A 143422-nucleotide genomic window follows, 5' to 3' on the forward strand; every position below is an offset into this window, starting at 1 on the left:
CAGTACATATGAGGGAAAAAAAAAGAAAAAAAAGAAAAAAAAGAAAAAAAGAAAAACAGAAAAAAGAAAAAAGAAAAAAGAAAAAAGAAAAAAGAAAAAAGAAAAAAAAAAGAAAAAAGAAAGAAAAAAGAAGAAAAAAGAAAAAAGAAAAGAAAAAAGAAAAAAAGAAAAAAGAAAAAAAAAGAAAAAAGGAAAAAGAAAAAAGAGAGAAAAAGAAAAAAAGAAGAAAGAAGAAGAAGAAAAGAAAAGAAAAGAAAAGAAAAGAAAAGAAAAGAAAAGAAAAGAAAAGAAAAGAAAAGAAAAGAAAAGAAAAGAAAAGAAAAGAAAAGAAAAGAAAAGAAAAGAAAAGAAAAGAAAAGAAAAGAAAAGAAAAGAAAAGAAAAGAAAAGGAGAAAGAGAAAGAGACCCTCCTATATTTAATCAATCTCAGGTTCCAGGCTCTGTAAAGTCTGGGATGGACATTCTGAATCCAGCTATGCCAATGGATTATGCAGTTTCTCAGAACTGTTTTCACTACCTTGCAGTAGGTTACCTCCTTTGCTAGCAGTATACAGCATATGTGGGCTTTCCTGACAGAGTTGGGTTAGGGAGTGCTCCCATAAACTCCTCAGTCTCCAGGTCTGATGAGAGAAGCAACTTCTAGCAAGCACTGGTAGATAAAATCTCCTAATGGCAAAGCAGGGCTCCTGAAAAAACAGCTATCCTGTACCTTAAATTGGAGAAAGAATTGTGTTTCTTGGCACTTTCAAATTCAACTTTAGAAGGCAAAACTGAGAAATTTGGCTAGGTAAAAACCTGTTGTGCTATCTCCTTTTCCTTTCTATATCCCAAAACTCATTAGAAGAGATCTTTCTTTCCCCATATTTATTTCCATAAAGTTTCCATAAAGGTATAATAGAATAGTGGCTAAGTGTCTACTGTATAATCAGAGAGCTAAGTTTTACCACCTGGGCTTCTTAGTAGCATAAGCAAATAACAGATGTGAAAATACTCTGCAGGAGGAAAGCATGACATGAAACAAACATTTATTAAAAAGGACTGTACAGACAAATTAAACAGATCTCACACTGTTACTCCTATGAGGCACAGGAATAAAATACTTAAAACACAGAAGCCAGTGAAAACACCAGATATTGCTAGAATACCTAAATACTAAAATGAAAAACCTACGCTGGAGGAATTAGAAAACTTTAAAATAAATGAATAAAGCACTTTTTATTTATTTAAAGTGCTAGTGAAGTCTTAATTTCTTGAATAGTATGCTATTTAAAGTAACACCTCAATGTCTGTTCTTTCAAATTTAGATTATGTAAACTGAAGCCACTTCAGGTTCAGTCAGGTTCCTGTTCAGAAAGCTGAGGCTGAATTCAGGAAGTGCAAGTATTTAAATTTGCCTTATATTTTCTCTGTAGTTAATGGGGTCCGTGGCACTAAAGTTTGGATAACTGATCCACCCCAGCTTGGGTATGAAAATTTCTATAGCAAAGCATTTAGATACAGAGCAGTGTTTGCATCCTTTTACTTATGAGCTTAGAGTTCATGGGAGGGCAAAAGGCTTGGAATTTTATTTGTGATTTTTTCTGTTTGATTGCAGATTATCCTTTGAGGATAACAGGATTATCCTTTGAGGCAAGTGATGAACCAGGAAAAGACCCTGGAAACCATCTATACCAAGAGAATCCAGTTATTTTGTTGTCACTTGGACACCCTTTTAAAAATGGAACAACAGAGGCAGGGTTATTACCAGACTTGAGTAATATAAAAGCCTCCTAAGCTTTGAGGAGGGTGTCAATGTGCCTGTTCAGAGAATTTGACCCAAATAAGAATAAATTTAAGTGAAGTGAAGAAGTATCCACAAAGACTTCAGATACAAAGGAAGAAGCCATTGTTGCTCCATGAAGCAAAAATGCAGCAGACTTGTGTTAAGAACTGTACTTCAGACAGCTTCCTCTTCTGTCTGAACACTAAGAAATCAGTATTTCATAATTATTCCTCCCGTCTCTTGAGAGAGTTGCCTGGGAGAAAAGAGCCTGGGGCTGTCATGAGAAGAGTTCTTCAGTTAAAATTCTGTGATTATTCCGTGAGAGAAAATAATACTCTTTTCCTGTGAATGACACTGCTTCCCTCCCTGCCCCAAACCCATGGTACCCTAATACATATTTTATCTCCTTGAAATGGCTAGAATCATAGAATATCTCAAGTATGAAGGGACCCATAAGGATCATCAAGTCTAACTCCCTGCTCCTCACAGGATTACCTAGCATTAAACTGTATGGCCTCGAGTGTCACCCAGGTGCCCCTCAAACCCTGACAGGCTTGGTGCCTTGGCCACTTCCCTGGTTTACTGGATCAGTGATGGACCACTCTCCCAGAGAAGAACCTTTTCCTGGTGTCCAATCTGAACTTTCTCCAATGTGACTTCATTCTATTTCCTCATATCCTGTTGCTGGTCATCAGAGGGTGATCAGCACCTCCTCCTCTGCTTCCCCCTCGAGGAAGTTGTAGGCTGTGCTGAGGACACCCCTCAGCCCTCTTTTCTCCAAACTGAACAAGCCAAGTGTCCTCAGCTGCTCCTTGGTCTTGTCCATGGGACCTTTTGCAATCTTGGTCACACACCTTCTCTAGAACACTGTAATAGTCTGATGTCCTTCTTGCATTGAGGCATCCCAAACTGCCCCCAGTGCTCAAGGCCTCACCAGCGCAGCGCGACAATCGGCTGGCAATGATGTGCTTGATGTACCCCCGGTTGTGGTTGGCTCTTTTGGCAGCCAGGGTGCCCTGCTGACTTATCTCCAGATACACTCACTCTCAGCAATGCATGCTATTCACATGGCAGAACTTTGTAAAGAAAGTGAAAATTTGTAAATACTAGTACAATCGATGCAAACACAGTATGTCAAATTCACTTAAAAAAAAAAACCAAAACCAAAAACAACTCCCAAAAAAAACCCCAAAAAACCAAACCCTAACCTTGTAAAACACAAGAGCACATGAGACTAGTTTAAAAAAGTAAAAATACAAAACTATTGTGCTAAATTAGTAAATGGTGCATCCTTAAGGATACTTCAGTTCAGAATCTCCCAAGAAAGAAAGAACCTGGCAAAGTAACAGTCAAGTGAAAACAACTATGACTAACCCTACCTATTTCAGAACTGTAAGTCAAAGTCCCTACAAACCAATCCTTCTATTCACACTACTTCATTGCAGACCATTCGCCCACTCCATTGTCACTACTTTTTAATTTATGTACAACTACCATCAAAGTATGCTGCTCTCATGTATGCACTTTGGAGAAGTCCACATACTGTCTTTTAACTCTGTGCATTTTCCCTTTCAACTCCATAGGAATTGCTCTGAACAGGGCACACAGCATGTGACCACTGTGACATTTAAAACAGTAGAATCCAGTATTCGTACTACAAAATATGCAAAACACAATATTGCCATTTGGAACATGGAGTCAAACTTCCTTCCATTATTGCTATCTCAGAGAACAAATCCCTGTAATTCAGCTAGCAGAATCTGCTCTTCACATAATTTCAGGGGCAGGTGGTCCACATTTAGTCTGCTGTTGACAGATGATGATTTGACTATGTAACATTAAATTGGGGGAATATCACCTGAACCTGGTTTAAGTTTTAGGACTATATTCAGTAAATCACTCGTGCACTTTGTGGCCGACTCAGGAAGTAATGGTGACATATGTGATTTGGCCAGCAAAATTTCATCATGTAGATTTATTACAGTTCTCAGCATTTGGCAAAGTTCTTGGAGCAGAGACCTGGGGCTTCCCTGTACTTCCTATCTAACAAGCCAAATTCTCAATATAACCACTCTAACATAATAGTAGAGAGAAACCTGGGCTAGAGAGATAAGAATGTGAACAAGCAGTTCCTGTCTCCCAGAGTTAGTGAAATGAATATTTAACATTTGAGATCAATTTAGGCAACAAAGGCAGTGACAAAAGTGGGATTAGAGATGAGTAAATTTCAAGTGCCAATTCTGTAAGTGGATCACTACCATCTTCCCGATTGCAAGAACTGTTGTTACATTACATGAAACAAAGGGAAGACATACAGGGAGTGATCTGCTCCAGATGCTTTAGTCAGGGTTCTTTGGGCACACAGGGAACAAGAAAACAAACCAGCTTGAAGTAAACCTTATTTGAAAATAACCTATAAAAAGATAAAAACATTAGAAAGTTTTGGTTGAGGGAGGACAATGACACCAAAACTCATTGGTTCTGGTGAAATACATAATTTTCGTTGACACTGTTCCTCATGCATGTTCCTGAACTTTCCTATGCTCCAGTGGAGGATGTGTCTGCCAGATTTTGGCTGCAGAAACCAGGAACAGAAGACATGCAGAATGGCTGATGTGCAGTCTGTGCACATAGAGATCTGGGATTTATCATGCATGTTTCCAGAGGACCACAGTGTGCTGGTCATCCATAGAGCCTAGGAGGACCACTAATACAGTTAATTTCATCCTTGTTCTGAAGTCAATTAGTCTTTTGACTGCTGAAAATAACAACATGTTAAGATGCTAAAGCATGGCAATTTACATAATTTTCAGAAATTCATACACAGCCGACACCTTTTCAAGTTTTAAGTCATTTGAGGGAATGGTACAATCAACTTCAATAAATCAAAACCCATGTGTGTCCTTAATGCATTGATTTTCTGTATAATAAATCTCATTTTCCCTGAACATTTCCTGTTTAAAAAGAGTTCCACTGGATACCCAAACCTACCCAGTCTTATGAGATTGGAAAACAAGTTGTTCTTCAGTGAAACAAACAGACAGTCTTCTATTTCAGCACTTCAAATAGTCTCCTGTTATCAGGAGAAAACAGAATAATCTTTTAGTAACATCTGTTTTTAAAAAAGAGAACATAAAAGCATTTGTGGTTATCACATATGGTCCATAGAAATAAGAAATAGCCTGACATTTAGGATACTTGCACAAAGAATTCCAGTTTGTTTAGGAGTATAAAAGATGGAACAATTGAAATGTTAAACTGTAGCACCAGTAATATTTACTTTCCTAAAACCAAATCCTAAAGACTGGAAGGAACTTAGAGCAGGAACATTGTGCTTACATTGCCTTTAAATAGAAAACAATGAGACGGTCATACTTGAGTCTGCAATTCAGTAAAGTCTGGGCAAATTTGCCATTCTACTGGAAGAGTACTGGGACAGATCACACAGCTTGTCAGTCTTCTGGATTTCATTCATCCTGTTTCCTTTTGGGCTTTTTGGGATTCCGAGATCGGCTCTTTGCTTTGCAGAGTGGACATATGGGCGCATTCCGGTGGATTTGTTGGTGACACGACAAACATGCCTGAAATGCAATTGCAACCTCTTGTTACAAACATCAAAGTGGCGTTGGTACATGGGTTATTGAGTATCAGACTCTAAGTTACAGTACAGACGAAAACAAGGCTCCTTGCCTTCAAAGGCAAACTGGTGCTACATTCTATACAATCTAGGTACATGGGTTGTAATTTCAGGCCAACTGAAAAACAGGAACATCTCATTGAATTTAAACTACATTTCTGCAGACATGTGGTTCATACTTGTATCAGTAACTTCGAAGTTTATATTGTGCTAAATGTTACAGTGATGTTTTAAAGGTGTTTACCTGCCCAATAGCTCATTAAGTCAGAGAAGTTACAGTGATGGCCAACTGCAATGTCACAGAATTGAAGGCAGGAGCACGTGATTGGATGAATTCCACATATTTAACACAAGGTAAAGAACTCTGCCCTTTTGCTCCAGTCTAAGCCCTTTAATTTATGTTTGACTGAAGCCTCTTACTTGCAGAAAGGCTTTTCAATTGCCTAACTACAGATAGTAAGTATGTTACTTTGGGGTGTACCTTCATCAGTTTGCCTTCTTAGTGACTCTTTGGAACCTGGGTGGGATGAATACCCCTATAGAACTACTTAACTCTTCTCACTACATAAGGAGTTGAGTAAAACTGTCACTTAAGTGCCCGTGGTTATGTTACATTAATCCACATGTTACTCTTGAAGATCCCAATTGCAGAAGTGATCACATTTCCTGGTAATTTATACCATTGTTAATTTCCCTCGTAAATTATGTGCATTGATTTTAATATGACTCCATATGGCATTAATTAACAGCCACCACTTTTTCTTTTGCCAAGATGTTTTTCTCTTTCTTACATGCCTTGCTCCCATGCGAAACACAAGAGGAGGGGGAATTGCATACATCTCTGCTGAGAGTGACTTAAGTTCTAAAAGATTCTTATCCTTAACCCTTGATGACTGATGCAACTACTTCAGTCTACTGCTTGCTCTTGTTTTGAACCACTGCAAGGAAAATTGGTATCAACACACATAATTTTTCCTTTTCACAAATACTGATTACTTTCTAAACATAATGCATTCCAATGGCAAAAGAGAAAACCCAGCACATTCCATCTCCTGACCTTCATTGGAGGTGGCTGCTGTCTGAAGGTTGCTGTCTGTCTGGTGTCTTGCTTCCTGGCCACTTGCAGCTGTTGGGCAGCTGCTGCAGCTGCAGCCAGAGACTCTGGGATGGGAGGCTCCTGTGGTTCTGTCTGCCATTCTGCTTTCTGCTTTTCAAAGTAGCTAGATGAAAGAATGACAAACAAAAAAACCCTGTAACCACCTTTTGAAGTATTTCATTAGTCTGTAAAGGACAATTGGTGTTAAAATACAGTGGATCACATTTCCCTATCATGTTCCTCCACTAGAGTCAAACTGCCAAACTGCCTACACATTGACCAGTTCATAAATAGAATATGTGGTGTTTTCTTCTGCATTTCTACACTTCAGCCATATTACAGACTGGATATTAATCTAGTAAGGTGAAAAATAGACAATATGTATAGAAGAAAAGTAGACAACAGCTTCAGATGCACCTCTCTCAAACAGCTTTTCTATTTTATTCTGTTAAAATTAATAACTTTTGTACACAACAGATTAATAAACAGATTAATATATTCTTTGTAGTGTCAAGGTGTTTGGAATGTAAAACAATGTTTCTGTAGAAATACAAAGGAAACCTTGAAAACTGTGTGCCTGTGAAAACCATGTTAATTGGGCTGGGCAATAGGAGAAATATATGCTTATTAAAATATCTCTTGATTTTAAAACTGATCTGTTAAAGAAAGGACACTGTTCTTTGAATAGCAGCTAATTCTGTCACTCTCCCCTGCCTAGGTTATACGTAGAAATGAGACTGATTTTTTACCCAAATCTGTTGCACATGTCAGGGAAATGTGTTGACAGTCAGGTATTTGGCTAAAAGCCACTGCAATGTGCAGGCAGCAAAAAGTAAAACTGACTAGCAGCAGCAAAACCTAACTGCAGAATACTTAGTTTGTATCCCTTTCATGTATTGCCTCCTCCTACTGCTTGCTAAACAAGTAATTTTCAGGGAAAAAGAAATAGATTGAAAAAGCAACATATAGTATAAAACCTAAAAGGCCAACCACCCTTGAATGTTTGCATATGGTATGTAGAGTTTGCAGCTTGGAATAACCTAAATTTAACTTGTAACAAATGTTCTCCACAAAAAATCCCTTTTTTGTTAACTTTTGTTTTTCATGCTTACCTCTTGGGTTAGGTTTTTTTTCCAACTACTAACAAAATTAAAATGAGAAAATGACCAGTGGAATTGAAAGAAAGCATAAAGCCAGATAACGTTTGCTTTGGAAACTTACTCAAGGGACAGTTTCTCTTCCTCTTCACATAGGTCTGGCAGCCTCTGCAACCCCAGAGTCATTCTCAGGGCATCTACATGCTCCTTTAGGGGCTTGTACTCCTCGTGGAGCCGGCGAGTAGATTCCAAGAGCTTGTTAAGATCATTCTCAGACTGCTTGATAGTGTTCTCCATCTGAAACAGGAGATTGGGAATGTTTTTCAAGAACTGTTCCTCTCCGACTGGGCAACAGATTATCAGAAAGAGGATTTTTCTCACACAGGTTGGAAGAGATTTGAGACAATGCAATGGTAAAGCAAATACTTAAGGTATTGGGAGGATGAAAAATGGGCAAAGAAGAAATAACAGAAAGTGACATATATGAGATGCATTTTCATTTTAAAAAGGTGCACTTCTGAACAACACAAAAAACAGAGGCTACAAATAAAGTTGGCATGTGAGGACCTATGGAAAACTATCAAGAGATATTAAAAAAGAGCTTAAAGTAGCATAAACCAATTTTCTGTGTTTCTAAGACACCTGAATGGCAGAAGTTAACAAACAAGCTAAGGAAAGGTTTTTGCTTCTCTTACTGCAGCAAGTGGGAAAAGCAGCAGAGCAAAAGACTATTTGACTGGAAAAAGAGAGTAGGATGAGACAGATGCTAAGGTTATGCAGCTGGACAGGGGAGCAGACATTTGAAGTCATAAATAAATGCAGTCTGCACATTCAGTACATAGCTTGTGCTTTTTTACTTGTTGGAGCTTTTTTCTTCTGGTGCAACACAGAGATGCCATCAGAGCTAAAATCCCCACGTAAGGTTTTATGCCCTAACCTGACATAAAAAATGTATCTAAATGTCCTGGGTTGAAGTATATCCTATCACCATCTTCACGAACTGTTGAAACCAAGTAAAGCAGTGCTCCCTGCCTCCCCCACTCTGGATTATCTTCTGTTAATGGGCCCATCAGCACCTTGCCACACGACTCACAGATAACCCCCTCCTGGACTTTCTCCTGTTAATGGGCCCATCAGGCCTTACCACATGACTCACCATCCCATTGTGAGATGCTCTGCCCAGAGGGAGGAACCAAGCATTCCAGCCTGGATATGAGCTGAGACCCTGAACACCAGAGCAGCGCTTACTTACTGGACTCCCAGAGGACAAGAGCTACTGCTGGATCTTCAGACCCATTATTTCTACAGGATCACCGCTTCAACAGAACGACTCTGCTTGAACTGCTACCACCATAGGGTGTCAGGTTGTATTCTGTCTTTGTCAGTGTTCTTGTACTACTGCATTTATTTATTTCTTTTAATTTTTTCCCTATAAAATTATAATTCTGACTTATGATCTCCCACTGGTTTGATTTCAAACTAGTACACTAAAATATATTGCCCATTTAGCCCCTCGAACTAGCTAACCTTCCCTCTTTATAAATTGGGGTTTTTTCTCTTATTTGTATTAATTCCCTTCAGGCTGGTGCTTCTTGATGTTTGGTGATTCCACTCAGAATTCCACTGATCTGATGAAGGTCAGCTCTTCCTATGAACTTAATAAACATGTATTTTTGCAAAATCTCTTAGTCCCACCTAGCTGCCAAAGTTTCTGGGTGCCAAATGAGAAAAGACTAACAGGAAGAACTCTTTTCTATGGGACAGCAGGAGTGCTATCACTGTGGCTACAGGTGAAGTCATAGCCAGAATTGGCTTGGTTATCCATTCTCTCAGTGTAACAGCTTATTATGACAACATATCCTGCCCTACTAAGGGGAAAAAAACCCAAAACAATTATCCTGAGGTAAATTTACTCTGCATCCTCTGTAGGATCCTAGGATGGTGGTGTAAAGTCCACATTATTGAACCAGTGACGGTTCACTTGTGCACAATTCCACAACCTGTGGGATGATTCATATCCAGCTGTGTCTTAGTCAGACTGTCTGAGCTGGGCTGACACATACCACATTAATGTCAGCATGGATCAGTCGCAGCTCCTCCACATGGGCCATCTTCTCTTGCAGCAGCAGGTCCATTTCCTGTTTATATTCTTTCAGGTGCCTCTCCTCAGACTCCAGGGCTTCAAATTCTGCTTTCAGTCTTGCCTTTATTTTTTCCATCTGCAAAGTCTTATTCCTGAATCCCAGTGATAATTAAAAAGATAGAAAGACAACAATAGGTCACTGTTACATATTTTTGTGAGGTGTCACTTTATATGGGATTAGATAGATGAAAGAAGGCAATAGCAGCAATATACAAGAATGAGATTAAATGTGTCTGAAAGAAGGTGAGGTACAAGGAGAATACTGAATTCTAATGCCAGCTCTTTTGCTGAGCTTTTCAGTGGTAGGAGAATTCTTGTACTGAATTATGAAATCAATAGAATGTTGCCAGGTTTTAACAGAGCATGGGAGAAAGCAAGGTCAGTCACTTGGACAATTAATTATGGTTACATATTCCAAGTGTTGTAGCTAGCAATATGACCTGGGTTCTTCCCTCTCTCACTTCAGGAGTTTATAAAGCTCCAAGAGATAAAAAGAGTATCATAAATAACTTCTACAATATGTATTCAGAAGCAGGTGGTCTGGGCAAGGATAATATGAATGAAGGAGATTTTAAAAAGAACAATTAAAAAGATTCCTGTTCTCTCTCTTGTATTTATGAGACGTGTCTACATCTCTCATCAGTAAATTCATGCTTGTTCTCTTTTATCTCCTCCCAGTCAGAACACTGAGTCTTTAGGTATTTACTTAATTTTATGACACGATTATTTCTGTGGAAGTATTTAATACATATAAATCAGCATGTGCATGTTTGGATTGTGAGTATACAATGGATTTACTCAAAGCAGTAGTCCCTTGACTATAAATTATATGTATTTATCTATAGATACAGATATGGATATAGATGTCAGATTCAAAATCAGATTCCCACAACACTTCAAAACCCAGCTAAGGTGCCTTTAGTACATGATAGAAATCAACTACACAAATAGGCAAGCTCTTTGATTTTGTTCATGAAGACTTTCCCATCTGTCTGTAGAATACATGGAATCCAGGTGAAAATAAAGTCTGCTAAATCTATCAAAGGTGAATCTGTAAACATAGGGAAATCTCATGTTTATTTTGAAGGAAAATCTTCATAGAATGCAAGCTTCTTTTAAAAGATTTGGGAATGAATAAATAGGTTTATTTGGTTGGATTTTGTTAAAGGTGACTCAAAATGGACATCAATGTTGCGAGTAGGACTGGCTTTCTGACACTGATTTTTTTTTAAATTTAAAATACATTCAAGCAACTTTTTTTGATACTTCATTGTACACTAAAGCTAAACATCACCTTAGCTCTACCTTATGGCACAAAATAATGGCAAAAATCCATCAAGTGCAGTTTATATGTCACCTTTGAATATGTGATCAGAAAAATGAACGCACTGTAAATTTCCAAATACAGGATAGCACTCACACTGAAAAAAAATAATTAAACTGTTACAGTAATTGGACCACACACTGTAGTAGGCCATACTTAGATCTGTTTTCCAGAACAGAGTCTGTGTACCAGTTGAGTAGAAAATCATTGCTCTTACACTGTCACACATCTCTTTCTACAAAGAGTTTGGGGATAGTAGACAGACAATGTCTACTATTTTTGCTTGATCTTTGTTCATATTTGTGGTATTGTGTGAAGAAGGCTGAGGCCCATACTCTGCTGCCTAATTCACTTGCTCCATGGTTAAAATGTGCCTCTTAGAGGTGGCTGTAACCAGTCAGAAGTCCGTGATCACCTGGGAACTGTGATTCCTCTCCAGCCCTCTCTCCTCTCTCTCTCTCCTAGCCCCACTCTGGCTGTGTCATGTCCCAAAACACTTTTCACTGCTCTGGCGTTTCCCAGTCAGCATGCCTTCCACCTCCCAGCTGTATTCAAAATCACTGTCCTCTACACCGTGTTTTGGCTTTCGGCTGCACCAATTCCAACTTAACAGACAGCTCAGGCCTAATCCTGAAAATCGGTGCCCCAAACCAAGGAGTGGAAATGGTCTACATGAAGTTATGAAAAATGTTCCCGATGTGGGTACGTGCTGTACCCTGCCTGGCTTTTTATGAACCCCCTCTTCCAAAGCATTTTGCAACTCACCCTCTAAAGGACGCTACATTCAAATGCCCGGTGTTCTGCACTGCGTGAACCGCAGCCCGAGGCAGCTCCGGCCTTGTGGCAGGAGGGGACAGCAGAAACATCCCCACTCCGGGGTGTCCCCATGCCCAGGCGCCCCGGGCGGCTCCAGAAGTAGCGCGGTGGGAGATCTCTGCGGGGTTCCCTCAGTCGCTCCCCGTTTTCGGCCGAAGGGAAGGGCAGGGCAGAGAAGCCGCTAAGGCTGAGCCGCTCCCCTCTCATCACCCGCACGGATCCACCACTCCCCGGCGGGCCCTAACGCCGCCCTCCGCGGGGGATGCATGGATGGATGGATGGATGGATGGATGGATGGATGGATGGATGGATGGATGGCTGTCCTGCACCCCGCTGGGGCTCTGCCGGTGCCTGCAGCGCAGCTCAGCCCTGTCCTGCGGGAGGGCACGTCCGCCCTCGGATTTAGGTGTCAGACTCTGCTTTCCTTGCCATCCCCCCTTCCTTCTCAGCCCGACAAGGCTCCTGCCCGGGAGTGAGTGGGGCAAAATAACAGATCCAGAGCCTCATGAATATGAAATATTAATTCAAAGGACTTTTAAACAAACAAACAAACAAGCCAAAACCCTACGACACCCGCGGCCCGACACCACTCCCCCCAGCTGCACTGGGGCTGCTCAGTCCTTCCCACCCGAGCACTCCGCCTTCTCGTGTTATCACTCAGGGCTGGTGCTGTGGAAATGCACGACCATTACCGCCCTCCACTACGCATTCCAGCGGCGATTCGCAGCAGCAGATGCTTCCTCCCTGCTTAGAAAAATGTCTTTTGAGCTCTTATCGTAAACCCAGCGGTGGGTCTCTTTCCCTCGGTAGCACAATTGCTACTTTCAGATCGATGCAACTCCTCCGCTCCCCCGAGGAAAAAGCTGCTTCATGTAACCGATTTTTCACAAAGCAAACATACCTGATCTCCTTGATGCTCTCGAGTTTGCACATTATTTCTTGCTCATCTGCCATGCTTTTTACTCCCGATTTACACCTCCCGTGAAACGTGCAAAATGCCAAGGGAAAAAAAAACCCAAACCAAACCGAAACCAAACCAAAACAAAAAAACATACAATAGACACAATGTAGTCACCCCCTCCTCGCATATGGGCTCTGAGCCTGTGCGGCAGACTCTAGTGGGAGCTGTGGGACTTGGAGTCCAGGTTCCTATTGCTGCCCAGGCAGAGATGCTGCAAAATGACTACAACACCCACAAGGCAGAGCAAAGCTCGCCTGCCCTTCTTCCTGCAACTACATTTTAAATCAATCTGTCACACCTCATTATGCCAAAGGTTGTTAGGAGTGCAAAAAGAGCAGAAAGCTTCCTTCTGAGATCCGTGCAAGGTTCAGCATTTCGTTAAAATATGCACTAAAGGGCTGTTGATGGGTTCATGATTTTGATTAAAAGCTTTGACAAAAAGGCATGCTGTAGTCATTACGACGACAGTGCTGTTTTCTCTTGGATGCTCTGAGTTTTCTAGTGAATGTTCTAATTGCTCACCAAATCCAATTTTTGCAAATTTCTGGAACAGATAACGAATAAGCAGCAGCAGTGAATAGAAGATGTTCTGTGAACAGAAGATGTTTCAGTTACTTTCTTCATTATTTAAGGACTTTCCCCTATATTGTTGTGTTCTCCAAATAAAGAAAAAAGTAGATGAAGGAAAACAGTGACAGCACCAGCACCCTCTTCATCATAGTACACGTTGTGTAAAGAAATTAGAGCACAAACGGTCCTATCCTCATGTAATTTGAGTCAATTGCAAACTCTCACTGCCTTAAAAATTGAAGACTGTAGGACTGAGCCCTAAGTGAGCTGTGTGCTCAAAGGGGGCAGGCTTCTTCCACACATTATATAAACAGATGAACTAATTGGTTTGAGGGGGTAGAAGACAAGTTAGCTACAGTAAGCCAGTGAATCTTGTTGCTAAGACAGTGAGGGAGTGCGAGCAGGCAGGGTGAGGACAAAAGGGAGAGAAGGAAAATGCCCTTGAACAGGAGTGATGAGAATCCCAGCCTACTTTTGCACTATCCTATTTTTTGATTCCTGGTTTTACAGGCTAAGCTAAAAGCTTGAGGGCAGAAAATAAAAATGCAAGTTCAATTTGTTCCATTATTCTGCTTTGAATGACACTAAGAAAACCACTTCACAAACTCTTCTAAATCAGTTGGAAGTTCTTAGGAAGTAAGCCCACCCACAAGCCTTAGCAGTGATTTTTCTCTCCACGTTTTAAAAAAGGAGAGAAAATATTACATCTCCAAGTTTCAAAGCTCTTCAAAATGGTCAAAAAGTTTGACACTTGCAGTCCCAGCACATACAAATTGGTAGCATTCAACTTGTGCTTCATGGCTTTGGTCAAGTGTTTTAATGCCTGCATTTCATTTTTTCTCCTAGACAAAGTGGGTCTGACAGCTCTTTATATGATCCGAAATCACCACACTGATATGTATTATTTTTTCTGGTGCTATTATAAACTTTGATATGTGGGATCCAAATAACTATCTGTTTTTCCCAGCATGTGGACTGGATTTTTTCAAAAAGCTAAGGGATTTAGGATTAAACTAACACTGAAAAAATATTTCACCTGGTCCTGAAAAATTCAACCTTGTTGTTGTTCAATCCTTTTTAAACCAAAAGCTAACAGGCAAACAGATTTCAAAAGTTGCAGTATTATGGAGAATGAAAACAAGGCTAAGATATTCCCCTACGTCACTGAGCACAGGACTGAATTTTTGTGCAAAAATCCCCAGCTGCTTCCATTTAACAGTTTAACATCAGTCCACACACTTTAGCATTACGACAACAAATCAATTTCAGAACAATTCCAAGTGGAAGAATTTTTTTTTCCTCCCTAGATAATCATCCCAGCTACAGCAATTAATTCTACAAGTCTGGATGTAGTGATGCAATGTAGAGCCTGTATAACTGAACTATTAAATATTAATATTCTAACTGCATTTTTTAAAAAGTGCAACACTTTATGAAATAAATAGCATTTAAAGAAATATTAGAGACAAAAGACTAGTGGAGAAGAGTCCCCAGTAAAACACACAACAGAACTGAACTTGGGTTAATATACTGCTGGATTAGGTACAAGTCACTACCATAAGCAGAACATGCAGCAATATTGTAAAACCTAAATATCAGAAAATGGATGAGTCAAAGTGGTGCACCCCAAGTCATGAAATTTTGTTTTAATTACTGAGTTTCTTAAATGGAAATAGATTCTTCCTGTACCCCACTGGAGTTTTGAGTTTTCAAATTATATTCTTCACATTTGCCAGATTTTTTCCTATGAGTGGGTGTCCTGGGTTGAAGTATATTCTAACACCATCTTCAAGAACTGTTGAAACCAGGTGAGGCAGTGCTCCCTGCCTCCTCCACTCTGGCTTATCTTCTGTTAATGGGCCCATCAGCACCTTTGCTACCCAGCTCACAGATAACCCCCTCCTGGACTATCTCCTGTTAATGGGCCCATCAGGCCTTATCACATGACTCACCATCCCATTGTGGGATGCTCCGCCCAGAGGGAGAAACCAAGCATTCCAGCCTGGATATAAGCTGAGACTCTGAACACCAGAGGCGCGCTTACCCACTGGATTCCCAGAGGACCCGAGCTACCAGACCTTTCTACAGGATCACTGTTTCAGGAAGACCACCTCATCTGGACTGCTTCCATCACTCCGCTCAAGTTGTATTCTGACTCTGTCAGTGGTCTTTTGTATTATTGCATCTATTTTATTTTACTTTCTTTCCTTTTTTCCTATTAAATTGTATCTCTGACTTGGAGCCTCTCATTTGTTTTGCTTTCAAACCACTACATTTTTGGCGCCCAACCTGGGGCACAAGGCACTGAGAAAAGTCAGAATTACAATTTTGTATTGAAGAAGACACCTGCTCGCTATGATGCTCAACATGCTTACATGTGTCTTATATCTACCTCTCTATATTTTTCCACAACTGGGACACTATCTGCCAGTCTTAATGCTCCTGCGTAGACCAGGGTATGGTACTAAAATTGCTTTATTGGTCTATTATGTCCATTGCTTGATAAACTCTGAGGCAATGAACATCATTCAGAATATACACCCAGTTTTGTTTTCTTGTTCTGGTCTAGGATGCTACATCTGGGGCCTCAACAATCTCACCCAGCCCCTGTGGGGAGGGGTGAAGAATGATTTTTTCCAGCTTTTCAGGCATGACACAGCAGTTTTTGAAAATATGGAGTACCCTCTGGATGCCAAGGACAGCATGATGTTGTTGTTAGTCCTGCTTTGTCTTCTCTGCACGGCCCGCACCATGCTTAGAATCAAAACACTACATGGTGTGATACAGCGTGTTCTGAAGGAAGAGGAAGAGGGAAAAAGAAGCAGAGCAACAGCATCAGTGTCTACACAGAGTGTCACAGAGGCAAAAGGAACCAAAGGCAAGGCAACAGTGTCCTCATCTTCACAGACTGCCACAGAGGAGAAAGAAGCCAAAAGTGAGGCAACAGTGTCCACATCTATGCAGACTGTCACAGAAGAGAAAGGGACCAAAGGTGCCATCAGCATCTCCACACAAACCATCACCGAACCGGAACAGCCTAAACCAGTAGCAGTTGCCCCCGTTCAGAAGAAGAAATCAAGGACCAAATCAGTCCGCATAGTGACTGATGAGGGTGCAGCAGAACCTTCACACCCAGCAGAAGAGACAGAGCCAGAAATCATCACTCGCTCTCTATCTCTGGGTGAGCTGCGTGACCTGCGAAGGGAATTCACCCGCCAGACCAACGAGTCCATCCTGACCTGGCTGCTCCGCATCTGGGACGCTGCAGCCTATGACACCATTCTGGATGGAAGTGAGGCCAGGCAACTGGGATCGCTGTCCCGGGATGTGGTCATTGACCAGGGGATTGGGAAAAGCCAAGAACCTCTCAGCCTCTGGCAGCAACTGCTAACAAGTGTGAAGGATAGATATCTTTGTAAAGAAGACCTCCAAGTGCACCAAAGAAAATGGAACACAATAGAACAAGGTATCTGATGCCTGAGGGAATTGGCTGTGTTGGAGATCATTTTTTCAGAAAATGAGAGATTTCCTAAAAACCCAGATGGTGTCCAGTGCACATCACGGTGTCTTGGCTAATAAACTAAGAATTTACGAGGACACTGTCACTGCCCCAGTTCGTACCCATGTCTCGTCTGTAGAAACAAGACTGGCTGAGCAAGTCCGGAGCTTGATTGAAGAAGGCCATCAGAAACTGAAAAAAGAACTTAAGGAAGAAATTTACCATATCCAGCCAGAGCCATTGAGAGTCTCTGCCATTAGGAGCAGGCGCTCCCCAGCCAGGGAAAGAGGATACACACCACGAGGTAAACTCTAGTCTTTTCTTTGGGAGCATGGAGAAGACATGAGGAAGTGGGATGGAAAACCCACCTCCTCCTTAGCAGCCCAGGTATGTGAACTGAAAAGAGAAACACCTACCACAAAGAGCCCATCTAGAATCAATGTTGCTCCGGTCTCTCGTGCACAGAACTCCAGACGGTACAGGAATGATGATATGACTGATCCTCTTGAAGGAACCTCAGAAATATATTTACAGGAAGAGAGCAATGTATGCCATGACCAGGAATAGGGGGGCCCTGCCTCTAGCCAGGCTGAGGAAAGAGACAATCGGATCTACTGGACTGTGTGGATCCGATGGCCTGGAACATCTGACCCACAAAGATATACGGCTCTGGTTGATACCAGTGCTCAGTGTACTCTGATGCTGTCAAGGTATGTGGGAGTGGAACCCATTTCCATTTCTGAGGTGACAGGAGGATCCCAGGAGTATCACTACAGTACGACTGTACTGGAAGCTGAACTAAGTCTAACTGGGAACGAATGGCAGAAACACCCCACTGTGACTGGTCCAGAGGCCCCATGCATTTTGGGCATAGACTATCTCAGAAATGGGTATTTCAAAGACCCAAAAAGATACTGCTGGGTTTTTGGCATAGCTGCTCTAGAGACAGAAGGCATCAGACAACTGAGTACCTTGCCTGGACTCTCAGACGACCCCTCTGCTGTGGGACTACTGAAAGTTGAAGAACAACAGGTGCCGATCGCCAGAGCAACAGTGCACCGTCGGCAATATCGCACCAACAGAGACTCTGTGGTCCCCATCCATAAGATGATTCGTGAGCTGGAGAGCCAAGGGGTGGTCAGCAAGGCTCATTCACCCTTTAATAGCCCTATATGGCCCGTGTGTAAGTCCAGTGGAGAATGGAGACTGACAGTGGATTACCGTGGCCTGAATGAAGTCACACCACCACTGAGCGCTGCCGTACCAGACATGTTGGAGCTTCAGTATGAGCTGGAATCCAAGGCAGCAAAATGGTATGCGACCATTGATATTGCAAATGCCTTTTTCTCCATTCCTCTGGCAGCAGAATGCAGGCCTCAGTTTGCCTTCACCTGGAGGGGCGTGCAGTACACCTGGAACCGACTGCCCCAGGGGTGGAAGCACAGTCCCACCATTTGCCATAGACTGATCCAGGCTGCACTGGAAAAGGGTGAGGCTCCAGAACACCTGCAATACATTGACGACATTATTGTGTGAGGAAACACAGCAACAGAAGTCTTTGAGAAGGAAGAGAAGATCGTTAAGGTTCTCCTGAAGGCCGGCTTTGCCATCAAGAGGAGCAAAGTCAAGGGACCTGCTCGAGAGACCCAGTTTCTGGGAGTGAAGTTGCAAGATGGACGGCATCAGATTCCCACCGAAGTCATCAATAAGATCACTGCAATGTCTCCACCGACCAACAAGAAGGAAACACAAGCTTTCCTAAGTACCATAGGCTTCTAGAGGATGCACATTCCCGAGTATAGCCAAATCGTGAGCCCTCTCTACCTGGTTACCCGCAAGAAGAACGATTTCCACTGGGGCCCAGAACAGCAGCAAGCTTTCACCCAGATCAAGCAGGAAATCGCTCATGCAGTAGCCCTTGGCCCAGTCAGGATGGGATCAGAGGTGAAAAATGTGCTTTACTCTGCAGCCGGGAGCCATGGTCTGTCATGGAGTCTTTGGCAGAAGGTGCCGGGTGAGACTCGGGGACGACCACTGAGATTCTGGAGCCGAAGCTACAGAGGATCCGAAGCCAACTACACTCCTACAGAGAAGGAAATCTTAGCTGCCTATGAAGGAGTCCAAGCTGCCTCAGAGGTGATTGGTACTGAAGCACAGCTGCTTCTGGCACCTCGACTACTGGTGCTGGGGTGGATGTTCAAGAGAAAAGTTCCTACCACACATCACGCCACCGACACCACGTAGAGCAAATGGATTGCCCTGATCACGCAGCGCGCCCGTATTGGAAACCTGAATCGCCCTGGGATTCTGGAAATTATAACAAACTGGCCTGAAGGTGAGACCTTTGGATTATCCTCTGAAGAAGAGGAGCAAGTGACACGGGCTGAGGAAGCCCCACCATACAACGAGCTACCGGAGAGTGAGAGACGATATGCCCTTTTCACCGACGGTTCCTGCCGAATTGTAGGTGCTAACCGGAAATGGAAAGCTGCTGTATGGAGCCCCACACGACGAGTGGCACAAGCTACCAAGAGAGAATGTGGATCAAGTCAGGTCGCAGAGCTTAAAGCTGTCCAGCTGGCTTTGGATATTGCTGAACGAGAGAAGTGGCCAAGGCTCTATCTCTACACTGACTCGTGGACGGTGGCTAATGCTCTGTGGGGATGGCTGGACCGCTGGAGAAAGGCCACCTGGCAGCACAGAGGGAAACCCATCTGGGCTGCTGAGATTTGGCAGGACATCGCCACCCGAGTAGAAAGGCTGACCGTGAAGGTTCGACACGTGGATGCGCACGTACCCAAGAGTCGGGCCAATGAAGAACATCACAACAACGAGCAGGTGGATCGAGCTGCCAAGGTGAAAGTATCTCAGGTTGATCTAGACTGGCAGCACAAAGAAGAATTATTCCTAGCTCGTTGGGCTTATGATGCCTCTGGCCATCAAGGGAGAGATGCAACATATCGATGGGCTCGTGACCGAGGGGTGGACATTACTATAGACAGCATCTCCCAGGCTATCCATGACTGCGAGACCTGTGCTGCGATCAAACAGGCCAAGCGAGTGAAGCCTCTGTGGTATGGTGGACGATGGTCAAAGTATAGGTATGGGGAAGCCTGGCAAATTGACTACATCACCCTTCCCCAAACCCGCCAAGGCAAGCGCTACGTGCTCACCATGGTGGAAGCAACCACTGGATGGCTGGAGACCTACCCTGTGCCTCATGTTACTGCCCAAAACACCATCTTGGGCCTGGAAAAGCAGGTCCTGTAGAGACATGGCACCCCTGAGAGAATTGAGTCAGACAACGGGACTCATTTCAAGAATGGCCGCATAAGCACTTGGGCCAGAGAACACGGAATCGAATGGATATACCATATCCCATATCATGCACCAGCTGCCGGGAAGGTGGAACGCTGCAATGGACTGCTTAAAACTACCCTTAAGGCACTTGGCAGAGGGACCTTCAAGAATTGGGAACTGAAATTAGCAAAGGGCACCTGGATGGTCAATACCCGAGGGTCCATCAATCGAGCTGGTCCTGCCCAGTCTGAAATCCTTGCACATAGCAGATGAAGATAGAGTCTCTGTAGTACACATGAGAAGTATGTTAGAAAAAACTGTTTGGATTAATCCCACCTCAAGCAAGAGCAAACCCATCTGTGAGGTTGTCTTTGCTCAAGGACCTGATCACACTTAATGAGTAATGCAAAAAGATGAAGAAACCCACTGTGTACCACAAAAAGACCTTATTTTAAGTAAAAACTGTGTGTAAGTTTTCATTATGTATATATGTGTGTGTGTGTAGTTAAAAGAAGGTATTGACTCAGGATGATGTAAATAGTAATAGAATAAGAAGTAGATAATGTCCTGAGTTGAAGTATATTCTATCACCATCTTCATGAACTGTTGAAACCAGGTGAGGCAGTGCTCCCTGCCTCCCCCACTCTAGCTTATCTCCTGTTAATGGGCCCATCAGGCCTTATCACATGACCCAGCATCCCATTGTGAAAGGCTCCGCCCAGAGGGAGAAACCAAGCATTCCAGCCTAGATATAAGCTAAGACTCTGAACACCAGAGAGGCGCTTACCCACTGGATTCCCAGAGGACCCGAGCTACCAAACCTTTCTACAAGAAGACCACCTCATCTGGACTGCTTCCATCACTCTGCTCAAGTTGTATTCTGACTCTGCCAGTGGTCTTTTGTATTATTGCATCTATTTTATTTTACTTTCTTTCCTTTTTTCCCATTAAATTGTATCTCTGACTTGGAGCCTCTCATTTGTTTCGCTTTCAAACCACTACAGTGGGTCACTCCAATTTCACTGGTCCTTAACATGTGTTAAGAGAAAGCTGGTATTGGTTTCAGAATGCTTTGGGAAGCTGAAGGTACAGCAACACTGAAACTGATAGGAACCAACTACATGCTAGCCCTGAGATCTTCAAAGCATCTAGTCCTTAAATATCAGTGTTTTAAGCAAAGCTGAAAGTATTTGCAGATTTTATTATTCCTGTGCCGGAGCATACTAAAAGTTTAAGTGCCTGCATATGTTAATCTTGGCCCATCCCAAAGGTATACCTAAATATACCTGCATTTGGTCCTTTATTTCATCCTCCAACCCCGTGACCTGCAAAACTGGGAAAACATAGTCTTTTTATAAACCGCCTGGCACATATCTGCCCTCCCCAAGCCTCTTCCTCCTGTTTCAGCAAGGGGATTGGATGTCTGCAGGAGACAACGCCAAGGAAAACTGTCTCCCTTTTCCCATTCTCTTCCAGAGCCCGACCAGTCAGCCACGTCGTGGATCGCTCTCGCGGTTCGGTACGCCCAGGCGGTCAGGCGACGGTGCGTGACCCCGTCCCCCGTTCCCGGTCCCCATCTCCGTCCCCGTCGCCCGTTCCCCGTCCCTGCCTGCAGCGCCCCCTGGCGTCGGGAGGGGGAGGGAAGACCGGCGCGCGCCGCCGCGTGCAGGCTGCGCGTGCGCTGGCGCCGGGAGCGCGCGGGACGCCGCGCGGAGCCGCGCGCCTGCGGCAGCGGGGGCGCGCGCGTTGCCGGGCGACGGCGGCCGGGCGGCGGCGCGGGCCCGGTGCGGCGCGGGCGGCGATGAGGCGGCGGCAGCGGCCCCCGCGCTCCCGTCGGCGCTGAACTCCGCGCCCGCACTTCCCCCATCCCTCCCCATACTGTCCCGTCCTGGCTCTGCTCCTCCGCGCCTCCTCATCTCCCCTTGCTCCGGCCAGCCCTTCCCCCTCCATGCGGCGGGAGCGGCCGGAGTGGGGCCCGTGCCGCGGCCGCGCCGAGCCGCGCCGTCCCTCACCTATTCGCCGCCAGATCCCGCAGGGAGCCGCGGAGGGCGTCCGTAGCGACAGCAGCGGGTGAGGCCCCGGCCGGGGGCGGGGGTGCGGAGGGCGACTCGGAGCGGGGGAGCGGCGGAGCCCGGCGGAGCGCTCCCCTCCCCCGGGGTCCGCGCGGCGGGGGGAGCGGGGCTGCGGGGCGCCCCCTGCCGCCCGCCGGGCACGGTCCGGGCCTGGCCGCGGCCGCGGCCTTGGGTCGCCGTCCGGCCGCGCTCAGCTACTGGGGACAGCGCGGGGAGCGCCGCTGCCCGGGGCTGCTGCCGCCGCTGCCCGGGGGTGCTCCCGGGGGTGCCCTTGCCGCCCTTCGCGCACCGGGAGCGGCGGCCGCCTGGTCCGGCGCGTCCCTCCCCGCTGCGGGGCCGCTGCCCTTGGCTGCTGCCGCCTGCCCCGCAGTAGCCGCATGCTGGGCCGGGGGCTTGGCGGGGACCCCGCGGGAGCGTGCCCAGAGCCTGCGGGCTGTTGTGGCAGGGCAGGTGGAACGGCCTGAGCAGCGGGGTACGGAGCCGGGAAATTCTTCTGCCGTCGCTGAGTGATTTAAAGCTCCAAGGAGAGGCTGCAAAGGCTGCGTTAGCGCGCTGTTTAAGAAGGTGTTCAGTGTCTGAACGAAAGAACAATGCAAAAAACTTGTATTAACGAAGAAAGGTGGTGAAATAAGGAAATTACTTTTGTAGAGGATACCTGATGATTGCAACTTGCATCCTTCCATTTTGCTTTATAATGCAACTGTGAATGAGGCGCCGCTCACTCATGCAGTATGCTTGAGGTTTGACATACTTTTTTAATCAGTTCTTTTGTAAATGTTATTTTTCATAGCTGTCTGCTTTTCTAATTGTCATTAATCATTCGGAAATTATATTTCACAGGAGGCGTTTACTTCACAAGCTAGCAAAACAGTAAAATTTAAGCAAAAGCTATATTGTGTCTAATGATAAATATGAATCTAAATTATTTGGGTTTACTGAGATACATCTGATATTTTCCTTTTTTTTTTTTTTTTTTTGTTTTAGTCTTGCAATGTGTTGCAATGATTAGCATGTGTTGCCATAAATGGGAAGTAAGAATAGGAGGCATATTAAAATGCTGGTCATTTATGAACTTCCATTATGCATGTCAGTAGTTCTGAGTGCTTGGAAATATGCAGCATTCCAGGTCCATCTGATTTCTTATGCTTGGTGTGTTTGTTTATCGAAATGGAAGAGCCTGTCAAGTATAGGAGGGGTCCTTTGTTGGTAAGATATATCTTTTGCTTGCCAAATGTTATAACTGAACTATGGTGTGTAGGACTGGGAGATGTATTTCACAAATCTGGCGGGTAAAATTATTTTTGCTTCTTAATGGGAAAATGGGTTAGTGGGAATTTCAAGGTCATCTTCAAATATACAGAAATTTAGCTGCCTTTGGAATATGTCTTTTCTTCTTCAATGTCGCATGTTTTCCGTATATCAATCCTGTCACTGTTGACATTTTCTGGATCTGTTTGCCTTCTAAAATAGTCTGATGTTTAGTAAGTTTTAATAGAAGCAGTCCATAGGGCTTCCTAAGTCAATTTCGTTTGAATTATCTCAATAAAAAAGTATTTTTTAAAAAAGAAAATGTAAGTACTAAATCTAAACCTAAACCAAACTCACTATTTGGAAAGAATGTCAAGAAGATGGATTAAGATGGATGAATGGATGCCAATGACACTTTATGTTCTGATGAACTAGTAAGAAAGTAAATTCTTACTGTCAACAGCTGTAAATTAGGTAAGTTCTCACTTTCTGTTCTTTGATCTTTCTGGAAGCCTTTTCTAATGCAAATTATTCCATTGTAGACTTCTGCTGGTTTTGACTTTCCTAGCCACTTAACGGTTTGCAACTGAAGTGTTATTTTGTTGAACACTCATAATTCTACTATAAATCTGTGAATAATAGAAGTAAAACAAATTACTTCTATCATTTGCACTTTTTAACTGTTTTAATAAAGAGCAGAAACACTGGGGCTTTTGGGAATAAGGAAGGCAGCACATAAGTTCAGTTATAAAAGTAGGGCTTGGAAAGATAAAGAAAAGCAATTTGTAAATTTGGAAGATGTTCCCAAGTGTTGCCACATTGGAAATTTGTTTGATATATTGATTTGTCCATCTCACAATGAAAAAAAATACCCAAATGGCTGTAATGCTACACATCCCTGAGAATGCTGTCCTCGTTTGCATCATGGAATCTGCTAGACAATAAAGGGCTTTGAAGAGCCATATTTTCATGGCTGGACAACTATATACTTTTAAATATATCAACTTTTTTTTTGTAATTTTATGGTAAAAGGCTATTTTTTAATACATTGTAAATTAAAAGCTTGCTTGAACAAAAATATTAGTATTTTTTAAATGCTTTACCATCTGTTAATGTGGGGTAGTTTTAGTTTCCTGTGAACTGTCCCTTTTTGTTGAAAAGCTATATTTTATATGATTTATTCATGGTATCACAGATAATTAATCTGGAAATAAGAATACCATGACCACCTCTACAAATCCAGGCTGTCTAGTGCCATGATATTCAGTATTGCATTAGATGTATTTCAGAGTTAGGAAACGTATTTGGAAGTGCAGAGCTAAGCAATGTAACATCCTCTGAGAAGTAGTTTCACTCTTCTGAGGTGGCCAATTTATTCTTGAGACTGGCCATAGTAAGATAAACTCTTCATTAGCTGGCAATTTTAATTCAAGTATATATGTTCTATATTTAAATAAGTACTTCAGCTAAGTATCTTTGACTTGTAAAGATAGCTATTGTATTTAATTTTCTTTGGTGGATTATTTTTGACATGGCTTACTAGAAGGCAGATTGATTCACCATGTCAAAATAAAACCTAGGCTTTACGTCATTTGTTGTAGGCCTCTTCTAGAATTTCATTAGGAAATCATTGTACAGTAGAACTAAAGCGTTTTACAAATCCCAGCATAGGCCAAGGTGCTTGTTTGTTACACAGTCAGAATTTAAGAACCTCTTTCTGCATTCATTCCATCTGGAAAGAGACCCTCATCAAGATTAATACCTATTCTTGTTAGCTGACTCGATTTCTCTTGTGATTGAGTGCTGTAACAGGGGCTGAGTATCAACCTTAGGTTATAGCCAAAGATTTAGACTCTTATGTTTGGTGAGGACATCCACAAGAAGTATGCACTCCTTTAATGAGCCCACAGACACCTCAGCCAAATCACATAAAGTCAAAACTAGGTCTGACAATTACAAGCTAAAACCACATGCTATTGCCCCCTCTGACGTGATGCTTTTTCTTTTTTGGTAAGATCAAATACTAGTTTGCATCTCTTTGCCAAGTCTCACCGTTTTCTGATTTCTAGGTTTTCCTGATTTAAAATACAAACAAAAATCCCACCCCTTGAAAAAAAATAATCCATCACACCAAAAAACCTTACCTCCCTCAGGTCTTGTCCATAGGTAGATCTCCCTTTAGAAAGGGAGTGATGAAGTTGCTGGTGCATAGGGATTTGCTGTTTTCATTTTCAAAAGCAGAGTGGTAGGCTTTTTCTCTTGTCGTCTTGATGATGACTTTCCAGCTTCTTCACCTTGGAAATGAGCAGGGTTGCCATTATATGAATAAAGGAATCTTAGCATAAGAGAGTTTGTGTTCTGCTTCCTTCAGGAGGAGATCACTTAGTCCAACACCATGCTTAAGGCAGACTTAATTAGCTGTGTACTGACTTTGTTTTTGCAAAAGCAAGGTAACTGGAGTGAAAATATAGAGTCACAAGATGCCTTCAAGCTCCTCTTGCTGCTTTCCATAAAGGTACTGTTTGATGCATACTGAGTGAGGTGACTTTCTCTGCTTCAGACGTTTTTTTAGTAGTTTCTAAAGTGATTGTTTCAGTTTATCAGAAAGCTTCTATCCTAGTAGGTGAGTCCATCCTGCCTTTTGTTGGATGGCATAGCAAGTGAGGGTCCATCCAGTGTATTGAGGTCTTTAGAAACAGAATACCTTTTTTTCCCAGATTTCTCAAAGGTTGCTTCTGGATGAGAATCTTGGTTAAAGGAACATTTGGTTTAGTCTGTCAAAGTAGTGTTCTAAATTTTCAATTACAAATTGAATTAGTGTAAGTTACGATGATGAGATGCATCACATCCTTGATGTGTCTGACTTAGCTGCAATCACAACTTTTTTTTCCCCTTCACAGAGCATTAATGAGTCATTTATATCTGCAGAGTAGGTAGTACCAAATGGCCTCCTATCAGAATGTGGATTAGGAGAACTAGTGTATTCCTTTGGTCATAGATCCAAATAAATCATCTTGGTTTATAAGGAACTGCCCACAAATAAGCTTTAAGGAGTTACATGTCTGCTTTTATTTTTTTGTAGTGTTGTCAACTGAAGTGTTGCCTTGGTAGGGACAACAGGCCTTTTGAGTAGCAATAATCCTAGCTGTAGCTCCTTAGGATTATTAAAAAGGGAAGATTGGTGGAAAAAGGGTAGAATATATTATTTTTAGAACACCTGTTTTTAAATATGTGTTTACTGGATAATTATTTCCTTTTTTTTTCTGTCTTAGGAAATAATGATTAAATACCTAATGCAACAGAAATACTCCATTTGCTTCCCTTTAGAAGGTCTGTACTTCATACTTGCCTTGTGCTCAGCACTCCCTGTTCTTTCTAGGTTTGGTTAACTCCAAACAGGAATCGTGTAACTTAAGAAAGAGCTAAAATGCTGCTTCTTTTTTAAATAATTCCAACTATTCTGCACCTTTGAATTCATACTTATGAGTATGACAAAATTAATGAAGTTTGAGGCAAGGTGCTTAAATTTTATACTACTTTTGCATTTCTCTTCAGTTCACATGTGATTTGTAGTTCACAAAATTATAGAATATAGTGAGTTGGAGGGGATCTACAAGGATTATCAAAGTCCAACTCCTGGCCCTTCACCGCAAGAATCCCACCGTGTCCATGAGAGTGTTGTCCAAAGGCTCCTTGAGCTCTGAGGCTTGGTATCATGACCACTGTGCTGGAAGCCTGTTCCAGTGCCTGGCCACCCTCAGGGGGAAGAATCTCTTTCTAATATCCAACCTAAACTTCCTCTGTTGACTCCTTCTCAAGCAATTTCCAGTTCTCTATGTGATATGCTTGACACAACTTGCTTTTATGTATAGTCCAATACATATATCAATGATTCCTGTAAGTATTTACTGAAGTAAATTTGAAATACCTCAAACATTGAGCTGTTGCTGTAGTTTTTTAGAACAATTTTTTCAGTTTAACAAAACTCCACAGCATGCTAAGAGTGCAGTAAAAATGAAGACTCTTTCCTACAAAGTTTTCTATTCTGTGGTGTTGTTTCTGTCATGCAGTTTGAGTTAAATTTTGTAGTCATGATCAAAACAAAATGACTTCTTGGCAAGTTTAGATTTGGTAAAAGCTGTGGGTAAAAATGTTTGGTGTAAATATTTGGGCCAAGGGATTGATCACATATTTGCATAGCAAAGAAAACATTGTTTTGTTTAATGTTCCAAATCTACTGTGACCCTAGTATTTCATATATTTTGTTTTGGGTTTTCAGAAGTAGCCATGATTTCTCCAACTTATAGCTAATCAAAATGCTTGTTCTCATTTCCCTGGTGTCTGTTGGTAGGTTCATGTTTTTCTGTTCCAGGCATTTTCTAAAAGGTCTCTAGGTTAATTTCTGAACCCTTTATGAAAGGTGCCACAAATGTTTAGTCATACTCTTGTCAATCTTGCAGGGCGAACACCTAGTGTTTGTGATGTACAAATCCACAGTTTGGGCGGAGTTAAAAAATAAAATGAAGTTCTGAGCACCTTCTTTGAGGTCTTATTTCTGATGCAGCAAAGTACTCTGCTTTTCTGTTTAGTTTCTTGGTTGTTATCGAGAGGTTGAGCATAGTAACATAGTAACTCAGTGCAGTTTCTGCTAAGCTGAATGAGGAAGTTTTCATCAAGGTCAGCCAAAAAAAAGAAAAAATCTAAATTTGAAGCATGTAGCAACTCAGTTGCAAATATGGGATGTTCTTCTTAAGGTTGTTGGCTTGGATTTTTTTAAAGTCGTGATCACTAGAAATGCAGTATTTAATCTAATTTTCCTGAAATAAAAAGACCATTAAAAGGCAGAGTTGTAACTGCTTCCCAGTTACAGTCTGGGAAGTAAGGACTGGCTCTTGAATCTAATTCAGCTGAATGTCTTGTCATTGCTGAAGGATACTCTCACTGTTTCCTGTTCAATAATCCAGCCAAACACCAGTAACTTGCATTCAGCAAAGTTGAAAATGAAAACGAGAAACTTAGGTCCTTAGGGTGGTACTTGCACAATCACTTTCTTGCATGACAATGCTTATATATTTTTGTTTGTCATGATGGTTCTTTCTTGCCTTTGTTCTCCTCTGCACAGGTGCTTTTTTTTTTTTTTTTTTTGAGGGGCACTGTAAACTTGATCTGTGTTTAAGAAACATACTAATTCCTCTCTCAAAAAATTCCCACCCAATCACTTTTCCAGCTGACGTGATGAACCTGTCAACTTCTTCATACCTCTAGGAAGAGCCATGAACAAGTAGGTTCTAGTTAATTAGGTGTTTTGGAGAAGAGTCCATTGCATGATTTCTAGTGTTTCATAGCCACTCGATATTCTCATGATGTTTGGTAATTGCTTGATCTTCTAACTCAGGGGCTTACTTTGTGTCATTGGCAGTGCCCTGCATTTCCATAGTTGTCCAACAGCATTCATAACTTTCTTAAACTGAGCCAACTGTTGTAAAAGATTTTAGGAACAGTGGGCTAGAGCTTGGTGAGGAAGGAAAGCAACCAAACTTTTAAGTGTTTGCAGCATTTGGGAAGGAAGAGCTCTATTTCACTTTTCTGAACTAATCTGTGAAATGTATTGAGTGATGCACTGTCAGAATTAGAATTTACACGAGTATGTATATATGGGCATATCTGTCTATCTGTATTTATTTGTGTGTGCATATGGTGGGTTTTTTTCCATCACTGTTCAGTGTAGACAAGAACTACAATATAGATTGTAGATCAGAAAGGTAAAACCTAGTTGTATTTCTAAAGTAATTTCCAGTTCTATATATTCTGGTGTATGAGTTCCTGAAATTCAGCCCTCTCTGCACAACTGAACTTTTCCTACTATTACAAGTGTTCCACCAGCATTAGTCAAAGAAGAACATCCCCTTCAGGGTTGGGTGGTGGTAACAATTACATTTATCTTAACTGGTGAGTCAACACTGAAAATCTTCCTTTGTCCTTTGCCTCTGTAATAGAAGAGTGCGAAGTCACATTCCTTATTGTTCTTCTCCAAAGATGATTGAAGGAGGGAGAGAGACAGATGGAGAAACAGAAATGGCAAATTTGTTTTCGTTTTAAAATACTTTATCTGAATTGATTCAGAAAGAGGAAGCTTCTAAATAAAGTTTATTACTAACCATAGCTAGCAGGCTGTTTTTCAGTTGCTGTTTCAATATTAATTTTAAGGACAATGTGTTCACTGCTGGTGTAAACAGCTAGTACTTTAGATTTAATGTGTATTAGTGGTTTATTTCAGAGAAGCCATAATAAGTAGAAAAAGTAAAATATTTTTCTTGACACTGTACTGAGTTTCACTCGATAAAAGACTATATACAATATCAGGCCTTTGATTTGTGTAAATTTAAGGTTTCTCTGTTCGTCAAAATGACAGTGTTGAGACTTCCCAGGAATGTGTTGAGACTGACATTGCATAGTGCGATAAGAAAAAAAAAATCATTAAACTGAATCAAAATGCTGTCATTTATATGGCTCTAATTATCAAGGGACTGAAAAGCTTGATCTGCCATTTTAACACTTCTGTTAAAAATGCTGCTTGACTTAGCACATATTTTATGAATACTACTATACATGTCTCTAAACGTATAAATGAACTGCAGATATGTGCTCAGTTCTTAATTTAGACCATATCTAATTTATTAGATTAGAAAGTACGAGAACTATTTGAACATGTATTCTTTTTAAGCATCTTAAAATTAAAGTATTCCTTTTAAATAAGATTCCTCACTCCTCAGCAAGCACAATATTGTAAACACTGTTAATGCCAAATATTTGCATCAAAAAGCAGCTGCTTTTAAAGCTTGTATACCGCTTTTCCTACACTTATATGCATTTTGGACTTTTTATGGAAGCTATATCAGAATGTATATGCTGTACATCTTTGCTGATTTGATGCTTATATGGGTGTTGTTTGCCAAGTATGGAAGCTCTTAGGGCAGTCTTTATAAAACTATATAAAATAGTTGTAAACTGTGACTAAAAATTACGAATATTGTAGTTTTCTAAAAAGCACCAAATTTTGGAGTCACTTTAATATTCAAATGGCCAACTTAAATAGGAAAATTCCCTAAAAAGCCTATTTTGTCCTATTTTCCTACAGTCATGCAACATTTGAAACAGCAAATGAAAATTAAATATTCTAAGATACCACATTTGTTATGTAGTGAAAATAATTCATTCTCATGTTCAAAAATTAAACTAATTCTTGTTGAACTGCAACATATTTGTTATTATGATATGCATTATTATGATATGCATATGTAAAATGTAAGGTATTCTTGTTAATTCTATTGTAAGGTATTCCTATTATTTAAAATAAACAGAAGTATGGAAATCTAGTGGTTCAAGGAGTGCCTACACATGCAAAATGCTACTAATCTTCAGCTCTTTGCCTTTTTATTAAGGACAAGAGATAATTGCCTATGATGTCGCCTTTTCCCCAACCTGGAAATGAAACTCAAGATAATTTTAGTAAGGAGATAATAATATAAAAGGGGATCTTTATTTGGAGGCCTTCAGAGGCTGTTATGGAAAGATGTCCACACAAGCCCAGCCCACACAGGGGTGAGTACATTTTTCTAGGTTTTAGGAAATTAGCATAGTTGATAAAAAGCACCAATTAGGAGGACAGGTGGTGATGCAATGCCCCCCAGGTCAAGCCCCTTCTCTGGAGCCCCCCCTTCAGCACTAGCTGTACTTCGTCCATGAGGATGTATCTGGAAGAGTTGTTCTTGGCCTTGGGTCCCAGGAAGAGTTAAGATCATATGGAGCCTAGTACCATGTGGGGCTCGGAGCTCTGAAATTTGTTTTGTCTTTCTGCTTAAGGAAAGGCCATGGAAAAGTACTGAGAAAACTAGTCATTAATACAATAGGCTACAAATATATGTGTGAAGAATACAGAGAACATATAAAAGAAAAAAAGGCAAAACCTATTCGCCCCCTTTTTTTAGAGACTAACAAGACTCGAGTCTCTACTCCCTATTTAACCACACTACTGGTTTATGCAACCAGGTATCTTACTTGTTGTAATACAGATGCCAACTGTAACTACAGCTACTATGAATACATTTTCATCCAGGCTTCGTTTGGTATGAATGTATTGAAGATACTCAAGGTTCAATGAGTTTCTTTGAGAGCTACCTGGTGTAGAATGAGTTCACTTTGAAATTTCAGCCAAATCCTTAGCAATTCTTTCCCTCTGATCTGCATAAGAACAACTGGTGTTAATTATTTTTTGGTTAGTAGGAAATTAAGAGCCATCCTGTTTTGTCAATAGCCTTAATATGATCAAATATTATATTTGGAATCACAGCCCCATAGACACAGGCCTGATCTTTATCTAGGGGCAAAACTTAGCAGGCCAAATTTTTATATCCAACACCCCTCTGACAGGTTGTTCTTATGAAGAGTTTTTGGATACATTTTGGACTAGAGCTACATGCAAATCTTTAGGGCCAAATCTGAATCATCGTTACCAACTGTGCAGATAAGAGGCACAAAAGAACAATTTAAATCACATAATCTTGATTTGTATCAGTCTTTGTTTTCCACTTGTTTCAGGAACAGATGTCTTCTTAAGTCTGTAGCAGTGAATTCAGGGTTCTTTTTCAGCACCTCTGGTTTTGGTGAGGGTAGTCAGGGCTTGAAGTGGCCCCTTCCACTTAGCTTGTAAAATTACCGTCTTTCCATTTAACATAGACTGAGTCTCCAGGCTTTGAACAGATGGGCAGGTGTGTCCGGATAACATGACGAATCTCTGGAGCTTCTGCAAAGTGTAACTTAAAAGCTGTTAAATACCTCAGCAAGTCAATTTTCCCCTCATATGGATTTCTCCCATAATATGCACAATTTGATATGGCCTGCCATACAATATTTTATGAGGATTGATGTTGTCTCTGCCTTGATTGCATTCACATTCTCAGCAAGGCTATAGGCAAGACTTGAACCCATGTCATGGATGTTTCTGACAAATTTTCCCAATCTGTATTCTGAGGGTTCCATTCACACATTCAGCTTTACTACTCATCTGGGATGTATAGGGAATTTACAGATTCCAAACAATTCCCAACATTTGACTAATTTCCCTGTTCACTGAGGGGCCAACCCCAAAGGAACCCCAGACCTCTGGAATTATATGACTGAGAAAAACTTTCACCACCTCCCTTGCTGTGTTAGTGCAACAGGGTTAAGCTTTAGACCATCCACTAAAGGTGTCAACTAACACAAGTACATACATGTTTCTTTCTTTGCTGGGTAACTCAGCAGAATCTATTTGCCAATAGTCCCCAGGAAAATCTCCTGCCTCTGTTATTTTTAACACAACTCTTTTGCCTGTGTTTGGGTTGTTTTTGGTGTAATAGTCTGTTCACTTTCCTTGATTTCAGCCTTTGTGCCAGAAAACTGATGGTCCTTTAAATCACACTTTGAAGCAAACCTTGACAAATCAATTTCCTTCTGTGGCACCACTGTTAAGATGCCTTTTTCTGCAGCCCCTTTTAATATTTCATCAGCAAAATTATTCTTTAATTCAGGAGTTGTTTTCCTGTTTTGCTGAGCTTTGCAATGCATAACAGCTATTTCTCTGTATTCCCAGATATTCTGTAGCAGTGCATAGGTCTGTTCAGAGTGTTCAATTCTATTACCTTGAATAGTTGCCAGTCTTTTGCAAGCAGTCAGATACATTATCGGTTAGTGTTGGGAACAGAGACATATCAGGAATTAACAGCAAACACTTTCAGAATAGCATTGACCGGTTTTAGTAACACGGCATAGGGTACATGTCGCTGATGTTCACAGAACAAACTTACAGTGGGTTGCATGCAGCTGTTGGATGTAGCAATTCTTGGCTGCTGGTTGGATGCAGCAATTCTCAGTTGCTGACTTCTCCAGTTCTGCAGTTCCTTTGCAAGCTGATTTCTGAATATAGTTGGGCTGTGCCTTAAACCCTCAGGCAGGACTGTCTTGGTGAGCTGGCGCTTTTTCCCTATTTTGGGATTCTTCCATGTAGTAGCACAGAGTCTTTGACCTTTCTTATTCACAGGGATGCAGGAGAAGGTACTTTAAAAATTAAATTCAGTAAACCGTCCTAAACTGTCTGTTATTCTCCTTTTGCAAAACTCCAATGGATCCTTCTTAGGAGAGTTCGGCAAACAGAGAAACTGATAAATCACCCAGCGTTTTCCTAATTCATATTTTAAAGGTTGGAAGAAAGGTCTCATTTCTCTTAGCCCTCTGGCACTATCAGCCCTTACAGTATCTTAGCTCAGTTTCCATTCTATAGCCTGGTTTAAGGGAGCCTGAAAAACAACCTTTTTTTTTTTTTTTTTTTTTTTTTGCGCTCGCTGTTTCCCTTTTGAGTGCTCAGCAGCGCAGACAAAGAGCGCTCGCTGCCCTCGGCACGGGACGGGAACACCCCGCGCTCGGGCCGTGCCGCTGCTTACAGCGGCTCTGGGGTCTCTCTGAAACAAAACTCTTTATTGCGGGAACTGCGATAGAGTCATTCCTGCCTACAAACGTGACATTAGCTTCCTCGAGGGACTCAACTCTGCCTTTTCCCCGGCCTCCCCCAGCAGCAAAATCGGTGCCGCCCAGGGGGGTTAGTCTCCCGCCCGCAGATTTCACACTCCTGGCTGCGCAGTGGCGGCCCCCTCCTCAAGGAGCAGGGGAGAAGCGGTGGCCCCGGTCCCGCTCCGCCGCCCCATGCCCCGGCCATCACCGGGCACCGGCAGGAGTCACCTCGGCTCCTGTCAGAGCGGCTGTTCTTCTCCGTCCGTCCCGGGAGCCGCCCCTACCCTAAAATCTTGGAAGAAACTTTCCGCAGATGGAACATAGGAAGTGGGGGCGCTTCCCCCCTTCCCTGGCATGGCGCGAGCCCAGCTTTTCCCGGCCGCTCCACAAAACCTGTAGGAAGTGGGGATCTCTCCCCCTCCTCTTCCATTCTGTAGGCAGTGGGGGTCTCTCCTCCTCCTCCCGCCAACCTGTAGGAAGTGGGGACCCTTCCCCCGCTTCCCATCAAGGAGTGGGCCAGGCCTCCCCCGGCCGCTCCGCGCCCAGGTCAATTCTGAATTTAAAACCCGCGTGTAAAAACCCGAAATAAACTTTGGCATTGTAATTTGCTTTTCTCCACCAACGAACGATCTCGGCCAGTGGCAAACACAGGCACACATGCGCAAGCCCCGCCTCTCCCCAGCCGATCTGGGGCAGATTGGAAAAGCGGTGAAAGAAAAAAAAAAAAACCTTGAGAAACAACTCCAAATTCAAATTCCCCCACCGGCATGCCGGATTGTCCCGGGATTGCTAGCAATTACTGTCCTTAAACAGGCACATAATACACACATAGATACGAACTACACACTACACAACAAAAAGAACTACCTTTATATTACCTTCTGCAGGATCTTGGAGCCATGGTATCTCAACATCAGGCCGCTGCACGAAATTCTTAAGATTGCCGGGAGGAAAGAATTCCTTGCAGGATGTTGTCGGTCCGGAGGAAGGGTAGCAGGTTCTCATGTGTCATCTGGGTGTGTCAGAATAACTCTTGTCTTTTGCCCAACCTGGAAATGAAACTCGAGATAATTTTAGTAAGGAGATAATATAAAAGGGGATCTTTATTTGGAGGCCTTCAGAGGCAGTTATAGAAAGATGTCCATAAAAGCCCAGCCCACCTGCTGGAGTCCAGAGCATTCCTCTGGGCTCACTGGGAGGCCACAGACCTCAGCAGAGAGGTTTGGAACTCGAGCAAGAGGGTCTTGCATCTGTACAGGAGGGTCATGGAGCTGTACAGGGGGGTTGTAGTAGACCCTGGCACAGAGCCCAGGAGGACACTGCCTTTGATTTCAGCCCATGGCAACGGCTTCCAACATTGAGAGAAGAATTACAAACCACAAAGGTGTGAAAACAGTAGTTTAGCTTAGCAGAGGGTGAAAAATTATGTAGTTTTGAGTTTCTAGAATATAAGTACATGGGGGACAAGATAGAGGATTTAGGGTGGTGCCCTGAGTTCTTCCTTCTTCTCCCCTGGCCTCCATCTTCTGGTGACGGTGGCACAAAGTAGTTTAAGGAGATTGGGTCAGAGTGGAGTTGGCCCCTTTAGTATAGGTAATAGGCATTGGAACATAACTGTAAATAGGTGATACGTAATTTTCTGTATAAAGGGGCTGCGACGTCCCATTGCAGCAGGAGTCGCCATGTGTCCTAGCCGCTGTTCAGATCTCGGCTGGGCACAGAGAACATTGTGAGATATGAAATAATAAGCAACATGAGAAGTCAAGAAAACAAGACCTTGAAGACTCTGCTTCTTTCTTGCGACCTGGCTCAGGGCTTTCAGAGGCAAAAAGACTCTTAACCACCTAAATCTCAGGTGAAGAGCCAAACCCGAGACCCACCCAGGGGTGAGTACATTTTTTTAGGTTTTAGGAAATTATCATAGTTGATAAAAAGCACCAATTACGAGGACAGGTGGTGATGCAATTCCCCCCCCCCCCAGGTCAAGCGTCTTCTCTGGAGGCCTCCCTTCAGCACTAGTTGTACTTTGTCCATGAGGATATGTCTGGAAGAGTTGTTCTTGGCCTTGGGTCCCAGGAAGAGCCAAGATCATCTGGAGCCTTGTACCTTGTGGGGCCTGGAGCTTTGGAATTTGTTTTGTCTTTCTGCTTAAGGAAAGGCCATGGAAAAGTACTGAGAAAACTAGTCATTAATACAATAGGCTACAAATATATGTGTGAAGAATACAGAGAACATATAAAAGAAAAAAAGGCAAAACCTAAATGGCATCAATAATGTCATGCAGCACAACTCTTCTGATTTTTTAATTCATTCTGAAATACCCAATTGTTAATTTTAGAATATTTCGCTGCTTCTCTTCAGTTGTGAATCTGTCCCAGCAGATGTGTACTACCTAAGTGTGTAATTAGAATGAGAAAAAGTTACCCTTTTTATTTATGACTCATATTTGAACACTTTCTTAGTAGATAAAGTATTTCACTAGCTCAGAAAATATTCAAAGCAGCAGGCAGCAATGTGTAATATCTGCGCTGCTTCTGAGATAAGAATACAACAAGATAATTGTGTCTTCAATGCCATGTAAACACTGATATTGAGCTGTGTTACCTTCTTCATAAGTACTGTAGAAATGCAATTTTCAAAATCAAGGGCTAATCCAAAATCCAGGGTCATTTATGCATCTTGGTCTGCTCCTGGTCTGTGTCCTCTGACGATAACTACTGCCTAACAAATACTGTTCTGTCACATTCCTGAAGATGTGTGCAATGCATTTCAGTGCTGGTGGGTTTGTTGGGATTTTGTGTATGTGCACTGCAGGCTCAAATCACAATGCCTTTAAAACGGCAATTAGTCATGTGTTGGGGAACTTCTTAAAGGTCAGAAAAAATGTACTTGGGAAGTGCTTTAGAGTAACCACTGGCCTGTGCTGTAGCACAGTGCAATGCTTGAGGTCCTGTTGACTGTAGTGTCCCTGAGCACTATTTAAAATAATTCTTTAAAAGTCTTCTCTTTCTCTTTGTCTCTACTTATTTATATTGTTTCCATGGACTCTTTAGACAGTAGTTGGTGTGCATGTAACAAGGAAGTTGTCAACTTTTCTGTTAGTAGGCTTATACACTGTCTACACTCTAATTGTGAGGCATAGCTGTAGATAAATCTGTATGCCAGCCTGATAAATTATTTAGTTGTGAAAGCGATAGATCGGGTGTCATTTGTAGAACAAGCAACCTGGGACCATGATAAGTTCACCCAACTGCTGTTGAGGTCTGTGTTGCTCTTCCTGTCAGAACTGGAGACATGAAAATTAGTTTGGATAGACGTCTTTGTGTACTTCAGTCAGCTTCTGATCATGTAGAAACAGCCACAGTAATCAAAGGCTTGGCTGTTGTTTAGAACAGCCTCCTTCCAGAAAGATACCTCTTCCTTCTACACATAGGTGCATGCTAATGATAAGTTAGTGAAATGAAGAGTACATGGAGACACTAAGATAATAAAATTCATGCTGAAGTCATGGAGGGAATAACCTAATTTTCTTAATAAAAAACCACACCCTTTAAAAACATTATTGTCAAGTTGTTTATTTGGCTTTGTTTGCTTTATTGAGACAGTTTAGGAAAAACCAAAGGAGAAACCTGCCAATATTTATTCCCTGCTGTGTATGTGGAACTCTCCTAGATGTAACGATTTCAGATGTCATTTTTCAGTTAGATTTTTTTTCCTTGGGGAGCTATTTTAAAAAAACCCTCCACTGATTAGCTACATGTATCTCAAAAGTACACAAAGTAAAACAAACAAACCTATCCCTCCTTAAAATAAATAGTATAGAATCATTGTTAAGTATTTCTTATCCAGAAATATATTTGAGATGGAAAAATATTTGAGAGAGGTGTTTGAGAAAATACACAAGTTGGGGTTTTTTATTTTAATTTTGCATTTTAGTATCTGCAGTGACAGAAAAAAAAGTAAAAATGCTTAAAAGTTGGTGAAAGAAGTTGATAAAATGTTTTATTTAAAGGTTGTTCTTCAAAGTAGGTGTGCATATCATATAATTGCACCTTTGAAGGGCTTGGCTCAGAGGACATTGAGATGTTGGAAAGGCAGTAAAAAGAAGCTGTTTAATCCATTCTTTAACCTGAGTTTCTATTGGTCCTTCGGAAATGGACAGGCTTGGAATAGAGTATTTCTAGCACCAGCTCTTTAGTAGTCATTGTCATTTGATGTATAGTGATTGTTGAATAATTTGCAAGTGTTTTCATTTATATTACAGCACTTCATTACTGTGCAGATATTTTCTTTCTTTTTTAATACCATCAAAGTTGAAGAGATGATTTCAACTTGGCCCCTTATGAACAAAATATACATGGTTTTGTCTGAGTCTTTTTTCTGAATCACATTATCAGTTCTACTAGTTGCTCGTGACTGTGCTGAAAGAGGTGTTTAGGAAGAAAACTTGGTTGGTTGCTTAGCAGCAAGCATCATGAGAATTAAAATTTTAAAGCTGCAGTGTTTGTATTTCTGAGTTGTAATAGCTTTAAATTAGAAATTCATAATAGCTTTCTTTTCATTCCTTTAAGCGTGTGTTCATATTTGGCTTGTCTTTGGGGGGAATGTAACTCATGATAAACAAATTCTGAAATTTTAGTGAGAAAGCGTAGCTGTTCATGATCTGCAAGATGAGGTTTGATTCTATCTTTGAAAATATTTTCTAATTTGTTTCTCAATTTTGTAGCTATAAGCAAAATCAAGCATTACTCAAACTATTTATGTTTTATTAATTTTTGTTCTGAGTTTGGTTGAAAGAAGATTTAATAAAAGATAATTTAACTCAGTGTGATAACTCCTTACTGCATCTATATTAACTTTAAAAAGTATTCAGTATAAGCAGCAAGGGAAAAAAATGGAAAATTATTCACAAGGGTGGATCTATTAACCGCTAATTAGTGGGGATTTTTTCCCTGCATAAACTCCCTAAGTGTCCCCACAAAACACTACATTCTAAAGATGTCTGGACAAACAGTACCATACTGTTCCATGTGGTTTTTCTGATATTCTGGCCTGTCATCATAATTCTAGATTCTATATTCATTGTGCAAGGGACTGTATGGTCAAAGTAGCCTTGGAACTGATAGAGATCCCTAGGAACAACTGTACTACCACTACTAAATAATACAGATCAGAAAGGAAAGAAATTCACTATTATTGTCAGTACTCTGCAAGATGACATTTGAATTTCTGAGAAGTACAGTGTGCAAAAACAAATAAACAAACTATACTGTTGTTGCTCCTGGGTATTTTTTTTTTTTTTTTAAAGTCTAAATGCTAGTGTGTTAATTGCATAAATATGTTCCTGCTGACTGGAAGTGATCTTGGAGATGAGGCTATAATTATGGTTGTTGTTTTCTCATGTATCAAAGGAATTACTGAATTTGTCACTTAAAGTGGGAAATAGAAGGAATATTAATAACCAGGAGTTGTTTTGGGTGTGGAAAATACAAGCTACCAAATAGTCTTTTATTAAAGAAAAAGTTTTCTATTTTCGCACATATTTTCTTTAAGACTGTATGTATACAAATTATGTATATTACATACAGACTATCACTTGTCTTTTTTTGTAGAAAAATTTAGTGGTGATTTGGCCAATTAAAAAAATTAAGCCATAAAGTTATTGTTAGAAAATAAATTGAAGGCATATTGCCTTAGCAGAAATTTGAAGATTTATGGCACTGCGTGAACTGTGTGCTCTGTTCAGTTACTGGAAACAAAGATAGGCTTTAAACTCAATAACAAGGATACATTATTTCAGATGTTAAGTTTTTTACATTGTAGTTTTGCATTTTGCACTTTATTTAATTTTTTTCAAATAAAGCTAAAATTACAGTGTTTGGGTACAACATGATATTTGAGAAATGTGTGTAATATTAATGTAATATTTAATTTTATATTTAAGAACTGCAATATAATTTTTTTTTATGTATCAAGCTTTTGCTATTTGAACCTTGTCTCATCTCTTATTTATTATGATGCTAGAATATAATTTGATTATCTTCTCAGTCACAGTTCATTCACCTGTATGGAAAACATTTGACGTGTAACAAATTACCTTAAGAAGTTCAAACAGCAGAAATGCAGATATTTATCTACACATAGTACTAAAAATGCATCTTGCCTGAAATGTTTGTAATAAACTGATACAATGTGTGATAAAAACTCATCTTCAGAACAACAAAGGAACTTTGGATTACAATGGCCAGCACGAGAACTCCAGCAACACAGAGAAATGGTGGCCCAGCACAGGCTTCTCTGGGAGCTGTTAGGGAGAGCTCCCAGCCCTGTGCTGAGGGGGTGACACCCATCACCATGGGCCTGGGGCTGCCTGGGCCATCTCACAGACAGCTGGGGGATGCAAGGGAAAAGGGTTTAGTGACTGCATATGACTTAGTCTGGGTAGACATCAAAGTCGTTGTAGGGGTCAGGGGAGAGGATGGAGGTTTCAAAATGGTGAGTTGAACAAAAGCCAAATTCTTGTGACATTGTACTTAGAGAGATGACAGCTGGGAAAGAAGAGTGGAACTCTTTAAACTTGGATGAACAGAATCATGCTGTTCTTTACCCTGTGCCAAAGAAGTACAGTCTCAATAATTTGAAAAAAAATTAGTCTTGCCACATATGTTGTAGAGCATTCCTTCATTGGAATATTTTGTAAGCTGCAGGTGCAATGTGCTGATAACCTTGGTTTTTAACCTTCTTTTATAATATTTTTTATATAACCCTTTTTTTTTAAAGTGTTGGCAAGGCACAAGGTTATGTATGAGACCTAATTAAAATCCATTCCAGGTTAAGCTATTAATACATCTATGTTGGCAAGTACTTGGGTTGTAAATATACTGCTATTAGTGCTATGTGAGACAAAAATCACTTGGAATGAAAATAGAGAGTACTGTAAAAATAATACCTAAGTACTTAGAGGGATACTCTTTGTATAAATGACATGAAAGAACAGCAGTTTTTAAAGTCTTAAACCTAACTAGTCAAGACTGGAATTGACATTCAAACGCAAGGAAACTGTTTTTATTTCATATGGCATAAAGAACTTGGACTATCACAGAATCCTTGAGGTTGGGAAAAACCCTCCAGGATCATTGAGTCCAACCTTTGACCAGTCCCCACCTTGGCCAATAGACCAGAGCACTGAGTGCCACATCCAGTTGTTTTTTTGATCACCTCCATGCATAGTGACTCCACTGCCTCCCTGGACAGTCAAATCCAATGCTTGACAACCCTTTCTGTGAAGAAATTCTTCCTGATGTCCAACCTAAATGTCCCCTGGCACAGCTTGATGCCATTTCCTCTTGTCCTAATCCTGGTTGCCTGGGGGAAAAGACTGACCCCCACCTGGGTACAACCTCCTTTCAGGAAGTGGTAGACAGTGATAAGATGTCCCCTGACCCTCCTTCTCTCCAGGCTGACAAAATATAAAACGAATATATGAAAACACAAAAAAAAAAAAAATTCTTTATTAAAAAATAGTCTTGATTGGTCAAGTCAGTCAATTGGTCAAGTCTGAAAACTTGACCTTTTAGGGGATTTTTTTAGGTCCAAGTAGTTATCATTTTACTAAGGAAATTAGGCTTTTGAGCAGCTGTCTCTGCATGTGTGTACATTTTTGTTTGCATAAATTGGAGTGCAGTCTGGTAGTCTGTTTTCCTGTTTATGGTAATTATATATTACTTTAGAAAGGTAATTATATATTACTTTAGAAAGGTTTTTCAGGTTAATAATCTTAGTTTCACTTTGAGGCAATTTTAGGGGGTTTGGTTGTTGTTAGGCCAATATAGACCTGTTTCAGAGATCTTTTGACATTTTTATGATTTTGCTTATCAAATTTTATCACTCTTCTACACCTGTTGTTCTCTGAAATATTCCCATAGGTAACAGAAACCCGCCATTTAATGTAGGGAAATAGTCAAGAAAAAAACCTTTCTAAGATTTACTAACAGAGCTTTGAACTAGATTCATCAGGGGAAGGGGTGTGTTTCTGAGTGTCAGAGAGGAACCAGGAAACACCAGCACTCTAGAAAGCAGCAGGGAAACTCTTGTAAATTGTCTCAAAGGAATTAGGGATGACCTCTCACAAATGGTGAAGAGGCCATTCTATGATTCTGTGAGTGGTGTATTAGGTGCTGTGATTTTCTGCATCTTATTACCTAGAACCAAAGGATATGAAAACTTAAAATGAATAAGCTTTGACTTATATGCACACTGGTAATGCTTTTAATTTTCTTTCATGGCTTACATTATTTTGTTAAATTTCTGTTTTGTTTTCCAGAAGATACTTTTACTAGGTAAACATATTGGTTCTGATAGTAAATCTTGAGGCTGAAATGATTCATGTTAAATTTTATGCATACTGGAACACTGTACAGTTGTTCCTAGTGTAGACAGGTTGTTCTTGCAGTAGAAGACAGGTTTCTAGTGGAAATGATGGCTTACCCTTTTCTGTTTTATTATTTCTAAATATTACTGAGATAATCCATTTATTCCAGCTCTACATTTATTGTGTGGGAATTGTCATTTTTTTTTGTAGGTAGAGTAACTGAGGGACGGAAAGAGAGTTTTATTTGTGATTACAGAGACAGTGTAATTATATGCTTTATTATAATCAGTTTACATAGAAATGTGAATCACTGGGGACATCTACTGACTTGTAAACAAAATTATTGTAATTGAATATTTTGCAGAATTGATCAAAACCTAATTTTTAATTTTTTTTTCTTTTTTTTTAAGGAACTTCATGTTGGTGTTGCTTATGCCAGAATATAGTAAACAAGGCAAATTATCTCCAGCCTTGTGTAAACTTTTAATTGGCCAACATGATGCAATTGAGTATGAATTCCTGGTGGCTTTGGAAATGAAAGAGAACTGAGCGCTCTGGCTGGAAGTTGAACGTGATGACGGCCTGGTCTATGGTAGGGAAGCTGAAAATGGAGAAGAGGCACTCCAGAGAAGACAGAAATGTGGAACAAGATGCGGGGGAATGCAGTGCTGAATCTGAGGAATGGACGAGCTCAGAAAGTGAACCTGAGCAACCATACTTCAGAAGCAGTGCTCAGTGGAGAGAAAAGGAGGTTTCCACCAAACCGCATCGGCCACTCTGCCGGTCCCCATGTCTGGATCGCCCAAGTTTTTCACAAAGCAGTATCACACAAGACTTGAAGCTAGATGAATGCAAAACAAATTTGGACAAGGAATACCAAGCTAAAATGGATTTTGCTTTAAAGCTTGGGTATGCAGGAGATCAGATCCAGGCTGTACTGAAGAAGTTGGGAGCAGATGCACTCATCAATGATGTTCTAGCAGAGCTTGTGAGACTTGGCAACAAAAGTGAATCAGAGGGACAAAGCACTGCCAGCAGTACCACTGGTACTCTGGTGCCAAGAGGCCCTTGCCCAAAGGAAATAGCAAGCCCTGAATTGTCACTGGAAGATGAAGTGGTGGATAACAGTGATAACTTGAGGCCAATTGTCATTGATGGAAGCAATGTTGCTATGAGGTGGGTCTCCCTGTCGCAATATTTGAAAATAAGAAATCATTAAAATATTTAAGAAAATAAACAATATTGATGGCAAAGTAATTCAGACTATTACAGTGACAATACATTTTATGGACTTTTATTGTATTGGATAATACAACAATACATTTTATGGACTCTTTAGTCTAGACTTTTAATTTTGCTGTTACTCCTTTATATGTAATCCATATTGCAGTTCTCTCGCCCTTGTTTTATATCCAAGTTCTCACCTCAGATCTTTTGTTCAAGCAATGTATTTGTAGTGTGCTTTTGTGTGGATGGGTTTAGTATGTTGAAGTCCTTGAACAATACTGAAAATAGTTCCTGGACATTAAAGGAAAGTAACCAAGTAGGGTAGAAAAACTTAGTTCTTTCTAAAGTGGCAAGCAGTGTATGGTAATGAAATGTAGTGAATTCATGAATTCATGGTATTTGTGCTCTTGATGGTTGAGCCTGCTCAGTATTCAAAGCAATTTAGCTGTGTCAGAGCAGGGATAATGCATGAGCTAAACTGCTGGCCTGCATGGCTAGGTTGCTTGCCCCACCTCAAGTACTGAGTGCAGTTTTGGGCATCCAAAGGAGGGCCATGAGGATGGGGAAGGATCTGGAGGGGAGGCCTTATGAGGTGTGGCTGAGGTCACTTGGTTTGTTCAGCCTGGAGGAGACCAAGGTTAGACCTCATTGTGGTCTTCATCATCTTCATGAGGGGAAGCAGAGGGGCAGCTACCAATCTCTTCACTCTTGTGACCACGGAATCACACAGAATCACAGTATCACAGAATCACGGAATGTGTAGGTTGGAAGAGACCTTCAAGATCATCGAGTTCAACCCAGCCATAACACCTCAACTACATCATGACATCAAGTGCCACATCCAGTCTTTTTTTAAACACGTCCAGGGATGGTGACTCCACCACCTCCCCGGGCAGACTATTCCAGTATTTAATCACTCTTTCCGTGAAAAACTTCTTCCTAATATCCAACCTATATTTCCCTTGGTGCAGCCTGAGACTGTGTCCTCTCATTCTGTCAGTTGCTGCCTGGAGAAGGAGACCAACCCCCAGCTGTCTACAACCACCCTTCAGTAAGTTGTAGAGAGTGATAAGGTCACCTCTGAGTGTCCTTTTCTCCAGGCTAAACAACCCCAGCTCCCTCAGTCGTTCTTCATATGGCTTGTTTTCCAAGCCCCTCACCAGCTTTGTTGCCTCCTCTGGACATGGTCAAGCATCTCAATGTCTTTCCTAAACTAAGGGGCCCACAGCTGGACACAGCACTCGAGGTGTGGCCTGACCAGTGCCAAGTACAGGGGCAGAATGACCTCCCTGCTCCTGCTGGCCACACCATTCCTGATCCAGGCCAGGATGCCATTGGCCCTCTTGGCCACCTGGGCACACTGCTGGCTCATGATCAGCTGGCTGCTGACCAGAACCCCCAGGTCCCTTTCCTCCTGGGCACTGCCCAGTCACACTGTCCCCCGCCTATAATGCTGCAGGGGGTTATTGTGGCCAAAGTGCAGGACTCAGCACTTAGAGTTATTAAACTTCATCTTGTTAGACTCTGCCCATCCATCCAGCTGTTCCTGATCTCTCTGCAGAGCTATCCTATCTTCCAACAGATTGACACACTAAGCTCCCAGCTTAGTGTCATCCACAAATTTACTAATGAAAGATTCAATCCCCTCATCCATGTCATTAAGGAAAATATTGAACAGAACTGGCCCCAGCACAGACCTCCCTGAGGGACACCACTGGTGACTGTCCCCAGCTGGATGCAGCACCATTCCCCACCACTCTCTGGGCCCGGCTTTGCAGCCTGTTTCTAACCCAGCGAAGAGTGCTCCTGTCCAAGCCCTGGGCTGCCAGCTTTTCCAGGAGCGTGCTGTGGGAGACCGTGTCAAAGGCCTTGCTGAAGTCCAAACAGACAACATCCACAGCCCTTCCTGCACCCACCAGGGAGGTCACCTGGTCATAAAAGGAGATCAGGTTGGTCAAACATGACCTACCTCTCCTAATCCCCTGCTGGCTGGGCCTGAGACCCTGGCCATCCTGTAGGTGCTGCAGGATGACACTCAGTATAAACTGGTCCATTACCTTGCCAGGTACTGAGATCAGGCTCACTGGTCTATAATTACCGGGATCCTCCCTCCAAGCCTTTTTGTGAATGGGTGACACATTGGCCAGTTTCCAATCATCTGGAACCTCACCAGTGAGCCAGGACTGATTGTAAATGATGGAGAGTGGCTTTGCAAGCTCATCCGCCAGCTCCCTCATCACCCTGGGATGGATCCCATCTGGGCCCATAGATTTATGAGTACCCACACACCTCAGCAGTTCTCTGGCTGCCTCTTCTTGGATAATGGGGGGACCATTCTGTTCCCGGACACCATCAACCAACCCAGGAGGACAGTTGTCCTGAAGGCAAGTTGTCTTCCCACTGAAAACTCAGGCAAAGAAGGCGTTAAGCACTTCTGCCTTCTCCTCATCTGCAGTTACTAAGTTCTCTCCCTTATCCAATAGAGAACAAAGGTTGGCCTTACCTTTCCTTTTACCATTAATATATTTATAGAAACATTTTTTATTATCCTTTACAGAAGTTGCCATTTTAAGTTCAAACTGAGCTTTGGCCTCCCTAATTTTTTTCCTACATGCTCTAGCAGCCCCCTTAAATACCTCCTGAGGGACCCGACCCTCCTTCCAAAAATGATACATCCTCTTTTTATTCCTGAGTTCCTCCAAAACCTCCTTGCCCATCCAGGCTGGGCGTTTGCCTTGTCAACTCATCTTTTGGCACACCGGGACAGTCTGTTCCTGTGCCCTCAAAATCTCTGTTTTGAAGAACACCCAGCCTTCCGGAACTCCTTTGTTTTTAAGGGCTGCTTCCCAAGGACCTGTCTGAATAAGTCTCCTAAATAGGCCAAAGTCCGCCCTCCAGAAGTCCAATGTGAGAGTCTTATTGGTGATTTCATCAAATACTGAGAACTCTATAATTTCATGATCATTGTGCCCCAAGCAGCCTCCAGTCACCACATCTGCCACCAGCCCATCTCTATTTGCAAACAACAGATCTAACATAGTCCCTCCCCTGGTGGGCTCACCTACCAGCTGCGACAAAAAAATGTCCTCCATGCACTCTAAAAACTTCCTGGACTGCCTCTTTTCTGCTGTATTAAGTTCCCAACAGATGTCTGGCAGGTTGAAGTCACCTACAAGAGCAAGGGCTGATGATCCTGAAACATTCTCCAGCTGCTTACAGAATAAGTTGTCCACCTCTTCCTCCTGGCTGGGTGGACGATAACACACTCCCAGTAGGATGACAGCCTTGTTGGCTTTCCCCTTAATTCTTACCCATAGGCATTCAGCTCCATCTTCATTAGTTTCAATACCTATGGCGCCAAAAGCCTTCCTAATATAAAGGGCCACCCCTCCACCTCTTCTCCCTTTCCTGTCTTTCTTGTAGAGCTTGTAGCCATTGAGGGCAGTGGTGCAGCTGTGTGAGTCATCCCACCACATTTCTGTGATGGCAGTTACATCATAGCATTGCTGCTGTACCATGGCCTCCAGCTCTTCCTGTTTGTTACCCATGCTGCATGCATTGCATGGTGCACTGTGCATTGCTGCGTACATGCACTTCAGCTGGGCTGCTGATTTCACACCTAACTCAGGCTTAGCACCCTTGGGCCTGCTTCCAGGCAGCCCAGCTGCCTCCCCTTCCCCCTTCAAACCTAGTTTAAAGCCCTCTCAACGAGGTCTGCCAGCTCATGAGCTAAGAACCTCCAACCTCAACAGAAAGATGTATCCCATCTGGTTCCAATAGAGCAGGTGCCGTAAAAGTTGCCTGATGATTATGACCAGTGACAAGACTCGAGGAAATGGCATGAAGCTGAGTCAGAGGAGGTTTAGGCTGGATATTAGAAAAAGGTTTTTCACCCAGAGGGTGGTTGAGCACTGGAACAGGCGCTCCCAGGGCAGTGGTCACAGCACCCAGCCTGTCCAAACTCAAGAAATGTTTGCACAACACTCTCAGGTACGTGGTGGGATTCTTGGGGTTTCCTGCATGGGGCCAGGAGTTGGATTTTGATGATCATTGTGGGTCCCTTCTGACTCAGGATGTTCTATGTACACTTGGCTGCTTAGGTCAACACTAACCCAAGAGATACCTGCCCTGTGCCACTTTTGAACATGTCTGTAGAGTACAGAGTTGAGCTAGACAATGATTTGTTTATCACTGAGTAAGTATGATTCTTTTATGAGGGAATTATTTAAAGTCTGTTTACTGATCAGTGATACTAAGGTTTCTTCAGGTAGTGTTCATACAATAGACTTCTTTTAGTATCAGTCTTCTGGTCTAGAAGAATTTGTGATATGAATTATTATTTTTTCAGTGTATTAAGAAAATTCAGGTTTTTACTGGTGTATTGAGTATGCTGACTTTTCAAATACATAAACCTTTCAAATCCTGTAATAGTATTTTATATACAGAAATTTCCAGTGTCACGTTGTCGTTACATCAATCCATAAGATGTTTTTGTAAAACGTTGCCTGGATTTAACTTTTTTTTTCTTTTTCTTTTTTTTTTTTTTTTTCTTTTTTCTCCTGTGCCTATTGAGTTTGAAATCTCTGCTGCTTGAGTTAGTTCTGAGAATAATGTGGCAGGGAGCAACTGAAGAAAAAAGGGTGTGTACTCTGACTATTTCCTTGCTCAGATCTGATGCTTTTTTGTAGGACCATAGGACTATCTCAAGTTATAAGGGACTCATAAGAATCATCAAGTCCAACTCATAACAAAAGGCATATGCATCTGAAAGTTTTAAAGGATATTAAATTCTATACAGTCTGAAATGTATAAAAATTTAAGGAAAATGCTTTACAAACATTGTGGCTTCTGTATTAATTATTTAAGTTGTGAGAATTTAGACTGTGCTGGTGATCCATAATCAAACAGAAGACATTAGACCTGTCTGCCTTTGGTCTGCTTCAGTGTTACTTTCTGTAATGTTTTGAGCCCAGGAAAACATAGTCCAGTAATCTGAGATGTCATTCTACAATAATAGTAATAACAACAGCAACTCTGAGGTGAAATTTTGAATGATAATCCACAGAATTTTATGGATTTTAAAGACAATTTTAATATGATGGAAGTCTCCTCATTATGCAAAATCTGTTCTGCAGACTGAGAATATCTGAAAAGTGTAAGGTTGATGCAGTTCTCCTGCTTAAAAACATTGCAATTATAGATGATGCAGATAGATTAATAATTAAGATTCTCCTTGGCTGATATCAAACCTCTTAAAATTTTCTCCTTTCCCTTGCAGGAAAGGAGAAAATTCCCTTCCCTTTTTCTTGGCTCTTTTAAAAATTAAACTCTTTTATTTAAATTGTGTCCTGTTTTTGAGACTCTTTGTGTTTCAGAAAACAAGTTTTTGATGGGGATGGGACCTAAACAACTTTGACACAATTATTTCTTTCCTATAAAAAGTTCTAATAAAAATGCAGAACATTAAGTATTAGAGGAAAAGATTTTATTAATATAGATGTTTAAAAGCACTTATCACCCATGGCAGTCAGCATTGTTCATTCCTCTTTTTGTGATAGCATTTTATCGTGCTATTAAGGTGAGCTCGGTTTGTCAGGGAATTTGATCTTTTTCATTAGGTCAGATAAATGAAAAAAATTTAAAAACTTCATATTTACTTGGTTTTGCTCTGGGGATAGTGAAATTTCACCATTTATAGACTTTATAAGTAGTAGGGTTGCTGTAATCTGATGGCTGAATAGCTCTGTGCAGTTTTCTTTTTCCGATTATGTAAGGAGGCCTAATAAAACTTTACAGACATTGTTTTCTTTATATCCTTTGACCATGGCAGCTTTAGAAGAAAAAAACAACCAAACCGCCACAACAAAAACCAAAACCAAATGTAACTTTTGTCTTTGCTGTTTCTAAAACTTGCATGTTCTTCAGCCATGGGAACAAAGAAGGCTTTTCCTGCCGGGGAATTCAACTAGCTGTTGATTGGTTTCTGGAAAAAGGACATAAAGATATCACTGTGTTTGTACCTGCATGGAGAAAAGAACAGTCTCGACCTGATGCACCAATTACAGGTAACATCAAGATTTTCTTTGACCCCTTGGTTAAAAATGGAAAAAAAAAAATATTGTTGGGTTTCTGATGCGTCCTAGTAGTGGGCTGTGGATGTTGTGATGAGGATGTTGCACTCAACCGTTTGTTTAAAAACACATTTTCACTGGTGAGGAAACAAGCATTTAAATATCTGCCTGTGTAAACTGATGTAGATTTTGCAACATTATTGGATGGTTTCAACAATTTTGAGAAGCAGTAGCTGAAATTTTCCGATTTGCAAACATTGTTGAGCTACAGGAATTGAGTCTTACTTGCGTGGTGAGTGTAAAAGATGTAGTAACAGGCCAGGGACTCAGTTAGTAGGGTTATCTTGAACACTGAAAAGGCAGCATGTGTTTTGACCCTTACAAAGTCCTTGCATTTTACTCCAGGCTAAAAGGCTATTTTAATACAGTAACACCTGAATTCCTGATGTGTTCAGGAAGACTGAGTAAAGGTACATGGCTACAGAGTGGTTATGAAGTTCAAATATTGAATATTTACTGAGTGCTTTGAAACTTCAGAAATAAAATCCACATCTAGGTGTTTTTCAATCATAATGAGGACTGTGTATGAATATAATTGCAAGATACTTTGTCAGATAAAAAAGGCAAGAATTTTCGTAATACAAAGGTTGCATTTCTTTCTTCGAAAACTTTTTAAAAAGCTGCTCAACTAAAATTATTTTACAGATCAAGAAATCTTACGTAAATTGGAGAAAGAAAAAATTCTTGTGTTCACCCCATCTCGAAGAGTTCAGGGAAGAAGAGTAGTTTGCTATGATGATCGATTCATAGTAAAACTTGCTTTCGACTCAGATGGCATCATTGTATCAAATGATAACTATCGGGATCTTCAAAATGAAAAACCAGAATGGAAGAAGTTCATAGAGGAGCGGCTGCTAATGTATTCTTTTGTGAATGACAAGTATGGGTTTTTTCTTGAAAAGTAAAGGAATTTGCTAATTCAGCATTCTGAGGAAAAACTGATCGTATTTCATTTCTTTTCCCTTAGATTTATGCCTCCGGATGATCCTTTAGGACGCCATGGTCCAAGCCTTGAAAATTTCTTAAGAAAAAGGCCAGTTATTCCTGAACATAAGAAACAACCGTGTCCTTATGGTAAGTGCCCAAGTCAGATCGATTTGTTCCACTTAAAGGTAGGTGAAGCAAGCAATTAATCAACAGCTTGTCGTTACCAGAAGAAAAATTGTACCACTTTTCATGTTACCATCTAAGCACCATGTCCACTTTTTTACCCTTCATACACATATTCATAAAAACAGTGTAGCAGAAAATTAAGGATTACCAGATACACCTTGTGGATAATACAACTTTTTGCTATTTTATTCTGGTTTGTATTCGAGGGAGGAGATTCCTAACTAATAAAACTGTGTTAACGTTGATTTGTTTTATATAGCACTGTGTGTATGTTTTCATTATTGAAATCATGAGCCAGTAGGAAGGAAAATGGTATGTCTTGCCTTTGATGCAGATAGACGTGGATACAGGCAGCAGCCTGTGACTGCCTGTATATATCAAATACATCATTATTCCTTAGGGGTTTTATATAGAAATACTATTATTGAAAAGTGGTGAAAGATGTAAAGAAAAAAAGATAGCAGCTGGTGGTATTAATGAGTTTTAGATTTGTTTAACCTGAAAACCCTTTTCTTTCAGGTAAAAAGTGCACCTATGGGCACAAATGTAAATATTACCACCCAGAACGTGCAAACCAGCCTCAAAGGTCAGTAGCGGATGAGCTTCGAATAAGTGCCAAATTATCTGCTGTGAAAACTATGAGTGAGGGAGCCTTGGCCAAATGTGGCACAGGGCCATCCAGCTCCAAAGGAGAAATCAGTTCTGAAGTGAAACGCATTGCCCCAAAACGTCAGTCAGATCCAAGCATTAGGTCAGTAGCTGTGGAGCCTGAGGAAAAGTTATCAGCAGCCCGGAAGTCCGAGGCCAGCTCTGTCCCGTCTCTGGTTTCTGCATTAAGTGTACCAACGCTCCCTCCACCAAAAAGCCATGCAGCTGGTGCATTAAATACTCGTTCTGCAAGCAGTCCGGTGCCAGGTTCCTCACAGTTCGTACATCAGAAATCCTCACTGGAACATATGTCCAGTGTGCAATATCCTCCTATACTAGTCACTAATAGCCATGGCACCTCAGTTAGCTATATTGACCAGTATCCCAAATATGAGTCACTGGGGGACCATGGCTATTACTCCTTACTCAGTGATTTCTCCAACTTAAGCATAAGTAATATCCGTAACTCAGATTATTACGGGGCTGATGTGGACCAGGGGATGTATTCTAGAAACTCAAGCCCCTGTCCTGACAATTGCTTAAGCCATACAAGTAATGATTCTTATTCCTCTTACAATGACTTGTATCTGGGTGTAGCAGATGCCAGTCCAGAAGACAATGTGAAGAGCCACAGACTGCCATCGAAAAATCGTCTTCAGCCTTTCCCTCATGGTTACCATGAAGCCTTAAATAGAGGTCAGAGTTACGGAACTGAAGAGCCTAAGCAATCCCTTCGGAAACAGTCAGTTTCCCACTTAGGCCTCCATGCCCAGCATCCTGTTGTTGGAGCACGGTCCAGTTGTCCAGGAGAATACCCTGTGCCTCAAAATGTTCATCCATCAACTGCACAACCAAGCCGTGCCTTGGTGATGACAAGAATGGACAGTATTTCTGACTCACGGCTTTATGAAAGTAACCCCACAAGGCAGAGACGACCACCTCTCTGTCGAGAGCAGCACGCCAGCTGGGATCCATTACCGTGTGCATCAGACTCTTACACTTACCACTCGTACCCGCTGAGTAACAACCTCATGCAGCCATGTTATGAACCTGTCATGGTAAGAAGCATGCCTGAGAAGATGGAGCAGCTCTGGAGAAATCCCTGGATTGGGATATGTGGTGAGCCACGGGAACCTCATATCATCCCAGAACATCAGTATCAAACATACAAGAACCTCTGCAATATTTTCCCTCCAAGCGTTGTCCTTTCTGTGATGGAAAAGAATCCCCACATGACAGATGCACAACAGCTGGCAGCTATGATTGTTGCCAAATTAAGAACAGGGCGTTAGCGCAGTACAGCCTCTTTTGGATTAATGAACCTGTACAGCACATAGAACCCAGAGGAAAAATTACATGAAGGAAGAGGCCAATCTATTGTAAATATTTTCTACTAAAATAGTATAAAATTCTGTACACAGTAGCAATCATAATATATGCTGAGGCACTACATAAAAGTTGATTGTATTGCAAATTTTAAGATTTTAAATATAGGGATTTTTAATAGCATTTTATAGGAAATGCATACCTTGCTGCATGGATAGCTCACTAAGAACTATAATGTCACAATCAGTGTCTCAAAGCTGTTAAAACAAAATTAGTGTTAGCAATTATATTGCATGTATTAGTGTACACTTACAATTTGCTTATAAATACCTAATCGGCCTCTAAAAGTATGCTCTATACACACCCAGATGATTTTTAGGGTTTCAGCTTTGTCATTTGACACTGCCTACTGGCATCTTAAGTACTGAAGAAAAAGTAAATTTGCTAAAAATTGTTTATAAAAGGAAAAACTCATTTCAGTTTTTCAACGCCAACATGGTTGTTGGCACTTAAATTTCAGAACTGTCCCTCAAGAATTTGAATAAATATTACATTGTTCAATATGTTGGCTCAATCCAACTGAAGCCAAATACTTTATTAAATTAGGACCAAAACATTAAGGAATGTAAAGGCATGAGTGCCATTCAGTAAACTGAAACTTTAACTGTAGCTTCTCTCCAGAATCTCCTCTCAAATGTGCAGTAAGCTGCTGCTGGCCCAAATGACTAGACAAGCTGAAAATAAATTGTCAGTATTATGTAAACTGGATTACTCAACTTGAAGCAGCAAAAACTGGATGTTAACATGGAAGTTCATCACTAACTGCAGCCCTTCCTCTGGGAGCAAGGATGGTGCTTGAATGCGCCTGACATTTAAGGTGGCTGTACAAGATCAACTTCAAAAAGGGTGGAGGGGGAAGGCTGCTTCTAGAAAAGAGATGCTCCAGTTTGGGTTTGTGGCAAAGCTGTCCTGGTTTTTGCTCTTGAGATCCACGCAAAGGTGTGCATTTGCCTCGTGAAGGCTTTTAGAGTTCCTGTTTCAACAGGTGAGATAATTTTGTGTGGCATTGTTTGCGCAACTGGTATCTTGCTCAGGGTGGGAACCTTTGTAGCTAAATGTCTCCAAATGAGGCGTTTATTGGTTTTTTTAAGCTGCACTGACTGTACGCCCTTTTTTGAATCCACTGTATATTTCAACATTTTGAACCATGACTAACTCGACATGTCTCGAGCTAGGACTTGTTGACTTCTACTGTAGTTTTTTTCATGAAAGTTGAGAAGGCCTGGTTTATGGCCTTTTGTTTCTTCATGAGAAGGTGTGACACTGCCTAAATGTTTCTTACTGTGAAACACACAGAACGTGAGGCTGCAGTCAGGGTTGTTTCTGGTGTTTTGATAATGGCTTGCATGCTGCTTTCTAGTTATCTGTTTGTCTGAGAAACAAAGTTTATCATTTCCTCCACTTGTGTTGCTGTGGTTGGTTTGATTCAAAATATCTTGTGGGCTCTTTATCATGTGCAAAATAGGTTCCTCTCATATTAAAAAACCCACCAAAAGAACCAACAAGAAACCACAATTATGGGTGCAACTACAGTTAATTTACTGACATTTGATAACTGTATCATTTCACACAAGATAAATATTCTTGTGTTGGTACAGGTGACGTATATAATGACTATGTCATTATGTATTTGAAATGAAGTAACTTGAAGGTGATTCTGTACTTACCCTTGGTGTTTAAAAATAACTTAAGTTTTAATTAGTTGGTTATTCTCTGTTAGTGGGGAAAAATAATTCAGACTTATAATGGCTGGGGGAAAAAAGATTTAACTTTTGACCAGTTTTCAAAAACATTTCATATTTTTAATTTGTAATTAATTCTTATTCTATTCTCTTGCATGGTATAAGCAGCTGAGAGCAATGCCTCAAATAACCAGAAATGACCTTTTGTTTGTTGATACAAATTGTATCTCTTTTTCTTGATTGTATAAAAACTGTGTATAAAAAAAAATAATCTCTAGATTAACTTCAGTATTACATTTTCACCACAATGTTTGTGACACCATGTGTCACAGGGAAGTAGCCCATGAGTAATTATGGATCTTTTTTTATTTAAAATGGGCACTTGTAGTTTATAGAGAAACAGGGACAACTTTTCAGAACCAGGTTATTATGTGCACAAATACTGTGTGTACACCTCAAAGCATTACATAGGTATCTTCAGTCTATTTATAAAGCAGATACATTCTTGCACTAGACTTTATGTAAAAATGTTGCTGTTAACTCATCTGCATGTGTTTAAAATGTAACAGTAATTGCTATAGACCCTATTTTATTCTAACCAATTAATTTATAAATTATTTAGGTATGAGATGAAGTTTATTGTGCACTCATGTTTTCCATCTTGCATGGAATTAAATATTTGTATGCAGAAAAATGTTTGTTCTGTTTTTCTCCATTTATAAAGATAAGCTATTTTAAGAGACGGTCAGTATGTGATTTTGATGTTTTCTAATGTGGAAAACTCAACAGATTTCTGTATGAAGTGCTGGGTGGCTTATGGAGATATCCATTTTTGTTGGATTTGTCCAGTCATTTTAATTTTCACTAACCTTTGTTTTACTGAGGGAAGAATTCCTTGTTAATCAATGGGAATGCTGTGAAAATACAAATCCAGCATACTGTTTCCCTAAGGCACCTCAAAGGCAAATTGTCTTATTCTGAGAAGCTATTGGCATCTCTCATGCATAGTTACAGAATTGGCAGAGTAGCCTTGTGGAAATAACCTGCAAATTTTGTGCTTGTTTAGTCCTCCTTAGAGGTAATTAGACTTTTCTATGTGATGTAGTCTTTCCTGATCAACTACTTTAAGTGATAATTTGGTCATCCACACCTGTTTTCAGATGTTTACAAGACAGTTCAAAACACTGACACATTCATTAATCTTTAGCGCATAAGCTTGGATTTCTTCTTACATGGAAGAGTTGATCTTATTAACACCTGATCATAACTGTCTATATTGTAAATATAAGACTTTGTATAAACGCTCTTTTTTAGAGCATGGTATTTAAATGTTTTTAAAACTGTAAAACAACAGTTCTAGAAACTATATTTTAATAAAATCCATGAAAAAACAATTCTAGATGAGGGGGGAAAGAAGTGTGAAGGTAAAATCATGGACTACTGCAGTTGATAAAGAGTTGAGCAGTAGATTTTAGTGCTTTACTGGGGCCAGAGCATTCTCTGGGAGTTCTGATTTACTTATCTTTCATCTTCAGCTATATTACTTTCACATAATTTGTCACTTAAAAGTGTGTAACTTTAAATTCATAAATCAAAAACCAAATGCTTTATGCGATGTCAGTCTAAAGTATTTCATGTTACTTTAAGAATTATAGCAGTAATATAGTAAATTGTACATGATTTCACTTCTGTTAGTCCTGTTCTTGTCATATTGAGCTGCAGTAGTTGGCTTTATTCATTTGTAGAATTAAACATTACTGTTTAATTGTTGTAAAATTTTATAAATCTCTTTGGGTTTTTTTGGTTGACCCAAATATAATGTAAGTCTTAATGACAAAATGAGTGAAAATGGATGTTAAACCAGTATGTGGTATTCTTGAATTACTGTAGTGGTAAGTGGGCACTGCTCTAGTTGCTGCAGCATGTAATTTATTTACTAGCATGAGTCTGTTTAGCTTTTGTAAAAATGCTTTAGCTGTAAAGTTAAAAACAGGTGTGGAATAGGTTGCTTAGAACAAGTAGGAGCTTCACTGAAAAAAAACAAAACCAAAAAATCTTAGTAGGTGAGTTTCCCCCTATATACTTCTAATGCCAGTTTGTCTCAAATTAGGCATTTTGGCATTTTGTTCAAATAATAAAAATACTTGGTGACATGTATGCATACCTGATCTATATCAACCTCCAAACAGGAACATTTGATTATTGTAACTTTTAGAACTCCACACTAAGGGGAAGGAACATGCATCATTTCTGTGAAACTTTGTTCCAAAGTTGAAATATCACTTTATCTTGACTTGCCAAAAGTTTACCTGAGGCATTAGTACTCCAGGACTTGTAACAGTCAGACCTTTAGATCTGTCACAGTTACCTTATGGTAAGCATTCAGCTTTCACACTCCTCTGATGTACCTATTGCTTGTTTGTGTGACAGAGCCCTCATTAAGTGTATTTCCTGAAGTATTTCAACTAGAAAAATACAATTGCACCATCACACAAATTATTCTTATGCCAGTGTTTGGTTAGCCTTTGCTGATTTTGGTCTGTATTTAAAGTTTGTAAATGTATTAAAAGAATTGCAAGAATCTAAAAGAAGTATAGGCTGTCATCTGTTCCCCTCCTGCTCTATGTAAATGTTTTGCACAATTATTTAATAATATGAAATATGTTATAGTTTATATATATATATATATAAATTTTTGCTTATTTAATAAAACTGAGAGCCATTGGATTATTTGTTTCTAGCTTTTTATTTTTCAACCCTCTTTAGACAAGATCCCCAAAAAACTTTTTTGCCCAAAACAACTGTTGCAGTCTGTCCAAGTTATTTCTTGGTGTTTTTTTTTAGTTGATTGACTGAAAAAAATCCCAGATTCTCTAGGTGGGGTAATGGCAGATACACAGGGCAGTTACTACAGCTAATAAGGTATGGCAGTAGTTGTAGTAGCAGCACATAATTTTTACCAAATGCTCTTCCTCCAAGGAGGAAAAAAAGTTACAGATGGTACAGTATGTGCTAGTGCCACATTCCTATTTGAACTGTTTTGCTTGTTTGCAATACAAAATATAGTAATTTGAGTAACTTCATAGTCAGCTAAATGCAGTAATAAAAGAACAAATCCCTTTCACTCAGAATTTCCTAAATAAGCCTAACTCACTACTGGGTAAATGAAGTATTTCTAAAAATAGTTGAAAGGGGAAGGGCTTCCATGAAAAATCCCTCATAACTGAAAAAGGAAGTTTCTTTCCTTTTGCATTGGCACTGCTTGCTTTTATAGAAGGAAGTATGCAACATATGTTCCATTTTTGGATGTGTGGTAACAAGCAACTGCAGTAGAGCAGAATAACAAAAAACTAGAGAAGAAGGAATAAGGAAGTAATACTTCCATTCTGGACATCTAGCTAAGCCTTTACTTCAGAGCCAGTCCAAAGAATCTGTGAAGCTGCTGCTCTAAACATGCATTTCAACCCTATGCAATGTACTGCTAAAGTTGTATGTCCCTTCTTGGATCCCTTCCTACTGATGTGTTACTCATTCTGCTTAGTTTGTAAAACCTGAAAATTACTAGATGGACTCAGAGAAAGCCTCTGTTTTAGCCTCTAGCAGATGCACTTTAACAAATTCTTACTGAGGAGTCCTGCAATAAATACACACTTAAACTCCTGGGGTTTTTGGCAGGTAACTGCAGAACTCTATTAAGTTCCAAGAACCTTTAATACAGGTGAAAAAAATGGAATTAAGGAAAAACTATCTGGAAGCCGTTTTTCTCAACTTTCCAGCAAGGTTACTTGTTCAGTCCATTTCTGTAGTAATCATACCAGTTTCTCAGCAAACACCACAGTACTAGTTATGAATATCAGCAAAATCATGAACAGAATCAACCTGAAGCAAAACACTTCAATCAAAAAGAGACAGTAGTGGCTTCAAGACTATCACTTGAAAAAAACATCGTGACAAAAACATTTCAAAGGTATTTATGTGTCACAGTGCATTCAGCTATGCTCTAGCTAGGACTGATCCCTGAAGCTTCATGTGAAATCACAGACAGGTGGAAACTGAAGGACAGTCTTATCCCGGCACAATCATTCCTCCAGGACAGTATCAGCATCACTAAAATAAGAATGGCTCAAAGGTGTCGCTTAAAGAGGGCCAAAGGACATTTTCCAGAGTGAAAACTGAGAAACAGCATCCAGGTGCAACGTCTGCCTTCAGTCAGTTGTATTTACTTATGAAAAGGTTAAGAAACAAGGAGGGATTCCGAAGTACTCTTAACTGTATTAGGCAAACTTCAACTGGTTAAGCAAAACAATGGTTACCATACATGCAACATAACACTTTTACAAAACATTGATTTTACATGGTAAAAAATCAATAAAACACAGCAACAACAACTTCTCCTGGAGTGATTATTTTCCCACCATCTTTAGTGCATGTCCTATGCCACTTAACTTGTGCAATACTAAAAGTTACAGAGCGCTCTGCTGCTGTATCAGAAAAGCTGAAGGCCACTTTTTATTTTATGGAAGTCATTCTGGGTCCATAACAATCCTCCTGTCATAGGAATATTCAATTCTGCAGAGCTGTGAGGAAGAGAATAAAGCACATTAATAAAGCTCACATCACCGAAGTAATTTTGATGGCACTTTATTTCCAAAACATTTCTCTTTAGCTCTGAAACATTTATCTGCTGGTATGTCCTTCAGTTTTAATCAGTTTGTTTAAGAGTGGCAATAGTCCCGAAACATGAAGGGTACAAGACACAAACCAAAAGAAAGGTGACCAGGTACTAACAATTATGGGGGAGAAATGACTGCAAAAATAACCAGAGAAGAATTCTCATCTGAACCTTCATCTATCCTTTGCAGCTAGGAATAGAAGCTTGGGTGAAATGTTAGCACAGCAAGCAATTGACATGAGAACAGTCTCTCACAAGTTACAAATCTTACAATACTACCAATTTCTATGGCTTTAGAAATAATCATGGGACTTACAGAGACATCCAAGGATGCAATCCCTAAAGCAACACCATGTCAGCAACTCCACCCTCAGAAAACTCTCCAAGTGGTCATTATTGGCTGAATTTGCCCCTGCTGTCAGGTAAAACTGACACTGGGAGCAAACAGAAAGCACATATGCTTATCACAAAACCCAAAACATCTGCCTGAGGATGACAGCAGCTATTCAAAGCTTCAGAGATTGCCTCAGCAACACTAAACATGAACTTCGACAATACACATGCACAGCATACACCAGAAAACCCACCAAAAAATGAACACAATCTTCTGGGAGGAAGGAATGGCAGAAAGACAAAGAAGGGCATTGCTTTTACAAAGGGTGTGTCCCATTGCCTATGCTGCAGATGCTTTTTCCAAGCACCTTATGGGTATTTTCAAAGTAAACCGTCAAGTTTTCCCAATCTCTCATACCATCCTTTGGTACCTCCCTTCATGAGCCTGGCAGAACAGCTCTCTGCAGACAGAGAACTTAGAGGGCAATACCAAAAATGTAAATAGCAAATAACCTTTCTGGAACAGGCCATACAAACACCTTTGATGGGGGAAGCAAAACCCCCATGTAGCTACAAGACAAAGGACAAGGTTTCTACACAGAAGGAAATGTAAGCAGTCAAGAAAATCTTCCTTCTACCTTGGGGAAGTCAGACCACCTTTCTAATACTACATGTCCTTTGGCAGATGGAGAAGCTGCTATGCAAGGGAGATAAGAATAATGAACGAGCTGCCACTGTAGCACTCCTGACGAAACCTGGATCGTTTCCAGGCACAGCAACAGGAATAAATTAGGTTCTGCTCCTTTCTATTTGTGGTAGCAACAGGTTTTCCTCATGTTTCTAAGATTTTTTTTTTCCTTGGCATCCTGCCAGGCTGTAATCTGAGTGCAACAAACTGCCTGCCCCTTTCCCCACACAAAGAGATGCAGAAAGACATGTTACACTTGGCCTGGTATGTGCTTTCTCATTTTCTACATGAGTATTTTCTAGTAATATGAGCTGCATGACACATTACACTGTTCAAAAAACAGTCTGAAATTTACAAATCTGGCTTGTAGCTTTTTAGCCTGCAATTAATATACAATCAGTCCTCACCATGACTAAATCATGTTTCAAAATGCAGTTTAGGGCATCTTCCTCCAAAGGAACAGAATACTACTGATAAAGGAAGGGCAATAATTTGATGCCATGGAGGATGACCAAGAGGATAAAGAAAAATGGAAGTCCTTCTCTTCTCAGATTTGAAACTGGAAGCTTGGAATCTGAATATGTGAAAATATGAACATGTGCAAGATTTCTTCTCAATAAAATACTCCAGGCTGCATAATTCTCACATTGCTACTAGACTGGGCCCACCAACCACAGAAAAGGATCAGTGATTAGAAAATTGTCCAATCCAGTGTTAAGGAAAATAACTACCATTCATTTATATTCTGAAACATTCCTTGGAATAAATTAATAAATCGTTTTATATGTATGTGATGAAACTGATTTGACAGCTTACAGCATTCAAGCTCCTATGACTTCAAAGTGTGAAATAACGACCCTATTAAAACATCTCCAATAGGATGCTGTAACTGGGTAAGCTTCATTTAGTGACAAAGGTGATCTGACTAAAGCTTTATAGAATGCCCCCCTTATTTCCAGGACAATCTGTGTTTCCTTACTGAGGTCAGATCTGCAGCTCTAAATTACTAGCTACACCTCTAAAAGGTCACTTGGCACTGCCAACAAATTGAAGGTCAAAGCCCCAGCTAATACAAACTTCAGTTTTCAAACCTGCTGAAGCTTTGCTGATACCTGCTAAACAGCAGTATTTCATAATCTTTGGAATGGTTTCTTTTAAAAAAGAGCAGGAGTGAAGATAGCAATATTAGAAGATGGCATCCTCAAAGGATATTATTAGGGTTAGGTTTAGAGACAACAGTAGGTATTTGGGTCAAACTACTTAAATGGAAGTAAAAAGGAAATCTCAGCCCTCATTTTTCACATGGTATAGTAAAAGGCACAGAGAGAGAAATGCATTTCATGGTTCACGGGCAAAGTCCCACCCATACCATTACTTACTTTGTATTGAGAGACTTCCACTCCTCCCTCACTGGCTGATCAAGCAGGGACATCATAGAATAATTATCCAACATGAGACCATCAGGGTCATCTGTCTGACCTGGGAGTTTCCCAAGAGGAAAGTCCTTCCATTGTACTTCATCTAGATAAATAGATAAAAACAGTACAAAAACTATAAGTCTGAGTTTCCCAAAGAGATTTTTCAAACACAAGACCACCCTCCCCAAGTCCACAAATACTGCCTCCTGCAACTCAGCCATCCAGCAAATGATCTGAACCAATGTCACAGAAGCAGAGGACAATTTTGCTTCTGTTCTCAAAACATCCAGTTCTAACAAGCTGTTCACATCAGCATACCTAATATGTCTCATTTCTTTCTTTATTTTACTTGAGAAAAATTCCCAGTCAATGGAGTACAAGAGCTCAGTCTTCTAGTGGCTGCTTTTTTCATTTAAATGTCATTTTGACTCCAACTCCTCTCCACCAACTTCCTCCTCCTGTGTCTGAGTCCCTTCATGACTCATCCAAAATTCTCAGTTACAGGGACCTCCAACCCCAATGAGAAAGTACAGCTACTGTAACAAAGCTAACAAAACACTGGATATGCTGTCTATTCCTTCCAAAAACCTGTCTTGCTCCTTTATTTGCCACCATGTCATAAAAACCATTTTCCCTGAGCATGGAACTTAGATTCACAGACCATCTGTGCTTTTAAATACCCCCAGGTCTGACTAACAGAAGTCCAAGAAACATCAATATTTTGATTTTTGATGCTGCCTCATCAACTGGATCCACTGAAATTTTAAACAGTGTGGAAAAGCCTAGTAAAAAAATAAATAAGACAGTAATAGCATGCACCTGGAAAACACACACACAGTATTTTATGAGCTTAAGTGAAATGACTCCTGAACATAAACAAAACACTGGAAAACCCGCATTTTTTTAATAATTTGGAATTTAGATGACTTTGAAGCACGATTTAATTGTGGCCAGGCCAAGAGGGCTGAGATGTCTTTGCATTTCAATTAACATTTGTCAGTGATGAGGACTGTCTAAGTCTTAGTCACTTTTTACCTGCAGTGATCTGCCAGGCGGACCCTTGCAGTGCTGCCCGTTTCTCAGCAATAGCCACCATGGTACCAGAATGAGCAAGTCCTTCCAAAGGATTTGTTTCAGTCACCATCTCTTCTTCCTCCTCTTCCACTTCCTCTACACCATTGTCTATCTCCTGCATATCTTCTTGTTTCTCTACAGTCTGGCCTTGATTTTTGACCTGATTTTCTTGCCTGGCTCTCCATTGTAAGCTCTCTATAGTATAAATTGGCTGTTCACTGCTATCTGAAGAGAGGCCTGGACTGGACAAAGGGGGGGGACCTCCTTCTGTGTAAATGGAAGCAAGATAGAGAAGGTTCTTCCGAGAAGAACGTGGCAAGCGAGGTCTCATGATTGTGAGGATCCTAGAAAGGAAAAAGGGCAATGAAAACATCTTTAAAGGTTTGATAAATCTTCATCTGGAGTCTTTTTTGCTTTAAAGTGTTTGTCTTCTCCAGGACAGCTGGCTCACATAGCTCATCTAACAGGCAAAATCTGGTAATTCCCTGGTCAATGGATGCTGGAATACTCTGTGATTAAAACTAAGGACTTGGGATACTTCTAACTGAGTTACTGCTTTGCTATTTTCATGTACAGAAGTTAGGGACTGTGGTAAATTCCTGTCGCCTGAATAAGGTCACATCTCTACCAAGTCACTTTGCTTCTGAACAGGTTGCTTCTTTAAATACCTCCCCAAATAACCTCCGCTTTCATTCTGAAAGTGCAATCCTTTAAAATTCTTTCCCTTCTCCACTTTGTGTGTAATCAATGGAGAGATAAATAGCAGCAAGTATGGCTCTACATGCACCTATTACAATTTCTATGAGATTTCTATGCAAAGAAAAGGCAAGGGAATGCAGCTATCGCTCAGCATATCACTAGGGAACCAAAGCTGTTACAGAGCACTGTTTGCTGCTCCTTTTCTAGGTCACAGCATCAAACTTACATCTGAAGAAGATGTGGGGTTGCCCAGCAGGGAGCTTGCAAGCAACTGTCAGTCACTCTTATCCACTGCAAAGGAACTTTACGGAGGAACAGCTCCTTCACAGACACCTGTTGTTTTTTCTTCCCTTCAAAGAAGATAATGAAAACAACAGGGTGCTCAAAACTCATCAAACATATGCCCTTCATCCCTCTGCATTTTTACTGGAACACATCCTCAAATAAGCTGTCATTTTAACCCAAGTGCATGATCAGATGCAATGACCAAACACATCAAGGTTGTTATAAAGGACTTGACAATGCGTGGACAGCTCCACCAGACCAGACCACAAAGCAGTGCAGACATTCCCAAGCTGGCCCTGAGCACATCACTCCAGACAGGAAACCCATAAGATGTGTTTGAACAGTTTTTTCACAAATAAATGCAGTGTACTGTATCTGGGACTGCAAACAGTAGATTTAGCAGCTGCGAACTAGCAGCATTCAGGGATCTTGGTACATCATAGATACGCTCAGCATTGACTGAAAGCACCAAATCTTAACCTGTGACTGCCTGAGATACTGCCAAAATCTTCGTGCAGTCTGAGCCAGACCAGGAGAGGACAGAAGAGGCGCCAAAATTAAGGGGTGTAAACCTCTGCAAGGATGCACTATGTCACAGTAAAAAAATCCTGCTGGCAGAAACCTGTGACATTCTGAACAACTAAGGCCCTTCAATGCCCATCTCTGGAATGAAACATACAATCTGCCAATTTTAACAGTTCTAAAAAGTCAGGAGCAGAAAACAAAATATTACTTATTACTTGTATGTAAGTTTAGAAGGCATAAAAATCCTATGATAGGATCAATAAAGAACAGCAACACTATCTAGTATCTTACAAAGGCAGGCTTCTGTTAAGGGAGAAAAGAACTGGGAACTGGGATCTCATATCACATATAACAGCAGAAGATAGGATATAAGGATCTTATTTCCTACAAGTATTGATATCTGGAGAAATTAGCACTTAATGGCTTGATCTCTCCTGTGACAGATTTGCTTTTCCTATCTCAAGGATGCTGCAGCAAACTTACCAATAACAATTTCAATTTTTTGCTAAGAAATGCATGACATGCACAAGCTGCTGGTTGAAAAGTCTAAGAAAGGCAACAATAAAAGTTTTATGTTCACATGACAAAATGTACTAATTGGGCTACTGCATTTATGTATAAAGGTCCCACCACTTTACTAGTATAATTTTACACTACTACAGAAGAAACTCTTATGCTTTTTTAAATGCAGAAAATCCAGACACACTCACCAGCGTTTACTTTGGCAATGCCAGTCAGCAACTCAGAAATCCAGTTGATCAAGAAGTGAGGCCGAAGTTCTGAAGAGTCAGAACACTCCTTCAACTCTATAAACATTTTCTCTATTAGGATCTGTGTAAAACTTCGTGAAAGTAGGCCTGACAGCAAAGGCTGCCAAAAGCAGTAAAATGTTGGGGGGATTTTGAATTGCCATACCTCTTTATTTGCTGTGGTAAGAAGACAAAAACAAAACAGAGAAGGCAGAAATTGGTGCTTTGTAATTTTTGTATGAAATACAGGTGTGACACTTGCTCCAAACTGAAGAGGTTTGTTCTCAGATCACTTATTCCAGGATATGTCCTGAAGTCCTCACTGAACCTGAAACTATTTTTTTTCTTATGCTAGGCAAGTAAAATAAGTAGCAATTTGATAATTAACACAAGGAAATTATTAACACATGAAGATACACCTGTTTGGCTAATCCCTTTCCAGTTTCAGCTTACTTCACACATAATTAAGAGCTATTCTATCTAAACAATATACTGCAAAGAGAAGGTTCATTGAGCAAAGCAACATAAAATCAAAAAACTTTTAAATTTTTCTACTGTTACATAGTCATGGAAGTTTGAGAATCTTTCTTGGAAAGTTCTTTGGCTGTGAAATAGGGAATTTATTTATTTTCATTCCCTCTAGGTGCCTAGTTCTCTTGCAAACAATAAATGCAACTCCAGAGATATGGGCAGCACCTTGGAACTAAGATGAGGCTGGTGAATGAAGCTCAAGAAACCCCATCCATTTTGATTTTCTTCGAATCTTCAGTGTAGAAGAGAAACTAGTGGGAGTTCCTGAAATCAGCAACTGTTGCAGAAAAGGGTAGAGATGGCAAGCTTTGAAAGATATTTTGGCTAGATACTCAGTGCTGAATAGCTATCCTTCCATCCCAAGAAAATTATGAAAAAGCAATAGCTAAGCATTGCCATAAGAGATTCTGGAGAACAGGGTGAAAGATGTTTAAGGATGGAGATTTACAAAAAATAGGCAGAAAAATACAGATTTCAGTATAATGAGAAAAAATGAACACATTAGGTCATAACATTAGCTATGCATTTTCTACTTGGGTGATGCATAAAACACTCACCTTCATACTTTATATTTAGCATCTTCAGACAATCCATCTTTGGGATGAGAAAGCCATCACTAAGAAGAACTTCAGCCACTGCCTCCCTAGAGCAGAGAGACTTATTACTGACACTTATTCCTTTACATACCAAAACAGCACTTGCACCAGTTCTGAAACAAGTTTGACTGTCAAAGACACGTAGCAGTGAGGAGGGAATGGAGAATTTTTTGTTCGAACAAGAGACCTGAGTAATGCTGCTCTTGTATGGCATACATATTTATATTGAAAATACCAGGAGTTATAGCTCTTATCTGTAACATGATATTCTCTCCCCTCTGCAGTTACACCGATTAGATTTCTCAAAATGGGTCAAGACCTCCATGAAAATTTAAATGGTAATAAGGAAGTCTCAACACACTAGATCCTAGAGGCTCTGTAGTAATAGAAAGATAAAAAATACAGAAAATGCCAAGTATTGCCCTGCAAGTTTTAAGATTCTAAAGGTTACTGTGAAATCAAAATCTCTACAGGGGTGTTGGGTGCTTTTGAAGATACTGAAGATGCTGCTTGCCTTGGGGCCAGCATAGCTAAGTCTGGGACAACACCTTGGAGACCATCTGACACAAGGACCATTGCTCATTAGCACAGATCAACAACTCAGTCCTCAAAGATGTTGAGGAAATTGACCAACTGCTTTCTCTATGATCAGCTACAGGACACTATGAAAAGGTAATTTAATAGGTCTGCAGCCCAGTTCAGCACCGTACCTTTCACCTCAGTTCTTCATCAGAGACATACCTGTTTTCCTGCATCAGGTCTTTGATCTGAGCCAAAATCCAGTCCACTTCTGAAGAGGAATCAGACCACAATTCTTGAGACTTTGAAACAGCCTGCATAACCTGAGTGAAGGAAAAATTCAAGCATTAACAGAAAATACACTCCTATGACAAACACAAAGACACTATTTCTATGACAAGAATATGCACATGCCACATGTACTTCATCACCAGCACCTGAAAAAGTTCACAAATGTTCCCCTTTCTGGGAATCTCCAGTAAGTACAGATCTCCTTTAGAAACTATAACAAGTGCCCACATTAGGAATTGTCACGTCTCAAATTGCTTGCTCTCAGTAGCAAAGTTTTCCTCTGGCAAGCCAGGTATAACAACACTAGGAGACAGACCTGAGCAAGGAACCAACTAAGGCAACAAGGAAGAGAAAACATATTGCCCAAGAAAGAAAAGAGAATTAATGAAAGTGCTGATCATCAGAGTGCACTTACCCGGAACTGCTCATTCTTGTAAGATATCAGAACATCTCTGACTTTTTCTAGAAATAAACATAAATATATTTTTTAAGCAGAAGATCAACTATGTAAGGGAATTTTGTATCTAAGGAAGCGGCTTATTTTTGCTGAATTTACACTCAAGGAAGGCATCAGTCAAATTAAGACAGCAATCCTGTTCAGACAACACACTGAAGACTCCCAAAACTCCCAGACTTTTCCAGCAACACAAATTTTCTCAAGTGGGGTTGAACCACAACTTCCATATTTTATCAGTAACAGTAGCCAAAGACAGGTAAGTTCAATAAACCCAGACAGCTCAAAAAAAAATCCTAATAAGATCAGCATAGGAAGAAATTGTTCCCATATGCAGTTTATGTTCTGATGCATATTTGTATTCCTTATACTTGCATTTTGCATCAATTGCTACAGAGCTACAGCTATTCACAAACCAAAGTGCTAAAAATTTGGAGAAACACTACCAAACCAGTCAGTCAGCCCCAGGAATCCACCAAGACCCAAAGAGGAATCCCAAAACCTGAGCTGAAAGTATATCTTTACACTAGAAGATGATACATTTAAATTGCTTTCTCCAGCTAACCCTTGTATCTGCTATTGTTCTAGGAACACCTACCATGGAATTCCTTGTGTTTCTGACCGGCCTCATGCTGCGGGGTTTGAATCACCCATTCATCACTTTCCAGCTCTGCATTTCCTTCCACCTCTTCCTGCTCTTTTTCCTCATCCTCGTCTTCTTCACACAGGTTATTGCCCAGCTGACGGTTCCAATACATCTTTCGTAGCCAGTCCAGCACAACATCACAACCTAATGGAGAATAGGAAACGTTATCCTCTCAGTGAGGATTTCTTTGTAATCATAAAAAAATGATAGCTGGCATATTGCTAACTCGTGAAATAAAATGCCACTAACCAATTATGAACCCTGAAAACACAAAAAACTCCATTAACGAAAACGTGAAAAAGTTAAAAAAACCCAAACAAACAAAACCCCCCAAACCAAACCAAAACCAACCTCCAGAAAGAAACCAGGGAAAATACCAAACAATCCAGTATCATAGGCATGGTAACTATTCATCATTTTTTGGTAAAAAATAAAAAAAAAGAAAAAAAAAATTGGAAGCTGCTATGGCACTGCACCTTGCTCAAGCTAACATCAAATTTAAGCAGCAACTATGTCCCTGCAGTGACATTCTCATGAGGAATGACTCAGTACTTTAGTATCACCATGGTTAACGCATCATCTACAATAATTACTTTTTTTTTTTGTGCAGAGACTACACTATACATACATCAGATAGAATGGAAAGAAAATGACTTTACTTCCATCAGCATTTTCCCAATTCAATCTAAGGACCTTGCTGAAGACTATTTAACTGGATTCTCAAGCCTTAACCCAAAACTCCCAGGAATCTCTTCAAATGCTATGAACTGGTCATTCACTCAGTATCAGCTTGCAGTATCCACATTTCTCTCTAAGTGGGATTTTTTAAGAGTCATAGGTATCGCTAAACCATCAGGAAAAGTTTTTACCTATTTCTCCAAGACAAACTTCCTGTGCTGTAAAAAAAACAAAAGCACCACAATGTTGCAACCAGCTGTTGCCGTTTCGAGTAATTTTTTCAGGGAATGGAGAAAGCCTCTGAACATCTACCCTGTGAGGAACCACAGCCTGGAGCTACTGGACACAACTCAGCTATGCTGACAGGGCAGCGGCAAATCCTCTCAGTGTCTGACATCACAACTCTCCCTGCCAGGACAAGCGTGCTGCCCATCTTGCAGCACCCCAAAACGGAGGCAGGGGTGCTCCCCTCAGGGCCTGCAGCACTGGCACTGCCACCCCAGGCGTGCCTCAGGCCACCCCTCCCAAAGCCAGCCCCTGGTGGCACTCACCCTTGCGGCACAGGGCCAGCCGCGGCAGCTTCCCGTGCGTCAGCTCATGGCGGAGGTCCACAACCCATACGGGGATGTCCACCTGCAACCACAGCCAACACACGTCACCCCTCTGCTCCCACCGCATCAGGACACACCTGCAGGCAGCCCTGCAAACCTGCAGAGAGCCTCCACTGGGTGGGAACAGCACAATCCTGGCCACTCCTGCACTGCAGCTCTCCTGGTTCCCACTTCAAGAGTGGGCCAAGAGCCCCCAGCTCTGTGATGCCGCTCCTCCTGTGGCCTAGGATCCCTACAGACTTGCATTTTACAGTTTAAGTTCTTCAGTGTTACAAGCAACAAGAGATTTCTTTTTAGACAGGGGTGTTACATGTAATTTCATGACACTGAGAAGCAGTTAAACCCCATTTAAATGGATGAAACATTCTGGATAACTATATATCAAAGATACAAATAATATCATATACAATACTGAAACTTACAGGGTAATTTGCATGCAGTTCTTTGCAACTTTCCTGAGGACAACTACCTTTAACTATGCAAGACCTTTGCTTTTAAGCTTTAGCAGTTTTAAAAAATGAGAAGCAGAACTTTTCTCAAAAATCCAGGAAAAAAAAAAAAATCAATTCATCAGTCTCACACGGGGCCCAAACATATACAGAACAGTCTCAAACATTGTCTGCCTTTCACTGCCAAAACTTGTTCAGTCCCAGGTATGATGTTCAGTGCAGCTGGCAGTAAAAGTACTCAGGCTGGTCCTGCTACTACAATTACAGCTTGAATCTTCCCTCTTCCACACATGACTGGAAAAGCTCACCTGAAGAAAGACACACAAGATGAAAATACCTGCAAATGTGAGTGGTTTTTATGTACAGCCTTGCTTGTCAAAGACTAGGATTTATAAACCACAGACTTAGCTCTTTTACCTATCTCAGTAGCAAAGAAAGAGAAACGGATGACAGTATGTCAAGTGGGACTACACACATGTAAATCAAGATTTTGATCACATGTGATTCAAAAACCTTTAATGATCATCAGCCTTTGTTACACCTGTTGTGACTTCAAAGAGCAAAGTTTTAGATCCAGTTGCAATAAACCTGTTTAAAACTTTGCAGCTGGAATAAAGAAGCATCTGCATCTGTTATTTTGGCTACAAAGGAGTGACTCCCCCTACAATTTCATCCACTCAGTGTTGTTAATAATGAATGCATATGCTTTCTGTATAGATGTAAATGATCAAGCAACTTTTATTAAATAGTTACCTCTCTGGCTAATTGCCTCAGGGGGATGCTGACAGTCTTCTGTTTCCTCTCTGTGATCAAGTTGACAAATCTGCATGAAGGTTACAGAAAAGAAAAATGACTATCAAGAGCTGCAGAGAAACTTGGAACTCCAGAGACAAACTTCCCACGTGCTATACAACCCTGTAGTCCCAGAGATGCAAAGGGAACTCAGACAGTGGAATAATGACATCTGTCCAGGTCCTTCTCTCTCTCTCAAAGCTCAAGCGCCTTGAGAGCCCTTACCTTACAAGAGCCATCCCATAAGAGAGGATGAGCTCATGTGACTTCAATCTGCCAGATGAATCGAGGACCTTACAGCGAATCAGTTCTGACGTGCAGTCCACTGCAAGAGGCATTTTTGGCCCATACCTGGAGGAAAATGAAAACCAGGTGAGCAGGCTCACACAAATACACCCACCCCCCAAGAAGGACAACTTTCCCACTTCATTTTGTGCTCTGTGGTACAGATTAGGAAATGGTATGCTGAGGAAGTATCAGAGGCTCTTCCCAGAAGGCTTCAATTGGAACAGAGTGGTTACACGGTTACTCCTAAGCACAGGCTGAATGAGTACTTACTGATCCGCTAAGCACATATATAAGACGCTTTCCCTACGCGGGTCTTGTGTACGGATGCAGCAATTTAGGGGCCTTGGCTATGCCCACTGCCTCGAGATAACAGCCCAAAAAGTTACAGGAACGCAGTGCTTCTGCCTCCCCTGCTCCCACGGAGCCACCGTGCTCTCAGCATAAGCTACGTGCCCGGAGCCTCCCGCAACGAAAGAGCCCCGCAAGCCGGGGCCGCCTGCCCACACCGCCGGCCTGCCCGCACAGCCCCGGCCGCGGGGCCGCTCCGGCGGGGAGCTGCGCTCCGGTCCTCGGCGGCCCCCGGGCCCAGGATCACGAGTGCCGGCCGCAGCCTAGGCGAAGGGCACGGAGGGCCCGCTCCAGGGACAGAGGGGCGGCCCCGAGAGCCGCGTCGCGCTCCCCACCCGCCCCGCGCGGCCCGTACCGGCTCTTCCACGCTGAGACGCGATCCAGAGCGCCCTGCTGCAGCCGGCTGTCCCCGCAGTACAGCCCCACCATCACCTGGTCCCACTCCGCCCGGCCCCTCCACGCCACCACGGTCCGCAGCGGTTTGAGCCGCCGGCGGGCTGGGGAGGCGCTGGGCCGCCCGCGGGGCCAGGCCGTGCCCGCCATGCCGCGCCGCTCCTCGCTCCGCCTCCTCCCCGCCTGAGCGGCGCCGCTTCCGCTTTCCGCGCCCGCCGCTCGCCCCGGGGCGCGGCCGCCTCAGGGCGGGCCTGGCCCGCCGGTGCTGCCGGGGCGCGGCGGGGCCGCCCAGAGGCTCGGGGCCGGTGCAGAGTAGGGGCGTTCTCCCCTTGTGCGGCTGCGGGGAGCTGAGGGGCGGCGAGGTGTGTCCTGAATCGGAAAGCACAGGACCATCACCAACGCCATGTGCCCCGCAATGTTGTCCAAGCGCTTCTCGAACCCTGTCTGCCTTTGTGCCGTGACCACTTCCCTGGACAGCCTGTTCCAGGGCCCAGCGACTCTCTGGGTGAAAAGTCTTTTCTTAATAGCCGACCTAAGCGTCCCCTGACTCAGATTCGTGCCATTTCCCTGAGTCACTGGTCAGGAGAGTGAAGAGATTGGTACCTGCACCTCCACTTCCCCTCATGAAGATGATGAAGAACACAGAGGTCTGACCTCGGTCTCCAGGCTGAACAAAGCAAGTGACCTCAGCCACTCCTCATAAGGCTTCCCCTCCAGACCTCTCCCCTTCCTCCTGGCCCTCCTTTGGATGCCCAAACCAGCACAGATTACTCAAGGTGGGGCAAGCACACTTCGTGGTGAAGAACTTTTTTCTAATACCCAACCTAAACCCCCCCTAACACTATGTCAGGCCATTCCCTGGGGTCCTGTCCCTGGTCACCAAAAGGAAGAGATCAGTGCCTGCTCCTCCTCCTCATGAGGGAGTTGTAAATCGATGTTTCCACTCAGTCTCCTCCAGGCTGAACAGACCAAGTGACCTCAGCCCTGCTCATCCAGGTTCCCCTCAAAGCCTTTCACCAGTTCTTGATTTTTATGTAACAAAGTCACTGGGCTACTAGCCAAAATATCTACATGGGATTTTGTTGTTGTTGTTGTTCAAAAAGGAGTACATAGTCTATACTACTCAATATAATTTTAATGTAATTCACTTTCTTGAGGCCTCGATATAAATTAGGAATATTCCTCTTTTTAACTGGATATGTGTGTTTAATTCTGAAACTGAAGTTTTTGAGATTAAAAAAACCTAACATCCCATTGTTTATGTAGCAGGATGATGTGCTAAGATTATTTTGTTTAGGAAGTAAAAAATTCAGTATACAATAATGCTTAAGCTTCTAAATTTCATTAAGATTGTATTTTTGTTTCAGTTTTGATTAAGTTTTGTCTGTATGTATGATTTTTTGCTTCACAGTAGCATTTTAAAGCTGCTTTATTTTTCTTGAAACATGAGGTAACTTCCCTCTATTCCAGTGCAATTATTATGAATTAGTTTTTGTCTAAAGTGAAAGAAAAAACACTGCAAACATTTCAGGCAAAAAGCACAAGAGAAGCTGGAGAGACAATGATAGTTGGTAATATGTTTATATTTTAAATCAGGATAAAAAAAATCAGAAACTGGATATCTCTTAAGAATCAGAATGTCAGGATGCAGTGGGGGCCAGAAATTCCTGGCGGGTCAGCCAGTGAGCCAGAACCCAAGCATGAAACCAAAACTGCTGGAGCAGGATCCTCACCAGCCAAGCCCCAGCTACACAGAACCAGGGGAGGTGCTGAACAGGGCAGACCCAGAGAGGAAAACCAGATTCAGCCAAGATGCCTCATCATGAGGCAAAGCTGTGCTGATGGGGAGTGAATCTTCAGACCCTGATTAGGACCACATCCAGTGACTGTTTATGAGGGTCACACAGACAAGTGATCACCAGTTACATCCAGGCTGAAGCAATCACTTTAGTAAGACCACAATAAGACATTTTGATTGAGTGAAACCATTTGGTTGCAATAAAGACAAAAAGAGAGAAAACATCTTTGTGTTTAATGTGGAGATACAATAGTGTATTGATACAGAAGTAATGCCCAAAATAAGAAAGATGTGATGAGGCATTTTAGCTCATGAAAATCTTTCCATCTTTATTAGTTAGAAAGTGAAAAAAACCCCACTTTTCATAGAATCATTGAATGTTTCAAGTTAGAAGGGACCCATAAAGATCATCAAGTCCAACTCCCTGCTCCTTTCAGGACTATCATATGACACTAAACCAAATGGCAAAGAGCACTTTACCTCCTATAATGAAGGTATCAGTAAAAAGAACATATTCTTGCAAAACAGCTTAGGAGTTTTCAGTAAAAAATTTCTTCACGCATGCCCAACCCATCCTGCTAACTTGAAGAGACCTGTGAATCAGCATGGAATAAATGCAACTCCCCCTCCTTTTTCATGTTCCCAGCACTCCCCAGTGTGGAAGCATGAGGAGTTACTTGTCACTGGAAAAGATCAACACAGTTTCAGAAGTGATGGGGAAATGGGACCTGTGCTTGGCAGCATGGCTTTGCCAAGAAGGTGAGGGTCCATCCCTCCTCCAGACCACAATTTTGTCTCATGGAGTCTCTTAGTTGCATGTTTCCCAAGCAAGAGGAGCACTATAAGGCATTTTGCTTTAGTGAATGAGGAGGGAAAAGCACTGCGGCCTGCTGGTATTACCCATTACGAGAGCAGTTTGTGGTATGGTTCCCTGATGACTCCAGTGCAGCCCAGGAAAGGAAGGGGCTTAGGCTTATCTGTGCTTATGGCTGGCTCCTTTGGCCCTGCTGGGGAGCTGGTAATTATAGAATTATAGAATACAGTGAGTTGGAAGGGACCCAGAAGGATACTGAATCCAACTCTTAGGGAGTCCTGCACAGGACACCCCAAGAACCCCACCATGTGCCTGACATCATTGCCCAAATACATCTTGAACTCAGACAGGCCAGGTGCTGTGACCACCACCCCAGAGAACCTGTTCCAGGGCTCAGCCACCCTCTGGGTGAAAAGCTTTTTCCTGATATCCAGGCTCGGAGTAGATGAGGGCAATAGCATAGAAATGGATTGTACTGGGTCCCTAAGTGTGATTTTTAGCTATGTGGTTTTCTTAACCATGTCATGCACTTTGTGCTTAGAAGTCACTATCTTCCTAGTTTGCTACATTCACCCCCAATGCTTTTATTCTTACCCTATTCCAAAACTCTGTCTTCTTTCACTTAAAAATAACATATTTTCTCAGGTTTGGTTTTCTTTTCCCGAGATTCAGGCGGTGGTTCGAGTGAGCCTTTTTTGCCCTCTGAAGGCCCTGAGCCAGGTGCAAGAAAAAAGCGGAGTCTTCAAGGTCTTTTTCTCTTTGGTTTCTCGCGTTGTTTATTATTTTCTTATCTTACAATTTTCTCTGTGCCCGGCCGAGATGTTCACAGCTGCTTGGACACAGGATGACTCCCCCCGCGATGGGAGGTCGCTGCCTTTTAAACAGATAACTACGTATATCTTATTAACAATTGTGTGCCAATACCTATTACCTATACTAAAGGGGTCAACTCTACTCTGACACAATCTCCTTTAACTACTTTGTGCCACCGTCACCAGAAGGTGGACGCCAGGGGAGAAGAAGGAAGGACTCAGGGGAACACCCTAAATCCTCCATCTTGTTCCCTATGCACCTACATACTAAGAATCCTAAAACTACAAAATTTTACACCCTGTGACACGCTACACTACTGTCTGTCACATCTTTGTGACTTGTAATTCTTCTCTCAGTGTTCACAGCTTTTTTCCATGGACTGAAGTCAAAGATGGTGTCTCTCTGGGCTCTGTGCCAGGGTCTACAACCCCCCTGTACAGATTACAGACCCCTCTGTACAGATCTCAAACCCTCTTGCTCGGGTTCCAGACATCTCTGCTGAGGTCTGTGGCCTCCCAGGGCACCCAGAGGAATGCCCTGGACTCCAACAATATTTAACACAAATTGTCTCATGGTGGGTTAAGGACTAAGCTGCTTCTGATGCCCAGCATGCTAAATAAATTCATGGTCATGAGGTGCCTGCTAGACTCTTAGACCCTTTGGCACTTCCTTGTCAGCTTGATTTCCTATCTAGGTTTCTAAAAAAGTGAGTTTTGTGCCTTCCTGTGCCAGCCAAGCCCTTCCAGACTAGCATTGTCTGCTCATTAGGAGCAGCAGAGAGGCAGAATCAAGCCTTCTGCAGCAAGACAAAATGAGCTAAATTGGGTATCAGCTTTCTTGTTCAAATGAGATTTTGGGGTGTAACTGCACAAAGTGAGATACTTTGCTCCTACTGCAAGTGGAAGCCTGATGAAGGTAGCTAACTGTGTTGTGTCCCACATCCTTTTCTTGCATTGATTTGCAGCTCCATCTCTCTACCACTTTTGACACAGAGTGGCACAAAATTGGCTGATTCAATTTGATCTTGTGACTTCCAGCACGGCTGCAGAACTTGTGAGGTGAGCGTGATTTGAACTGAGGTAGAGGACTGCTCACTGTGGCCATTCATCACCATTAAATAATATTACCTCCTGCTTGTGTCCCAGCCAGTGACATCCTGACAGCAATTAGAAGTTCGGTACTCCTGTCCCTCTCTCCTGTTTTCTTATATTGTCTACATTCAGTGGGCTGGGATTTCCAGTGATTTTAGCCATGTTATCTCCATAGCATCCATCTGTGCCCTCTGTGCATTGATCATGGTGGGGTTATTAGATCCAACCTGTCCCAGGCTGGAACAAAAAAGCTTTAACTACCTTTGAGAAGTCTCTTGGTCAAATGCTTCATTATGGGAAGAGTCAGACCTGATCCGCTACTACTGTTTTTCCCTACAAAGGCTATGACAAAGGTGGATGTGCTCACAGAAGGGATAGAACTGTCAGAGTTACTGTAGCCATGAAATGGATGAGAGGGACCCCTGACACTCAGGGCACTTTCAGACAAATAATCCATATTCTTACCCACCCTGAATACTGCCAGGACCATGACTGGTGAAAACTTGTACCAGTGCAGGCAATGAGTTCCTGGGCCCTCAGGGTATGGAAAATTTAGAGTTTGGTGCAGCACACTCACACAGTCTTTCAGCCTGCATCTGCAGAGCCTGTCTGCACAGCCTGTCAGTCGCCAGTGTGACTCAGCAGCATAGGGAAATTCAGTTTTGGATGATGAAGTCAGAGCCTGGTGAAGCCCCAGGCTCTGACTCACAGAAAGCAAATGCATTTGACATATGCTGGACGTGAATGAAAGTTCCCAAATCTGGATGTAACTCAGGACTCCAGGACAAGCACCCTCAAGACATATGCTGGCTCTCAGATGCTTTGAAGTGTTTGTTCACTGAGGTGCAAGTAGTGCCCTTTCCAGATATTTCTGCCTTTTACTGTTTCTGTGCAATTGTAGCATTGCTCTTCTGGGCACATTTAGATTTGATGTCACTGTAGTTGTCCAAACAGGTTTTCATTCTGATCCCACAATGTTTGCAAAGAAGTGATGGAAAATCCTTGGTGACTGAATGATGAGAGTGTGTGTGTATATGGGAGGGTCTGTCCAGGCAGCTTGTAACGACTCTGATGCTACCACATGTTGAGCAAACCTGTTTTCAGCCTGAAGATTGTGCCGGAAAAAATGGCTGATTGCAGTAAGGCTAAATCTTTCCTACCTGACATTCTGAGTATCCTTTTTTCAGCCAACCTCTGCCTGCAGTGGAGCTCTGGAGGAAACTGGTGAAGAGTGAGTCTCAGGATCCTCACCAAAGGCCTTAATTGTAGCTACCCTCCATCCTGGCTGCCAAATTGCAGAAGTCATTCTCAGTGAGGCCACCTCTGTCACCATGTCAGAAGGAGACAGGGATGATGCAGCAAAGTTGATTTTAATCTACTGCTTCCTTGGCTTTCTTTGAAACAAATCTCCATCCCATCATTTATTTAGGAGGAAAATATGAAGTGAACATACTTCCTTCATCCCAGCCTTGCACAAAGGTGACCCTCTGTGCCTTCTGTGTTAGCAGTATTAATAATCATATCCATATCTATTAATGTAGTTCTTGGCAGCCAGTATGACTTCAGGTTGTAGATTTAGGGTATTGCTTTTTGTCTGTCAAAAAGCTTGTGACAGAGTGAGCAATTCTCTCCTTTCATGTTGGAGGTATATTTAATATATGCCTTGGAGGTATATTTAATAATAGTAGTTGGTTTGCACAGGACTTCGTCTTTATACTGACTCCCAAAGATGAGCTGGTTGGTCTGCACAACTTACCGGTGGGTGAACCCTTACAATTTATCTATGATTATTAAAGAGAGGAAACCCTCAACCTCTCATTCAGCAAAGCATTTGAGATTGTGCTTAATTTTGAGTGTGTCTGGGTGTGACGTACCTATTTAAGTGGGATTAAGATCCCAGCTACCAAGCTGGGGCAAAAGCTTCCTATTTATTCTGGACCAGGGTAGACTCATGCTGGAAAATAATAAATGTGTGAGCATTGCTGTGGTGGTGTTTCTCTCACAGCTCTGAGTAGATGCCTCAGGTAATAACATCATTAGTAATAATAATGAAGCCAAAGCACCCGTGGTTTTAAGGCAGTTCATATCAGCTTGTCACTGACCATAGATGACTATCTGAGTAACTTAGAGTGGTGAAATCACATCTTCTGGTTCCTCTTCCTTCTGCTAACTGCTGTAAATTGCACTTTACAGTTGCATCACTGATGTAAGGTGTAAGTCCCTCTGTATTTTTTTTCTAAAAGGTTTCCTGTCTTGTCTGTTCTTGAGCTTTATGAACTGGAGACCTGCAATTTCTAAATGCACTGAACAGAGCCATGGTACTCGGAGGAAGACTTTCCATATCCTAGTAGTTTTAGTTTAGTGAGTGTCTCAGCCTTATCTGTTTGCATGATTTCTTAGCATGATTTAAACTGTCAATGTTGCTGATGTTGTGTAAATAGAGAAAAATGGACAATAGAAATAAAATTATTTGCTACTCTCTCCCTTCCTACCTGTCATGGGTTTTGTAAAGAGCATATTATTCTCTGCCATCTGGGTGGAGCAGAATTACTTATCTTTGCCCAAATGGGTCAGTGTCACTTATCAGATGGTGGAGTGCTACTTATCTCTCTTCATTGTTTCACTACTTCCATGGGAATGTCTTCTGCTAACGGACCATTAAGAGCTCATCAAATACATGACACATTATACTGTACTATTGTAAGCTGCTCCACACAGGGAGGAGGAACCAAACCATCTTAACCTAGATAAAAAGGAGCCAGAGTCCCACTAGGTATCCAGTTTTTCTACTGGATCCCTGGAGGAAGACCGGACCCATCTCACCCTTACTGGACCCTTTTTTCAACAGGACCATCTCTGCTCCAACAGAACCACATCTGCCACTCCAGGAGGGCTTACTGTGGACTGCTTCCAACATCCTGACCAACAGGGTGTCAGGTTGTATTTCTGACTCTGTCAGGGTTTTTTTTAGGATTTCTTGTTTGTTTGTTTGCTTGCTTATTCTTCTGTACTACAACATCTGTATTTTTATATCCCTAGTAAAGAACTGCTATACCTATTCCCAAAATCTTTGCCTGACAGCCTTTTAATTGCAAATTGATGATAATTTGGAAAAGGGGGGGAGGGGCTTACATTTCAAGAGAGACTCCAACCCTCCCTGGCAGATACCTGTCTATCTAAACCAAAACACTCCCTTGTTCCTGTCTAGACTTACAGAATCATAGAATCATAGAGTATGATGAGTTGGAAGGGACCCTGAAGGATCAATGAATCTAACTCCTGGCCCTGCACAGGACCATCCCCAAGAATCCCACCATGTGCCTGAGAGCATTGTTCAAATGATTATTAAACTCAGCCTTGGTGCTGTGACCACTTCCCTGTTCCAGCACTCAGCCACCCTCTGGGTGAAAAGCTTTTTCTTAATGTCACTGGTCATGAGAGTGAAGAGATCAGTACCTGTCCCTCCACTTCTCCCCATGAAGATATTGAAGACCACAAGGAAGTCTCCCCTCAGTCACCTCCAGGCTGAATAAACCAAGTGGCATCAATCAGTCTTCATAAGGCTTCCCCTCCAGACCACCCCATCCTGTGGTCCTCCTTTGGACCCTCTTTGATTATTAATGTCTCTTTTGTATCATGGTGCTCAAAACTGCGCACAGTATTCAAGCTGGGGTTGTGGCAGTGCAGAGCGGAGCAGGACAATCCCTCCCATGCACAACTGGTTATGCTGTGCCTGATGCCCCCCAGGACACTGCTGTCCTTCCTGGCTGCCAGGGCACTGTTGACTCAGATTCCACTTGCCATTGTCCAGGACCCCCAGGTCCCTTTCCCGTGGCACTGCTCTCCAGCCTCTTGTTCCCCAGTCTGTACATACAGCCAGGCTTGCCCTGTTCCAGTGCAGAATCTGGCCCTTGTTAAGTTTCATACATCTGGTGATTGCCCATTTCTGTAATTTGTCCAGCACTCTCTGCAGGGCCTCCCTGCCTTGGAGGGAGTTAACAACTACTCACAATTTAGTATCATTGGCAAGGATACTCAGCATTCCTTCAAGTCCTGTATCCAACTTGTTAATGTTGAAGAGAGCTGGGCCGAGGATGGGGCACTGTGGAACCTCACCACTCCACTGACAGGTCACCAGGCTGATGCCACCCATTCACTCCAACTATTTGTGCCCAACCTGTGAGCCAGCTACTCACCCATCTCATAACATGGTTATTCAGCTCTATGCTGGACGTTTTATCCAGAGGGATACTGTGAGAGACACTATCAAAAGCATTGCTGAAGACCGAAATATTACATCAGTTGTCTTTCCTAGCTCGACTAGGTGGGTTACTCTGTCATAGAAGGAAACATGTCTGGCAATTAGGACTTCCCCCCTGTGAAGCCATGCTGGCTGTGACCGATGCCTGCATTGTCCTCCTGGTGTTTTTCAACACCTCCTAGAATAATATTTTCCATTATTTTAATGGGCTCTGAAGTGAGGTAGACCAGCCTGCAGTTTCCAGGGTCCTCCTTCTTGCCTTTCTTGAAAACTGGGACAATGTTCACCAGCTTTCAGTCAGCTGGGACCTCTCTGAATTCCCAAGACACTCAAAAATTATCTATAGGGGCTTTGTAATGACATCAGTAGCTCTTTGAGGATTCTTGGTTGAATCCCATCAGGCCCCTTAGATTTGAGGAGATCCATGTGGAGCAGCAGATTAGTTCAGAGTCAGTTCAACTGTGCAGATCAGCAGCAGCACAGTTTCAGAGTGAATGAGAGGTGATCATTCTTGCAGTCATGGTTCTCCAGCTCAGGGCACCAAGACCCCTGATGTGTGCTTCTTTTACACATTTTCATTTATAGAAAACTTCTTCAATATTTGCAGTCTTTCTCATCTCAGACTTCCTTCCACTCTGCTGTAAATGAGACATCGTCCATAATCTTCTGCAATGTTGGTATCTGCTCTAGAGTTAGCCCCTTTCCAGGTATTCCTTAATGTTCTTAATTCCTTAATGTAACTTGGAGTTACTTGTGTGCAGTCTGCTAACCCAGTGTAATAACAATGAGCTGGAAGTATATCACAGAATCACAGAATATTCTAAGTTGGAAGGGACCCATAAGGATCATTGTGTCCAACTCTTAAGTGAATGGCCCACTGGGGATCAAACACACAACCCTGATGTTGTTAGCACCATGCTCTAACAAGCTGAGCTAATGCCAGGTTCTGTATAGTCGTGGAAAGATGAACTGTCCTGGAACCAATTAGTCTGTTTTGTCTCATTGGAATCCCTTTTCTTCGGGACAAGATGGTAAGGTGGTAACCTTACATCTTCCTCCTTCTTCCCTTTGTATTAACAGGCTGAGAAGGACACAATGTCTAACATTTATACTGTGCATCACTGGTACAAGCAAGACCTGAACTCTAGCACCCTCCCTCGCCTCTGAAACTGAAACCGAAAACTGATATTTGCCACTTCTACCTCTGGGTATAAGTCACTTGCATCCTTGCTCTGACCCAAGCCCTGAAAATGTGGCCTTCTCCTCTTTGGAATCCATCAACCCATGCCATATGTTTTCAGATGTGCCTGTGCGACAGGATAATTCAAAGAAAATTTTGCCAGGGAGAACTTGTCTGTGACTCATCTGTGCAAGGAGGGGAGAATTTCTTTTTCATGTCTCAGCTGGGAGCGGTCCATCCTCCAGTTTCTCTACAGGCCAGTTTCTGACGTGTTTCTGAGCTGCTGCACTGAGTATGTGCAGGGCCAGAGAGGGAGGACTGTGCTCTCTGTCTGCTCTCTGTCAGTGATTTGAGGGGAATCATCCTTTAAAAAAATATGCCTTTCTGTCTCTCTCCCCCACTTTCCTTTTTCCTCCTTCAGTGTTGCCACCTTGTGGTATTTTAGTCAGAGGAAGCAGATCTATCAAGGAAGTCAGTGGCAGGGGTGAGGTGGGTGGGGGGGGGCAGAGAGGAAGAGGAGGAAAATCACATCACAGCCCAGTCTGCCAGTGTAAACACTTGATGATTTCCTGTTATTGTAGCCTAAAATGTACCATGACATCATTTGCAGGCCTCCCAGAATCACCCAGAAGGAGGAAAAGCCAGCATTCCCAGCCCGCCCCCAGCGTGAATCCAGGGGATTCAGACCCTATAAGGCAGTGAAGCTCTGCAAGCAGCAAAGATAGTGTTTTGAAAGCTTTCTTGTTCTTGGCAATGTGGAAATTTCACAAACAGGAAAAACTGCTTTTACTTTTCCTAAAGGGGAACCGTTTATGCCTCATGAAATATTAATATCTTGAACTATGATTACTTTAGAGGCAGAGCTGAAATACATGAAATGTTTTTAGCCGAGGACAGACACAGGGAAGCCCCTCACCAAAATCACATCAGTTCGCCATTACCAGACATCTACTTTTTCGTAATACCCACTTTCATTCCAGATCACTTTACACACGAGGCGGTTAAGTCAAAAGCTGTTGATTTTACAAAGGAGTACAATATGATGCTAATCTGATAATTTTGAAAGGTGAAGCTAGCTCTCAACATAGCAGATATTGCCAGTGAAATGTTCTTCCTCCATTTCTGAGCATTAAGTCAATTCCTGGAAAGTGAAGAGCCAAGCTCTGTGGAGCCTAGATACACAAACTATCCTAGAATTTGACCCAACAAGTCAGATTTCTGTTTCAGTTACAGTTAATTATTCAGTCTACCCCACTGTGAGGAAGAACAGAATCAGGTTCAGAGACATGGGGTCTCATAACTTTTTTGAGAAGGATAATAACTAGGCTGATTTCATGGCACACCCTTCAGTTACAATCTCTTTGGGCAGACTTTCACATGACCACAGTGGATTATCTGCAAAACTTTTTTTTTTCCTAAACAAGGTTAAAAACTTCATAAATACAGTACTGTATATGTAATCATTTGGACTCATACTCTCCCTTGCACACCTGCCAGCTGCCTGGCAAACATCAGTAACTACAGTGTAACTTTTTGTTATTGAAATATGAGAAATCAGTGTTTTCATGTTATATGTAAGGAAAATGAGACACTGAGATTAAATTAACCTCTGTTATACAGAATAAAATGAATTGTCTTAATCTAGGTTTAAGCCAATCCTATGCCTCCAGTATAGTATCAGAATATTAGATTTGTTTTACCATAAAGTAGACTTGAAATTCTGGAGAGAGTCAGCTTAGAGAAGAATACAGGCAAGTATAATAAATAAAGCACACCTGAAACTGATATTAAAAGGAAACAGAATGGTTTTACAGTTTACTGGACAAGAAGTAAAACCATGTATAAATTTTGCTCTATAAATTTTACTCCCACTTGGACTTACTGGAATGCAAAAGTGGGCTGTTCCCCCTGAGCTATTTTTGGATAATAGAACCAAGCCATTCAATTCTTCACCATGCTGAGCTCTTTTCAAAGCTATATACACAAGATGATTATCACTCATTAGAGTAGTTTTCTCTTCATTCCCAATGCTGCAGGGTGCAGTGCTAGGAACTGAAATGAATTTATGCAGAGCTGTGCGAGACTCTGCATCCAATGAAGTCAAGTGGTAGGTTCTAATGACAACGTCAGGACCTTACAGACTTGCACCCAGCTGTGCTGCAAGAAAAGCACCAGGACAACAAAGTGCTCAGGCACCGCTGTGAGAACTGTGGGGTGTTGAGACCTTAATTAACTTCTGTTATTTTTCGTGATTAGAGGGCTGAGGTAATCGGGTGGGCTTGGCAAGGCAGGAGAGGAGATTCTTCTTCTGAACACTGAACTTGCCAGGTCCTTTTTGCAGTGTCTCTGGGATTTTTGCTGAGTCATATGAAAACTCATGGCCTGCACACTGGGAGGGGAGATGGCAGCAGGGATGTGTCCCTGGCAGAGGATGAGTGGCCACAGCTTTGGAGTTGGGGGATAGGTACCTGTGGATCTTTGTGGAATGTGAATGTTCATCTGAGATACTGGTTTGTGTGTTTCTAGGATATTGATCAGTGTTTGTGCACGAGGAAATCTGGGTTGTGTGCTGAGTCTGATTTCATTTCCCACAGCACAGGGATGACTTTCTATATGAGACTGCTTTCACTTGGTGCCTACATGCTGCATGCAGCTTCAGTACTCTGAATGGCAGTTTTTGCAGGTGATTTTTGGTATAGGTAGTCTTTGCTGCTAAATTGTTTTCATGGCATGATGTGATGCCATGTTTCCTGGGTCTGGGTGAGATAAGAATGACACAGTACTGTGATTAGTATGACTGGGATTTATGAGAATTCTTAATCCCTTGTGAAATGATGTAGAGAGAAGATCAGAAAACATGACAAAGTAGAACTGATGGAAGTTTAGGTTATTGTATATTTGGGAGATGAGCAAAGTGTGCTTGATTCCCACTGGTTTGTACAGGATTATCTCTGCTTATAGCCGGAGTAAATCATCCAGGAAAGTTTGACTCCATTTATTTGGAATCAAAATCAAAGTGAAAGAGAAAGTGGAAGAACAAACATTCACCAGGGCAGTGAAGCCAGATTTAGGACTCTGAGTATCAGACCAGAAAATTCAGTCTGGTGATACAGAGAGCCAGGCCAGAAGTAGCTCCTTCTTCCAGTTCAAATTTATTAAAAATCATTGCTGCATTTGTTTGTTCCAGGAAGACAGATCAGACATCACCTGTCCATATACCTATAGACTTAAGCCAGACCAAATCTCATCTTTGCTGAAGTGTTTTAGCATTAAAGCATGAAGTCAGCAAAACTCAAAATGGCCTAGCTAATCAGACAGAAATGTCCTGTCTGCTTCAGATGAAAAGTTTACTGTCAGCGATACAGAACTGTGTGAATCCAGTATTAGTGTTCACAGAAACACAGATTGTATTAAAACAATCTTCTAAAAATAACCCCACCTTATTTGTATTTCATTTGTCTACTTCCTCTAAGTTCTTTAAAATGGAAATTGCCAGAAAATTCAACTAAAGGGAAACAGACACAGTTCTCATCTATGGTTTGGCATAGATTCAGGTAATTTGAACATATATTCTGTCCTCACACTTGGCCTTTTATGTCATCTGAAGTCAATAGACAAGATTCACATGGCAAGTGGACAGATATAAAATTAGTGCCAGGCCCAAGAAATGGTCCATGTGAATTAACTTGACAGGAACTTAGGGAAGGTGTTGACTTTTTAAACTTTGTAGTTCATTGGTGTATTTTTGGTTTGGTCTGCTGTGGACATGCAGAGGCCCAGGGCAGGGACTGAACAAGCATGGCTGGGTGTGGCTGTGGGGCTCATGCAGTAGGTTAGTCTTTGTGCATGTGCGTTTTAAGGCAAGGGAAGGGGTTGTCTGCTGCATTTTAAAGTTAACAAGCAGGGTATGTGATACATCATGTAGCACAGGAATCCCTCCAAACTACATAATTTCCAAAAGCATCTGCATCTTCATGGAAAGGAGGGAAAAGCCTGAGGAAAATGGAGTTTTCTGTGTTTCTTTTTGGTAGATGAAACAGCTTTCTAATTTTATTCTGTTTGAAGTATGTGTCAGCAGTCTGCACATGTCTTCAAGTCACTGGTTTTGTCTGCATGCATGGGAGAAGTGGGCCAAGTCATGCAAGGCCAAGGAATAATACCTTGGGAGATCAACTGCTCAGCAACCCAGAAAAGTAGGTGGTTTTTATGACATGTTTTATATGTATCTAAGCTACTGGATCTTCTGTCTGGAATGAAAAAGACCAAAAAATCAGGCTCAAGGCTTTTGCACAAGGAATGGAATTCGTACCGTTTAAGCATTGCACTGTTTTGAGATCTCCTTGTCCCTTTGTACAATATTGGTATCAGCCATCAGATTTAGGTGGACTGGGCTCTAACAGCTAAAGTAACACCACTTGTATTCTGAAATACAAGGAGCTACTCAGCACTTCTAAGCAAACCCTGCAAAAATCAGCATCAGTTTTCTTCTTCTTGCCTTGTGTCTTTTATTTGTCTAGACAATCAGGCTTTATATTCCCTGTTTATTTACTGATATCAACAGTGCTGGGGCAGAGGGAGTAAATCAGCTCCCTCCATGCAAAGATCTGACATATGAAATGTCTTCTTATGATTCCTGCAGAGTCCTCAGCAGAGCTTTTTACAAGTGTTTTTAACGCTTTCTTACTATAAGATCCCCATAGTTTCTCAGGGACCAGTGGTTTGTCCAGTAAGATATAAGGCAGATTCCCTGTCAGTCCTTCAGAATATTCATACCAAATGAATCCTGGGAAGCTAATGGCATAATATTTTTTGAGCCTTTTGGGCCTCAGAGTGCACTGCAATAGTAAATTGAGACTATCAGCATCACAGTGATTAAGCATTGACTGGGGAAATTGAGGCAAGACTGAACAGCTTGCAGTAATTCCTCTTGAGATAAATGAGCCATTCTTTCAAAGGAATCCATTTTCTCAGATAGAAGACATCAGCCCAGAGGTGCATTAATGAAATACGGTGTGGTCTGGTAACGAATTTCACCATTTTTTAATGTTGTAGTGGGGCAATAGAGGGTTTAAATTTTGTTCCAAGAAAGCTCAAGTTACTTTGGCAGGCTGTGCAGGTGGTGCCTGATGATGTGTTGGTTAATATGGAAGTGGATCTCATCTGTGTTGCTGAAATGAAATATTTACTGAATGAACATTGCCTGAAATCTTTACTATAAATTATGTTTTTATTCTGTCTTTATTATACTATACTGTATTTTACTATATCTTACTATACTATACTGCATTTTACTATATCTTTACTATAAATTATGTCATTGTAAAGACTGAAACATTGTAAAAATGGAGGACATGATGACAAATGATAAGAATAATTTTGCTTCTGTGCCATGCTCTACCCTGCTATTCTGTCCTACCTTATACCATCCTGTTCCTATACTTACTATTCTTCTGGAAGCATTCAGCTCCTACAAATGAATCAAGTAATAGGGTTAGTAGAAAATAGGAATGGACTTTCAAGAAACTACCTAGCCCCTATTCCTGTTTTTAAAGCAAAGTTAACTGTCCAATGTCATATTTTCTGACAGTGTCAACCACACTGCAGCAAATTAATTACTAAGGTCAGCCAGTGGAAGCCCTTGGAGCTCCATGGCAAAGTGAGTTCAGTTTCTAATTCTGTCCTCCCCTGCCTTTGGTGGTAGTGACAGGGTCTGCATGCCAAGTCCAGGACGGGGCTGTCCCAGTTTTTCTGTATGACTGAAAACCTGAAATGGAGCAAATCAGCTCCAAACTCAAGCAAAATCATTGTGCTGAGGCCCTACCATCAGGGAATGCAGGGAATATGTATGGTGGGGAAGGGGAAAACTGGGCTTGGAGACCTTCTTAAAATATGTTTGGACTTTAAAAACTAATTTTGGCATTAGAGGCTTTCATCCTCATCATTTTAACTCAGGGGACTTCCTTTTCTTAAGAATGAAGACATAGAAATTGGTTAAGTGAGAGAAAAAAATTGTAAGACAAAAGCAAAAAAGTGGTAGCTGTGTTTTAAAGGTAGAAGTCTGTGTTCCTTATGAAGACTGAAGAATTCTCCTGAAACAGAACAGGCATAATTGGGACTTAGTGCCTACTTCTTTTTGTCTGTTGGTGAAGACAGGAAGTTCTGTGACAGAACAGCCGAGAACACAGTATGTATCTATATGTCTATGTATGTGCCTACCTGTCAATCTGTGGTCTGTCTATCTACCTGTAATTCCTCTTACCCACGTGCTCTGCTTGTACAAATATCCTAAATGCCTTAATTCTCTGCATTTTTTGATCACAGATACCATGTGTTTAGCAAAAACTTAGGAAAAATAAATTATGTCCTCTTTCATGCCTTCATCTATTTGGGCTGGATGGTGTATTCTGTGTAGTGAATTATCGTGTTTCACCATGGGGAAAAAAAAATGCTGGGCACATGGTGTATGTGTAGAATTAGGCTTGCCCAGGCATGCTCATCTCTCTCAGTCATGTAACTCCGACTGCACATCACACCCTGTGATGTTAACAGGGTGGGAGGGAATTCCCTTCACTTGTGAGTGTGTCAGCTGAGTGGGAGAGGTAGCATCAACAGTCCCAGATTAGACTCCTGTTCTAGGCAGCTTCTGCACTATGAGGTTTTTGGTCTGAGACCACTTCATGTTCTAGCACAGAAACAGATGCAATACTTACCAAAATGAGATTGCCATGGGTCAGGGCTGGGTGTTCACCTTGAAATAAAGCCTGATATTTGAGCAAGAGACAGGATTAATGCCTTCAGTATAAAATGTTCCTGCATTGGAATAAAAACGGCTGGCAACTCCCTGTATATTTTTAAGGTTTCCAAAAATAGATCTAGAGTCACAAGCAAAAATGAATGGAACTGAGGCTTAAATGGAAAGAACTGGTAAAGAGTCATTTGTCTGAAATGGTTAGTGCTGGGATCATCTTCCACAGTACATGCCACTACCTGGAAACATGGGCCAGTTTTCTTTTCCCTTTTTATGACTTTCTGAGCCCTATTTTCCAATGCATTGATTCACTGGACCAAGTTTTATTACAGTGGGGAGAACTGACTTATATATTAGTGTTGAGACTGAGAACCCCACCCCTGCTCTGATTCTGCTCTGTAGAAGCTGGAATTCCTGGAGCATAGAGTCAATCTTGCAGCCCTGGAGAAGCAGAAGAAAGTTAGATTATAAGCAGTTGCTCTGTGCGTGAGGGAGAGAAGGTTTTAAAATCACAATGTCAGGTGAGAGAGAAGGTCAGGGATAGTTGAGTGGGAGTAGGGGCAGACTGGAATGTTAAACTTCTGGGAAGGTGTGCTCCTCTGTTCCAGGAGGAATTTGATGTTAATCAGTGAAGCCTTAATGCATGGGTGAACCTGGGGCATTTTGTAGAGGGGAGAAGGAGAATTTTGAAGCCAGCTCCAAAACTGCAGTTTGGTGCTAAACCCATCCATGTCTTCCAGGCATGTCCTGGGGCTGAAGGTTCTATTCTGATTGCATTTGAGACTGTCTTCCTTGGAGGTTACTGTCCCCACAGAGGTGGCAGTAAATCTGCATGTCTCCTTGCTTCCTAACTTGCTTCTGACACCCTGATTCTATCTTGCTAAAAATGTTTGAACAGGTTCTATATACACACAGGCAAGTCTGGATCATTTTGACAGGTAAACATGCCTGCGTTAACAAGCAGTGTGGTGTAATAACAGCAGATATGGAAAACAAAAGACCTGCTGCTGACTATTTAACATTACCAATAAATGCACTTCACAGTGAGATTATTTTGGAGTTGTTCTGTTCTGGTCCAGTTAACTGAATGCTTTCCAGCAGCTGGAGCATGATAGGTACAGCTGGAGCACATTCATAAGGAATTCAATTCACCAGGTATGAAACTGCACCATGTTTGGAAACAAAATGCACTTAATTAGGAAATTAACTTCAAAACCAAACTCCTGGTCTGAATTAAAAAGCTAGTGTAAATGTGGCTTGCTGATGCAGTTGGTGGCTGAGAAGCTGATAATCCCCAGGAGACCTAGAGGGTAGTGGTGATGGGGATTTGTGAAAACTTTTTAACAACTGTTTGTACACTGGAACAGGGTGTATTTCTATGTGGAGTGAAAATGTCAAATACATGACTCTGACTTTCCAGATGTTCTTGACACCTATGCAACATGAGCACATGGACAATTTCCAAGTAAAGGGGCATATTTTAGACCATTACTGTGCCTGAAGACACAAAGTAGTAAGATATGGAGAATAAGACTCCATATTAATCTGCATCTGTTCTACAACTTTGCAGTTGGTGGGATTTGAATCAGGCAGTTTTTCCGTTTTTATGGGTCATAGAGCCTGGACAAGGGAAACAGCTGCTGTTCTTGTCCTGCTGTCTGCTTCTCTGGCCCTTGATACTAGCAGTGCTCTGAAGTATTTGAACTGTAACACCACAAAATTCTTTAAAAATAAACTCTTTGCATTGATAGCTAAAAAAAAACCCAAGAAACTAGTCTCTTAAATTAAGAATTGAGATAATATGTAGAGGTATTTATTTATAAACTACTAACATAAAATACAGAATTTTCACTGTTGCCTGAAGCCTTAAGGTGACAACTTTGTCAGACACCTCTGAGACAGCCAATCTTACTATATTACTTTGATAGCTAGTTAAAAGGAATATATAACCATCCAGACACCCACTGACACAGTTTGTAGGACCAAGGAGAGCTATCTGCTAGTCTGTTTCTAATCTAGAGGGCACTACTGCCTCCACTACCTCATGTCACAACTGGATTTTGTTTGCAGCTGGAGGTTCTTGCTATTGCAGCTCATTTTCAGTGTTGTTGACCCACGTGGCTTTGGGAGGGGTTAAATTTTAAATAGTGAAACTGCATGACCTGAAAATTCCTCTCAGAAGTGGCTTCTCCCTGGTTCTTGTTCAGTGTCACTCAGTTTGGTCCTTCTTTGGCATTTTTCACCATCCAGGAATGATTCTATATACAATTGCTCCTGATTATTAAACTGTGATACCTTCAGAAAACCCTAGTGTAAATGGATGCTTTCCATATAGACTTGTATGCAGTGGTCACCTGTTTCAGAACCATCTGGAGTCCGGTACTCAGGCCCGGAGGTTGGACTGGCCACTCCCATTCTCTGGCAGGCACGGAAGGAAATGCCTGGTGGCCTTTGTTACAGCCTCCAAGTTCCCGGTCTCTGAGTCAGAAAGGCAGTGGCCCTACATGGTCATCACACCAGTACCATCATCTTGGCTCCACACCAGCCATCTGAGGAGGCAGAGCAGGAGAGAAGGGGAAGAGAGGAGAAAACTCTCACAGAGCTTGTTTCTTTGGGATATTGAGACTGTGAAGATCTTGGCTGAAGACTCCAAATCACCTCCCTTTCTGCAGCAAAGCCTATTAGTACTGCATTGTAAACTCTTGATGGTCTGAGCCCTGAATGTTATTGAATGAAAAAATTGCTAGATTTTATGTCTGTTAACTTTGAATTGTCCTGTTAAAAAAGTAAGATGAATGAAGAGCAGTGCATCAGATTTTGTTAGAATTTGGAGATTTAATTTTTCTTTTTTCATCGTGGTTTTTTACAGCGAGGCTTTGCTGGTCAAGACAGGTCTAGTGGATGTCCCACAGGTTTTGTGGACTGCCTGTTGAGGAATACATTTAGTGCTGGTAGCTCAGTGTGCAGACTCTGGTGCAGGCTGAGGGTTGAGCTCTGGGACAGGAGGTCATGGACAGGCACCAGCCCTTTGCACAGTGGCACGAGGACCTGTGGTGCCAGCCAGGAGACCGGACACTCAAAGACACAGCAGGAGCCGATGACTCAGAAGATCCCAGGCTATCACCAGCACACTGTGAGGATGTAAAAGCCCAGGGAGTCCTTTGTTCACGGTCCCTCCCTGGAGGCACCAGGACAAACTGTGATTCTGTTACTGCATCGTGATAAAATTACTTTAGAGGACAAGAGGCCTGAGACTCTGCTATGGGAAACCTGGGGTCAAGTAGGGAAAACTTGTCTGGCTGTCTGAGAGTGGGGTGTGTAGGGAGTCAAGTGGGGACCCTACCAGGTCACTGGAGCTATCTGCTGAGAAGGGGCTTTGGTCCCAGCATTAAAGTCTCTGGTGGTGGTAGTTTAACTGTCAGAGTGGCTGCTGAATGGTCACATAGGGAAGCTTCCTTAACATGCCTCAGGGGGATAAAATGCAATGGGTAATGTTGGTTTTTTTACCTTTAGCTTCCAGTATGTTTTTAGCTCACCATTATTACTGTAAACGCTTAATGGCTTCTGAGAAATACATATGAGTAAGCATATGCATAGTCATTGCATACTCATACACATGAGTAACATATGTAAGAAATATATATGCTTCCTTTTGGATACATATCACATCGTCAAACCTTTTAGAATAAATACCAGTGGAGTTACTTTTTAGATTAGATAAATCTTTCTAAAACTGAAAGTCCTACCTTGATTCTTCCTATCACCCACAGGAATAATTTTTCTTCACTGGTTTGAGGTGAAACAGAGCAGTGGAATTTACTCCACCTCCTTGCTCTAAGGAGGTGTCAGTATCAGTCTCCAAACCTCACATTGTTCCAATTCTGCACAGATTTAAGAGCATTTCTGCATCAGTACCTTTCACACAAACTGGCAAAACATATTTCCATTAATTGTTCTGTCCTTCCTAGTGATGTTATCTGTTATTTGGGTTGTAAATATTTGGAGTAAAGTCCCAGAATATCCATTAGATTTCTCTTTCTTTCCCACATTGCTGCAAGCATTATAGGATGTTGAAGGCATGAGCATTTACTCCCACGTGGTATAAGCAAAAAAAAAAAAAAAAAAAAAAAAAAAAAAAAAAAAAAAGAGACAAGTCTATGAGATGGGTTGTTATTACATTTTTTTTTTCATATGATCATTGCATTCATTGCACACCTTTTGTCTGATTTGAAACCCTCCTTTTTAGTCTCTCCCTGCAAAACCAGCCTATTCCCAATACATCCCCAGGCATACAGGAAGAGATGAATGGTGTGGGCCATACAGTGAGTCATTGTTCCTAGTAAAGCCTTCTCCATGTTCCTTGCAAGGCTGTCACTGCCAGTGGGGGATTTATATTCTGGAGGGAATGAGGAACTAGGGCTTTACAAAGCATCTGGCAGACACAAATCCCTGGGATTTCCAGTCAGTTTCAGCTATTTATGCCCTGGTGAATGGACAAGCCATATACTGTAATGAGTTCTTTTTCTTGAGGTGGAAAGGGGATCAGATAAATGGATTCACAAATCCAGTGGCCCCATCAGCTTCTGCCCTGTCACTGCAGCAGCATGTGAATGGGATTATTTCCGGCCTTTTCAAGTCCTGCCTTCCTGAATGTGATATGCTCTCCCCTTTTCCCCTCTCATCCTTCCAGCTTGAGAGTTCCTGCAAAAGATTATCCCATTCTCAAGACATAAAGGCGTGATTGGAGTGATAGTATTTGCTTGGGAGGAAAGATGCTTTTTGCCCCTAAATACAATTAAACACTAAAAAGATCCAAGATCATCACTGACAGCAAGTCATTATGAACCTATAGGCATTAATGTCTGAGCAGAAGGAAAGCAGTGAGAGCAGGAGAAAGAAGTTTAGCTGCTATTCAAAGAAGACCTCAGAACCAGACTGATTAATTTTAGGTAGAGTCAATCCAGGACTACTGTGTGTTGAAGGTGCAGCTCTCATGCTATGATAACAATTTCATTTTGTGCCTTCCTTTACTTAGGTGAACCAAACTAAATTTCAGCCCTCTGAAATACACCTCTAGTATGAAACACCTTTGGCTTCTATCCTCTGTCAAAGCCATGCAAAGGGGAGCTCGAATTACTTCTCATTAAGTCAAAAAACCTGTATGCTGATGAAACAGCCCGTATTTTAGTGTTCATGCTAAATAATTCTGGTATGTCAGACCAAAGAATTTACGTGTTCTTTCTGCTACAAAAGGCTTGATGAAAATAAAACCAAGACAATAAATCCCCGGTGAAATACCAGACCTTTTCCCAGGAGAATGCTTAATGTCATCCTGGTCTAATCTAATTCTGAAATACTTTAATATTATTTGGGATCTGAGCAGTCTGGAAGTAACAGCATTTTTGAGGCCCTGAGTAATGTTACTCATTTCTCCAGCCTCCAGCAAGGAGGGCTTTTAATCAGCTGATACTTTAACCCCTTGGAATTTCATCCTGAAGTTAGAGGGAGATGTAAACCCTGGCTGCAGTTCTGAAAGAATCCACTGACATGGTTGTTGTCACACATGGCCAGGCAGGGAGGGCTCAGCAAAAGGCTGCTAGATGACACCATTGCTCCTCAGCAGTTGGTAAAGAAAAGGTTTATAGGGAACATCAGGTCTTGGTGCAGCATCTCCACTACAGGTATTCATCATGGAAATGTGGCTGGAGTGCCATGAGGTTCAGATTCCAGATGTCTTGTTATCCATCTCAGCAGTGAAGGGGAAGGGGAAAAGAAGAAGCAGGAGAGGAAGTGAAGTGTAAAGACTCATATGCCTGTCACAGGATACTCTTGTCTTTCAAAGCGACATGAATGGTATTTTGTTTGGCTATTGATATGAGTAATAGGGAAGAAGGACAAGAGAACTGCCTGGGGTCAGAAACAAACGTATGTGGTGCTGAAGCTTTGTCTTGGCCCTTCAGACTGTTTGGGACTGTTTGACAGGGCATTTATGACTTTTTGTGGACCTGGCCAATGCCTGGCACACTCTAAGAGGGGATATAGTTGCTTTGGATCTGATTGTTTCACTTGGCATGGGGGTTCATTTGCCCCATTAGCACTCCTGTCCTTAGCACTGTGAAGAAAATCTTAAACAATGGCCCCTGAAATTTGGAGAGGAAATAGCTAGACTTTTATCATCTAAAGTTGTATCACCATTGCAAAAAAGATAAATGGAATTCTCCAAACCTAGTCTTATGGAGGAATGTTGGTATAGAAGTTTCAATAGAAGCAGAATTGGGCTCTCCCCATCATATATGTTGCTAGCATAAAAAAAGTCTCCACAGAGTCTCTTGAATTTAGGGAGAAAGCTCACACCTAGTATTTCTGGATCCAAACTTGGCAAAAAATCACAAGCAGGTGACTTTATTATTCTGTATGTCTAATGTCAGTATCTATTTTTGTAGGAAGTAAATGTAGCTCCCTCATGGACCTGTCTTGTTTGACCTAGTCTAAGAAAGCCTCAATGTAAAAAAGAGACAGAAAAGGAAGAAAACTTTGTAAAACATCCTCTTAGGCATGCTGTGACTTTCTGTGCAGAAAAGTTACACCAGTTTACATCAATCCTATTATACTCATGTTTTTTCCTATGTAAGCACAGCATAGATATTCTAGTTAAGTCAAATCTGCATATTCGGCTGAAGCAAAAAAAGCACCTGGACCCATCTCCTCCCAGACAAAAATGTTTAAAAGATTTGACAAGAAGACACAAAGTCAAGAAAAATAATTGTATGTTCATATTGTCTTTTAAAATAAGACATTACATTTATTTAATTTCCTTCTTCTGGACACTGTTAACTTTAAAAAGAATGACTTCTAATTTCCTGGGAGAAAATAGGACTTAGTTTGCTGTCTGAAAGTTATGTTCAAAGTCCCAGATGAGATGAGATGAGATGGCTTATTTAAATCCCCATGAAATTGCTGAACCTTGATTCCCTCCATCAGGGGTTGCAAAACAGAGATGGCAGGAGAAGCTTTGGTGGATGGCCTGCCACTGGTCCTCCACTGTTTACATCCTTGAATCTGATTGCTCATTTATATTGTGCGATTATGGGTATGGCCTTGGAGAAGATTTGAAGAGCAGATATGACTTGCCAAGCTTCAGGGAGCTACAGTCCCTTGGGCTTTTGAAGCACCTGGAACTTGAGAGGGAAGATGTGTGCTAATGTCTTTACAAAATATTTGATGGGTGAAGGTATGCGTGTTAAAGTCTTTGAAATGGGTCTTAATGTCTCTGCTAACACAGGGGCAGTAGGTTTGTTGCAGATGCCAGACAGCTTGGCCTCTGAAACAGTCAAGTGGGTCTGCATAAGTTTGAGTTTCTGAACTTTGGGGTAAAATGTCAAGTTCATGGGGAGAATACCCGGTTGGTGTTTCGGGAAGGCTGTACCTTCCTAGTACCTCAGCCAGTGGGGAAAGGAAGAGGGCAAGGTGTGGCCAGGAGTTTAGGATAAAAGGAGTCTGCACCCTCCTAACCTACGGGAGAAAAAACTTTGGGGATGTGAATGTGTGTGTGAATGGACTCTCTCGCTTTATTCGAATAAAGTTGCAGGACTCCTCTGCCTCTTTTATGGACACTGGCTTTTCTTAGTGTGATTTTCCATACAAGCTGAAAGTGTGCTTTTTAGTCAAACAGATGGCTGTGAAAACCTTGCAGAGAACAGCAGTCTGACACCATGGGCGGAGGAGCCTGGGCTGAGCAGCCCGCTGTGCTGCACCTGTGTGCACACGGCTCTGGCTGCACGACGGACAGAAGGACTAGTCACAGCTTAGTGCTGCGGTCTTACTTTGAACAGCGCAACCGCCGATAAAATAGCATCATTTTCTTAAGTAATGCTTTTATCAAGGACCAGAAGTCCCAATGACACTGATCCGCGCATAAACTTCTGCGACCGACTAGTGTCTAAGCAGTAGTTTATGGGCCCTGGAAGCCCTCGGCTCTTGCACCGGTGGGAGTGTGCTGCAGCCCCCGAGGCCGCGCCCCTCCCGAGCGGCTCTTCAGGGACCGCCCGGCTCGGCCTTCCCGGGGCGGGGGCGCCGCGGCTCCAGCCCCGCACGGAGGCGGCCGGGCGGGGCCGGGCGGGGCCTGGCCGGGCGGAGAGGCGCGGCGCGGAGTCCCGTTAGAAGCAGCGCGGAGCCCGTGCGGATCGCCACCGGCGCAGGAGGAGCGACGGCCGTGCCCAGCTCGCCGGGAAGATGCCGAAAACGGTGGGTGCCGCCGGCGCGGGGCAGAGCGGAGGCCCCGCCGCGGGGTCCGGGCGGGTGCGCGGGGCCGGGCGGGCGCGGCCTGGGGGCTCCTCCCGCCTGGGCTCGGCTGCGCCCCGGCCGGCGGCGGCCGCCGCAGAGGAAGCGGCCAGGGGCACGAAGGAGTCCCGGGGAGCGGAGCCTCCCGCCCGGCCCTCCATCTTGTGCTTCCCCTGCCGGTCTCCCGCGGCTCCCCCGCCCGAGGGGCCGCGCCGGGGCCGCGCCCGGACCGCGGGGTCTCGGCGCGGCGGGGCCGCCTCTCCGCCCTAACATGTCCGGCGGAGCGCGGCGGCGCCGCCCGCCCGCGTGTGAGCCCGGACCGCGGGGGGAGTAGCGGGGCGAGGCTTCCGAGAGCCTGGTGGGAGCGGGTGGCTGCTATGGCCGCCTCGTGAGCTCCCTGAAGGGGAGAAGTTGGGGTTTTCACAACTTGCAGTTAAGTCAGTTTGGGTTGCCAGGGAACCTTGTCCCAGCTTGACTCGAGGTATTTCTCGGCTAAAGAGGTTTTAGTACTTTAGAAAGTCTAGTCAAGTCTGTACTTGACTCTCCTCGCAGCAGGAGTTTGGTGACTAATGAGTAGCATGGGTTTTTTCCATTTAATTTCTCCTGGTTGGAGTAAAAGAATTGGTCCCGGCCCTTCATTGATAAAACAGGAAGGAGCAGGCTGGAAGCCTCTGGATGTTTCCGAACTGGAGTGATCTGAAATGGCCTAAGAAAATCTAATGTTTAAGCGAAGAGTCTGTGGTTTACATAAAGGAGAGAAAAAACAATCCGAACAAAAACTCATACCCATACAAGTAGAAGTTGAAATGAAATCCACCGGGATTTTCTTTTCTTAATAGTTCAGTTTCTTAACTTTAGATATTGAATGCCTATTTGATTGACAGCTACTTTTCCTGATGTCTTAAAAGCCATCTCTGATAGCATGGATAGTTAGATGATGATGATTATTATTTAAACATCAACATCTTAAAGGATATCAAACTTCAAGGTTAAGACAGTATTTTCTTAAGCTTTAGAAAGGCCTTCCATCAAATATTAATGATGGTTAGTGAAGATCTACTTACTAAAAAAGCTAAAATACAGGCAACAAGTTTGGTAAGATTAACAGAAATTGCACAAGTTAGGGGGCTTCTGTGTAAAATACAGTTGAGACCTTTTAGCCAGAGAGTTCACAATCTTGATTAGTGACTTTTTTTTTAGTGTGGATCGGCCAAGTAATCCTGAACAAGAGAGGCTTGCGGGGCGGGGTTCCCAGCACCAGGCTGAATCTGAACGCTGGCTTCGAGGTGCTCATTGCAGCCTCTGCAGACACACCCTAGGCTGGATTCACCTTCTCAGTCTGTTGCTTTCTGGTTTTGACAGAGCACTTCTGGTTTTGACAGAGCAGTTCTGCTTTCAGAGCTTTTAAAAACTGGAGCAGATAGAGAAATGCAAGCGTTTTGGTGTAATGCTTTGTATTGCACACTGAAGATTCTACAGAAAGTGGTGCCAGTGTCTGTGCCTGTTGCAGTACAGAGCTGCAGGCCTGCTGCTGTATCAGCCTTTGGTTTCCTGCCCCATCTGCTCTAGTTACAGACCCAACTGAAATAATATTTGAAACATTATTTCTTGATCTCTGGTTTGCAGGAACAGGATATGCTGGCATAGCTGTGTAATCAGTTCTTCATGTGGAATAAACATGACTACTAGTGTGCTAGCTTAAGATTTGTTAATAGCTGCTTAATTAACAAAACAGTAAGATGTGAGATACTTTCATCAATCAAGGAAAAAGTCAAGGTCAAATGTGGGTGAAACCTGGGCAGTTAGGTGTAGGTTTATGTGGGCTTCATCGCAAAAATAAATCCATTGTGAAGAAGACAGATGGAGGAAATGTTCTAGGGAACAGTTCTGGCTGGGCAGGATAAGCATTTGTGTCAAAACTACTTGGTTGGTAGCTCTTATCATTCATCTCACCAGGCTTACAGAAACATGCTGCTGCGTGGCTTAAGCAGCAAAACCTGTTGGGTTCTGTGTCTCTACACCTCCTCAAGCTAGGCTAACTGTTAGTACACGTAGCTGGTGGTTTCCGTTTTCTTATGTGAGGTTTGCTATGAGTGACACTAGGCTGTGCAGCACTATTAATAAGAATCCAAGATTAACTCTGGTAACCTTTGAACTAGTGCACATGATTTGCTGTTGTGACATGTAATGGGAAGGGGGGGATTGGTTACTGGAGGCTTTGAAGGCTTTGAAGAAAGTCCATCATGCATCAGCCTGCTGATCCTGCCATATTCTCAACAGGAAACCTTCACTGTTTTGTCTAGTGATACAACTCTAGTTTAAATATTTTGTGTTCTGGAAAGTTTGTGAAGTGCGAACAGTTAAAGCAGACACCTAAAAAGGCATATAATTCCCCTCATGTTTTGTATTGTAGAGGTTGGAAGCAGTTGAGTGCTAAAAATGAGCCATTGTCAAGCTCTGAAAAGTCTCTCCTCCATTTGTCAGCAGTCTGTTTACTTGCCAAGATCTCTCCCTGACTGATGGGTGGGAGGCTTGTGTGTCAGGATTCATTGCCTATGCATGTGCTTACTCTGTGGCTTTGTGAATGGATGGGCCACTGAACATGAAACAGAACATTCATCACATGTGAGGTGGACACTCAACAGTCCTGTCACTAGGACTTGGGCAGTTGTGTTTTAGGTAACATAAGCTTCACTCATTGTGGGGAGCGGGTTTTAATCAAAGCTAGTCTTTTGAATGAATACCGAAGCTGTTAGGAAATAATAAGGGAAAAGGAAACTTTATTATACCTTAGTTTGAAGCTAAGTATAGCAATAGTTATTAGGATCCTTAGAGACCCTGTCTGTAGTTTGAATTGATGGTCTTAATTCTCAGCTGGACTCGAAAGCATTTTTCCATTGTTCTTTGGAACTCAAAGGTTCTGGTTAGAAGAAAAGTAACTGATCGAGGTGTCTACCAGGAGGACTCTCTGGTTAATTAGTTTCTTGTGTGTAGCTACTTGCTACCAAATGCTGCAACAAGATGGCAACTATGAGCAGAATGCTACACTTGTTTGCCTGAGAGTTCTTGACTTTTTTCTTTTCTTTCCTCTTGTGGAATTTTCTTGATGTCTTGGAGGGGGAAGGGATAGTCATGAAAATGCGACCTTAATAGATGGGCACTTCTCTCTTGATCCTGTGCTATGAAGGAACTCTAGAAGCATTCTAGATGCCTTCTGTCTTATTTCATGACTGACCCATTCGTGCTATCTCTCCCTTTCCTCACTCAGTACAGCTTGGGAAGCTTGGTGACACTGATCCAAGTTTGACGTTTGTGCTAATTTGTTAGGCAAACTCAATCAATTCATTATATGTTTCTTCTAATGCCATCAGATATTTGACTTGCTGTAAAGAGGTGTGTTTGAATGCTCCCAAAGACCTTTCTCTATAAAGAAGTGTGTTGGTGATTCACCCTGTTGCTGATTTTGAGATGACTTTGTACTTCAGAAGCAACAATAGCTAAAACATGGTGCATTTACAATGGAACCAGGTAAACTACTGAAACTAGTAAGCTTGTGTCTCATAGCTCTATCTGTAGCTTTATACTTACCATGGGATTTTTGCGAAACAGGAAAGGTTTTTACACCCTAGCTTGTATTGTATTCAACAGCTTGGTTCCTAGGTTCTGCAAGAATATCAGGGTTTTACTTCATGTCAGATGAAGCAATTGAGCCTGACAGTGAGCAAAGGCTTCTGTTTGGTACGTTTAGGCCCTCTATATTAAAATTAAACAGGGATTTTAAAGTATACCATTGATGATAAATAAACATTCACTTTGTTTTTACACACTGGTGTAATCTTCCTTTCTCTTCCTATGGCAAGCCCTGAGCCTGACTGGGCAAGAGCCATCAGTTATAGAGGTTTTGCAGTGTTGTAAGCAAGAGTTGTTCCAAGTGCCTCATCTGATTTGGTAGTCATGATCCAGTTTACAAAACTTCAAGGTGACAATGTTACATATAAGAGTGCTTATCATAAAAGAGGTTTTAGAAGATTAACATCTTAGTTGAGTCCTTTATCTAATTTTTGCCCTCTTGATCTCTTGCCCGAGGCAGCTGAGCAAGAAGCAGGTTGGTGAGGTGCACCCAATAAAAGGGGCCCAAGGAGGGCTTTAGGTCTGCTGCTTCTGCTGTAAGACAGGGCTGCCTCCTATCAGGGGTTCATTACCACTCACTTCTTGCAAATATCCTGTTGCCATAACAAACAGCATCTTTTTTAAATCTTCAGGGCATTGTAGCCCTTTCCTTGGAGTGATTCTACCTCGTCTGGTTAGTCGCCCCTGAAGTTTAGTTACAGTTCTTACTTTTCTCATTAGGATGGTTCATAAGATGTCTTAATATGGGCTCCTTTATTTTGAAAGGAAATGGCATCTCTGCCTCTAGAGGAAAGTTGTTTCAGTTGTTTTATATATAATGTCTAGTCTGATGCAAAATTCTCCTCAAAAAGCTCACTAAGTCCCTAGTAGCTGCTTGAAAGACAGCTGATGAACTGAAACCGAAGGATTCAAATACCTTCTGCTTGTGATACTGGATGTGCCGGGGGACAGCACCCTCCTGGGACTGCTGGCCTGGCCATGTCCCTGCTGATCAATGGCTACTCCACAGAGAAGCCCCTCTTCCTCCACAGAGGTGGCTCTGGCTCTGCTCCAGGGTATGAAGGAAACTGACTAAAAGCTTCCTCTGGCTGCGTCATCTCCTGGACTCTTTCCTGGCTCGGTGCAGCTCAAGCAACCTTATTTGGCTGACTTCATTTTTTTTTTTTTTCCCTTCCCTTCTGTGCAGCAAGAGGGCCTCCCTGAATTTGCACAATAAAGCTGTTATCTGTGCTTAATCACTGTTCTGAGAACTACAATGGGGTTGGTTTGGAAAGAGCTCCAAGATTTCAACTCCTTGGATGTCTATCATTCCTGTGTCCCATTTCCCTTTTGTCTATTTGCTAAGTGATTCTACTAGAAACAAACTCCAGTGAGGAGTCTGTGCTGCCGTAGTCACACTATTGGAAAAGAGGAAATCTCTCTACCCAGGAATAATCCAGGGTAATTAACTGATGTAAATTAAGAGCAATAGTAAGCAGCCAGTTAATTGCTTGCTTTTCCCTAGGGGTATTTGGGAACAGCAGGTATTTGTACAGTGCAGCCAATAATACTGAATTAAGAATTTGTTTTTATCCCATCTGAAACTTCCAAACTAGGCTGAAGTGTCTAGGTTGATGGAAGGTCACTCTTTGAAGCACATCTTTTTGTAACATTCCTGTGGCTGTTTCTAGGTGGAGCATTCAAGTGTTTTGGAAGTTGTGGGCATAAAACCCACCCTTCTGAGTCCACTAGCTAATGCTGACTCTTAAGGTAAGAGGTAAGAAGAGACAGTCAGTGCAGGCTTGGTGGTTCCAAGACCACAGGGTCATCTACAACTGTTTCGGGGTTTAGAACCTGAAATTGCAGATATTTGGGCTTTATATTGACAAGAGGCAATTATGGCTGCAGCAACTGTGGCTATCAATAGGTAGGTGATCTAGTGCTGCTTCCTTCCTGCCAGATGTGAAAGGATATAATCACTTCTATGAATGTATGATCCTCTAGAGCAGTAGTGGGGCAGTCAGAAGCTCCTCAACTTTGTATAGCAGCTTGTTGAACTTAAATGAGGAAAAAACACCCTTAGAAGATGTTTTTAAAGGCATGACTCCTGCAGAATGCTTTTCCCTAGTTGCTGTAACATCTCTAAAGCTGCAGTAGTTGTTCTGAGGAACCGATTGAAAAATACAAACTGTGGATGAAAGAACATTGACCAGTTCTCATCCTATTGCCAGGCTAAGGAATAGGAGTACTTGGCCATGCTAGGCCTCTTTCCCTCTGGCTGTTGCTGGTTGATTAATAGCTATGGACAAGGGCACAGGAGTGCCCTAAAGGAGGAATGAATGGAAATGCTCTGAATCTGATCAGCTCTGTAGAGAAACATGTAATTAGGCAAGAATGAGGTGATGGACTAGAAGGGGGAAGTGACACTCCTTTCTCTGCCAGCTGGGATTCTGTGTAGAGTAAAATGAAATCTCAGAAGAGTTCAGAAAGTATACCTGAAACAGTGAATCAAGTGTCATGGTATTCATGGTCCAGACACAGCTGTGTTCTTACAAATTTCTAGTTCTCTTTGCCAGCTTGTTTGTTTCCAAGAGGAAGGCTTCACAGGAGGCAGAATTTTACTGTCCTGGAGTGTGTGTACTGTAAAAACTTGCTTGTTGTATTTTTTGTCTTTTTTTTTGGTAGGGGCAGTAGGGTTGTTAAGTTGATATTGGAGAATTTTGCATGTAACGTATTGAAGAACAGTTATTCTGCCACTGTATGCCTTCCTATGTTCTTGAGGTGGAACCATAGAATCAGTTTGGTTGAAAAAGACCTTTGAGTCCAGCTGTAAACTGATGACTTTCTGCAGCCATGAACCATTCTTGTCTGTATGTATATCACTGGTTTGTACTATTCTCCTTGGTAGGCCCTCATCAGAACATTCTTTCCTCTCTTGATTGGGAATCTAGTTCTGGTGGTGAAGTGACTTAGTACCGGAAAAACCTGCCATTGCAATATGATCAATCACTTAGTCACAGCACTTAATAAATATATTTGGTTTTATAACATAGCATAGAATTCTAGGCTAGCTAATGGAATTCTGGGCTAATTTTTTCCTTGCCATAGGTTTTCAACTGTACTGTACCGTTGAAAAGCTATGGCAAGGAAAAGTTTAGCCCAGAATTCCATTGTGCTTGCTTACAGTGCAAAACAGAGCTGCCAGAGAAATTATTAGGATGAAATGTAAAGATGCTTGGTATCTTCCAACCTCCAGATATGTGGCTTTTCATTTATAATGTCTCTAAGAATATAAATATGGCATAGATTTTATATTTTTAATTCACTTTTCCAGAACAGTATACTCAGAGGGAAAAAAAAATCAATTCATCAACATGCTAAAAGTCTTTTCAGGCAGTTTTCTGGATGGTAGGAGGGTTTTGGTTGTGTATATTTTTTTTTCTCTGTTAAAATCCAGAACTTGATATCTTCCTGACAATTGTAGTCTGCAGGACTTGCGGAATGCCAGCAAATGGTTCTGAAGGCACATTGTAAGAAATAAGGCAGTTCCACTGCTGACAAAACCAAGCAATATCAGGTTGCCCAGTAAAAATTGGTAATGCAAAACCCACACAATGCTTGGTGGTCCAATACATCTTCTTATATGAAAAGAGTCCTACTAATCCTATTAGTCAGAAATGATAGAGAAGGAAGGATTTGTACGTACATATTATAAGTAAGGATTTGCTTACAGATCGTTAAGTAGACACTTTAATGAAGGTAACCTCTTTGGACTGGCTGTGTTTGCCCCCTAGGGTGTGTTTTGCCCTCTTGTCTACAAGGGCACAGTGCTGGCTCCTCTTGGACCTGCTGCTGACCAGCACTCTCAAATCCCTTTCTGCAGTGCTGCTCTTCTGCCACTCCTCTCCCAGTTTGGACTTGAGCCTGGTATCACTCTGCTCCACGTGCAGAATCTGGCATTTGCTCTTTTAAAATTTTATGCCACCAATCAATCATGCTCTTATTTATCTAGACAGTCGATGAAAGACCTTGTGTCCCTTGAGTGAGTCAGCAGCACACCCAGTGCTGGTATTGTCAGTTCCTTTGGTAATGGTGCATTCAGCTCCTGCAATCCAAATCATTGATAAAGATACTGAGCTGCATTGGCCCTAGCGTGGAGACCTGGGGAACATCACTGGTGACTGGTTGCCAGCCAGACACAGCCCCATTCTCTGCAGCCCTCTGAGCCCTGCTGACACTGGTTTTTCATCCAGCACACTTTGAATTTCCTTATCTTGCTCCTGAACAACTTGTCCAGAAGGATGCTGCGAGAGACAGTGTCAAAAGCTTTACTAAAATACTGCAAAACTACATCCACCACCTTTCCTTCATCCATTGAGTGGGTGACCTTATTGTAGAAGGATACCAAATTAGTTACAGCTTTCCCTTCATGAGCCTGTGTTGGCTGTGCCTGATGATTGCATTGTCTTTTAAATACTTTAATGTCCTTTAAATGCCTTTCTGTAGCACCCAGTAACTTGGTTAATCTGATTACTCTGTGACTGCTAAAACAGATCTTCAAGAAAGCAAAATTGCTTGAAAAGCTGGAAGGGTTGAAAGAAATTTGCTTGTGCTGTAGCTTATAGCTGAGACAATAGAATACTTGATGTCTAAGCAATAAAACATGCAATATTGTGACATGTTTGGTTTGGTGTATGGTATTTGTGTGGTTTGTTCTGCTTTTAAAACCAGCAGTTAGCCTTTAGGATGTCACTAGATTATAGTCCTCATTGTATTCATATGTTCCTCTAAGTTTTTACAGCAGTCATTAATGGAGACACTGCTAAGAAGGGTGTTGCTTCCCTAGTGTGTTGTTTATTTCTACTGTACGCTACATCCAAATTTTAAGAAATATCTGTGGTCTGTGAGATAAGATTGAAAGCTTAAGCATCAATAACTGGTTTGCCAACATCTTGTTTATTCCATTTGTTCCTACATGTATCTCAACATTAAGGAACCATAAAACCACTTTTGAAAAAGTGACTGATTAACTTAATTTGTGTTTTTGGATAGGTAAAGAAAACTTCAGTCGAGATGTATTGAATCCAGGGTCTATCCATATTCAGTGTTCTGTGGCTGGAGTTAACCTCCTACAGTGAAAAATCAGGATCTGAGCTTGCATAAAGTTGAGAAACCTGGCTTCATCTGTTACTGAAAATGTGCTGTTTGAGCAACTGGATTTTTGTTGCAGTATCTGTAACTTTCACTAAGGCACACTCAACGTGTGAATTTGTTTGCATTGGTGAAATACTGGAAGCAGAGAGCAGTAAAATGATTATCTTCTATCACTTCACTATTCACAATCCCCTAGACAACCAGAAGCTGCTCTGTGAACTGTTAGACATGACTGCTCATTTTATGAGCTGCCTCAAAAACCGTAAGGTTACTGGTAATTTGAACAACAGGGTCAGAAAAGACTAGTATTACTAAAAATGTCAGGAAGCTCCACGTCCATGGTTGGGACTGTGGAAGGCTTGAAGAGTACTATTTTTCAACATCATGAAATGCTTTATCAGTGAGCCAAGAAAACATTTTGATAAGTGAGGTCTTAGTCCTCCTGCCTGCAGCTCCATTGTGCCAAGTTTGTTACAGAAGCTGGACTGTAACTTATTCTTTGCTGTAATACTGAGGTGACATACTTTCTTTGTTGCTATGATAGTCCTTCACCTCAAAAACTATTGAGGAACCCCTCTTACCTGAAGTTGGTATTGAAAAAAAAAAACAATTATTGACTTAATATTTTTTGGTTTGCTTAAAACACTAAACTGCACCTGAAATTGGTAGTATTCTGACCCAGCCACAACAAACTAGGAATCAGCAAGTTCCTGAAAGTTAATTTTCTTACTTTACTTGTAATGGCTTGCTGCTACATGTGTCTTGGGCTTTGTGAGATCTATAGACACCAATATCTTCTGCCCTGTGTACCTGGGGCTCTTTGTTGACAGTCATACATGCAGAAGTGCAAATCTCAAAAACCCCCAACTTAGTTTTTTTTTTTTTTTTTGTTTATCTTGCTCTGTGGTTTGTTACTAGCATCTTAGATTGAAGGGTGACTGCAAGAGGCAATGCAATGTATTATTCTCTGTTTGAATACCCTTTTGAACATCCAGCAGTTTAGGGTAGAGATCTTTTTTTGAAAGAGGTTCTATGTCAGCATTTCCAGCTGTACGGATATATCAGTATAGTTGTGTTGTCTTGAACTACTGAGAGACGGAGACTACTATAGAAAGACAAAGTAACTTCCAAATCACTAAAAGGTCAGACCAATCTAAATAGTATTTGCTTCAGCATCATGCACAGGAAATACAATGCTATCTTAATGTTTGTTCTGACAAACGCTAAATAATCAAGTAAAAATCTGACAGACGGCTGTCCTGCTCCTTTGCTCCTTCAAGTTCTGACAAATTTAAAACACAGACTTTGTTGCTTGCTCTGTACTTGATTCACCTCTGTGCAAAGTCTCTTCTGCCACTAAGCACCAAATATTTCTTAGTCACAGGTGACCAGCCACTTCTCTCATGGCTAAGTTTTGAATGTCTTTAATACTGCAAAATAATGCTTGGTGAGTGTCTCTTTTTTTTCTCTATAGAATATCTTGAACCGTCTGCTGCATTGCTCTTTCCTTTCAAGTTTTTCCTTGTCTTTTTACAAATAGCTTTGTGCACATGCTCTGGACTTAGAAAAGTTTGGCATAGAGGACTTCCCCATTTAATGATTTTACCATATTCTAATGACAGCTTTGATTTGGCAATGTTTGGGAGGATTTGAAAATAATTGTGATCTGAGAGGATTCTGACAGTCTTATAAACCAAGTGATTTTGCTGGTCTACCATTCCCTTAGAGAAAGATGGGTGATTAGATGCATTAATGTGGATCTATCCATTTCCACAACAAGCCTGAGCAGGAGTAGTTAGCTGCTCTTACTGCCCCCAGTGTTCTGGAGAAGTGCAGTTAGGGGTAAGATATCTGCATGCAGGAACACTAAAGGAGCCCCTCACTTTGAACAAAGTTGAATTCATGTCTGCCAACCCTATGCTGCTGTACCTTAGCATTGGGAAAAACCTGAAAACATAAAGCAACCCTACACAGCAGGTATGGGTGAGAGCTAAACTCTCAAGTTGACTTCTGAATGTTTTTTGCAGAAGGTTGGTTTTCAGGCTCCCCACCTCTCCTTAGTCTAGTGAGTTTTACTGTTTGCTTTTTTAGGTTATATCTGCATGTATGTTGACCTATTCAGGAGATGTACTCAGCATCTGGCTATTTCTCATCCTACTACTCAGTTGAGTTTCTCAGTTTTGACCTGCAGCTTTAGGAAGACCAATAACAGTTTGGCTTTGTTTGCATGTTTGGCTGCATAAAGATGGTCCATAACATCTCTGTAGAGGAGAATCAAGGATCTAGATATTGAAACTGCAATGTGTGTAAGGATATTACTCTTGCCCACTTGATACAAGAAATTTGTTTACGTTAGTCTTACTTGACCACTGACATTCCTGGGCATTCAGCAATGTTTTGTCAATGCATCTAGGTCTTAGGTATTAGCTAAAGTTTATCAGGCACTCTTTCCAAATTAACCCAAATTCAAACAGTGTATTTCAAGAGGTGTATGAATGTGAACCCAAGAGTGTGGATTTAATTGCAGCCTTGGAGGAACTAAATCAACTTGGTTGCTTGCTTGATAGCTTTGATGGTTTGCTGCCACTGTAAAGTTTTGCATCAGTTCTGTTCTGAGGTTCAACAGAAAATGGGGTTAATGGCACATATATATGTGGCTTGATGGTAAATCTCACCAGGGGATTGTGTATCAGAGCTGCTGCAAAGGATAAAGCAGTTATGCCTGGGACTGAGGAGTAAAAGTGGTTCAATAGCTTGGTCCATTTTGTCCAGTTGTACCCAAAAAGTCATCTTGCCCTTCCTCTTCTGTGGCCTGTAGCAGTGCCCCTGTGTAAATGTAGTGAACAGCACCAATGAAATTATTCTGCTGGAGAAAATAACAGAAGAATTATTCCCACCCTGATTCATCCTTTCGAATTTGTACTTGTGGTGTAGTGGTGGAGTACAAGAATGAACCCAGAGAAGTGATTGGGAGGGTTGCAGGTTGTTCAGGATGGCTTCCTGTGGTGGTGGACACAGACACTGCATGTGCTGTGTCACTGCCCTCCTCAGCTCCTGTGCCCCTTCAGGAACCTTTTGGAACATGGGGTTCTGTCATGGTGGTGTAGCTATTCTCCTCTGTATTAGGAAAGCTCAAATGCTTGAACTAGATGGAGCTTAAAATAACAAAGGATACTTCAGCAATTCAGAAGCTGGTTTTTTATAAACTGTGGACAGTCCCAACAGGACTATTTAAAATCTAAAATAGGTCAGTGGTGAGGGAAGCAAATATGGGTGGGGAAACTGAATATTAAAAAGAAGTGTAGAACTGAGCCATTTAGGGGAAATCCTGTGTTTTAGGGAACTATGACCTAAATAGATATGAAAATACAGCCAGCCTAAATGAGACCCTGTACTGAAAGGAAGTTGCAGGATTTGTCTAACGTGCTGGAAATGATAAAGCTGAAAATCACAGGATGATGAAACAGCTTTAGCTCATACTTGACTGTGCATGTAGTTAAATTTGGAGGGATGGCTCATAGTCTGGGCAGTCAGATCCCACAGTAAGACTGTGTTCTAGCTCCTAGAAGTCTGGCCATTGTTCAGAGGTTCAGTAAGGCTGTGAGCTGGCCAAGAACTTGATGTGCCACACCCAGGCCATGCTCTGGGTGTCTAGAACAGGCAGCCCTGTGTTCAACTCCCCTCTCTGTAACAGAACTAAACTGCTAGGAATCTCTTAGTTGAAGGACAGAGGGAAGCATGTGAAACGGAAAATCTTGCTCTGACTTTTTATCTAAAGGTGAGTCCTTTAGAAGGAAAAGCTTGGCCACAGCAGTTATCTTCATGCCTTTCTTCCTTCTGGAAAGTGTCTTTTGCCCTCAGTTCCAAGTCACCTCTGAAACAATTCTTAACTGCAGGTGAATTTCGAGACCTTTATGTTGGGACTGAGTATTTAGTCTATTAGCTCATGAACCTCAAGTACTTATTGTACATGTGATGCCTCAGTGCAGGTCACACTTGTCTTGTTAGCATCCTGTCTTGATCTTGTTTTGAGTTCCTTCCAGCAAAGTAGGTGCTTGTGATTTTGGCAGACATTCACTGGATGCTATGTTTGGAAAGCTCCTTGGCTTTTTGGGAACATTTCTAGGCTCCCAGTCTTGGAGCCCCTTGAACTGGGTCTTTGCAACTGTTAAACGGGAAATTTCCTGCCCTTGGCTTGAGGATGGAGGGGAAGAACTGGACTAAGGGGAGGTTGGGGTGGGGGAAAAGTTGCCTTCTGAGTGCCTTCTGAGAAAATCTGAAGTGCCTCTGATGGTGGTAGGGAGCGCAGAGAGTGTTTTGCTGATGGAGTGACTGCAGTCACAGCCAGGATCATAACACCTTTATGTGGTGTACAACATAAGGGGGGGTGGCACAAAACACTTGTTTGTAACCTGTGAGTAGAATTGCCTGGGAGGAGCAGGCAGTAGTGTGAGAAATGTCACCCATACCACTGCTGGCATTCAAACATGCCCACTGCCTGCTAACTGCCCTTAGGTCTTGAAGAGCTTTAGCAAGGGTTATGGTTAAGCTCTGACATGTGAAGTACAACTACCAACCCTACTATTAGTATGCAGAGCCCATAATAGCTGTGTATATTTCTCCAGAGAAAAGCTCTTCTAACAGGCACAAAAAAAGGTGTTTACAAAACAAGCAACCTCACCAAAACAAAACCCAAAGCTGCACAGATTGTAAAAGTCGAATGATGGCAACTGCACATCGCTAGATTTTGCTTCAAGTTTAACCTCCTGATCCAGATGTTGCGGAAAAGGGGTCAAGGATTTTCCCAATGGTATTTTAATTTCTGTCTGGGTTTTGACTTATAAAGGATGTTCTCTCCAAGCAACTCAAACAACAGGTACAAAAATAGTTATTCCAAGGGCTTCTTCAAACTGACTCTAAAGAAACAGAAAATGGCAATGTTAATTACTTGGAACAGTTACAGGAAAGCAAAGGGAGGTGCAGGCAGAATCTATTTATGGAAAAGGAAATGGCAAAAATAGAGGAATTAATCCATTGGACAAGGTTGGGAGTAAGTAGTGTAATAAGTGGCATACAAGTATCTGGTCTTGACTGTAAATGTGGGGATCCACCCATGGCTGCTTCTACTGGCTTATTACTCACATCTTGCAACTCCTTTCCTCTCAGTGAAACTTGTTTGCCCTCTGGAGAGGATGGCAAGCTGCTAGTAGCCACGGTGTTGAAACACCATTGGTGGAATGTGACTAGTTGAAAAGTAAGGAATTACATTTAAGTAGCTTTAACCTAAAAACATCATTAATGATTTTGGAAGCCATGCTGTGTAGGTGGTAGGGGAATTTTAATAATAGTTTTGAATTAATAACTTTGTAGTAGCCTTTGTAAAGTTGAACCTTTGTTCCTGAAAAGTTTGCCTGCCCAAATCAGATCATTGGTTGAATTGGCTAAATGATAGCTCCAGAGTTCTAAAATGTGGAGCTCTCCAGCCCTATGGAACCAGCATTGGCATAGCCCTGGCTTTGAGTGCTTGTGCAGTGCACTCATGAGTGTGTGCTCACTGGTGCTAATGAAGGAAGATGCCTCCAGGGCAGTGAAACATTGATTATGAGAAAGCTGCAAAGCTGGGGCAGGGTGAGTGAGTGAAGGCATATAGAGTAAGGCAACTGCAAACAACAGACCCTTTGCATGAGGAGTAGGCTTTTAAAAGTTTTCTTGTGAACTCTGTGAACGTGGTTTGAAGGAGACTTTATTTTTTAGAGAAACTATCCTTGAGGGTAATAAATCTGATTCTCCACCATTTGAGAGATAAAAGGAATCTGTAGTTTATAAAAGGGTGTCTGAAGTAGACTCCCTGATTTGATATGAATAATTGATCTGTAGACTGATAAACATGTTCTGCAAGGATGATCCCCTCCAACTCCACTTAGTGATCATGTGCAAAGGAGGACTTTATCAGGAAAGTGGCTGTGGCTTCTCACACTTGGTCTTGAGAATCAGATAAGCAACAAAATATTGCTGCATTGCTGTGTTCTGTAGGCATTGCCTTTTCAACGGCAGCAGCTGCCTTCAAGGAAGCCTTTTTTTATTTTTTTACATGGGAGCATTCCTGATTACCTCTTGCTGTATGGAAGAATTTTATTTTCCTTATCATCACTGTGAGATAAGCAGTATAAATTAGCACAGGAATGTTTTGAGATTAGCAGTCAAACAAATATACCAGACCTCTGACACTACAGTATGACAAGGTTTGTATTAGAATAAATCATTTGGTTTCCTTCTTTAGCATTATATAATATATAATATTATATAATGGACTACTTTAGCATTATATATTGTAGCAGATTTTTAGTTACAGACACACACGCACACAGAGAATATTCTGAGTTTGCAGGGACCCACAAAGATCATCGAGTCCAACTCTCAAGTGTATGATGTGTATGGGGTTTGAAACTGCAACCTTGGATGTTATTAGCACTATGCTCTAACCAACTGAGCTGATCTCATTGATTACCTCAGTCAATTTCTTCTCTTTACCCTTTTCAAGAATAGGGCTAGGGTTTCAAACACTGCTGTAAACCTTGTCAGAAAACTCTTATGGAAATGCAGTTGGAATGGGCACAGAATTGGCTTATTTTGAACTCCTTTGTTAGGCAATGCAGAAATCCTCTGCTCTTCCAAGCTGCGCACAGGAAAGCTTATCTTTTTTATGGCTGATGTGATGTAACTATGTTTCCCCCCTACTCAGTGTTTGTAAATTGGTGCTATGAAGGTGAGTATTGCTAGAAGCTACGGGCAAGTACTGGCAGCATCCCTCGGTGTCTCTGCTGCAGTGGGGTATTAAATGCCACAGATGGCATAGAGCATGTCTGCCCAGACACTGCTCCTTCCACCCTTTCTTAGGTGCTGGTGCCTCCAGCCTTTCTCCATCCAGTTTTTGTAAGCAGACTTCTCAGACCTGTGAGCTTTCATGGTCTTGCAAGCTGGTGCTCTGGCCTGCTTCCTCTTCCTGTCCTCAGCAGTGTGGCTGCTGAAGCTGTGTGGGTGCTGTGGTTTGTTGCTCACATGAGCCACCTTTGCTGGGGATGAAAAGCAGTTGCTGGTGGTGGGGATACAGCTCTGGTGTGACTGTGCTCAGGTGTGGCTCCACAGCAGCTTCTGAATACAAGCTGGCTTGCTGCCCTGCTCCTTTACAAGGAAGAAATAAGACCACGTGAGCACAAATTTAGTTAGATTTAGTCTGAATTCTTCCTTGACCAGGCTTGCTGTTGTTCACAAGAGAGGTTTGTGAAGCTGGGTAGTAGCAGCTGCTGCCCCTTCACTGCTCTCTTTCTTCAGGCTCCATGCTAAAGTCATTAGGTGTGCTTTAAAAGGTGCATTCCTGTTATAGGCTGTACTTAGGGACCAAAAGAAAGCCACGTATTCTATAGGATGTAAGTACTACTTCTGGCTCACTGGTACCAGAAGTACCATGGGTAGATTTCTCCTTGGGTGGTAGCTTTATTCAAATAGTGGGGTGGGATGGGATGCCTTCTGTGGGGTTACTGCCTGCCCTGTGCTCCAGTCACACGGAAGTTCTGTGTCCCCAGCAGAGCAGGATGGGGCTGCTGGAGAGATCTGGGAAGCTCCCAGGAGCTGCTGGGAGGGTTAACCTCTCTCTGGTGTCTGCTGTGTGGTGCCTAGGGTGCTCCTGCTGCTGTTCTGTTCCCTGATGGGCTTAGAGGTATGAAAAGGCCCTTTAAGACTGCTGGAAGGGGGCTTGGTTAATTAAGTGTAATCCTTTGAGAAATTGCAAGCGCTTTCACATGACCCGATCCCAGCCTCCCCCTGACACAGAGGACCCAGGGCTGTTTCAGCAGGGTGCTGGCGCTCGGGAAGGAGCCAGATGTCTGTGAGTATGGCTGGTGCTGGAGGTGTGGGGCATCACCTCTGATTCCTCTCCAAGGCAATGCAAAACTCCGCTGTCCTGGCAGTGGGCCCGTGTTGGCTGACCAGTGTGGTGGGAAGTGCAGCACGGCAGACCACTCGTACTCCAGACTCCACCTCCACTTTCTGAGGAACAGGGGGACACTTCTTGTTAAACTTACTGTATTGCTGCCAATCTTGCTAAAAGCCACAGCTGGGGAGGTTTTTAGATTATTTAGGTGCTTTATGAGATCTTAGTGCAACTCCAGCTGGATTTGATGTGCTTCCCAGGTCAGACCTGGTGGAACTGGTGCATGGTCTAGTATTTTTACTTGGAGTAACTGCTGGGTAAACTGGTGCCTTTCAGTGCTGAGGCTATAAAGGTTGGTCAGGAATTTCTTTTTAATTGAGCTTGCTTCTGTTCTGTACCAGTCAAATTTGCAATAAAGTATAAGTTGCCCCCATGTTACATTCTCCAGAAAGTCTACTTGGTGGCTTGCATCTGGGAAGCAGGGAGTATCTGAAGCTTGAAGTCTCCAGCCCAGCAGGGTATAACAGCTTCCTTGCATACAGGAAACGCAGGGAGGAAAGAAGTTTTAGCTCAGGGTCAGGGTTTTGTAGAGGTCGATACTCTGTTGTGCTGACTCCACTTATTATTCTGACATGAATTTCCTAGTACTCTATTACTGTCTCAACTTGTGAAAACAGAATTGTCTTTTCTACCTCTTGTGCTGCTCAATGCACTGGGGCATTAGCACAAGCAATACATCCGTTACTGAGTGTGACAGTATCAGTCTTTCCTGTTTGTCCTGCCGTATGCTGCTACACAATTTCATATCAGGATGTTGTTATAGCACACTATTAGGAGGACTTATTCAGAGACCTGGAAGATACCTGACAATTACTGTTGCTAATAAAATTTATTTGGAATCATGATGGGGCAGAAAGTGAGACTTGAAGCTGTAGGGGCAATATTAAAATAGGTGGAAAGACGTTGCAGATAGGTGCCTGGTACCACTGTGTGTGAAGTGTGTCTCTTGCAGACTGCTGAACACCATGGGAGGAGGGGGAAAGTGGCTGCATGTGCCTTTGGAAAGCTTTTGCTGGTCGAAGGGAGCTTTCTTTGGCTGCAGCTGCTCTGGGGCTGGAAGAGTACCTCTTCCATGCAAGGGGTTCTGTCTGTGCAGGAGGTATCATACTTGACAATACTGTCCTTGGCAGCAGGAAGCTCTTTAATGTGCTCTGGCAGTAGCAAGCTTTAGCAGTACTTAGACTGGTGGAACTATGGTAATTCCCCAAATAGAGAAGAGGAAGGGTTGCTAGTTTTCTGTCTCTTTCCTGTGGCTGTTATGAAAGGGATCAGTTAAATATGAGCACTTTTTTTGGCATTTTTTAAAAATTTAGTAAGTATAAATTTGCCTGCTGAAATGTGATAGTTGAATGTTCTTGCAATGTGCAAAATGGTGTCTGGAAGCATTTCGTATAGTGTTTGTATGAGAGGATATTAAATGATGATGGAAACACAAAAGACTATTTAGAGGCCACCTACTAGAATAAATTTCTGTTACTTTAAGATCCAAGTAGAATTTAGAGAGCTGTAAATATTTGCATGCTGCAGTGGGTATATTATAAATGCTTGATGAAGAAATTCAATTAATTGCTTTAAACAGAATTTGAGTATAAATTACTGCCTTAGGATAGTATTTTTGATAAATCTGTTGATGAAATCTACTAAACTTTTAAAAAGCATCTCCTGAGTGTTGAAAGTTTGACAGATGTTTAGTAACAGAATATTTGGAATAGGAGGGTAGTATACTTGGGGATGAGTGCTGCCACTAGATCTTGTGATTAAATCACTGGTGTGCAATCTCTTTCTTTTGCACATCTCTCACCAGTGTGCACCTTACCTGTCTGGAATGACACAGGTAAATTTGTATATTCTCAGCAGTCCAAGACAGATACCTTATTGACATTTTTTTCTCTTTGCAACCCAAATTATAAGGCTTATGCCAGCTCTCAAACCTAGGAAAACCTTATTGGATGGTTTGGAAATACACAATCTAACAGCTTAATGCTGATGAATCTTGAGGCTTTTCTTAGAATAATCACTGGTAGTAAACTAGATAGACAAATGGTTTAAAAGTGCTTTGGCAGGGTAACTCTCAAGGAACAAAGCAAATGAGGCTAAATTATGATGGGACTGCTTAGGATAGTGTTGGCTTTGTTTTGCTATAGCATTTTTATTCCTCTGTGTAATATTTGTGTTTGTCAGTACTCAGCTATGAACACTTTAGTAAAGTGGTTTTACTTAAAGTGAGACTTAAAATGAATGAGGAGAAAGAAGATAAACATGCAGTGCCTGGCACGTACTTGTCTGGTAGAGATTATAGCAGTCTGTAGATCTCTTCCTGTAGCTTGTTTGAGTTGCAGGCAGAATGCAGTAAGATCAGTGCCTCCCACCACCTGAAATGGTAGAAACCTCCCTCTGAGCCACTTGTGATCTGGAAAAACAAAACCACCCTGGTTTGGTAGCGTATGGGGGAAAAATGTCTTTGTGTGTTGTTTTCACACCAATGAGCCTTAACAAAGCTCAATTTTATAGCAAACTAGCTTCTCAGCCAAGTATTAAATTACCACTGATGGTTCAAACTAATGGTTAAAATGTCACTGGCACAGCCCAGGATGTTCTCTCTCCCCAGCTCATTCCGCTGACAGTTTACAGCAGTGTGCTGTTGAATGTGTTAAAACCGTGCTGAGCTTGGGGAAGCAGCACTACCGGGGTGTGGTTCTCCAAAGCACAAGCCTGTTTCCTGTGGTATCTCAGCTTCTGCTCTCTCAGATCAGGCTGAAGTTGCAAGTGAAGACCCATTCAAGACTTTGCTGCTCCTAAACTTTAGGTTGTTACTCATCTTGAGCACAGGGGGCTTCTGGGGGTGAGATGTGGGGGGGTGTGAAATATGTAAATCTTCCTATTGAATGTACTAATTAAAGGATAATATTGGGTCAGATAGCTTAAGGACATTTAAGTGATTGACCGGGAAGGAATTTTGCTGTTTCCAGCATGGAACCTTATTTTTCTGTGCTAAAAATTATGTGAGTCTTAATGAGTATTCTGCATGAATTGTGGGGTTACTGAAGCAGCTTTGTTTTAAATGTTAGGGTGTGATTTGTTTTAAATAGCTCTAAGAGCTATTTAGGCACAAGTTGCAAAGAGGTGCCACAGATGTTTCAGTTCTGTTTTCTGGTGCTCAGATATTTGGCCCTTAATATCAGATAAGAATAGCTACTGTGCTTTGTCCATAAACAGTGGAGCAAAGACTATTTTCTTTCATGGTGGCTGATACATTAATGCTTTAGGTGAACAGGAAATACTTCATAGCTAACAAAACGTAAGGTGTAACTTAATGGCTCATTTAATGTAACTCTTCTTACACCTGAATGTAGCTTATGGACAGCTTTGGTCTCACTGGTGGCTGTGCTGGGTCAATCAGGCTGACAAACCAGCACTCTTTCTGCTAGAAGAGTCTGCTTCCAACTGTAAGTAGCAAAGCTGTTGTGAAGAGCATTCAGCCCTTCTAGGAAGTAGCCAGATTCTTGTTTCACTAAAGCACCATGAAATTAGCCCATTGTCAAGGTCTAGGATTTGAAGAGAATAATTTTGGGAAGGTGTGCACTAAGAAAACGAAGGGCATCTGTGTGCCATTGAAAGCTGCTAATTTAAAAAAAAAAAAAAGGCACTTCGTTCTTACGAGTTTAGGCCATTTGTGCTTTCCTTGCTACTTCTGTGGGATGGTTTTGCCTTAGTGTGAGATTGTGTCAGAAGGTTTAGAGGGCTTCAAAACCAACTTATTCCTGATATCCTTGTTCATGATCTCTTTGTTCTAGTACTGTCTAAATAGCATTCCTTTTGCATGAAACAGCTATAACTTCAACTTAATGTGTACTTCAGCTTAGCTATGCTAAGCCTACCTTTAACCTTACAGAATTTTTAGCTTAACTTAAAACAAGAAAACCTTTAGTTTTATCTGAAGAGGATCTCAAGGTCAAAGTAGTAGTGTGCCTAATCTGAAGCAGGCTTTCTGGGAAACCTCAAAAATATTTGTTACACTTAATGATCTCTTTTTGGCACTTACCTAGATTGAAATAGCAGAACATTTCTTGCTTATTGGGAAAAAAAATCCTGGTTCTAGTTCTCTTGCATTCTTGTTTCTTAGTAAACAAGATGTGAAATCTGTACATATTTTTGGTAGAAATACAGGAATCAGAACTGTGATCATATTGGTATTTTGTGTTTCCTTGAATATTTCTCTGCTTACTCTTGCTTTTTTGGTCTCCTGTGTCATGCAGTTAGCTTATAGTCCAAATATGACTTTTGAGTTGTTCTTAAAGCTGTTCACAGTGTAATTCCCTCCACCCCTCACCACTGGAAGCCTAGTGGAGTGTACTAATAGGATTGATTGCACTGAAATTAGCAAAAAAAATTTGTTTTTTGATCTGATTTGTTGGTTGAGGATTTGTTGATCTGTGGTATATGACTGTTGTCCAGAGAGAGGACTGTTAATACAAGGCCTGTGCACTGGGGTTTGATGCATTGTGAGTATATTGTACAATTTCAAGCCTTGGACCTTTGCTTTGATGGAAAAATATTTTAAAGAAAGCTGTTTTAATGTGTGCCACTTGTGTTCAAAACTTATGAAATATCTTTACCTTTTTCAGTTGACAGGCATGCAAATAGAATTGGATTCTCAGGCAGTTTGGTGTACTTGCAGACCTCACTTTTCTCTGGCCTAAAGTTAAGGCATCTGCTTTCAAGCCAGGACTGTTTCTGTGTAGCCCCAAGCATCTAAATCATGTTTCCCGGTAATTATCAGGAGTTTTGAATAGCATCAGGAGTTTTGAATGGCATCAGAAGTGTTTCACACTAGCATTTGAGGTGGAATGCCTCTGCTATTTAACTTGCTTCATGAGAAGTGAAAGGTGTGTGTACGTCTTCCTGCTTCTGTGGGATGAAGCTGCTAACTCCCTTGCTGCGTTCCTTCCCACTTTCATTCCACAAGTGAAAATGTGTTGGTGAGACATTCCTGTCAAAATAGTGCATCATATAGCATTTCTTCTGGAAGACCATTCATGATCTTGCATCTAAGGCTAGTATAGTCATGAAATCTTGATTGCAATTTTAAATAACGCCTAAGCAATTTCTGCAGTTTTTAGAAGTCTTTCATCTCCCTGAAAGAAATGGAAAGCAGTATTGGCAGCTCTACTGCTGTGGGAAATGTTCTCATGTTAAGCATGCAGCCTTTTTATCTTAGCCTGTGAGAGCATCCTTGCATCCTCTCTGCTTCATGCCAACAGCCCCTGGAGCATGTCAGGGATTGTGCCTTACAATTTCTCCAAATACTTAGAAAGACTGGAAACATATTGTTATTATTGACCAGCCTTCAGTGGCAGACTGAGTTGTTAATGCTTCTGGGAACTTCCCTGATGTTCACCCTTCAAACAAAAGGGTTGGATGTCTTCTTGTGTGCACCCAGTTTTGGAACATCTCTGCTTTTGTGAAAGACACCACAGTGTTCTACTCTGGAAATTAAACTTTTTAAGATGTAAATGGCTCTCATGTGTGTCAGTGCATGTGAATGTTTGTAGGACCAGAGAGGATAAAAACACTGCAAAACAGGAAAGTTATATTCTACAGGAAAACTATGAGTACCATGCTGGCTGAGCAGATGACTTTGTGATGGTTGGCGGTGAAGTTCCTGGAGGCTTGAGAGCTGCTTCCTGGTTGTGGGCAGGTGTTCATTTTCATTATTGGGTAGCATCACTTCGAGCATGTGTTGTTAATTATGCATTTTTCTGTCTTCCAGATCAGTGTGCGTGTTACCACCATGGATGCTGAGCTGGAGTTTGCCATCCAGCCCAACACCACAGGGAAGCAACTCTTTGATCAGGTAAGTGATGGAGCTGCAGAAGATAACTTAATAAAGACATTGTAATTCTATTGAGGCAACAGCAAATAATTTCTAAAGGACTTCAAAGATTGAGTGTCACTCTATGTAATAGCTTCAAGAGAACTCAGCACAGTAAGAAATTGTACTTTTTTCCCAAAACTACTTCATTTTTTAATCTCCAAGACTGAGTTAGGAGCCATTGCTTCTAGTGAACTGAATTGGCACTATGGCTCACAATAATAGTAACTGGAAAGCAGTAGATATATGCAGTCTTACTTTGTAAGAAAAGTCTTATCTAGTAAGATATTTTTGCTTGACTTTCCTGCAAGCATTGTGTAATTGATTCCAAAGGGTAGCTGGTCTCTAAACCAGGAGAGGCCTAGCTGGGTTTCAAGGGCTGCTGCAACCTTTAAGTGCAGGTGAAGTGATATTCTGTACTCCTCTCAAACCCTGAGGGAAACCTTAAGAGCAGTGAACGAGTGATAGAGTGATACTACATTGGGCTGTCTGCACTAGGTACTTCTGCCTTCCCCTGCTTTCACTGGGTAGGCAAATTTCCTGCTGCTTTGGTCCAAATAGAAGCAGGGAGGCATGTGCAGCCCAAAGTTGGAGCAGCAGAAGATAGACATTATCAGCTGCAGGGGGTGAAACTTTGACAGACTCCGCTATGTTTCTATGCTGTAATTTGCCATAGATTTGCTCCTTGAAGAAAAGTGGAAAGAGTAAATTCATAGCTCAAAGATATGCAAGTTGAATCTTGAACTAACGACAAGATGAGGGAACTGCCAGATGAGATATGTCAGATTTGGGTGTGGTTCAATAGAGCTAAGCGTTTTTGGGTCAGATCTACATAGTGCCTATCATAAGGAAGAGAGAAAATTAAGGGATTCGCCCACTGAAGTCAGCTATTTCATTTGGGGCCAGCAAATATAATCTAAATTTTATATATATTTTTTTAGATCTTTAACCACAAACTACTGTTTTCTCTTGTACTCAGCTGGATGATTCAACACTAGATGATATATTGCTCTTTGCAGCCCAGCCCTGAAATGGAGTGAGTTCCAAAGCTTTAGTGAAAGAACATCCTTTCATAATGGGAAAAACAGAAAGACTTTCAAAAAAGTTCTGAATTGCAGTGTAGTTCTCAGCTGTCTGTCTTACTATGTAGTAGCTCCTGCATATTTTAGCTCTGTGTGGTCCCAGATCTGACAGGTTTGGATTGATAAAAGTGGAAGTCAAGTTCTCTCCAGAATCCATGTGTGCAACATGGAACTCTGACACAGTTGGTTCATGAGAGTGCTTGCTAATGAAGCTGAACATGTCCCCAAATTTATCAAAAAATGAAAAAATGAACTTGCTTTGGTTTTGTGGGTATTTTTAGTTTTTGTTTTTTTTTTTTTTAAGGGGTTGTTCTTCATGTGGATAGTTCCCATGATTATCTTTCAATATCTGGCTTCTGCTATTGTCCAAGCAAAGCACCAAGTGCTGAGAAACAATACTACTCATGTCAGTAATATTTTTAATCTGCATATGATATTTTCAGTCAGCTCTATGTCATCTGTGACTTCTGCTGCAAACTGGTAGACTTGGGCTTCATCAGTTTGTCTCTGAGAAGCATCCAGTCTTATTTTCAATATGGCAGCTCTTCATGTCTAGTAATTGATTTCACTCTTTTGTCATGCCCTTGAACAGCTGCACGTTTTCCTTCCTTCAGTGTATTTCACACAGCACCTGTCTAAACAGAAGTTTTGTTTTGCTTTTTCCACAGTAAACACTTTACCAAGGGAGAAAACAAATGCTGTTCCAGAACTGAGTTTCTAAGTTGAGGCAATGCTTACTTCACCTAAACTGGATTGTAGGTGAAGTTGGAAATGGAGGGGGAAAAGAGGTTTCTGAAGCTAGTTTTAAATATTTGTTATTTCTAAAAGGTCTGGTTGACATAAAACTTGCTCTCTTCAGGAAAGGGATGGACCTTTAAATGTATTGTCAGCTGTTACATATCCAGTATCTTTCACATGACTGAGTTGTTTGTGTGTATTGGTTCCTGTAAAGGAATAGTCCAGTGCTGTTGTCCCTGCTGACATTGTGACTGCTCTCTGGCTGGTCATTATTCACTCTGCCTCAGTTTCTATCCTTAGGATGTCTGGGGTCCCATGGTGGAGTGCATAAGGACGAAGTTACTTCTGTTTATTTTCTGGTTCCCTTAAGTCATGCTGTGCCCCTGGTCTTGATAATCTAGTATTTTCTGCACAATGCTGGTTCTGGAAAAAGATCTGCTTTTGTCAGTGCTTTTTTGAGGGAAGGGAGAGCTCATCTACAAAGCAGATGTATGGTTTTGCTGTTACAGGACTTTGATTTCTGGTGTGAAACCTGATTTTTGACTCTTGTACAGAAAAATTTTAAGATATCCAGCGTCTTTTTGCCCTGGCATGCCCTTTCACTTTGAACTGTCAGTTCTGAGTTAAGCAAAGAAGGAAGCTGCTAAGCATTACCAAGCTTTTTAGCTGCATGGCTACCTTAGTGCAATCTGCTGGCTTTGCTCAGTAACATTTAGGCAGTATTTGTTTTCACCTGTTGTGTATGAAGGTAGATAAATGTATTCATTATGCCACACATGATTCAGACCCACTGTGAATAGGGTTCAGAAGATTTTGGAAAGCTTGTAGCAAGGTTTTAGCTTAATGAGGAGCGAAAAGCATTTGAGTCTAAAGTTCCATAGTAATAATATGTGAACAAGCATGAGGTAGAAATGTTCCTGTCTTCCTGCTTCCTTTCTCCTGCTCGGTTAAATGTCAAAGTGAATTTTTGTAGTGACAGAACAGTGCAGATGCTTCACTGTTTTGTAGGAATGGTTTCTGCCCCAAAGTAGCTGGCTGTAGAAATACCACTGAACATGTGCAGTAACTTCGTGATTTATACTAGAACTCTTCCTATTCCCTAATCTTGTAACTGTACAGCTTTAGCTTAAATGTCTTAGGCTTGTGTGCATGGACAAAACCTGGATTAAATGAGACAGCATTGTGCTTTCTGTCTTCTGCAGCTTTGCTGATGCACCTCAACAACAGCTGCTGAACTCCAGTGCTTACTGACTTGCCAGCATGAACTGTAACTTTGCTCCCATTCCTCAGCTGCCAGTGATGGATTAAAAGATCTCAAGGATGGGCTATGCATGTCAGGGGTGCTGCTTATCCCATAGGCCTGATTACTTCCCTGGTACCTTGAAATATTGCTTTCCTGGGGATGCAGAGCACAGGCACTGCAACAGTGACAGCTGCTTGTTTTCTTCCTTTGACCCTTTTCTGTGTTGGACTGAAGTTCAGCTGGTCTGGAGAGCAGTCAGTAAACCAAAGCAGTGCTTTGCATTGTATGTCTTCTACACATAAAAGATTAATCTGTTGTCTGGTGAAACTTCTTGGTTACTTGTTGCTGTGGAGGGCTTCAAAATTGTGTGTCTCCATTCTTTTGCCTCTCAAGCTTTGCTTTTTTTGGGGCAAAATGATTCTAGCTTGTATCATTGAGCATCCAATCTCCTTAAAGGTGATTTCTGTCCAATTAAGAGCCATGTAGACAAGTCACAGGTTAAAGAAAATGTGACATGAGAAAAAACTTCAGTAGCTATAACCTCAAACTTTAAAAATGTGATTAACCTTCCAAAGATGCTGTTCCTCATTATTGTGAGCTTTTGGGGTCAAAACTAAGCTTGTAATAGAAATGTGCACTTATATATGGATTAAAATTATGACAATAAGCATCTGTCTGCACACTTTAAATGTGGTCACTGATGCTGTATTTTATGTTCAGCACTGAGTTGTATACATGGAATGTGTGTTGGCGGGTACTTTTGTTTCATTTTCTTTTTAATTCTTTAATTCTTTCAGATTTCATGAAGAGCCTGGTCTCCTAAGATTCTGAATTTGTGTGCCCTGGCTTGTCTTGCCTTGCTTTTCTATCCGCACGGCCACCAAGGCACCTGTGCAGCTAGAAATCTTGGTAATGCTTAGCAGCTTCCTTCTTGTTTATCTGCTGCAGTGAACTTATTGGTTTTGTAGAGTACCAGTTTGTCAGACTTCTTTCTGTCTGCTTAAGCTTACAGCACAGGCTGATCAAAGCCCTCTTGAATTTTGAGTAGCTCCATCTGAGTTGAGCTGTGTTTGGAATAAAGGTGGTTGGTGTCTCATGGCCTGCAAACTAAGCTTTTTGAGGAGGGAGAGTGTAAGAGAAATCTTTAGCCTTGGTAAGGTCCTACCTAGTAGTGTTCAAACACATAGGAAATGACTCTGGAACACTTACTCCACTAGGTGAAAGCACTGAAACCAAGACTTACTGAGGCAGTTTCATGGTAGAATGCAGCAAGTCTCAGGAGAGTGGCTGGTTGCTCCAGTAAACCCCAGAACTCTTGTTCCTGTTATGAAGGCTTGTGGTTAAGTGGTATGGAAATGTGTCTCAAATTTCACAGGAATATGTGGAAACTTTCTGACTTTTAGAAAAGCAGTAGTTCCAACCAAAAAAGGACTGCTTGTTGCTAAAGATGTCAATGGCAAACTGCAGTAAGTACAAAAACTTGAAGATCCTCTAGTTTAGCACAATGGCGTTTTAGCACTTTGGAAGGGAAAATTAGCAGTACATCCACCAGCTAAATGGAGGGGGAAGAATTGAATATTTGTGGCTGTAGATGGAGCCTATCTTGAGTACTAAGTTAGGGTACCTGGGAGACCATGTTCTCAGTTGTTTTTGACTGGCAAATGAAACTGCAGGTGTGGCACCAGTTCAGAGCTCCTCCAGGAATTATGTTAGCTGGCAGTTTTCTCTCAGATGTACTCGATATGCCTGTTGTAGAAAGGGAGAGACACCTACCTCACCTTTATCTAGGGCAACATTCAAGGCACTTGTACCATGATATAGCCTGAGATGATTTGGCTTTTGAGGCAGGGACATGATCCAAGTGGAATGCCTTTTCCTCTGCTTGCATGCTTTGGTCTTGCCTGTGTGTAAATAGTGCTTTCATCAGAATCTGTACTTGTTTGCCAGTGTGGTGGTGTGTTTCCTGGGCTGAGAATGACAGGCATTTTCAGTCTTCAGATGTTACAGTGTACATTTAAGAGGCTCCCTCTTCTGCTGTGGAGCAGACCCCAATGGCAAGAACATAGTTCAGAGGCAGCTGGGTGAGTGCAGAGGGGAAGGGCAGGAGTTGTCATGCAGGCCTAGAAAACACAGATTAAGAAGGAGTGAGAAAAAAGGTTACCTGGAAGATCTTCTGTTTCATCTCTGAACATAAGTAAAAAAAAAACCTACTAATTTGTGCTTAGACTTTCTGCCTAAGAGGATGAAGTGAGTCACCAGAAAGGCACCTTTTTACCTACATCAGTATATCTTACTGAGTAGAATTTTAAGCTAAAGGTAGTGTTTAATTAATAGTTTTGTAGTTGCTGGTCAAGGTACCATGGGACAGCTGGATTTTAAGGCTGTATCCAATCTGTAAACCAAGCTTTATCCAGCAGGCTAAACAAGACCCAGGGATTGACTTAATGCTCCCCCTGGCATGAAAAAAACATGCTGCTCTGCAGATGAGAATGGAGATTTTAGGTATTTAAGTATTGTGGTCTGTGTTAAACAGTACTTACTATTCTCCCATTCTATGTGCCAGCCCCTCTCCATCTGTAGCCACTGCCAGTAGCTGTTTGCTTTTTGGAACATCTCACAGTTCATTAGGGCTCCGAATGCTGTACACCCCCAGACGTAATTATGCTGCTGCCAGCCAGATTTCTTGCAGCTGTAGAAAGCTGTTTCTTTTTCATGCTTTTCCCCTTGCTAAATGGAACTAAATAGCCTGCCAAAGCTGAGGAGGGAGGAGGACTATCCTCCCTGCCTTAGTTCAGTGGCAGCTTGGGACTGTGATGGTGAGTGCTGTGCAGTCTCCCCTCTTCTCTGCCCCCAGCTCGTGTTTGTCTCTGCTATTGCTGTGCAGGCTTCTGCTGTGGAATAAAAGTCCTTTTGTGTGGGACCACAGTGTGGAGCCTTTCAGCTGCTTGCTGGCAGTCCAGCCTGTTGAATTCCCAGGCATAAGCTGCTGTCAAGTGGAGGAGAGGAAAGCAGGCCCATGCAGTCGAGTGAGGAGCTTCCATCCCATTCATATGTTAATGCTTCCAAGAACAGAGCTATTCTTGGGCTCTAGGACAGCCTTTCTTCCCCTCCTTGAACCATCTGCTTCGAATCACAGAATATGTTAGGTTGGAAGGGACCTACAAGGATCATTGCTTCCAACTCCTGGCCCTTCCTTCACAGGACGTCCTCAAGAATCACACCACATGCCTGAGATGGTTGTCCAGATGTTTCTTGAGCTCTGTCAAGAGTGGTACTGTGACCGCTTCCATGGGGAGCCAGTTCCAGTGCCCAGCCCCTTCTGGGTGAAGAATCTTTTTTTCTTAGGTATCTGACCTAAACCTTCCCTGACAACTTCAGGCCATTTCCTTGGGTTTGGTCGCTGCTTACCACAGGAAAGTGATCAGTGTTTGCCCCTCCTCCTGCCCTCATGAGGAAGTTGTAGACTGTGATGAGGTCTCCTCTCAGTCCCCTCTTCTCCAGGCTGAACAGACCAGGTGCCCTCAGCTGCTTCTCATATGCCTTCCCCTCAAGTCCCTTCATCTTCATTACCCCCTTTGAACCCTCGCTAATATCTCAATATCAGAGATTAATATCTTTCTTATATTGCAGTGTCCAAAACTGCATGTACATAGCAAACCCTGATTCTTCTCCAAAAGCCTCCTCAGCTGTGTGCATCCTGCTGCGTGATGCACAAGGGACCTGCATTCCCCTGAATTTGCAGGGGCTCTAGCCCAGCTCTCCAGTTCATGTTCAAGCAAGGACAGGCTGAATAATTTCAGGAACCCAATGGGATGATGTACGTGGACTGCATGACCGAGTGTAGGTTTTGTCTCTGTGTGTGCCACCAATGGCATGCCTCTGCTGAAAACTGCATTTGGTTTTTCTGCCTGAAAGGAACAAAGGCCCTAATGCTGCTTTTGAAAGCCCAGAAGAAATGTCTGATCCAGGCACTAAACAACCTAATGTGTTTCTGGGGAACCTCTGTCTTTGGTGTTGTATCTTACCAAAGTAGAGACCACATTAGAAGGGAACAGAGTGCACCTTCAGGCAGTACAAAATTATATCAACTGACCTGGCAGCTGGTTTTCACAGGGCAATTCTCAGTTTCTGCATCTATGTTAGCCTCTTTGAAAGGGGGAAGCTCTGAGCGAGCCCGGGTTGAATGGCATGTGAAAACAGCTGACAGTGTTGTACTTTAGGAACCATGTCAACCTGAAGACTGATGTCTACTTCCTTCCCCTTTCTTGTCCAGTAATGGAGGTGAGCAGTAGGTAGCTTGTTTGCCAGTATGAGACTAACTCCTGGGTCTTCAGGAGGGATGTGGGGGAGCTTCACTGTGTATGCTTGCCGCACCCTGTGGCATGTCCCAGGTTTTTCAGGGAACAAAGGGGGACATCTTGATAGCAATCAGGCTTTGGAGAAACTTCCCTCTTGTTTTAACTAACAGTGGCACTGTACTGCAGTAGTCTTGCTGTCCCACCATGAGGCTCTTGTCTCTTGTCACAACACGTCTTTAAAGCCTTCCTAATTCTTATTTACATAGCATGCCTGGTGTTAGGGAAGAGAGAGCTTACATAGTGGTGTAGTTAATGTCTGTGTTGGCTCTTTGTCCTGGCACAAGGGATAGCATATGGATTTAGCCTCTGCACTTCCTCTTAATGGTGCTGCTCAGTAAAGAGCTGTATGAAAGGCCTGTCTATAGCTGTCAGTGAGGTAGAAACAAACCTTAAAGTAGCACAGCCTAGCAGAGTGATTCATGACTTGCCCAGGAACAGTACATTTGCATGGTAAGTGTGGGGTGTACCTGAAAAAGAGCTGTGTTCCTCATTCCTGGCAGTTACTAAACCTGTCAGAGCTGTTGCATTGTATTTTGGCTATGCATGTTGGCTTATAAGTAGCTGAAAAAAATAATGTCCCAGCTGTTGTTATAAATAGCAACAAGCCTTAAAGAGCTGAAGGAGAAAGAATATTACACCCATCTACTTAAGACCTCTTAGATGCCCAATCATCTTTCTATCCATTGCAGCAGGAGAAGCAGGTGGTCAGGGCACTGTCTGTCTGAACTTACCTCTAACATGTTCTCAGCCACTGGTGAGTTCAGTCCATCTATGGATCTTGCTGCTTTGCTAATAAAAACCTTTCTTTCAGGTTGTCAAGACAATTGGTTTGCGAGAGGTCTGGTTTTTTGGACTTCAGTATCAAGACACCAAGGGTTTCTCAACATGGCTAAAGTTGAACAAAAAGGTATGTTTGCTCCAAGATTTTGCTTGTCCTTGTTCCCTTCTCTGAGAGAGCAGGGTCAAATTCAGTCTCCATACTTCTCTCAGGGATCTGTTCTTGCCTATCCATGCACCTCAAGTAGTGCAAGATCAGTGAGTTGGTGTTGCGGTGTCCACACACTCCCTCCCCAGGGTGTGAGGAGTTGTGGTGTCTGCAGGTGTCTAATCCTGCATCTAGCTCTGTTTGTTACCAGGCTAGATCTGTTGCCCTTCCTGGTAAAAGGCTGGTGTCGTGCTCATGTGAGCATCTTTGCTGGGGAGAAAACTGGAAAGTAAGTTAGCTACCACTGGCCATAACTGCTGGCTTGTGTAAGTCCAGTGGGGAGAAGTGATGAGTAATTACTTACTGCTAAGTAATTACTTACTTAGCAGTAAGTAATTGAAAAACCTTGCTTTTTCTGCCCACTCTCTTCTGCATTGGAGAAGAGAATTTTTTTTTGTTCTAGTGCATGCTTATCTTCCTGTTTGTAAATTGCTCCCCTTCACTTAGTATATAGGCTCTAAAATGGGCTACCTCTGTTCCAGGTAACAGCACAGGATGTACGTAAAGAAAGCCCCCTGCTTTTCAAATTCCGTGCCAAGTTCTACCCAGAAGATGTGGCAGAAGAGCTGATCCAGGACATCACACAGCGCCTTTTCTTTCTCCAAGTGAAGGAGGCAATTCTGAATGATGACATTTACTGTCCTCCAGAAACAGCTGTTCTTCTGGCTTCTTATGCTGTCCAGTCCAAATACGGAGACTTCAACAAAGATGTGCACAAATCTGGCTACCTTGCTAGTGATAAACTGCTCCCACAAAGGCAAGTGAACATGGATAGTCTTAGACATTCTCTGTCATAAAGGGTTCATGATTTTTTTAAACTTTTTTTAATGTAGGGAGTGTTTTGATTGCAGTGCTCAGAATAAATTATAGCCTTGTGCCACTTTGAGCATTTAGGTTATTATTCAATTAATTAAGAACTTAAACTTCCTATTGCTACTCTGAAACTCTAATCAGAATTAGTGAGAGAAGCTTCAAAACAATATAATGCTACAAGGAGATGCAAAACTGAATAAAATTTGTCATTTGTTAGAAATCTGGATACTGACCACTGTGTTCTCTATCTAGCCTTTAAATAAAACTGTATTTCTTGGAATATTTTTGTGGGGAAACTCTAATGCCAATGGAGTACTTAATGAAGCATTATTATAGAGCAATCTGATTGTGTGTGTGCATGTATGTAGTGTTTGTTTTTAAACATCATGTGTATACTCTTTCTAGGGTTTTGGAGCAGCACAAGCTTAACAAGGACCAGTGGGAGGAGAGGATCCAGGTGTGGCATGAGGAACATCGAGGAATGATTAGGTAACTGATGCAGTGTGAAACTGCTGTATTTAAGGTTATTTTGCTCAGTGTAACTAGGTTCACGTGCCTCTGCTCTTGCTGGTCCACATCAGCTGGCTGTTCTTAGTAAAACAAGACTGAGTTTGCAGTTTGTGATTATCTAGTAGGGCGATGCTTAGAACCTTTGCCAGCTTGTTGCTTCTCTGTCCACGTGGGAAGATAGCACCTTCTTGTTCTAATGGCTTAAAGACTCTAAAAAGAATATCTGCTTTCTTTTTACATGCTGCAGAGAAGATGCTGTCTTGGAGTACCTGAAAATTGCACAAGATCTGGAAATGTACGGTGTGAACTACTTCAACATTAAAAACAAGAAAGGCTCTGAGCTCTGGCTAGGTGTAGATGCTCTTGGACTCAACATTTATGAGCAGAATGACAGGTAATAAACTCGTCTCTCTTCATCCTTGCCTTCAGCTCCTTTCCATTGTAAAGTCATTCAAAATCAATCTCTCCTGGAATTCAAATCTTTAACTAAGCTCCACAATTTCTGTATCAGTCTTGGCTGTGCTTTTGACATTGCCAGAATAATCCATAAAATGTGCTTCTTTGGACCAACAAATACAAGAAATTGGCAAATCTTTTGAAGATAATTTCATTTGTATCCCTAGTCTTCCTGCTATAGATGCATTCTCCAGGTCTGTTTTTCACTTAAAAACCAAAAAAGTGGGATTGAAAAACTGCTTCTTATGTTTGTATTTCATCTGTGTGACTAATTTTGTCTGCTGATTTCAACTACCATAAGAACACTGAAATACAAGGGTGGATTTGGTATAATTTTGAGCTTTATATTCTAAGTCAAGAATTTGGAATGACTTTGGTCTCTTATTTCTTTTTGCTTCCCATTTCTGCAGGCTAACACCGAAAATTGGATTCCCTTGGAGTGAGATCAGAAATATCTCATTCAATGACAAGAAATTTGTTATTAAGCCTATTGACAAGAAAGCACCAGTAAGAAGCAAGATTCATGTTAAGCTATTAAACTTTCAGCTTCTTAGCTGAATGTTTTCTGTGGGTTTGGTTTTGAGGGCTTTTTGGGATTTTTTTGCTCAGAATCTTTTCATAAGTGGCATTAATGCTGATGTAAGCATGGAGACCTGTTCAGGGCAGTCAAGTGATAGTTATGATTTTTTTTCTGGCTAAGAGGGTAGAAATTTAGGATAAGCGTAAGCTTTTAAGGGAGTTGCTCTTTGCTTAGGGTTTCTGATTCTTCTAAGACTGTTCAGATTCTCTGATAACAGAGTTAGGGATCTGAGGTACCTCTGTTAGCTGTGGAAGCTTCATTTGCAACCTGTTGCCTTTAATAGTGTGTGGGATGATCTTTTTAAGGTTTTCACCTTACCTAAAGCAGAAGCTTTAGGTCGTTTTTTAGGGTAGACTGGAAGTTTTCTTCCTTGCAAATTTATATTGAATGTAATTGCTTTCATCTTTAAGGCCTAATAATTTCCTGTGCTAGCTAGTACCTTCTGTTCTTCTGGTCATTCTTGTTCCATTGCTGCTTGAAAGCATTTCCCTGCTGCTGTTGCTCCTTTTTAACAGAACAAAGTTATTTATCCATTGATTGTAACATTCAACACTCTTTCTGGCATAAGCCAAGACATTACATTCAATGTGGCTGGCCAGGCTATTGTACAGGTTATTGAAGTGGGAAGGAAGGTGGGAGAAGCCAGGGACTCGTTGTGCCTGGTAAACCAGCCCTGCTGGTGTTTGTAATGAAATGGTGAAGCCAAGACACTGTGTGCTTGGTGCTAGGGGTGTGTTGCAGTGAAACCCAGGACACTGGAATGGCACATTGGGTGCTCCTGCCCTGGGTGTGTTTGTCAGGTTGAAATCCATTCCAGAAAGTGTCTAACTGCCACCAGCAATGAATTAGACATTATTAAGAAAAGCTGGCTGGCAGCTCTAAAAAGCTTGGGGTCTTGGGACCATAGTGCATACACAAGGGGCTTCTTATGCTGAAAGAACAGGTCTAATGCTGCCTTTTGCTTGTCCCAAGGACTTTGTATTCTATGCCCCTCGGTTACGGATTAACAAGCGAATCTTGGCCCTTTGCATGGGGAACCACGAGCTCTACATGCGCAGACGTAAACCAGACACCATTGAGGTGCAGCAGATGAAGGCACAGGCTCGAGAAGAGAAACATCAGAAACAGATGGAGAGGTTAGTGGGGTTCTGAGTAACCTGGGTGTGACTAATCACAGCATAAATAGCATCATGTGCTAGATAAGTGGCTGGCAGCACCTTAATCTGCTTGAGCCAAAAATAGAGCAGGTTGCTTTCTGCTTCAGTAGGTCTAATGGGTGGGTAGTAATGGTACTCATCACGAATGTGACTCCCCATTACTTTCTTGGACTTAAAATTTTGTCTGTCCATTTGATGGGTTTAATACAGACCTTGAAATGTGGAGATGTCCCTTATAACATTGCTGTTATGAACTTGTCATTGAGGTGAATGCCAGCAGAGCTTTTTATTTTTGCACTTCCATAAAGGGGTACATCTGGAGTGAAGTTTGTTATCTGAGTGCTGTAGGGCACATCCTGTGTGTGCTCTTTTTGTGTGTTTATTAGGAAGTGCTCCAATCTGGCTGATAGTTGGTTTGAAATGACCTTGTGACTTCCTTCCATCAGAGCCCTGCTGGAGAATGAGAAGAAGAAAAGGGAGTTGGCAGAAAAGGAGAAGGAGAAGATTGAGCGTGAGAAGGAGGAGCTGATGGAGAGACTCAAGCAAATTGAGGAGCAAACCAAGAAAGCTCAGCAAGGTAATAGGAAATCTTTCAGTGTTTCCTTTGATGATGAGTAGTCTGACTCAGAAGGGTTCAAATCGTAAAGCTATGAGCACCTCTGAGTAATTTGTCTCTCCAGTGTTCTGTGCTAACGGGTATTAGGGCCCTGGTTTAGCCTCTTGAAGCCAAATTTAAGCCCTCCATATGCAGTTGCTGAAAAAAAGATTTGCATTAAAGAAATGTGTAATGGCTGAGATATCTCACTTGGCAGCAGAAGTACCTTGCCATTGTTCTTGTGCTGGCTGGAAGCTTTATCTCAGCATATCTGTAGAGAAAGGAGTCCAAAAGAGTAGCAGGGGTCACACCAGCCACTGCTGATCACCTATCACTGTGATAGGTGATTTCCTATCTAATTGCTTGGCTAGAGTTAGTGTGGTGTTGCCCAAGCAAAATATTGAATGCTTCTCTGCCCTTAGGTGTGTAATTTTGGGATGGGTGCTTCCCCACAAATCTATTGAGCGTGGGGCCTGACTTTTAATCTTTTAGCTCCAGGTAAAATGTAAAGGAAAGGAAAGGGGAAAGTTGCTTGTGCCCCTCCTTTACCTGTCCCTCTGGAGGAAAACCCTTATCCAGACAGACTTTCCTCTTCTCCTGACATTCTTTACTTATCTGTCCTGAAGTGTGCTCCCCTATTTTTCAGAATTGGAAGAACAGACCCGCAGAGCTCTGGAGCTGGAACAGGAGAGAAAACGAGCTCAGGAGGAAGCAGAGAAACTGGCTAAGGAACGAAGAGAAGCAGAAGAGGCAAAGGAAGCACTATTGAGAGCATCTCATGATCAACAAAAGACCCAGGAACAGTTGGTAAGTTGGTGAACTGAAAATCAAGTAGGGAAAATAATGAAAGGGGAAGCATCTGAGCTTTTGAAGTAAACCAGGCTATGAATATAGTGAGGAAACACTATATTCATACATTCTTTAATTTTTATCCTTAAGTAGATGAAAATATACGTAAATGTAAGTGTATTTGTACAGTACCTTTGTATTGCTTTTTGCCTTATTTTGCATGTGATAATGATAAAGTGTTGCTTTCCCTGGTTTGAACACAAGAACTGAGTTTTGTAGCTCTGTTTTGGGGAGAAGGAAAAAGAATCAACCCAACAACTTAACAAAACCGCAACCCACAACAAAACTCAAAACTTTTTTGGCTTCCTTTCCTCTTTCTTCATGGAGGTATTGGTAGAACTGAAGTTAACAGGAAGGTTTTCTTCTTACTGAAAAGATGTATTTTCACTCAGAACTTGAAGTGAAAATGCTTAATTTAGCAAGTACCTTGGGTTTTATTTCTATTAAAAGCCTTTCTTCTGTAGGCTGCTGAGATGGCAGAACTCACAGCTAGGATCACACAGCTGGAGCTGGCCAGGCAGAAGAAGGAGAGTGAAGCACAGGAGTGGCAGCATAAGGTAAAGCAGAATCTGAGCAAATGGCATACTTTTTGTGGAACTGCTCTTTGTTCTGTAACTTAAACCTACTGCACTGGATTCCCCACTAGTCTCCAATGCTTGCAAGCTTGAGATTGTTGTAAATATGCAGCTTTGGTTTTCTCCATGAAATGGGTGACTTATTCTAACTCCACGTAGAAATTTTTGACTAATTAGACCTATAGCCCATTTTCCATTAACAGTAGCCATTCTTCAAATCTCTGAAGTGTTATCCAGCAGAAAATTTTCTAAATGATGATGGCTGAGTAGCTTTGGAACATACCCCTTCAGAGGTGCAAGGTTTCCTGTAACAAGCTCCAAGGGTGTTTCTGTGAGAAGTCTCAGGCACTCAGGATTATACTGACTGACTCACTGTGGCATGTCCTACTGCAGGCACAGAGGGTGCAGGAGGACCTAGAGAAGACCAAAGAGGAGTTGAAGACTGCCATGAGCACTCCTCATGTCACTGAACCCATGCACTCTGAGAACGAGCATGATGATGAGCAGGATGAGAATGCAGCAGAAGCCAGTGCTGAGTTACGGTCAGAGGCCACCATCAAGGACCGCAGTGAGGAGGAGCGCACCACTGAAGCAGAGAAGAATGAGCGGGTCCAGAAACACTTGAAGGTAAGAAGCTGGCAGCAGAGTGTGTTTGTGTGGGTGCTGCTTCTACTTTTCTCAACATTTCTTGCAGCTGGAAGGTATTGCTGTTATTTAAAAAATGAGGGGAGAAGCAGGGAAGAGAGATGATCATGATCTTACCAGACAGCTGCTTAACACTGAGTAGAGAGGCAGATCTTGTCTCCTGGCACTTGACTTCCATTTTACTGGAAGCAGTGAAGTATTTTGAAGCAGTGCCAAAAAGTAGCATCTGTCAGATGTACTGTGCTTTCTGTGAGTGTTGGCAACCACCTGACAGCTCTTCATAGCCCTGGCTGCAATGAATGGAAGAACATGGTCTGGTTCCTATCCAGAAGCTGTCTCTAACTGTCGAGTCTGGGTTGCATTGCAAAACTCTGCATTGCAAAACCCTGCAGTAGCCCACTAGGGCTCAGCATAGAGACAGCACCACTGCACCATCTTCTTGTGAGGAACTCCAGTGTTCTGGTGTTCAATCCCAAGCATTTAGTTGTGCTGCCTGACTTGCACCAGGTTTTGCTCTTTCTGCATTGTACTGTGGTGGTTACACACAGAGGGGTAGAGGTGCATTTTATCTTCAGCAGCAAGTTTCTTTTCTGGTGGAAAGCTAGTAATTCCTCAGATTCTGCAAGATGCTCCTGCTGTCTTCAGGGATCCCTCCACAGAGCTATTCTTATAAAGTACAGATGTTGGAGACAATCTTTCTTAACTCTGCTAGATGAAGACAAATAGGTGACAGATTGCCTGATATTTTCTACCTCCAAATGTTAGGGAGAAATATTAACAACTTCCACAAAATCATAGCTCTGTTTAGGTTGGAGGGGCCTCCATGAGATCATCTAATCCTGCTTCCTTGCTCAAGCAAAGTCAGCTAGAGCAGGTTGCCCAGAAGAATAAACAGGGACTTGTCTCTTTCCTGTCTCTATGAATACCAAATCTTGAGGAGGATCAGCAGGAAATCTCTTTGTCCAGCTTTGAGTCTCTGGCATGTACTAACCTGTTGCTGTTTCTCCTCCTCCCCAGGCTCTTTCCTCAGAGCTGGCAAATGCTCGGGACGAAACCAAGAAGACAGCAAATGATATGATCCATGCTGAGAACATGCGCCTAGGCCGAGACAAGTACAAAACCCTCCGTCAGATCCGGCAGGGTAACACCAAGCAGCGCATTGATGAGTTTGAGTCCATGTAAACTCTCCCCTGCACCTGCTGCCCTGCACTCTCTTCTCCCCTCTTTCCCATCCTCTCCCATCATTCACTCATAATCGTGCTATGCTGGAACCACTACAGAAGAGTGACCATGGTCTTATTTATCAAGTTTTGGGCAAATGCTGGAGTTAAGTGACAGAAGAAAGAATAGTAATTATGTCTGCCTGGTGTGGCTTGGGAAAGAAAACGTGCATTGGGGTAAATCTGAAGCTGTTTGGCTTGGGGTAATATCTTAGTGTGTTGGGTTTGCCCAGTGAGGTGGCTGTGCTGCTGTCTCCTCTTGTTGTGTGGGGAGACCAGCATATACTTGTACTGCATTATATGGAGTCAAAAGCTGACAGTCTGACACTCTGCCTTCCTACTAACCTGTGCAAGCTTCAGTATTGAGCTTAGTAGCCAGGATCTGAATTTCTGGCTTAACCCAGAGTCTGAATCATGTAGTTAAAAAGGGGAGACTGGAGCTTAGGAAGAAGGATTGAAGGTAAAATACGGACTTTCTCTTTAAAAGACCAAAGTTTTTGTCCTACAAAAATAAGCAGACCAAACAGATTCTGTGGTGTTCCTGCTGGTGTTACCTTTTGTTGTTTAATGATGGAGCTTTGAATTTCCTAATCATGAGGAGGCCTTTGGAGTATTTCCACTGATGCAGTGTGTTTTGAAGCCTTGAATTCCCTGCTTTCCAGAGGTTTTGTCTCTGGTAAATGGCTTTGTTCACTATCATTTGTCTGACTTCAATGTAACCAGTGAGGCAGAGATAGCTAAAGTACGCTGCCTTCCTTTTTGGTTTTGCCAATGAAAACCTAAAGTGGGAGATAGAAATGTAAAAGACTAAAAATTACTGTAGCTGTATTTTCCCTTGCTGAACAGATACTTTTCTAGTTACGTGAACGAGATTTCAGGTTTCTCCATAAGAGGCCTTTTTAGCACATAGTCGTTGGTGCCTTATGACTGTGTATAGATCTACTGTAGCCCAGATACCTTTAGTTTAAACTAGATGCAATCATAAAAAGTGATCAGCAGCTGGGGACCAAAAACTGCTCTCTTATCTGGGTCATGTACAAGACTGCATCTGTTTTCCTGGCTTCAAGCAGCATTTGAGGGGAGAGGATCTTGAGAAGCTTGTCCAATTACTTTCTTAATCCTCACTAGCAGTCTGCCACATCCCTGGCTCAAGTGCTTTTCCTTCCCCAGAAGGATGCTTTGGCCTTTTGTAGCTTTGAGAACAGAAGGCTTTCTCTTAGAAATGAGATACTGCTGTGAGACTGGTCCTGAGAGCTGCTTGTGCCATTTATTGTAATAACCATCACCTCCTGTCATCCAAGCTGCCCGTGCTGTAGCCACGCAGAATCCTCCCTGCCAATTTCTGTGGAGGAAATAGCCATGTATGCTCAGGGTTCAATTGGATGTTGCCTTGATCCCTCATAAAAGGAACTGTTAACCTTCAGGAGAGTCATCTTAAAAATGGGTTCCACCTAAACCGAAGTCCTCCTTTGTTTTGCCCTCCTTGGATTAGTCTGTCCCTATAGGAAGTCATTAGGCTAGCCTGGGATTTATTTTCTTGCCTAGCATAATTCCAAATTTTGTTGCTTGCTCAGTTTTGTTGATTCTCCCTTTGTGTGACGTTACTGGTAATGATAATAGAAGGAAAACATCTGAAAACTGGAGTGTTTTCAGCTCCCTGGTGGATGAAAAAGGGCAAAGGGGGACTGTGCCAAAAAAGAAATGTTCATGATAGTGTTAACAAACTGCAGTATTTCCCCAAGAAATCCTTGGATGGCTGGAAACAACATCACCAGTTCTGTGTTACTTTATTTTCTGAAAGCAATGCAAGTCTGTGTGGGGATTTGTACAAATACCACCCAACCTGTGTTAGAAGCAACATGCCAACCTATGCTCTTAAACATCCAGGTGTGTCATGTGGGAGCCCCCTTCTCTCCCATGGACACAGAGTGCTTTTGGGGGCCAAATGACATGGCAAGCTTTTTGTTGGCCAAGAAAAATATGCCTCAGTACCATGAAAGTCACAAATGAACGATTGCAGTTAAAATTGTCAGAATATGTTTGCTTATCTCTGTACTGAAGGTGATTGGCATTGGCTCTGCATGACTCTCGTTACTGGGGAACAGACAACCTTTAAACTTCTGTTTTGGTGCTTTAAAGCTGGTTCTCAGCACTTCTGCTCTGTCCATGGCAACTGTTGATGCATTTGAGGGGAGAAAAACCTATCTAAAATTTAATAATTTCCTAACAAGCTGACGTATGGTGCCTGGAATATGTGTTCAAATAATAAACCAGTAAACCTTTTCTCCTTTGATGGGTCACACAACACTGCTGAGCTCTCCTGTATTATGATGTTGGCATGACTTCTGTTTATACAGTTTTTTAAACGTTCTAATTCCACATGGTCCAATTAAGGAATTGAACGGCTTGTGCCAGTGAGTCCACCTAACTCTTTGTAGTTGTTTCAGCCCTGCCTTCTTTTTAACCAGTATTATATTCCAGTGGTATCTAATGATATTTGATTTCAATATTTCTAGCTATGCACAATTAGAAAATATTAGTCAAGGGATGGAGGGTTTGTTTATGGTCCTCCTTCCCTTGGAATTGTATACTGTATTATAAAGGTGATATTTTGCAAGAAAACTAATGTAAGAAGCTTTCAGTATTACGGTGAGATTTGTAGACACATTTTTTATTTGTTAGAATATAGTGAATTCTTCATGTTCCAGTTTAATTGGATAACTACTCCTCTTGGGGGTGGGGGGGGAGGGAAGTACTTTATCATATGTTGCCTGGCTTTTTTTTTCTTGTTTTATTTTTTGTTGCTGTAAATTATGTTGAAGGTTTTTGACCAGTTGTTTTACTGGATTATAATAAAACATCAATTCCTTAAAGTTGTGGAGTAATTCATGGGTCCATGTGCTTATCTGCAGAGAGAACTTTGATTAAGAGATGTTTTTCCTGTTCAGAGGAGTTGTTAAAATCCATACCTTGTTCTTCCTGAAGTGCCAATAAAGTTCAGAGAAATTCAGCAGATTGTGTCTGGGTGGTTACTTAATATCTGCTTTAAGTCCAGTGCTGTGTCTCCTAGCTGAGCGGATCTGCCTTGTGGTGCCCAGAGGTCAGCCTGGGAACTCCCTCGCAAATAAGGAGATCTTACTTGCACTCTGAAAAGGAACTGCTTCAGTAACAGCCCCTTCCTCCTGCCCAGCCCCACCAGCCATCCAGCTGTCGTACTGGAATTGACACTTCTTTGTGGAGGCACTGAATATAAATGTTCAACTTGCAAATGGGCTGGCCGGAGGGAGCTGCTGTGGGTGTGCTCCTGCTCTGCTGATCCTGGGCCCATGTGCATCCAGGTTAGCCTGGAGAGGGTGGCTGGACCTTGGTGCTGCTGCTTGCATGGGCACCCTGCCAAGTCTGCACTGCCATCAGCCTGTACTGGTGATTTTGGCACAATCTGCTTCACAGCTGCCTTGCTGTAGCTGTCTCTACCTGTTTCCCAGTGTCTTGGGATGGTTTCCATAATGGAAGAGTGGCTGCTGCCGACTTTCTGCTAATGAACTGTGTGATCTTTATTTGCAGCTGCTTGCTTTGTGGTTGTGAAAAGGGGCCTTACAGAACCTCTGCCTAGTCATTGCTGCACTACAGAATAAGGTGGAGATTTCATTGTAACATATTAGTGCTCAGAGATCTGGTGCTGGGGAAGAGACCTGAACTTTTCTATAAACAAAACATGAAGTGTGGAGCAATAGAGGCTTCTGCAATCTCCACCAGGCATGGCTTGGCTTCAGTTTCCACAGGTGAGTTGTTTTTTTTTTTTGTTCCTTCCTGCCAGGATTAAAAAAAAACAGAGCACTGGAGGAATTGCATGTCTCCTTTAATGCTATAGCAGCCTTCAGTTGAAGATTGCACTGGTCTGGAAAGGTTGATCCTGTTCTTGCTGTTTCTGGTGCCCTTGCTTCTCAGTGGACATTACCTTAGAGGCTTGAGGCTTAGTAATTCTCCATTTAGGTTTATCTATATTCAGTTTGTCTTTGAAGAAATGGAAGTGCTAAGCATTAAAGGCTAAAGGCTGCTTCTGTACCGAACCATGTTAAAAAAAAATCCACCACCACTCTATTCTTCTAGTTGGTTGTAAGGCATTCTGTAGTTTAGCATCAGAAACTTGCATTTAACCTCTAATTTTTGTAGACAGCTTCTGTTGGATTTGCTAGTCTGTCTGGGATGTTTCAGATCCAGTTTAGGCTATATCTACATATGTTTGGGGCCCAGCTACTTCAGTCTGTGGGACAAGGGCAGACTAAAGGGCTCCTAAAAGGCTGGGGGACTAGAAACACTGTCTTTTTGCAGGTTCTGCAGTGTTGCTTTATTAAGCAGTGCAATTTATTAAGAACTCTAAAGAAAAGCCAAAATAATTCTGTAGAGTAGAATATTCATTGAGATCAATCTGTTTGGTAGACTAATGTGTATTTGGCCTGAGATGCACTGACTCCAAGCACGACAACGTAACTACAGAAATATGACGCTGTTTGCTTCCTCCTTCTCTTGTTTGCTCTTTTTAAAATAGGGAATTGCAAGGGTATGGTCTCCAAATTCTGATTTGTTTTGATGCAGACAAGCCCTGTAGGGATTTCTCTAGGTAGATGAACAGCTTATTAGTTTCTTGCTCAGGATAATATGTTTGGAGGGAAGCACAAGTCTTTTTCCAGCATCCTAAGTTTGGTAATGCAATGTATGGGGTAAGGTATGATAATTGTAGGCACTGATATGGCAGCTGCTTGAGTACCTACAAACACTGAAATGAGAAAGCAGAGAGCACCCAAGGCATGGCTTGTTTGTACCACCAGTATGACTGTTCTGTTCCCTGCCAGCTTTGCAGCTGTGCAAAACTCAGTCTTGGCTATATAGTTTAAATGTCTTTTACCAGGGCATATAATCTCAGAGCATGTGACAATTGGCAGAGAACAGAATGCCTCTGTGACTGGTATTAACCCATAACTATTGCATGCCCGTATGGAAATTGATGCCACATGTGATGTTAATATCTCTCTTGCAGAAAAATAATTTCTGTAAGAGAAATGCCCCATCCCTGGAAATGTTCAAGGCCAGGTTGGATAAGGCCCTGAGCAACCCGGTTCTGGTGGGTGGCATCCTTGGCCATGGTTAGAGGATTGGAACTAGATGATCTTTATCCCTTCCAGCCCAAAGCATTCTGTAAAAAAAGGTCTGGGTCCCAATGTATGAAATGCTAGGCTGAGGCTGGCTTTTGTCTTGCAGGTTTGCAGTTTTAAATGCAGTTTGTAGACAAGGGAGCATGTTCCTGTGTCTGAACAATGCCTAAATGGGTATCTAGCTCCAGGGGATAGGTCTCTAAACATTACTAGCAATTCCAAGACGGAGCTTTTCAGGACAGGTGTCAGGATGAGGGGTATAGTGAAAAGTGGAAGAAAGAATGAGGAGATATTATAGAAAAAGTAGTGCTGACACTGCAAAAAATAATACTGGGTACTTGTGGAAGGGACTGTACTTTCTCCTTCTGGTCAGAATGCACCTATTCAGAGCAGGTATTAATACACATCTTTCTGGTGAGCAGAGCTAATTAAAAAATTAAAAGCCCCCATGATTGCTATATCTTTTAACGAAATGCAGGCTGGGATTAGTCTTGAGTCAACAAGATTGAAGGAGGTGCAAAATAAACTGCTCTTGAGCTGGGAGGTTATGGTGAAGGCTGTCTATACCCCACATGCAGCAACATTGCACTCCCATCCATCTTTGAAGCATCCTTGACTGGATGCTTGAAGGAAAAGCATGTGCAAGTGAAGGCCTTGGCTGGGGCACTGTAACTTCGTAGTGGCCTTCACCCAGCCAGGCAGCAGCTGCATTGTCAGAAGTGGCTGCTGTCCAGAAGCCCTCCTGTGAATTCATTGTGCTCTCTTGTTGCAGTGTCAGCCCATCTGATTGCATGTCTGTCTTCCTGCTTCCAGTGGTGAGAGTATGGTTCCTGCTCCTTTCGTTTGTCATTCTCAGAAAAATGCTGAACATCTAGGGAATGTTAGAATGGGGTAAACAGTCTTGTTTGAGAGATATAGAAATGGAGGCACATTTACAGTCTTTTCCCTAAGCCCCAGCCTCTGAGGCAGTATCTGTGACTTGAGCTCACTTAGTGTGTGCACTTTGTCCCTGATCTGTGGTCAGTGCATCTCTTTTGAGGCAGCAGAAGCACTCTCTGTCTGGGCTGGTAGGCTTGCAAAAAGTCAAACCAGTACAGGTTGTTCTGTTTGCTTTTATTAGCAACTTGCTCTGGAACAGGAAAGGTGGTTAATGGGTTTTTAAAGTGACAGTGGGAAAGGTGAATTTTAGTTTTGTTCAGTGCTTTAGTTTGTGTCAGCAAGCAGCCCATGTCTGCTTCCCTACAGGAGTATTTGTGAGGCAGTGGGCTTGGTAGGAGGGGAGGGGTAAGCTGTTCTTTCTTTTCCAAGTAATGAAGGCTGCCTTCTGGAAATCTTCATCATTCCCAGGACTGTGTGCCTGCTGCTCTGACTATAGTCCCTGAGACTTCCCCCATGGGAACAGCACAAGCTTGCCTCTATCCATACCTGAATAGCATGGGCAGTGACTGAGCCAGGGCAGCTCTGCTTGCTGGCAAGAAACGCTAACAGTGGTCAGAGGAGCTGGGTTTGGTATCTCAAAAATCCAAGTATTATTCTCAGCTGTGGAGGGCTGCAAAGGTGTTGTGTAACATCTGGTTGGATTAGGCCAGTGCTGCTTTCAGTGTTTACTTCCTTGTGCAGAAATGGGGGCTGAGGTGGAGTTAACAGCAGCTCAGAGGTAGTTTGGATATTTGCATGAGAGTCCCTAGACTGGGGGAAGGGAGGACCACATTGTTTGGTGTGTGGTACAGAAGACATTGGACAACGTATTACAAGCTAGAAAACCACTTCCTTACCAACATGTGCTAGCACATGACTGGATGTGTGGGCATAGCCACTGCAATAAGCTGGGGAGGTGGGGGGCAATGTGCCTCTGTGCACTGCTGGGTTTGGTTTCTACCAAGCCATATTTGAAACAGAGCTCAGGGTTCTCTTCAGCTCTGTCTGGGCTGCTCATAAAATATATGCTGACCTGTAAATCAAAATTGAGGGTTTTTTTGTTGTTGTTGTTGGTTTGGGTGTTTTTTGTGGTTTTTTTTTTGGTTTGTTTTTTTTTTTTTTTACAAAGCAATGGTATTTTTTCTTAGTTTGTTTAGTTGGTTGTTTGGTTTGGGTTTTTTGTTGGCTGTTTTTTGTGGGACAGGTGATTATTTGCAAAGCTTTCTATTTTTGTGGCTTTGGCTAAACGAACAATGATTTATTCTGGAAAGGAGATCTTGTTTCTACCCTTTCTCAGTATTTCTAAGACCTTAAAACAGACTATCCAAAATCTGTAAAGGCCTGATTCGCTCCTGCCCCAGCAGAATTATTTTGCCCTCACCAGGGAGCAGTTGTCCCCTTTGCTGCACCTCATCCCCCTGACTTCCCTCTCTGCATTGGCCTTTCTTCCATCAAGTGACATTGACCTGTCACTTGCTGTGCTCTGAGTTCCTGGCAGGGAGAAGAGTCAGTGCCAGGCAAACACACAAATGTCCTTGCTGTGGAAACTGCTGTGCATATATCTAATGTATCTCTCTCAACTCAAGGTTTGCTGGAGAGATAAGATGCTTTGTGGTTTGTATGTGCTGTGGCCCCTCTCCTTGTGTCTCTGATGGCAGGCCTTGCTTTCTTTCAGTGGAAATGGCTGAGAGACAGAACTGGGCTGTCTGCTGCCTCTCTGTAGTGCCTGAAAAGCAAAGGCAGAACTGGCCAGAGTCTCTCAGCTGCAGAGGCTGCACAGAGTGGTTTTAAGTTTAGTGGTGAGATAGAGCTCAAGAATTTGGCTTTGAAGACTGAAGCATTCAGGGCAGCTTGTAGGAGAGAGCAAACCACCTGAAAAAGTTGACCTGAGAATTTTTTTTCATTTGTTTTTAATCCTTTATGCATTGCCCATGAATTTGTCTCCACTAGAACTGTCTGAGGGATGTGTTTGAATGCTTGAACACCTGCCTTTGAACTGAAGAATACATTTCTCTCATGGCTTATGGAAAACACTTGCATTCCTTAATGTCTTTGATGCTTTTTTCAGAAAGTTTAAGCACCCCTTTCCAACCCTTCCAATCTGAAAGCTTTGGGTGGAAAATTTTGGGGCAAAAAGCTCAAACTTTCTGGTTATCTTCAGAACTATGAATCCATTCCGTGTGTGTGCTTGTGTGTTGAAGCAGACATTTTCTATCTTATGCAGTAGTTTTTCCCCTGTACAGATTAGAGTCCAGTATCAACATTTTT

The 143422-nt window shown here is 42.0% G+C and overlaps 4 protein-coding genes across 5 annotated transcripts; 2 read left to right on the plus strand and 2 right to left on the minus strand.

Moving 5' to 3' along the window:
* Nucleotides 1-1008: 1008 nt before the first annotated feature.
* ZC4H2 (zinc finger C4H2-type containing) lies at nt 1009-22355 on the minus strand. Of its 2 annotated transcripts, none has more exons than XM_066182117.1 (5): nt 22218-22355; nt 9656-9827; nt 7717-7889; nt 6457-6619; nt 1009-5343 (listed from the first exon to the last, which is right to left on the minus strand). In XM_066182117.1, exons 2-5 carry the CDS (start codon nt 9809-9811, stop codon nt 5230-5232), a joined length of 606 nt encoding a protein of 201 aa, XP_066038214.1. In that variant the 5' UTR covers nt 9812-9827; nt 22218-22355; the 3' UTR covers nt 1009-5229. The 2 variants fall into 2 exon arrangements, with proteins under 2 accessions (XP_066038214.1, XP_066038213.1); XM_066182116.1 differs by lacking the exon at nt 22218-22355 and adding an exon at nt 12777-12905.
* ZC3H12B (zinc finger CCCH-type containing 12B) lies at nt 22012-57342 on the plus strand. Its single transcript, XM_066182115.1, has 6 exons — nt 22012-22275; nt 42852-43617; nt 49594-49733; nt 50445-50679; nt 50767-50873; nt 51432-57342. Exons 2-6 carry the CDS (start codon nt 43016-43018, stop codon nt 52850-52852), a joined length of 2505 nt encoding a protein of 834 aa, XP_066038212.1. The 5' UTR covers nt 22012-22275; nt 42852-43015; the 3' UTR covers nt 52853-57342.
* A 13-nt stretch (nt 57343-57355) lies between these two features.
* LAS1L (LAS1 like ribosome biogenesis factor) lies at nt 57356-71831 on the minus strand. Its single transcript, XM_066182118.1, has 13 exons — nt 71630-71831; nt 70864-70989; nt 70600-70669; nt 69338-69419; nt 68061-68252; nt 67424-67470; nt 66940-67040; nt 66160-66245; nt 65033-65248; nt 63739-63862; nt 62775-63157; nt 61701-61842; nt 57356-59205 (listed from the first exon to the last, which is right to left on the minus strand). The coding sequence occupies exons 1-13, from the start codon at nt 71815-71817 to the stop codon at nt 59115-59117; spliced, it is 1848 nt and encodes a 615-aa protein (XP_066038215.1). The 5' UTR covers nt 71818-71831; the 3' UTR covers nt 57356-59114.
* A 24683-nt stretch (nt 71832-96514) lies between these two features.
* On the plus strand, nt 96515-138093 carry MSN (moesin). The gene is made up of 13 exons (XM_066182119.1): nt 96515-96616; nt 119176-119259; nt 127510-127605; nt 128166-128440; nt 128902-128985; nt 129254-129400; nt 129873-129969; nt 131015-131178; nt 131646-131776; nt 132441-132601; nt 133108-133200; nt 133612-133845; nt 134881-138093. The coding sequence occupies exons 1-13, from the start codon at nt 96605-96607 to the stop codon at nt 135043-135045; spliced, it is 1743 nt and encodes a 580-aa protein (XP_066038216.1). The 5' UTR covers nt 96515-96604; the 3' UTR covers nt 135046-138093.
* The last annotated feature ends 5329 nt before the right edge of the window (nt 138094-143422 follow it).

Source organism: Chamaea fasciata, unplaced genomic scaffold, assembly GCF_029207755.1.
Source record: "Chamaea fasciata isolate MVZ Bird 193981 ecotype frontalis unplaced genomic scaffold, bChaFas1.0.hap1 SCAF_4, whole genome shotgun sequence".
NCBI lineage: Eukaryota > Metazoa > Chordata > Aves > Passeriformes > Sylviidae > Chamaea > Chamaea fasciata.

Coding starts and splice junctions, on each gene's coding strand:
- ZC4H2 (XM_066182116.1), bottom strand. CDS start 12,829: ATGGCAGATGAGCAAGAAATAATGTGCAAACTCGAGAGCATCAAGGAG. Junction 7,890..9,655: donor TCCATGCTGACATTAATGTG/GTATGTGTCAGC, acceptor CTCCTGTTTCAG/ATGGAGAACACTATCAAGCA. Junction 6,620..7,716: donor GAAGAGAAACTGTCCCTTGA/GTAAGTTTCCAA, acceptor TCTTTCATCTAG/CTACTTTGAAAAGCAGAAAG.
- ZC3H12B (XM_066182115.1), top strand. CDS start 43,016: ATGACGGCCTGGTCTATGGTAGGGAAGCTGAAAATGGAGAAGAGGCAC. Junction 43,618..49,593: donor GGAAGCAATGTTGCTATGAG/GTGGGTCTCCCT, acceptor CATGTTCTTCAG/CCATGGGAACAAAGAAGGCT. Junction 49,734..50,444: donor ACCTGATGCACCAATTACAG/GTAACATCAAGA, acceptor ATTATTTTACAG/ATCAAGAAATCTTACGTAAA.
- LAS1L (XM_066182118.1), bottom strand. CDS start 71,817: ATGGCGGGCACGGCCTGGCCCCGCGGGCGGCCCAGCGCCTCCCCAGCC. Junction 67,041..67,423: donor ACAAGAATGAGCAGTTCCGG/GTAAGTGCACTC, acceptor TCCTTCACTCAG/GTTATGCAGGCTGTTTCAAA. Junction 61,843..62,774: donor CGCCTGGCAGATCACTGCAG/GTAAAAAGTGAC, acceptor CTATTTATCTAG/ATGAAGTACAATGGAAGGAC.
- MSN (XM_066182119.1), top strand. Junction 128,441..128,901: donor GATAAACTGCTCCCACAAAG/GCAAGTGAACAT, acceptor TACTCTTTCTAG/GGTTTTGGAGCAGCACAAGC. Junction 128,986..129,253: donor GAACATCGAGGAATGATTAG/GTAACTGATGCA, acceptor TACATGCTGCAG/AGAAGATGCTGTCTTGGAGT.